Raw genomic sequence first — 116,624 nt, forward strand, 5'->3', positions numbered from 1 at the left:
GGATAGAGCAGGCGCCCCATGTACAAGGCTGTTGACGCAGCAGCCCGGGTTCGACTCCAGCCTGTGGCCCTTTGCTGCATGTCATTCCCTCTCTCTCTCCCCCTTTCACACTCAGCTTTCCTATCGATTAAAGGCAAAAATGCACAAAAAATATCTTAAAAAAAAAACATTGGGTTGGTAACTGGCTAACCAGTGGCTTGAATCTCTTCTGTCAGTTTTCTGGTTTCCCTTTTTGAATGACAAATACAGGCTCCCGTCGCCTGCTGGTATGGAGAGTTATTTCCTCTCATGCAGGCTCAGAAGGTTTGTGCTTGTTGGCCATTGGCTGTAGTCTTTGCTGTGTATTCAGGTGCAACTGTCTGGCTGAGAGACAGCCAACGTGAGGTGATGCATCAATTGTTGCCACTAGCTTTTTATGACTGATTTGTATGACTGATTTGTGTGACTGAGCCTCACCAGCAGATTTAGACTGACACCCACTTTGTTCCCTCTCTGGAGACAGATATGATACTGCCATCCGACTGGGGCGACATGCTCAAATTCATTGTGAGGAGCTGAACAACAGAATGAAAAAAAGAGAGAGAGGGAAAGTTTCTGTGACTGGACTTTTGAAGTCAACGTGTCTTTCAAGTCCTGCCAGCAATCACACCCTGAGAGAGCACCAACGAAATTAGTATTGTTCAAGCCAGCTGTCCTCATGAGCATGAATGATGGGCCACAGTTGACAACCCGCTCCTTCAATGTGTGAGGAAAATCTGACAAAACAGGCAAAAAACAAACCAAAACAAGAAACCAAGAACACAAGGACATTGTCTGTTGGATGGCCTCGAGCCAGAAAAGACAAAATACTGGCAACTCAGATGCAGTGTTTTTGTAAAAAACAGCTAAAATGTGTTTTAATGTTCACAAAACAAAGTGCTTTACTGAACAAGGATGACCAAATCTTGTTTCAGGGTGACAGAAAAATGTTAAAACTATTATATCTTTAGATGAAGAATCCTTTGTTACTGAAACAACACCAGAATATACATGTGTGTGAAGAGGTGTGAGTCTGCAGTGCCGAACAACCCACGTGGCATTAAAGTTTAACCTTGGTCCATTTTTGTTTGTTTTCTGCTCTGGTGGAAGAATGTTTTTGTGAAAACAGGGTTTGAATAGAAAGCACAACAAACACACTGAAGATTTTCTTCTGAAGGTTGTGGACACAAAGTGGGAAAACTGGTGCTTAAAGTTTTGAGCCTATGTGGGTGCTGCTGAGTCAGGCATTACTGTTCATCTCTGAAATGTACAATAAAGGAATAAAGGAATTGGGCCGCTCTTGTGAAGTTCACTTTTTGTAAAATTGTTTTAATGGTAATTTTTAAAACACTGAAACAGCCCTGGGATTTCAGTGCTTTCGTTTATGACCAAATTCACCAAATATATGCAAACTAATGAACTTCGCTTCAGCTTCAGCTGTTCTAATTATAAACCTTTAGAGAGCTGTTTGACTGAGAAGCAATGAAGAAAATGTGGTGTAACCTGCAGGACACACAAATCTGCAATGAGAGAGGAACAGGGCGCACAGACTTATTTCACAACTCAGATAGATTACTTTCATCAGGTATGATAGTAATATTCAGATGGATGATGATGATGATGATGATGATGAGTAGGAGGAGGAGTTTTTAATAGAGGATAAAGACAGTACCCAGACAGAGGGAGAGAGACAGAGAGAAATACAGGACACAGGGAGACAGTGGTGACAGCCAGGAAGGTAACTCCAGTTGAGCGAAGCAACGGAGCAAATATGCCTTTCCATTTTGTCTTGTATCCAGTGGTGTGCACAGGGGGGGGGCAATGGGGGCGGTCACACCCCTTGTGGCCCAATTGTTGAAAAACGCTCGCTAAAGTGCCCTCCTGGGAGCCAAAATGCGCACTAAAGTGCCGTCTTGGGAGCCAAAACACGCGCTAAAGTGCCCTCCTGGGAGCCAAAATGCGCACTAAAGTGCCGTCTTGGGAGCCAAAACACGCGCTAAAGTGCCCTCCTGGGAGCCAAAACGTGTGCTAAAGTGCCCTTTTTTTTCTTTTCGCCCCTGCCCTTCAAACAGTCTGTGCACGCTAGGGCATTAACGACTTTGATTTTTTTCAGGTCGACTTATCTGTCAATAACGTCTAAGTCGAGTCGACAAGTCATTTGATGATGTCATCACATTGACAGGAGGAAAGTGAAGTATCTCCACACATGTGATGTGTGTCTGTCACTCTCAAGGCCCGCACATACTTGGGCGTACTATTAGCGGAGCGGACTCCGCGAGGAATGTCCGCAGTCATTCAGGCTTTTATAGTCGAGCGCACTTCCGTGTTGTAGTTTCCTGTAAAAATGTCCGTGAAAAATCCCTGCAATGTGAAAAATACATGCCGAGCAGTCACTGGTGCGCGGAGCAGAGTCATTTCATTTTCCGTAGCTGCTTATCCTGTTGGGGGTTGTGAAGCCTATCCCAGCTGACATTGGGTGCGAGGCGGATGTACACCCTGGACTATCACAGGGCTGACACATAGAGACAGACAACCATTCACACCTACGGCCAATTTAGAGTCACCAGTTAACCTAACCTGCATATCTTTCTGCATAACCTTGCATATCTGCATATCTAACTCCCCACCGTGGCTTCGAACCAGGAACCCTCTTGCTGTGAGGTGACAATGCCAACCACTGCACACCATGCCACTAACTAGCTGGTGGTGTTCCATGAAAAATGAAGAGATCACCAAAGTGAGTACGACTCATCCTGTCTGGGATATGAATGTAGCCTACCAAATTAGCTATGGATCAAGCTATGGATGGATGGATAAGCTATGGATGTTTTCAAGACATTTCATATAGAACCGGAAATTTAAACCTTGTGGTGGTAAAAAAGTCAGGAATCAGTTAAATTATTAAGACCCTGACGCACCAAGCCAATGGTCGCCGTCAGTCGGGCCATTAGTGAGCGTCTGTGGGCCTAGTTGTTGTGTGTGTCTTGCACCGTTGGCCCTCATTAGCCCCTGCCTCAGCCGATTTGGCATCTTGAATTGGCAATGGTGGAGCCTGTCGGTGAATGAAATCACTGACCAGCAGTTCAGCTCAGGACACAAGAAGAGAAACGGAAGTGAGGAAAGTAAACAAAGAGCAAAAGTCAAAAGGGAGTGAGATCAAAGCAAACTTGTTGTATTAGGAAAGGCTTTTTTTTGCCATTAAGCTCTTAAACAGAAACATTTACTGATGGTTTGAATTATTGTCCACAGTAAATATGCTTCTTTCAGCATTGGATTGGGCTGTTAACGTGCTAACTGGCTAACTCGCATTTTGTCAGTCTTCTGGTTTCCCTTTCTGAATGATAATTACACACAGGCACAGAATGTATGTGGTGGTTGGCCGTGTGTTGTAATCTTTGCGTTGTTCACATGCAACTTTCTGGCTGAGACACAGGTAAAATGAGGCAACGCAACAGTCAGCCTTTATTACTGCCAGTTCTTTGATGTCAGTTTGGTGTTTCTATCCCTTTAGTATTCATTCTCTAGGCAACACAGTTATATAAAATTGAATGACAACACATCCAACACTGGCTGAGACACTGTTGGTGTGGCAAAAATTTGAATATTAACAGTCAGAGGTATGAGGCAGCAGAGAAGAGAAGTAGACCTTAATATCAAATATGTGTAGAAATATCTATTCCTATGACTAGACGGTGGTGAGTGATGTGAATGTAGAGAAGCAGGAAAAGGCAGACATTCAGACACCACCTACACATGAACACAGGTGACAGCTAGAGATTAAATCTTAGAAAGCGGTCAAGGAATGCAACAAAGGCGTCAGTGTACTGCCAGCAAACAGAAAGACAGTGCCACTAAAAATCTTGTGAAAGCAGATGAATAAAAAAAAGCTAAGATAGCACTCTGTACACAAACCCATTGAAAATGCAGCAAGACCATTGTACTGTGGTAATGCAGAAGGGAAGTTTAGCTTTGGTATGTTGGTGCAGAGTCGAGAGGTAGACTGAAATTTCACTGTTAGCCAACACTAGTCTGATTGACTCAGATCAAACAGCTACTGCAACAAACTTTTTTGGCCTGGACCCAAATGTGAAGCCAATGATTTAATCTCAGTCTCTCTTTCTCTCAGTTGCCCACAGGAGAAACCGGTTACAGGAGATTTAGTGCAATGGTGCAGTAAAGTGCTCTGTCTGCTGCTCTATTAGACTATCCATCATAATCAAGTAACTTGTACGCCGACAGTAAACGCTGAGCCATCGCAGGGTAATGTTGCAATACAATGCTCACGGTGCATTAGTTAGTGGAGCTCACACAAACACGCAGACAATTCCTCAAACCTCTCACCTGCATCACAGCACACCCTAAACAATGTAAACCAGTTAAACCAGCAAACGTTACAAACAAAACTGACTTTCTACTTTGTGTTCCAAGCACGAAATATGTCAATAAACTCAATATGCTGGGATCAGAGCCACTTTAGACCTTTAGCACAGAGGCTTTGAAGAGGTTTTGGGAAAAGAATCTCAAATAACGCTTATCTAACCTGAAACTGTCCTCACACTGAACCCCAGCTGAGGAGTAGTTTAAAGAATAAGCAAGAACTTTTATCTCAGTGGGAGGCTTTTGGAAGCAGCATCGCTGGTCGATAAAAAAAATGTCTCAAAGTACGCACACAAGTTTACCCCATAGTCAAAATGAAAATCACACTGTAATAACTAAAGCATGATATTTGAGGCACCCTAACAAGTTCTTACGGGCCAATGTGTGACGCTTTTAATGTGTGGATACTGGTAACGGTATCACGACTTTCATTTGGGTATTATGAGATGAAAAAACTGCTCAAGACTTTGACTGATAAACATGGTTTTCTTATAACAGATGCTGGCACTTCAGTGATAAAGGGCTTTATTCATCAGACCTCTAAAGGAGCACTCAGCTCTTTGAAGTATGACATTTTGTTGAGTGTGTAAAGAAAGTTCAAGGCAACAACTCAACTCCTTCAGTAGATTTTATTGTGCCAACAAATTTCAGCAACCTAATCACCACTATGTCTTTTCAAACAACAGATATGTTATTAAAAAGAGTGTTAAATGAAGGTGGTAAAGTTTCAGCTCCTTAGTGTTTGTTTGAATTTGTTTTCTCACATGAAACAAAGGAAAATCCCCACACATAACATTAACCTCTGCTATACCTTTTGATTTATGAAGACATTTCTCATTGCGCACTTACAGGCACACATACAGTATACTGCAATAAAAGAGGTGAATGAAAGAAATCTTAATGTGTCTTCTGTGGGTGTTTAGATCAATATGGGAGTGCCTATGGTTTGCATGTTCCACATTTTACCCTTATTGTGCCATATAGTGCGTGACTCACATTGGTTTGGTCTTGATCTTGAGTCCAGGTCTTGTCTACGTTTTGGTCATGACTTGGGCTTGATCGAGGTGATTTTAGCTACAACGCTGTATGACACTTGTACGTTTCATATGTAACAGATTCGTTGAAAGTTTACACTTCTTTTTGTTTCAGTTTTTTAATTCTATGTTGTGACAATGCTGTGGTAAACGTGTGGTTTTTTTAAAGCACCAAAACCACTTGGTTAGGCTCGAGAAAACGTCATATTTTGGCTTGTGCTGAAAATGTCCTGACCAGGGGCAATTGCTCTGAGACAACAAGGGAGTTGAACTTCCCCTAAAATTTCACAGAAGAAATGGTCAAATATGCACTATTGAATTTACATTAAAAAAAGAATTTACATTGCATTAAACGTGCGTTAGGATGCGTTTCACATCATGACTATAATGTTCAAATGTCAGCTGTTTATCACCAGTTTTCAAACGCGACCTCCCTGTCATACATTCTCGTGTTAGCACGGTGGATGCGGAGCCTCCAAGCATTCCTATGAGACAGCGCTGAGCAGGTTTTTTTCATACAGCAAAGTGAGGCGGTCAGTGGATAAATGCAACAAAATCGTCACTTCCAGGGAGGCTCAGCTTCCCTGGGACCTAATGTAGCGGTAGGCGGGAGAGGACGCTCGGTGTATGCATGATGATTGGAGGAATTGTCTAAAAGGCTGAACCCCTTTGTGATTGACAGCGCTTCGTATTTCGAGCTCAGTCCCATGTGGATATTTGCGAGTGGAGTCTTCTGACAGAGTTCCGTCCGGAGTTCCTTATTTCCATAAGCGATATAGCTCAGTTACTGCCTCCTTTAGGCCCTTTTCCACCGCAGGAACTTTATCATTTACCCGGGATTTTGAAAGACCTTGGCGCGTTTCCACCGAAATTACCCAGGGAAAAAACTTTCCCTCAACCCCAAACTTTCCCTGAAGAAAATATCTGGTAGGGGGGTAGGACTTTTCAGATTCCCCAGAATTCACTCAGCAGCTACACTCGTTACTGTGAGTGACATTAAACCTTAGCGAGTAAGAAGCCAATACTTTATCAATGCATGAATTCAGCAAGCATGAACATGTAGACAGTGATATTCAGTATCCTCGTCCACAGTCTCATCCACCGTCACTAACGTTATGTCTTACACAAGGACAGCACGCTAGCTGATAGTGAATAGTTACTAATAAGCTAAAATGACAGCTGTCTATATGTAGACTAACTTAGTTTGACACTTATCTTAAAATGCTTTTAAACTTAGCTGCTGGCTGAGACAAACGGCCGCTCCTCTCTACACCAGCACTAATGTTACCATGTTACCAGCGAATAAGCTGGCGGAGCTGAATACAGGGCACATGCAGAATCATCTACATCATCAGCCTGATTTGAATACATTTTCTGGAACTTTGCAGTGTGGTGGAAACGCAAACCACACAGATTACCAGGAATTCTTTTACCCAGGTAAATAAATTCCTGGAAGTAAAAGTTCCTGGAAATGTTGGTGGAAAAGGGGCTTTTGTGTGCATATACAGTACAGGCCAAAAGTTTGGACACACCTTCTCATTCAATGCGTTTTCTTTATTTTCATGACTATTTACATTGTAGATTCTCACTGAAGGCATCAAAACTATGAATGAACACGTGGAGTTATGTACTTAACAAAAAAAGGTGAAATAACTGAAAACATGTTTTATATTCTAGTTTCTTCAAAATAGCCACCCTTTGCTCTGATTACTGCTTTGCACACTCTTGGCATTCTCTCAATGAGCTTCAAGAGGTAGTCACCTGAAATGGTTTCCACTTCACAGGTGTGCCTTATCAGGGTTAATTAGTGGAATTTCTTGCTTTATCAATGGGGTTGGGACCATCAGTTGTGTTGTGCAGAAGTCAGGTTAATACACAGCCGACAGCCCTATTGGACAACTGTTAAAATTCATATTATGGCAAGAACCAATCAGCTAACTAAAGAAAAACGAGTGGCCATCATTACTTTAAGAAATGAAGGTCAGTCAGTCCGGAAAATTGCAAAAACTTTAAATGTGTCCCTAAGTGGAGTCGCAAAAACCATCAAGCGCTACAATGAAACTGGCACACATGAGGACCGACCCAGGAAAGGAAGCCCAAGAGTCACCTCTGCTTCTGAGGATAAGTTCATCCGAGTCACCAGCCTCAGAAATCGCAAGTTAACAGCAGCTCAGATCAGAGACCAGATGAATGCCACACAGAGTTCTAGCAGCAGACCCATCTCTAGAACAACTGTTAAGAGGAGACTGCGCCAATCAGGCCTTCATGGTCAAATAGCTGCTAGGAAACCACTGCTAAGGAGAGGCAACAAGCAGAAGAGATTTGTTTGGGCCAAGAAACACAAGGAATGGACATTAGACCAGTGGAAATCTGTGCTTTGGTCTGATGAGTCCAAATTTGAGATCTTTGGTTCCAACCGCCGTGTCTTTGTGAGACGCAGAAAAGGTGAACGGATGGATTCCACATGCCTGGTTCCCACTGTGAAGCATGGAGGAGGAGGTGTGATGGTGTGGGGGTGTTTTGCTGGTGACACTGTTGGGGATTTATTCAAAATTGAAGGCACACTGAACCAGCATGGCTACCACAGCATCCTGCAGCGACATGCCATCCCATCCGGTTTGCATTTAGTTGGACGATCATTTATTTTTCAACAGGACAATGACCCCAAACACACCTCCAGGCTGTGTAAGGGCTATTTGACCAAGAAGGAGAGTGATGGAGTGCTGCAGCAGATGACCTGGCCTCCACAGTCACCGGACCTGAACCCAATCGAGATGGTTTGGGGTGAGCTGGACCGCAGAGTGAAGGCAAAGGGGCCAACAAGTGCTAAACACCTCTGGGAACTCCTTCAAGACTGTTGGAAAACCATTTCAGGTGACTACCTCTTGAAGCTCATGGAGAGAATGCCAAGAGTGTGCAAAGCAGTAATCAGAGCAAAGGGTGGCTATTTTGAAGAAACTAGAATATAAAACATGTTTTCAGTTATTTCACCTTTTTTTGTTAAGTACATAACTCCACATGTGTTCATTCATAGTTTTGATGCCTTCAGTGAGAATCTACAATGTAAATAGTCATGAAAATAAAGAAAACACATTGAATGAGAAGGTGTGTCCAAACTTTTGGCCTGTACTGTACATCTTGAATGTTCACATGAATAGGGCTGCTGGAAAAAAAGAGGCATTGACACAGACGTGTTTTCCTCCACTGACAACACCAAGAACATCTGCTATATCCATTAAAGCTATTATGTTGGCCTGTAAGGCACACATCCACTGAAACAATGTGTGATGTGAATGAAACAAATAAGTGAGTGATGCCCACACAATCTGTACCACTTAACTCCTGAAACACTTCCTCCCAACTCTTAACAGTCCATTACCCAGAACAACTTTAATCATCAAAATCATGATTTCATCTTAATTTAGGGTGAAATATGTCAAGAATCATGTCAGGACCAGCTCTTTTCACTGGAGAGCTTTGTGAGTGTGACCACAGGCTGTTCTGGGAATACGATTTGGCACTGAATCCAATTAGCAAACAGAAGAAAATAGGTCTCCATGTGGTGCATCCCGCTGACATGTTTGGCTTTGTGTCGTAAAACCTGCTGTGAGACCAAAGAGCTCCATCCATCACTAAGATTGCTTACTCTAGCATGGCAGCATCTGGCTGTCATACTGCAGTGGAGTGTGAGGGAACATAATCAGCAGGACTGGCCCCATCCTTTACATATTTTTGTAACCCTAATTTCTTGTTTGGTAGTTTTCTCCAGTCCCTCTATTTATTATTATTATTATTATTTCTAATCTTCTTTAATTAACATCTACATATGGGAAGACAGTGTACATCCAGAGCTTCACTCTTCATCAAACTGCAGCACATGTTACCCTGAGTTTCTTACACTCACACTTGTCCCCTGTGAAAACAATGTCAGGTAGAAACTGTAGTTGCTCTGACTCTCACTTGATGCAAAGGGGACATTGAAGATGCACCACAGAGCACCACATTTCTGCCTGTGGCCATCAACCTGTACAACTCCTCCCTCAGTGTGTCGGCCGCTCTGAGTCAATAGACTGACATTTGGACTTCATTCACCTGTTGCATTTATAATTGATTATTATCTATTGGGTGCAATAATTCAGTCAGGGGAGACACATTTTTTGGATAGGAAAGAAAATATTTAATTACAAATGCACATGAGAATGAAATGTGAAAATGTGAAAAGTCTTTGACAATTAGACCCCTTCAAGATGGAGAGCTATAAGAAGGGTGATGGATCCGTAGCCAATTAGGGAAACCCCAGCCCCGGAGTCTAGACGCTGGTGGTGGTAGAGGAAGTGAGAGGAGATGAGGATTAGATGGATGGGTGCTGATGATCCGGATGAGTGGAGGTATGAGTCTTCAGGTTTATCTTTGACCTTGGATGTGACGGCTGGAGGTGAACGGGATGGAGGAGGGGTGGCGATTCTGCCTAGAATGACAGCTGAAAGCGGCAGAGGAGAGATTTAAAATCTCGTAGTGACAACCTGATTGGCTGATGAAAATTGTGGCTAATTACGATAGGACAGCTAGAAGAGTGCACGCCCGGAGGCAGCTGATTGGAGGAAGCAGTGGGCGTGAGAGAGGGAGAATTGTGAATGAATGAGCACAGAAAGGTCTTCCTGATTGAACTTCCGCATTTCAACTGCCGCAATATTCTGTGCAATTATTCAACTGTGCAATATTTTTCAGTATACGACTTCATTCTCACCAACACCTCTTGAATGTATATATTTATTCAACATACAATGCACAAAACTGTAGATATGACTTATGTTTACTCTTATTCTATTCTTGTTTTATTCTATTGATGTATAGTGAAAATTCTCCCACTTACAGCGTCAGCACAGTGGCGATATATATTTTATTTCTAATATTTTTAATATCTTTAGTACTAGTGTTAAACACTGTAGCATGAGGCACATTTTATTTTTAATTTAATTTAATTTAATTCAATTGATTTAATTTAATTTGAGTCAATTAATTTAATCTGATCTAATTTAATTAAATTAATTAATTAATTTATTTATTTACTTCTATTTCATACTCATATTCTAACTTCTTATAATTCTCTGTTCTTTACATCGGAGTGACTGGAAGGAATCACAATTTTTTCCTCAGGGATCAATTAAGTATTTTTGATTCTGGTTCTGAAATACCAACTTAAAGATACCCATGAAAATATATAAATAAATTAATAGTTAAAGTGCAATAAATGATAAAGGAATTATTGCTGTATGTAATACTGCAAATTAATTCTGTAAATTCAAGATAAGAATTTAGAAATATTCCAACTATATACATCTTTCCAGCTCTCTGTAACATAAATTAGAGTGGTGACTTAAATAAAATAACTAAAACTATAACGTGTACAGTTCCTTTTTTTGCCATATAGCATGCCTGGCAAAATATACTAAATATTAATCTTTTACCTATCAATTATTTTTATGAAAAAAGTGTTATGTTTTATAAGTGTGAATGATATAATGAATAAAATTAATTATATAATGCTATATTTTGTGATTTTTTTAAAAAAAATTGAGCACATTTTAGTTTTTTTGGTAAATCTAGTTTTGATAAGTGTTACAGCAAGAAAATGTGCCCACAAACATGGATTTATACACCTGTGGTAGTGTCCATGTTTGGTTCAGATGATGCACAAAGCTTCTATATCTTTGAAAGATAAAATAAAACTAAAAAAGGAAACAAAATGTGCACCGAGGTGTTCACACAGCCACAAAATGAATATTGTAGCAACAGCCAAGAAGTTTTTACAGATATCATATTTCACCGGTCGTCTTAGTGTTCAAACAGAATGTCAATACGCCATATGAAATATTGAATAAGACAACACAGTGAACAAACTACAAACAGGTCACAAAAGGCTCAGCTCGTCTGCTGCACAGCGTCGTGACTGCATGAACCTTCACACCAAGGTAGAGTTCACAATGTCTGCACTGCAGGTAAAACACACAAGGTTGAAACATACACTGAAACTCAACAAGTATGTGAACAGTAGAGATTCAGTGCTTTACGCTATGATATTCTTAATTTCTAATATTCAACTTAATGCAGTTTATTTCAGATGAACACATTTATTATTTATAACTGAAGTGGGGGCAAAGTAATTTATGAATCTTCTATATTGAATAATACATAATGCAGCAACCTCTAACAATGTCTAACAAACTTTACCAGTACATTCACTTTTAAATAAATTCAGTCGGGTAGTTCAAGCAATGTCACAAGCTGTTTCACTGACACTAAATAAAAAACCTGTCGGCATGAGAGACTGAATAAGGAGAAGACAGACAGGAGGCAGCACAGCGTGTCACCAGGGGAGGAAAGATTAATGAAAAATGACTGCAACAAACAAACAAACAACAACCTGCAGCTTTTGGACACCTACTATACAGGTTGGGTTGGTGGTGCAAGTTGCAACCCATCCATTTTGATAACTGCTTATCCTCTTGAGGGTCACGGGGGGCTGGAGTCTATCCCAGCTGACATTAGGTGAGAGGCGAGGTACACCCTGGACAGGACACCAGACCATCACAGGGCTGACACATAGAGACAGACTACCATTCACACCTACGGCCAATTTAGAATCACCAATTAACCTGCATGTCTTTGGACTGTGGGAGGAAGCCGGAGTACCCGGAGAAAACCCACGCTGACACGGGGAGAACATGCAAACTCTGCACACTGTTATGTAGCGGATATGTTTTAACAACACTGTGGTTAATGTGTGGCTATGTTTAGGCATAGAAACCACTTGGTCATGGTTAGGAAGCGATTATGTTTGGGCTTAAAATACCCTGTGTGGGAGACACAATTCTTGCAGGAAGAGCGGCAATGTCTGGGTAAAAAAAAAAGGCTTTTTTTTTGGTCCTATCCACGATGGAAAAACGCAGATGGTTTGCTATGAATCATCCTTGTTGGCAGCCAAAGTTGACTCCTCCTGATGACAAAGTTGGCTTATATTTTCATTTACTGCAGAAACATTGATATGATACTTATGAAATGTACAAATATAATGTATTCATGGTTTCCAGAAACATACAATGCCAACATTTTCTTCTGGCGACCAGGCTGGCATTTTGGCATAGTGTCTGATTCCTGCAGATTACATTTATATCATACTAATCTGCGACAGCAAATACATCTTGAAGGAAATGTGATGACTCGTTTGGTAACTTGTTAAAGAAATGACCTGTTAATACTGAACATATCGGCAAAATGTTCACTGTCATTTTTTATTTGTTTTCCTACAACACCAGCTCGTAGCAACTAAGGCATTTTTTTTTCAAGGATATTTTGAGACACTCACCGCAGTTTTGTTGGGGAAAGGTAATAAAGGAGTCAATACTGACTTGAAGCATGAAACTTTTTTAAACTGACACCACAATTTCAATTGTTTAGATGTTTCACAGATGAAAAAAGTGTTCTGAAAAAAACAACAACATAAAGAGCAAGAAAGAAAACCCTCAAGAGAAAACCTGTCTAGCACTTACGATTTTCAGCCACCTGGAAGATTATGCTGTTCCCTCTCTGCTGTTGCTCTCCTATTATACTTTAATTACCATAACTTAAAACAGCTTTCCCAATCTCCTCCCACAAAAGCAGCACGACAAAGACGCCTGCTACACCTCAATCTCACCTTTTATTACTTGAGCACCACCCACTAACACACCTGTTTCTTCTTCCTGAGCTCTGGATTCCCACACTCTCACACCAAACACAGTAGTAACATTTCAAACACAGCAGAGATATACAGAGCTTTGGTCTTAAACACACAGTTGCAGTGAAAAGTTTCTGTCAGGTTAGGTCATTTTTATCTATATCTGGAAAGTTAAGACTGCAAGCTAAATCTGGAATCTAATTTTTAGACAAACAAAACAAAAAATTCTGTCTTATTTTCATGCATCCCATCTTTGTTAAATGTATAGACTCATTATGTTTGCTTTGCTAAGTGGGATTTTTTAGTTAAATGCAAATAGCACATGAGCTCTTATTGGATTTGTATTTCATTTGAAGTGAAGTCAGGAGTTTCGAGTTTTACAGAGGAGGATTAATTAAAAGGTTCAGATGCTGACACAGCTTATGCAAAGAGTACTTTTCTCAAATGTGCTTTTGCATTTCTGGATGGTTTCTGATGGAGCTTTGGGAAGTCTGGTGCAAATTACAAATCCTGCATTTTATAGTAAGGATCTTAAAGTAAGAAGGGGGAGAGTTTGTTGCTCTGGACTTTCAACGTAATTCAAATACATTAAATTAATGTATTTATGTATTGAGGCGGGCAAAAATATGACCCAACTGCCAAAGATTGTGTTTAATGCCTGGTTATTGTAATGAATTGCATTAATGATTAATGGTGTATGTGGATTTGCATAGTGTACAGCGCCTTTACATTCTGCTGACCACACAAATCGCTTTCACACCATTTGTCACATTCACAAATGTATGCAGTGGTGACTGTGTGCACTAACTGTACTGTACATAATCATTACACACACTCAGAATCTTGTCCAAGAATACTTCGACATGAGGACTGAAGGAGTCAGGGATCGCACCGCCCATCTTCCAGTTCAATCAGGAGAGACACGGTCAAAGAATATTTATTAACATGTGCACATAAGAATAGAAATGTGGAAAGTCTTTGGCGATTAGACCCCATAAAGATGATATGATTTAAGGTGTTAGCCACCCTATCTCCTGTTGATCTCAGGGTATCATCATCATGCACAACTGTAATGTAGGAAAATTAGCCTTAAATGTAGATGTGGATTATACGTGGCATCCATCTGCTTAATAAAAGATATTACAAAAACTGAGCCACAGCTGTCTGTGGAATAAACTGATGTATATCTTAAAAGCTTGTCAGATCAAGTGCAGCAGATTGAAATTGCTCCTGCACTGTTTGCTGTAATTATGTTTCGTCTGCACCCACTTGTCACCTCTTTAAAAAACACTTTACCCCCTGTGTTGGTGTGACAAAATCTTGATGCCAGTTTGAATTAATATCTTTGCTCATATCTATAAACACACAAAAGCAGGTTAATAAGGTTAATAATCTAATGTTTATTGATGCTTTGATAACAGCTATTACTTACAGTGTGATAACTGACCTTCTCGACAGCAGAAGTGTTGGCGTTGTATGTTGTGCAAACAGCGAATGAGTTGCATTTCTACTTGTCATATCACATCAACATTTCTGAAGTGACGGTGTTCAGATCACATTTATATGAGATGAGTCTCTCAGGATGAGGAGAGGATGGTGGATGCGTTGGCTGCAAGAGACTGATAGCATTTCAAGCCGTGTTTTTGTTCCTCAAAGTGATACCAGTACCCAAGTGCTTCATTCGACACCCATAATGTGAACAGAGTGGTGTGTAATATAGCCATAACTCTGCTCAATGGTTATGAATGGGTTTAAAGATGTAGTCAAGCCACTTCAGTGTTGGTGTGAGTTTGGGCCTGTTGATGTCTCTGTGTTGATTGTCAGCCACTGCTGCTGTATTAGCTCATGCTAACTGGGCAGAGGTCGAACCGACAGGAGGAGAGCAGGTCCAGAGACGGCAGCAACAGAAAGTTTGCAGGGAGTAGGGACAGTCCGGGATCAGACCCCTGGCACAGATAGGGACAAATGCAGGTATTGTTTGACTGGAGACATCTTGCTAGTACATGACACTGGGTTATTTTCAGCAGCTAGACTTTTGACCAAAACACAACAATCCTCACACATCACACCTATTTTGGCTTCCCTGCATTGGCTTCGGGTCTCTCTTAGAATCCATTTTAAAGTTCTTTTAATCACAGACAGACTCTAAATGATCTGGCACCGGAGTATATAACTGAGCTTCTCACACTGTACCGTCCAAACAGGCCCCTTAGGTATGCTAGTCTGGGTCTTCTAACTGTTCCAGAGTCCAGGTTAAAGATAAAGGGTGACTGAGCCTTTTCAGTTCATGTTCCTCGGCTTTGGAACAGCCTCCCGCTGAAAATCAGATCAGCTGACTGTGTTCACGTCTTTAAATCTCGTCTGAAAACATACTTTTACAGATTGGCCTTTCCTGACAGTTGGCAGGCTTTTTGTATTTTCTGCACCTTGGAAAGCACCTTGTGCTTCAGCTGGAAAAAATGCTCTACAAATAAAGTTATTATTTTATTTTATTTTATTTTATTTTATTTTATCTTGTTTTATTTTATTTTTATTTTATTTTATTTTGTTTTATTTTTGTTAATAATAATAATAATGATAATAATACATTTTATTTGTTTGGCGCCTTTCAAGGCACTCAAGGTCGCCTTACAAGTAAATAACAGAAAACATAAGAACAGTACAGTAGCAAATAATAAATATACAAATAACAAACATGCAGAACATAGAAATAGCAAAATAAATGTACAAGTAATAAATATAGAGAACACGGAAGGATAAACTATTTGGATTAAAGGGAGTAGGCAGTTAAATAATGTTAATGCCTTAAAGGTATGGTTTACCCAACTCGACCCTAGGTTTTGACAACAAAACTGTTGTTTTTTTTGTTGTTTTTTTTAAAGATGCCAGACATTTCCAGTCTTGGGGCTGGGGAACAAACCGGGTATTTTAAGCCAGAACATGAACATACACATTAACCAAAACATAAAAAAATGTTAAGTTTCAACATATCTGCAACAAATGAAATTTAACATTTGAATTGTACAAATGTGACATATTTAAGGTTTGCAGAAACGTACAATACAAACATTTACTCTGGCGACTGGCTAGTAAAAAGTGCACAATCTTCCAAACCATTTAGATATGTATCACTTTTATCACAGCTCCATGAAGAAATCCAAGGCCTGGCAGGGCTTCTGTGCATAGCTAAGCAATTTTTGGACAATGCACTGTTTGACATCACATGTTCCTTGTTTAAAATGAAAAAATGTGACTGACTAATGCAATACCAGTTACTGCAGAAGTGACATTAAAACCTCTGAACAAAAGGATCTAAAATATCTAAATTTCAGATGATCCATGATTTTTATTCCCTTGATGCTGCTTGATCTTCGTCACATGACTGTTCACCGTCTCCTGACTCGATACAGAACATCATCATAGAAGGCTGTGTGACACATGAAGACCATATCTCCTGACAGCAGGAAACTCTAGTGCAATACAAAAAAGTATGTGCCTGATGATGATGGATGATGGACTCCAGTGCATTCTTAACCTTCACCAACCCAGCACTCAGTCACAGGCTTTTACTGGGCCACTTCATCAACATGTCCAAAATGTCAGCAGTAATGGTCCGAACAAAATAATAGCCACAAATTATGAAAAATATAAACTCTCCTTCAAACACAAAAACAAAAGCATTTTATTTACCATAATTGCAGAGATCTTTCTTGACATCCTCTAAACATGAGTCTGGTGCTGTCCGAATATTACAAAGGTGTGTTATTAAAATTCTTTTATAGCGGGCAGAGACAGCTTTCTTTGGTGTGCATATTGGCTCAGATTGATTCACATTAGAGGTTCTGATATAATTGATGCTAAATAAATGAAAAAAAATCAGATGAGCGGATAGCAAGACACTCACGTTTTATCTCGACGATACAGTGTCCATCAGTGTAGGATTAGTATGAAATGGTGAGTTAAACTGATTTCAGTATTTTTATTTTTTTTCTGTCCTCTCATCAGTGGATCTGTGATGTGTTTTTTTGCAACTGGGAACTGAAAGGGAGATAATAAGGGCTCTGAAAAAAATGAATAAATATAGCTTTGAATATGTTGCATGCAATTAGTAAAGCTGAACATTTAAGATAAGAAAGAAGAAGAAGAAAAAATGCAAAAACTGCCAGGCTGCCGGGCTTTTAACCAGAACCAAGACGTACGATCATTAGCCTCTTTACATTGGCTTGTTTTAGGGTTGACTTTAAAATCTTATTGATTACTTTTAAGGCTTTTCATGACCTGGCTTCAGATTATATTTAAGACCTATAATCCTTTATGAACCTTTGTGTAGTCTGAGATCCTAGGGCAGAGGTCTTCTGCTTGTTCCAGAGTCCAGACTGAGGACTAAAGGGAACATCAACCAGGGTCCAGAGGCTCTGGAATGACCTGCCCAAGGATACAGGGCTGACTGAGTCACTGCTGGCCGGTATGGTGTTGCAGTGGTAAGTACTGTCGCCTCACAGCAACCGGGTTCCTGGTTCAAACCAGGGAGGGGGAGCCCTTCTGTGTGGAGTTTGTATGTTCTCCCCGTGTCAGTGTGGATTTTCTCTGGGTACTCCTGCTTCCTCCCACAGTCCAAAGACATTCAGGTTAGGTTAATGTGAGTGTGAATGGTTGTCTGTCTCTATGTCTCAGCCCTGTGACAGTCTGGTGACCTGTCCAGGGTGTACCCCTCCTTTCATCCACTGTCAGCAGGGATAGGCTCCAGCCCCCCAGCAACCCTCAACAGTATAAGCGGTTATGAAAAAGAATGAATGAATGAGTCTCCTAAAACGTACTTCTATTGTAAAGCATATCCTGACTTTATCTGAGCTGCCTGTCTATTTCATTGCTATCTTATTGAATTTAATTTCCATGTATTATCTTCATTTTATCTTTTACTTTACCATTCCCTGCTTGATAAAGGTCCAGAGGACCAAAACGTTGCTTGGTTAAAACTGTTCCATGTTTTTCTCCTCACTGACTTGGTCAATCCATGTGAAATGTGGCACAGTGGTAGAGGGTCATGGGAGGATGTGAATGAAGCAATATTACATCAATTGGCCAAAGGGGGCGCTATAGCAACCAATTGAAATTGTATACTTTGAATGGGCGTAGAGACATGAAACTTTGCACAGAGATGCCTCTCCTCATGAGGAACAAATTTGCCTCCAGAACCCATAACTTCTGAGTATATAGATTTTCCGCCATTTTGAATTTTTTGAAAAACACTTAAATCGATCTCTTCCCAGGAAGTTTGACCGATCTGCATGAAACTGGGTGAACATAATCTAGGGACCAATATCTAAAGTTTCCTCTTGGCAAAAATTGGAAAACTTACTAAAACTGAGCTTCTATAAGGCAATGAATATTGCGGAGGGCGTGGCTCATCACATAAAGGTGTATAACATCTCAAGGGTTTCGCCAATCACCACGCAACTTTGTAGGTATATGGCCGCAAATAATCTGAGGGGACCCCTCCATTATTGGAGAGCTTTGGCTCCCCCTGTGGCCGAATGTTTGACCAAAGTTTTGGTATGACCAAGTCATGGAATGGTATGCTGTACTCAATGGGTATGGACAAATAATTGTTAATATTGTTTGTTAACCATTAAGAAGTGCAGCATTGATTTTTTTGCATGTTTGTAAAGAAAAAGTTGGGGTTTTTTAGCTTTAAACTTGAATAGCAAGTCTAAAGATATGGACAGGAGGCTCTTTGTGGGTGCATTTTTCAGCACTGTAGCAATAAACCTTTGATCCCAATAAAGTGACGCAGCTGTCTTGGTAAGCCATCAATAGAGCCGTCAAAAGAGTAGACCTTGAACGTGGATGAGTAAGTAACATTGTATGAGTCATGATCCATTTTCAAACAAGAAAATAAAAATGAAAGTAAGTTGTTGAATATAAATCTTGTCCATAATCACTTGCACAAAGAGATAGGGAATGAAATATTTCTTAATTTGCTAGATTATTCAAAGTACAAATGAGTCATCCATCCAACACACAGAAACCCAGAGACTCCTGTGCTGTGAACACATCACGAACTTACATTATTTAATTTGTGTTTTCACTAACACTCACTTAAACACATGCATTAATCAAAGAAAACACAATTCAAAGGTGTTTCCGACAACCAAGAGATAAAGATCTCATAATTACACGATACAGTCATAATTATATTGTGAGACTACGAGAAACACAAGTCAGTTCTCTTTGATCTGTTTCCACACAGTAAAAGTCATCAGGAAGTCGAAGATGCACTCATCTTAGGAGGATTATTAAGAGTCTAGAAACAATATTTAAGATGAAAGATATTGTGTTCTGTTGTTTGTGTGTTCTTGGGCTTACAGTAAATTTAATTTTGAGTTCTCAATGCTTGAAGTGATTGGGGCTTTTTATGACTGCAGTACTTGCAGTGGTTGATTTTGAAGAACATGGCTATCAAATATTACTGATCAGTGTTCTTCCTCAGCACAATTTATATGTAATTCTGATGATTAAATAAATGCACATTATTTGCTTGCAACCTGCAGTTCATACTCCCATAGTAAATGCAGACATAATCACTTTTAAGACACCATGGATCCAGTATTTATTGCCTTCTCCCCTTTTTGAAAATGTCTGATTTAGATGTGATTCAATACAATGTCTTTGAATGTTCTGTTTTGATTCAGATGCCCTTTGCAAAGTCCTCACATCGGAGCTTATGAGAATAAGTTAAAAATACAGCTGTATGGCTGTAGAGCAATGTCTGAAATTGTGTATTTACTAAGACAGCAGTGTTTGGAGGCTTCCGGGAATGATCAGTGTCATAAGATCATTGGCTTTGTTTGCTTTAGTTTGAGGTTATTGTATGCAGAGGGTTTAGATGAGTCATAGCATCACTCACTTTCTGTGAGCTCTGCAGTTGTTAATTCAGCAGAGCGCTGAGCTCCACTTTTACTTTCCTCACTGTTAAGATTTTAAAGGTTGATTCTCCCTTAGGCTACAGCAGCATATTATGAACAAATTCCTTTGAGTATATTTAGTGAAAGCATCTTTTAAACAGCTTTATACTTTTGCAATTCTTGTTCATAATGTGTGTAATGTTCCTTTATTGTTTCTCTCTCAATCTCTCCAGATGAAATAAAGGCACAGACAGGTGCCCTCTGCCCAATGGGACATGACAAACACAAACCTGTTACAGCAAACCTGTGAAATGACATTCATGAGACATTTATAATGTATGATGCTTTTGTTTAATTATTAACATGGTGGGCTGATGGCTGGAGGGAAGCAGCTATACACATACTCTCTGGCATTCAAGCTATCTTTGTGCATTTTAAAGATCAAAGTGTTTAGTGTTAGCGTGTAGGCAGCCAGTGAGGATTCATGTCCTTGTTGCTGAAGTGGCTATTCTTCCTGGCTGGTCGAAGAGGTTGGGGTCTGAGTATGCTTCAAACAAAGAGCTTGTCTGACGGATAGGCCAACACTGTCTGAGCCCCTCCTACGCCGACTTTCTGAAACAGACAATCTGACGTGCTTGCCCACTTTAGGTTTTAACTTTTTCAGACTCTAACTTTTTTATTCTTCACACAAATACGTGCGTCACTACAACCATGAGCAGGTACTGTCCAAATGTGTGTTCTCTCAGCAGGCAGACTGTAGACTATATATATGGACGACACAAAATAAAATATCCCAGATATGGCCACTGTCATCTTGCTTTGGTGACGTCATTTGGAGCCAGAGTCTGCGTAGTAGCCATCTCCGCGTTATTGAGTTCCTACCTATACACCCATCCGACCAATCATGATCCCTTTTTATAACATCAAAAACACAAATTAAAACTGAACTTATTAAAAATCTGACACTCAGAACAAAATATAGCAGCATGATAAGAACTACCTAAAATGCCAGTAACCATCTGTGGTACTTTGAGGTTTTGGCTCGGCTCATGACCTATACTGCAGCCAGCCACCAGGGGGCGAAAAAGATTTTTTTGGCTTCACTTTTGAGGAGAAGTCATATCATTCATTGTTTTACACGCTTTTGTTACCGGCTCATCCTTTTTCTTCTTTAAGGGCGGTGGCCTTATGGGTAACCTGAGAGGATGTGACGTATACTTCATGATGTGCTTCATGTGTATGGAGGGAGGCAGCTTTCTCAGGGAGTCATGGTGAAGACAGCAGGCAGCAGAGACTGATGATAGTCAGCAGGATTCAGTGTCTAGAGAAGCTCAGGACTACTGTTAAACCTCATGAGTTGTGGTGAAGACTGCAATAAAGCCATTGTTGGTAAACGGCACCTGAACGCCTCGCCATCCTTCCCTCTGCAGAGTGATCTGGGCTGCTAGCTAGTTAGCAGCTAATAATGAGCTAAGGTAAAATTAATGTTAATCAGCCAGCATGTTCCCAACTACGGTTCGGAGCCGGTCACTGAGAGAGGTAACACTGTGGTTCAGATCAAAAACATCCCTGAGAAAGCCCTGAGAAAATTGCAATGGGCTGCGTTGGTGAGGGGCATTCAGCTACTGGTGAAACAATAAAATCCACAAGTTTGAAGGCAGACTGGAGAACATTGCAGTGCACAGTGGTTTATGACAGTGGTTCTCAACCAGCGGTCCTTGAGGGTCTTTCAAGGGGTTCCCAGACAAATGGGGAATATTTATTTTTTACTATTTCATTTACTATAGAAGTGAGCCCAGTGAGATTAAGAGTCATAAGAGTGACTATTCTGAGGATAGTATTCACTTCCTTCTCTGTTATCTCCTCAACTATAATTGACAACTTCAAAATTATGATCTTAATCATGTCAAACAACCAAAATCTTGTCAGGTGGAGATACATGAAGAGATATCTTATCAAATGGGGGTCTGCGGCCTTATGTGTTTCAATTTAGAGTCCCTGAGACAAAAGCGCTTTAGACCCACTGGTTTGTAGTATTAAGGAGACTACAGAGACATGCAAAAAGCCACAGAATCCTTAAGACAAGAAAGGTTTGGAACTACTGGTTTATAGTGTTAGACAGACTACAGAGATGTGAAAAAAATCCACAGAGTCCTTGCAGACAGATAAGGGAGGAATTGTGATGCAACAGATGGATGTGGCAGCAGGCTTTTCATCCTGCCTTCAAGTGAGGCGGTTAAAAGAACACTTTTCGCTTTAGACGTGGTCACCAACACGTCCTACAACCTTATTTATTTTACAGACACTGAATGCTTTGAAAGTGTCAACTGCAGTACAGAAGGATTGATGTTTACTGTAGAAGAGAGAAGAACAGGGACAAAACCTGTGGGTGTTAGAGGAGCCACATAGGGCTGGACCTGCTCTCTGACAGCTTCAGTGTCAGTGGGGTGCTTTGAAGTTCTGCTCTCTAAACAAGAATTCCGGGCTGGAGAACGGTGTAGTCTGACAGCACGAGCTGGTATCGCTGTGAGAAAGCACCACTCTCACTGTGTGAAAACCAAAAATAGGATGTTTTTTATCAATCTCCAACTGCAGCCACAACCATTATTCTGCTCCTGGTGAGACTGAAGGGGGTGTGACTACCTGGCAATACAGCACAGAACAACAGCATGAGCAGATGTTGCACTGAATTAAAAACATCTTTTTACAAAAAGAAGTTAGATAAATGCAGACAGATGTAAGTCATTTACACTGTGAAATATTTAGTTAAAAATATGCTGTGAAATGAAGAGATTTTTATTTAGTCAGATAGTGCATTTTTTTCTTCTCATCATGAATTGATTTAGTCACCTTCTGCCACCTTATTAATTATGTTTAACACCAAATTGTCATCAAATATCATCAATGCCATCAATATAGATATATTTAATTTACAGATAACCAAGGGTGTGGTGCTATTTGTTTAGGCACCAGAGTGCACCCATGATACGGCACATTTCAAATGGGCTCATTTCAAAAGTTAAGTTACCACTGTTCTTACAGTGACATGTTTATGTACACTAATGTATGTGCATAAGTCAACCATAACTACAAAATGAAAGAATGTTTTGTTGCCCTTTATCTTTACAAGTTCACAGTTATGGGCAACCTTTAATGTGGAATTTCTTTTCTTACGTGTCACTCAATGCATGAATTGTTGTCGGGAATCAGTCAACATGATTGAAACATGATTCTTAAATGTCAATATGATAACCCAGACCATTCCTTGTGCTTTTATTATCTGTCTTGTATGACAATCGCCTTAGAGATGATTGAATATTCAAAAATAAAAACAGTACAGAAATTTCTATCGGACTATGCAAACTGTGAATATTCTATTCCTTCACTTGGAGAAAAGAAGTGGCAAAGCACCATAACTGTGCACTCTTGCAGCATTACCCCCCTGCAGATAACAACTATAGGGAAAATCATAACAAACGTAGCTTATGTATTAGCAGAGGCTAACCGTGGCTATCTCATAATCTTGCATTTACATGATATTCCTCCATTCTTTCATTTTTTGTAACTGATTATCCTGTCAGGGGTCACGTGGGGCTGGAGCCTATCCCAGCTGACAGTGGGCGAGAGGTGGGGTACACCCTGGACAGGTCGCCAGACTATCACAGGGCTGACACATAGACAGACAACCATTCACACTCACATTCACACCTACAGACAATTTAGAGCCACCAATTAACCTGCATATCTTTGGACTGTGGGAGGAAGCTGGAGTACCCGGAGAAAACCCACGCTGACACGGTGAGAACATGCAAAATCTGCACAGGAGGGCTCCCCCAGCCTGGGGTTCAAACCCTGGTTACATCCTATAGTTCACTTAATTTATCTGTCTAGTTAGCTTTGGCTTGGTTTTCAAGTCTGCTTTGTAGTATTATTTTTACGGCTTTTTTACCTTTATTAGACAGGACAGTATGAAGTGTGAAAGGGAAGAGAGAGGGGTGATGACATGCAAAAAAGGGCCACAGGCCCTCAGATTCCTGGCCGTGACAAAGAAAACAAGGACGCTGCCTTTGTAAACAGGACGCACTCTACCCACTGAGATACTGGGTGTCAGGTTACTGCAGATTTAACAAGCTGTTTACAGAGAAAGAACACATATCTGCGGCATAATATTTTTACATAACCAAGTAAAACAGATATGAAGTCTGACACAGGTTATGTTTAACCAATAGTCTATGTTGACCAAATATATTTTAAGGGCACCATACCTGCACACCTGACATCTGGGAGGTGGCAGGCATAGCTGTTTGATTGCTGTGGCACATTTATTACTTCCTTGTTTTTCTGAAGTAAAATCCTCATCATACAAACCATACACATCAACAAGGTGTTATCAAGCATGTGTAATAAACTGTTTAAACAACTCCCCTTCCTGTTTAAATGGGTGCTTCAGTGGAGACGTTCACATCCAGTATTTACAGTTAAACCTGTAATTTACATCAGCTGACACCTTTGATGTCAGCTTTTATGTGAACATGCTACTATGTCGCTTAAACATCATCATCATCTGGAGTGTTGATTTCAGTGATGGAGGATGAATGACTGAGTGTGTGGGTCAGTCTCTGTAGGATATGTCTCAAAAGAAAACCATGCAAAATATTTTTTTTAGAGTCACAAAAAGAATTTGAAAACAAGGACATGTTGGCAAGCTAAAAGATTATTAAGTGCCTTTGAGACAGATCGATCTCTTTAGTGGGCCCATTTTACGTTCGCTCAGGTCATGCTGATGCTTATCACTACGTCAGTGCTGCGTTTAGCCTATTAGAGACACTTCACAACACCAGAACAACATGTCACTTGCTCAGACTTGCCAGCAGGAGCCGAGGATCGCCTGAGGAGCTGATCATGACGACTGCGCGGAGAAGAGATTGGGTGTCACAAAAGGTGACTCACATGGACGTCGCTTCAGGAAAAGAAACTCCCTGTGACTTAGCGCATACATTACTTTATCTACACACACCCAGACTCAAGACACAAACTAAACAATGACACACATATCTTGTTCTTCATGGATCCTTTCAGGTGAAGCCACCATGGAAACTCCGGAGGTGTTTCAGTCTTAAGAAAGGAACAGAGTGCCTTCATGTTACACTGATGGATAGAGCATAATGACTGCACTAATATAGTTTCCTGTGAAATCTTCCTCAATAAATGAGTAATTTGGAAGATAGTGGGCGAGAACAGAAAGGTGTAATTAGATCACAGCAAATATCTACTAAATATATCTGCAAATAAATTTTATCTCATTAAACTACTTTGGCTTAATTATTATAATATGACAATAACAATAGATTTAATTTCCTGACTATGTATCTGTCCGAAAAGAAGAAATTAGCTCTCGTATATAGCAGACATTCATTAAATTGACTGTACTTCCCATGAGTAGATTTAATCAACTGATTAAAAAAAAGAAAAAAGAAAAACAAACTTGCACAAGTGAAATGATAATAATCTATTAATAGTCTTTGAACACTTATGATTGACAGAGTTTGGTGACTCTGGAGAGGCTGGAGTCAAATCACTGCACTGTCTGTGATTTAACACATTGTGGAGCTAAAATAAAAACATGATGGTCTGTTATTAGATGATTTCACTCTGTTGGAGGCTTGAAGTCATTTTTATTATATTGCACAATGCAAACAATTTAACCCTGCTGTGCTTCACATACAACAAATATGAACACATATTTAAATATCCATAAAAAGAAAGAAAATCATAAAGATAATTAATTTCATGTGCACCCACACAGACCCAAAGAAAGACAGATAGTCTGCTGGAACTTTCTAGGACCCAGTTATAGTATTTACTTTGAACTTTTTTGACTGACATGTCATCTATCGGCCCACTTGATGAAATTCAACTTGTTTGCTAAAAGTTGCTTGTTGGGCAATTTGTGTAATTAGCATAATTAGCTCATTATCAGCTAACAAGAACAGATTCAAAAATTGTTTTGACTTGTCAGACTTCTCAGATTAAGTTATTATAATGCTCTGCATAGTGCATATAAAAGAAAAAGAATATATAATAATATAATATAAAAGAATTTCTAGCCTCACCATGGCCTCGTTAGCATAATCAGCAATAACAACATCATATTCAATGAAAATTAAAAAGTGGTCAAATATTGGCCCAAATTAAGTAATTTGGCTGTTTGATTGTTTTAGTTTAGTCAAGTTATTTTGCACATGCATGTTTGGAAAATACAGGAAAAAGAAATTAAAAGCTAAATCACTGTGTAGTAGAAGTTAGAAGCCAAAAATGGCTTATGGAGACACCTCTCTCATTATATAACAGCAATCATACATAAAAAAAAGAATACAAACAAAGACTGCATAATTGAATAAAAGTTCCAGACTAAGAAGTAACACAGAAATGTTAAAGATGTATAATTTACAAATAAAAAAAATGCAAACAAATTAAATGACATGTCTTTGCAAGTCTTTGTTTTTTGAATAAAAAATAATGTAGATGATGACTGAAGAGATGGAAGAAGGTTGTTCCAAAGAGATGGTCCTCTGTATTTCAGTGAATATTGATTAAGAGAAGTCCGACAATATGGAAGATAAAGGTCCTCCAAGTGTCATGTGAAATATGAGTCAATGTCTGAGGAAGACTTAAAAAAAGTTCTGGCAAGTCATGAGGGAGATACATATTTATATATGAATACACAAGTCTGGTAAATGTTCACATTAGAAATTGATAAAACTTGTTATTTTCTAAAGAGAGAAACAGATGATTTGCATTTTTTAGCAAAGCTTGTCGCTCTCAAAAATTCATTTTGAACTAAAATCTCATAAAGATTAGTGGGGCTGTCAGATTGTTGGCTTATGTAACTCAGAATCGACTGAGTTTTGTGGATTCTTAGAACTGGTCATAGTTGGTTATACTGAGCATTGCAGGTATGTAAACCTCTTCGCACACCAGCTAATGTTAGAAACACCTCATTATTAGCAGCTCTGAAACTCAGACCAAAACTGTGTCACAAACATCCATGCTCCTGTTGCCATTCTGTCTTTCATGTCGTGGTCTCTTTGTGTGCAGTTACACACCTACTTATTATGCTACTGAGGAAAGGTTGCATGATTTAGTTATGGCAAAAGATGGATTTCTGGACCTTTCTAAGTTGACTAAAGGCCAAAATCTATTTCCTGATTTTGAGCATATTTGTTACATAAATTATGCTAATTAGGAAAGGTTGCATGACTGCACCATGGCAACAGATGGATTTCAGGACATCACAATGACATTAGACTCTTAGATTAACTTTCTAAGTTAATCAGGAGCAAAATTATAGCCATTTCCATTTTTTGGTAATTAATTATTGTTTTATATGCTAATTACTCAAATTACCCAACAGGCAGCTCTTTGCAACCAACCTTAATCTCCTCTGCTAAGACCACAGATGACATGTTAATCACAAAATTTCAAAGTAACAACACTGCTGGGTTTCATACAGGTCATACTGGGGCATCCAGTAGACTAAGACAGACAGAGAGATGGAGGCACTAGCTTCCCATAAGCCAGAGAGAACAGGTAAGTCTTAAACTTGCTTTTAAAACACAACACAGTTGTGATAATCCTATATCATCTCGCAGTGTGCTCTAGAGAGTCGGCTCATAATAATAAAAATTTACTACTTATCCTGGGTGCAGTTAGGGGACCAGTGTCTGACGATCTGAGAGTTCTGTAGGGGTTGTACGCTCAGAAATGGTCAGAAATGTATTCAAGAGCTAGATCATTGAGAGATTTGTAAACAGTGAGCAAAAATTTGAAATGAGTTATTTATTCTATCTGAAGCCAGTGAAGTCATCCAAGTGATATGTTTGGTATTTCTCATCCCCCTGAGTACACTGGCTGCAGCATTTTTATTAAGTTGGGGCGGTCCCACAGTTTTTTGGGGAAGACTGGCAAAAAGTGCATTACAGTAGTCTAGCTTAGAGGAGATGAATGTGTGAACCAAGTCTTCAATGTTTGACAGAGGAAAGTTAAAGGAATAGTGTGACATTTTTGATCAGTGCTTATTGCGAATACCACTTTCACTGACTGTAAATATGAGCTACCTCCAGCAGCTGGTTAGCTTAGAATAAAGGTGAACTGTTGTTTTTACACTCAGTTTTTTGTACAGATAAGCAAATGAGATACAAAATGTAAATTCATGAGTTTAAGGAGCATTTTGTTGCCCCTGACTTCCAGTCATTATGCTAAGCTAAGCTAGCCCAGCCCAGTCACCAGAAGAAAATGCTGACATTGTACATTTCTGCAAAACAAAGAAGCTATGTTTCTTATCAACGTTTCTGAGGCGACATAGTTCTGAGCTGTCTTAGTCATCAGTGGGTGGAGAGGATGGTGGATGGCGTAACAGGTTGTGAACTGTAGGCGACTGCAAACCACTGTTTGAGAGCAACAGACAACAAAACCAGTTATGTTTTATTAACCTGTCACTGTTTTTCCAGCTGGACTGTGCCACAAAAAGTTGTTTTTTGCAGAGACACCATTTCTACCTGCAAGCTGATTTAAAGGTATTTAAAGCCAAAGCATGTTCTTTTCCTAAACATAACCAAATGGTTTAACCACTTGTTAACCACAGCAATGTTCAAACATAAAGAAACATAAAGTTTGAATGTATCCTCTACATAATAATGTACAAACATATTCTTGGTTTGCAGAAATGTGCAGTGCCAATATTTTTTCTGGTGATTGGATTGGTAACCTGTTGCTGGCTGTAACTTCATATCCAGCAAACAAAAATGAGTTATACTGAATGTCTCATCTAACTCAGTGCATAAGTGTATTTCCTAAAATGTCAAACAATTCCTTTCATTCACACATCCCTTGAATTTTTAAGCTCTCTCTCAGCCAGGAGCTACAGATGGGAAGTGTCTGTGAAAATCACCTGTGCAGTGTGTGTTTGCATGTCCAAGCAGTTAGTGGTGAGGTCAGTGTGTGTGTCACAGTCAGTGTGAGGGCTGGTGTCGTTTAACCAAATGTTATTTAGAGCCTCAGGATAGTCCACACACAAACCTGGACTGACCTGAGAAATGCTTTGGGGCTGATTGTAGAGATTCTCTGAAGCTGGATAACGTCCAAACACTTGAGTTTCACCACCACTGGAAGGCTAAAACATTCCTAATGTCACATTGGTACCTAATGGGGAGCGCTGGTGTCTGATTAATACTTCTGAAGAAGTAATATTTAATTTTAAGGGGTGGATTGAAGAAAACTTTCACACACAGGCGCAATAAATGAAAAAGTAACAGGTAAAGAAAAGAAAAATCCATCTCCAGTAAAAATGACTTGAGGATCTATTACATATTTGCTGTTTTCAATTTTATATTTTCATTATAGCAAATTTGTACCTGTAGCAACATCCTTCAGAATCTCAAGTTAACTTTTTCAAAGTGTTGCTTATCTCCTGAATAGAATGACAGGAAAACCACGGTCCAATGATAAGATATGAATTGTGCTTGTGTAGAAAGGTTTCCTGAAGGCTTCTCAAAAGAAAACGTGCAATTGCCTTCACACAGTGTTCTGAATATATGTGTGCAGTCTGTGTCAGCAGTGGAAATGTTTACCATAACAATATGTGCTTTTGAACACAATGAACGACAAAGCAAACACATAAAAGTGAAAAAATAAGGTAGAAAAATTAAAACTGAATCTATCTAAAACATATTACACTTTGCACAAATGCTCAACATCTACTGTAAAAATATTAACAGTCACAGTGTGACACATTGCAACACACCCATGTCTAATGTGTTTCGCAAAATTAGTCATTTTGTGCCTTCCTGAAAAGCCACCCGCAGCATTTTCTGCACAATAAATACAAACCAGATATTCATGAGCACGACGAACATGTCTCATTTAACGATATATTTTTCTATAGTGTGAAAATGTCAGCCACTGTGCATGATCAAACTAACCCTGCTTGTGCCTTTAGCTTTCAAGTGACTTGTTGTTATAGTTCTTGTGTAATGACTTTAGTCATCACAGCTTTTCCCTGCAAGATCGCAGATGTTACATAATGAGCCAGTTTCTCAAGAGGTGTAGTGAAAGCTGACCAGACAATGCCTGTTGTCACCAATATGACGCATGAATACACTTGTGTTTTATTCAGTCCTCCTGTGTGTAAGATTTCACAAAATAAGGCAAAGGTAATGGAAGAAAACTCACTAAACCTCCAGCATGTTAAACGTCTGAGCGCTCCTGCCTATGAGGACATCTAAGTGCTTTTTTCTCTCCCTACAGATGCCAGAACAGCTGTGTCGCCACCACAGTTTGGGTAGGTCCACCCTGATATTTCAGCCACATCTGAAGACAGATGAAAGTGACTAATGATCCTGGGTTTATTTAAGTTTATTTAGGTTTGTGGGCATCATGTTTTTGAGGAATGTCTGCATGCAACACAAGTGTGTCATTTGAAATGGTCCTATAAATTGATTTTGACCCCTGTTGCAGTTTAAGAAAGACAAAGCACGTGACTGTTGAAGCAAAATCACACATTATTGTCTCAGTTTGGGTAAATTTCACAGCAAGGGACTGAAATTCTTGATGAGGTCCAGTCATTAACCCTGAAGCATTCATCAAAGCCTCTTTATGTCTGTCATTATCTTGATTTTCGTCAGTGTGCACTTTGTCCCTGAAGGGAGGAGGGGAGTGGCTAAATGTCTCAAACAGGTTTATGGCTGCCTGTGAGCAAGTTTCGAGCCAGAGCATTTGCATGTCAGAACTGGAATCCACACCCTCCATCTGCAGACTGCTTATCATGTTGAGACACCTCCTCGTCTTTGTTTCTTCCAGCTGGCAGTCTCTCCAAATATTGAGCACAAGCTGAACATATATAAAACTAAAAAGGATATTCTGGGAGCAGTCAAGAGGATTTTCACAAAGGTCACAATCCAAATGTAAGTTACTGTTGTTGAGCAGGAGATAACGTAGCTATGACGCGTGTTCAGAAAGAAGCAGCGGCTCTGTGAGAATATGAAGTGCTTTGGTTTCCAAATGAATTCTCTGAACAGCGGGAGGTGTGTGATAAATTGTTTAAATAAATATGCTGTTTGTACAAGGTTATGGAGTGCAGTGTAGGTTATGATTAGATATGCTGCAACAACAGCCGCTCTATGTTACTTTAACAGTTTGCCAGAGTTAATGCAGACCTCAAAGAATCTTTGATGGTGTAAACATGAGATAGAAAAGCAGCAGAGTCTATAAGAGAGCATAATATACCTGAAAAATAAGAGGACATTGGGGCTAGTTATGGTGACTCACTTTTAGTGAACATTTTCTACATAATACCGGCAGTGTTAAACTCACCTGAAAGTAGAAGTTCACACAAAGTTTCCGGTGTCATATAACCACCATAAATCACAGAGTTAACTTGTTTCTCAGCTCTCTTGACATTCAGATGTAACAGACACTAAAGTGACAAGCTTGAATCTTTAAAATGTCACCTGTCTCTGTCTGTCTTTCATCCAGTGAGGTTTGATTTATAATGTCAAATATCACATCATTTCACAGTGTTTTAAATCAAAGTAGTGAAATGAAATCTTGAGACAGGTTCCATACTCTATGAAGACTTTTCCACAACCTTGCTTCACAAAAGTTTGTGTCTTTCTATTCAGTGAATTATTCTAATGCATATAAGCTGCATTTTTATTCCTCTTTTTCAAGACATTAATTAACAAAGGTTTTAGTTGACCTGTGACAGCCCGTTCTCATTTTCCAACTCAGATACCGAAGCACAAAAGTACTTTTCACGGCAGTTTGAAACACATCAGGCGGCGTCAGTTAGAGGCCAACAACCGAACCCATCCAATACTGCCGGTTTGTCAGTGGACATCTGATGCTGAAAAACAAAGGCACCTTTCTTGGTGTTATGAAACATACCGGACCAACTACTGTAGTATAAAGAGCGAGAATGTCCTTGTAGGGTGAGCAGGAAGGGTGATGGATGGGTCAAACAAAGTCTAGACTTTCATCCCAGTGGTGTAATTGTCATAACGTAGTGTGGTAGAAGTAGTGTGTAACATACTACAGTAGTGATGAATGTCACGTGAAAACCTGTACTTAATATAGGCCAAGCCATGATGTGTTTTTCTTAGCCTAACATGTGCTCTTGTTGCCTAAACTCAAGGAAATAAATGTAAAAATGAGGCATTTTACATATGTTTATTTCAAGACTAGCAGAAACTGTACATTTCCTATGAAAACAAAGTGTATTTTAAGAAGACATAATTCATGTAGCAAGTGCAAGTTGACAAGCTGTCCCAGAACATCCGAGACAGACGCAGGATGCTACCTACCGCATCATATTTTGACATATGAGAACACACTGTCGATGAATCAAAGTTTAAAAGTCCCGTTTACATACAACAAAAAAAGACTCGTACAGAATGTGGAAGAAACGTGCCATTGACTTTTACTGGTTTTACTCCACCTTAATTCAGGTGAACTACAGGTGCAACAATAACATTCTCCCCTTGGGCATTAACAGCTAGTCATTGTCTAAATCCTGACTTTGAACAGGTTCAGCGTCTGACAATGATGATGAGTCAATTTTCATGATGTGGCTTGTTGGAAGCAAATTTCATTTTTTTTATAACGTGGAAATAACAGGCAGGTAAGGTGCTGTGTATTACTGTTACAGTGGTCTTATGGGTAGAAATAAAGAGCCAGCATAGTGGAGAACGTAGGCCTCTCTACAGCTGGTACACCCAATCCCAATGTAAACACATACTGAAACCTTTATAAAAAGGTAGGCACACAAGGTCCTGTTCAACTGCTAAGAGATGAGCTAGATTGAGTCAAGCTGATAATTAATTCGTAGTTCCTGGATAACTCTGAATTAATTAGTTTATCAATATTTTTTGCCATTTATGACGAATATCGCCTTTTAAGTATATCTAAACATGACACACTGGTTCACTGGCAGAGTATTTATCTGTTCTGTTCTCATCTTATCATTATCTGCTTTAAAGTCTGTGATCCAGTGTTCAGGAAACACTAGTTAGATATTCATTAAATTAATCAGCACTTAGTTCCTATTTGGTTTCTCAGGAATGTCTTCACTTTACTGTAATAAGTTACAGACTGTAACACCCATTTGTTTCATGTATACCATGGAAAACGGAAGTGATGTACTTAATTAATTAGTGCAGCTTTTTGTGTTTAACAGCTTAGACTGTAGCAGTTAACAGTATAACCTTTCCATGTGTTGTGTTACAGTTTAACAGCATCCCAGCTGCCACCAGACTTATTGGCTGAAATTAAAACAAGGTCGAAAATATTTTAAATATGTAATGATGTTAGAATTTCACATCACGTGGACGCTAACATCATTTTACAGATGTTGGGTTTTGTTCTTGGTACCCTCTGACTAAATATGTTATTCTTCCGCAAGATGACGCTTCATTATTTGACAACACAACATACCAACATCATCTGTCATCAGCATTCTGTCAAATTGATGCTGGCATTAAGTGTCGTGCTGAAATTGAAGTGTGGTTACCCGACGTCACAACCTAAATTCAACCAAATATCAACATCTAACAACGTTGGAGGCCAGCTGGAATTACGTGTACTTTATTGTAGTTGAGAGGAGCTGTAGGTGCCATTCAGAGCATATTTAGAGTCTGAGCTGGGATTGTCTGCACACAGCTCTCAACATGGAGGTGGCTGAGCCAGTGGCTAGTGGTGAACAGTGCTAACAACAGTAACAGTGCCGACAGAGCTTACAGTGTTAACCTGGGAGGGGATAGCAGGGTGGGCGCTATGCTTTTGCATAGCGTTTGCTACTGTGTTAGTGTTCTGAGTATCTCACACAGAACCTTTAACATTATAACCTTTCCATGTATTACATTACACTTTGCCTCATTACACTAAACCAGAGCCAGTCTCTCAGCATTTCCCACCCTGTAATGTTTGTTCTCTGATCCTCTTACATCATGTCGTTGATTTTCATTGTCTTTGACAGGTGCTACTGAAACAGCGTGGAGCAATGGAATCCCCAGAGTTTTCCCTGCTGTCGTCTTTGAGGGGAGACTTAAAATCAGAGGAGTTTATCCAACCCCACTATAAGGAAGCATATCGCCTGGCAATTGATCGCCTGGTGAGCAGCGGCAGAGACAGTTACCTCGAGTTCCTCAAGGGAGAGCGTATCGGGAGCTTCCTCTCAGAGGAAGAGCTTCGCTTCATAACTGAAAACGCAGAGCAGCTCCCGCCTCAAAATCACGCAGAGGAAATCAATGGCTCACCAGACAACCAATCATCCTCAGGGACGTATTGGCCTGTCCACTCGGATGTGGACACGCCAGATTTGGATTTGGGATGGCCGGAGGTCATGCATGACAAACTTCAGACAAATATAGATCTGCTCTTCCATCCACCCAGACAAAATAACCCCACCATCAAAGAGGTGATCCGAAAGCATATTCAGGATGCAAGACAGGTAATGAAAACTGCATGCAACAATGTACTGAGACAAAATAATAAAAAAGCTCTGATGTGGCATACAAAATGATAATGCTGTCTCTCAGAGCAGCAAAATGTCTCAGACGTACTGATTTTCCACTGTGTTTAATCTGTGTTCTTCTAAGGTATGTCATAAGCACTTTTCGCCCTCAGGGCATGTCCACACATCTTTGTTGCTCTCAATTTCTACAGGTAAGGAGTGTCTGCTGGGGTTGTTGAGGTCAAAATCTGGTTTTGCAAGTTACCATCATGGAAGTGTGGGAATTACATTAATATGTAGAGTCAGATCCTTGACACAGTTAACGCCTCAGTTAATCCTCAGATTGTGTCATGATGACTCATAAACTAGTTTTGTGGCTCAAAATTGTGGTGAGTAGACAATTAGTATTCTATGGTGTCTTTACACTGTTGTTGCAGCTGCACTGACTCTTAATTAAACCAAGTGAACTTCAACAGCAACAGACTAACAGGAACGTTCTGGAGAGAATAAAATATCAGCTAAAAACAGCTAATGAAAGGCTTTCCTCTCTTCCACGCAATTGCAACCAGTACACTGTTGAAAAAAAAAATCCCAAATAAGTGCCAATAAATATGACCTGGGATGCAAACCCTGTCTTTTTGAGGGTGGAATAATGTTTTTTAAATTTACCCATTTTGGGGATGTTGCATTGGCTGCATGATTAAGAATGACTAACATATGGTTCATCTGAGCAGAAAACCTCCTACACAGGAAACTAAAGGAAGGAAAGAAATGAGTCCAAACAGTATATAATAAAGCTAGACATGATTTCATCAGAGAGCTCATTACATGTTACTGGAACACAGTATGATGGTGATTCTTCGTAATATTCAGTGCTTTAACTCCACTGCGTAGTCATACACAGAAACATGTTCCAGGAGTGACATGAATGAATTTAGGATCAATAAATATTGTAGTAATTGTAGAGATGAAAATGTGAAAATGATGAAAGTGTTTCCAGCTGTCAGACTGACATTAATTATTCATGTTCATAAATGACAGCTGGCAGTGTGTGTTCTTCAACAGGTCGTTCACAGGTTGAACAAATGTAAATGGCTTAAATGCACTCCAGTCTTTGGCACATCGGACTGATGATGATTTATTCACTTTGTCCTTGCAGGTCGTTGGCATTGCGATGGACGTGTTCACTGACGTAGATATATTCAAAGAAGTTGTCGATGCCTCTATACGTGGAGTCCCTGTTTACGTGCTTTTGGATGATTCCCATCTGAAAAGTTTCCTCACAATGGCTGAAAGTCAAGATGTCAAAATTCAACAGCTCAGGGTGAGTATATGATATAAAACATTTGATCAATTTGAACTGACTTGTGATTCTAACATTACGGTTACACATCTGGCAAAGTTATTAAATTCCTTTCATTTTGTGGTTGTTGTTGTTTTCTATTGAAGCATGAAGCATCATAAGAAGCTAACGCCTAAAAACACACAAAGCAGTGGCAAAGTGCGACTCCCTGCAATAATTACATTCTTCTGCAACTGGGAGGCGTGTTTCTGTCTAGGCAGGAAGAAATTCATTGTAACAAAGGTCAACATGTCGCAGGACTCACATGACTCTGTTTAGGCTGCAGGTATTCTCTGGTTGCAACTTGAAGTGGCCACTGTAGCTTTCCATTACATGGAAGCTCTCCACAGGCCAGGTCGGTGTGTTTTTGGCATAACATTTGTGAATGGCATATTTTGAGAGGTCTAATGTTAAGAAAGGTTTGACCTTCGGGGAATACACTCATTCCAGTTCCCGACCTCTCCGATCTGGCGACCAATCACTGCTCTCTATTCCACGTACTCAGTTCAAAACTAAAGGTGCATTTTCTGTTGTTGGTCCTAAACTGTGGAATAGTCTCCCACTTACAGTTAGATCACCCCCGTCTATTGATACATTTAAAAACCATCGTAAGACCCATCTCTTTCCTTTCGCCTTTTAATAATCATCAGGATGACATACCTGACCACACTGCTTCACATGTTTCTCCTGTGTTTCATTTTGTTGTTTGTGCAATGCTTTTTGTGTTATGATGTTGTCAAAACAATGTATGGTCTCATTAATTTTACTTATATTCTCCCTTATTTGATTGTTCCTGTGTTTTTTATTTCTTTGTGAAGCATTTCAAATGTTTGAATGTGCTCTTTAAATTAATCTGACTTGACTTATTCTGTGCAGAGAGTGAGATGAGACGATTTATACCACCCTTGTGTTTACACAGTGAATACAAAGCTGGGAATGTTAGCTTAAAGCTTAAATCTAGAAAAACAAGGACACTCTCCCTAAGGGTAAACAGAACAATAACACCTTGTTAAAACCACTGTTTGTTATGCAAATTAAACAACAACTAAAGAAAGTATATAAAGTGGTAATTACTGAGCTTTAGAGATTGTGGTAGGCATTTTTGTTACCTTTGGGAAGCATCATGCTAACTGTTCCCCTGTTTCCTGCTCATGCTAAGCTAAGCTAACCAGCAACACATTCTCTACCGACACTTGGTCAGTGGCCTTCCACGTCAAACTATGACACTCCTCCAGCACCAGCTGTGGATGCTCAGAGACAGCATGTCAATTTACACTATATTCATTGTGTCCCTAAAGTAAACTTCAGTTTTCACAGGAGTAGTTTCCGCTTGTTAAATGCATGCAGAGCCTTTTCAAAATAAACTTAAAATGCAGGTTAAAAAAACGTTTATAGGGTTTTAGGTTTAGAAAAATAAACATCATGATTTGGCTTAAAATATCTACATTTGTTACTAAAGAAATTCAACAATCCATGACATATGTAGTGCTGCACAAACTAGCTCACTACTGTTTTATTAAAATAACTTTACTCACTTTTGGTGTCACACAGGGCACAAACAGTGTGCTCCGGAGTTTGTTTGAAGCTCCCCTTCCTCCCACCCTATGCAGACTTTCTTGCTCTTTGCTCTGAGCATTGCTGCCACCCCCTGTCTCTCATACCACCATGAAAGGGTGCCTCCGTGCAACAGTATCTGATGAGGGCCACTGACCAAGCATCGGTATTTGACGACTTGGGAGTAAGACCGGGTTGGTATAGAGTGATATTGATCTTCTTATCTTAACTTTCTGCAAGCAAACAAATAAGCAAATTTCCCAAAATGTTTAACTACTCCTTTAAACAGAGTGGACGCTATTGAGGGGGTGCAAACTGGCATGTTTTTTGTGCAGTTTTATCTTTGCTTGCTGTGACCCTGAATTTATATTTGCATACAAAAATGCAAATGTTGAGTCTTTTATTACATAACCTTTGTAAAGTCTTGACTGTTCAAAAGTCTTATATCACTCCTGGTTTCTCCTGTTTTTGCGGGTGGAGTCATAATTATTTCTCTGCCCAAGAGATGCTACAGATTCAAACACACCCTATAATTTCCCATTAAGTGCATATTGCATGCCAGCAACAATGAGAGCAACCGCAAACCAGGAACTCAACAAATGCAACACATATCAAAGCTTTAGGTTTATCTGCACAGTTCATTCCAGGCATTTATTTGATGATTGACATACTTATTAACTTCTGCTGTAAGATTTAACCGTGATACATATTTTTCTGACATTTTCCTGTCACCTCTCTAACCACAGAACATGAGGGTGCGCACTGTGAAAGGTCAGGATTACCTCTGTCGATCAGGAGCTAAATTTCATGGGGCGATGGAGCAGAAGTTTCTTTTAGTCGACTGCCACACAGCTATTTATGGCTCATACAGGTAAATCAAACAGGATCAATGGTTGGGACAATAGACATAAACTAAACACACTCATAACGCAAATCATTGCATTTACTGCAAAATTGCTGTCATCATTTCTTATTGAGGCCTTTTGAAGTAGTTGATTTAACTTTCTAGAAAATGTGGCAACATGAGCTGGAGTGAAACTTTTTAAAACGTTCTTTGATCCATCTAAATAACAAATTAATTTGAACCCTGACAAATAAAGCAGCAATTTTATGGAGTGATAAATCACACAAGTCTCTTTTCTCTGCATTAAATTAATTAATCATCATGTTTTTGCGTTTGTTCACAGCTTCACGTGGTCTTTTGAGAAGATACATCTGAGCATGGTGCAGGTCATCACAGGCCACCTGGTGAGGTCCTACGATGAGGAGTTTCGAACACTTTACGCCCGGTCAAATGTGCCTGCTGAACTCTGCCCAGCAGAGGGTTTGTTCCAACGCAATGGGCCACATGGACGACAGATTTTGCCAAAATCTCATTCCGCCCCCAAAATTGAGCGGAGGGACCAGTTGAGGCACACACTGGACACAGTCTATCGAAAGACCTGTGAGAGGAAACTAGGTGTGAGAGACATTGAGGAGAGGCTCTTTGAAGAAGAACAACATGAGCTCAGGCCCTTGAATGAGAATGGGATCAGCGGTCAAAACCACATACCCCAATTTCAGTCTGCAGAGACAATGGACTTCTTAAAACGGCACAGCTATGCTGGGGAGATTCAGGATGGATTAATGACGCAGAACATCAGGCCCAGAGCAAGCAACTGGAATATCTCCAGAGAAACCGGAAACAATTACCCCATGGATAATTACTTACAAGCGCAACAGATGCACAGAGGTCAAAACATGCGGCAGTCGTACAATGGCAACGACAAACAGATTCTGTCCATGCAGCAGAACATGCCAACACTTGAAAATACATCCAAGTCGTTTATGCGCACATTGAGGATTGAGTCCTACCTCAAACACCCTGACGTCCCATACGGGGACTCTTGTGATTATTTAGACCAGGCTGAACCACAGGACAAAGCAAACTCCTTCATGCAGGGAAGGATGAGGTCTTCCCTTGTTTTCAGGTCCACCATACCAGAGCACATAGAGCCAAACAGGCACTTTAACAACTCTTCCACCAATGTCAATGCCTCAGCAACACACAACACTCCTATGCACTACTCATCCATGCAGTGGAATCCAGCAGCAGTAGCTGAACACAGAATGAGTAATGAAGAGTTCATGTTAAAGAGGAAAAGTCTGCAGATTTTGGATGACGATCGGAATAATGCAGGCTACGGCCCTGGTAGAAACGCTTACAACTCTGTATATGCCAGTTTAGGCCGAGCTAAAGGTGGACACATGATCACCAACCCAGACATCCTGTCAGACAGCTGGCAAAAAAGGCACAGCGTGGCAGATCCAAGATCAAACACTGAGTACGGACATGAATCCTCCAGTCACATGTATGGAGCATTTGCAAGGATGCAAGTGAACAGAAGCACAGCAGGGATGCATGCACCTAATGGAGGATACGGGTCAAATCTGAAAGAGGATCAGAGATCTGCCTCTCATTATGATGTCAAGAGCATCACAAGTACAAAGAGCCCTGGTACTCCTATTTGGCAGGAGCCGCCATCCAGGACTGTGTCTGCAGCAGCCCTGGATGTGAATAACAAGGATTTGTCAGGTAAATCCCACAGCTCCCACCATTTCCTGAAGAAGAGTTCCAAGAAATTAAAATCGTTACTCCACATACCAGAGAAAAAAGAGGATTCAGCTGAAACGCCGAGTCTGAAGTCAGGCTGCAGCACAGACACCATAACAGCTGAGGATGAGGAGAGGACGTCACATGGAAGAAGACAACTTTACCAAAGCACAACCAACTCTATCCGGTCGGAACACCAGAGGACACAGATGGAGGACAACCAGCTAAAATCGTCAAGACCGCGATTTACAACTGAGGAGCACCAGAATCCAACGCAAGTCTCTCTCACTAAACCTGCTGCAGAGAAAAAAAACAGCATTTATGACAAAAGGGCAAGGCCTGGCCTTGACTCAGCGAGCTGGAGCAAGGAACGAGGCGTAGACACTCGCCTTTACAGCAGATTTGAGCCTCTCTGCTCATTTGAAAAGAAACACTCCATGCGTTCTGCACACGGCTTTGGAAATGCACACTCTCAGGAAAAAACCAAAGGCCTTCCCAAAGGTGAGGCAGCTATTGAAAACAACATCACTCGAGCTGCGCGAGGGCACCATGAAAATAAGCTGGAGAGATTCATTCACAGAATGGGGAACCTCATACACAAGAACAAATAGTCTGGGGGTCAATACAGGTCACTTATTATCAATGCACATCTGACTCATATATTCTGAGAGTCGGTCTTTATTTCTGTTTACTTTGTAAAATGTTTTACGCAAACGCTGTTTACAGTTTTTTCATTTTGTTATTGTGTAGAGATGCACTGAAAGAAAAATATGTTTTATATAAATACAGACTTTTATGTAACAAAATTGTATGTCTTCTTTATGTCTGTCTTCCACTGGCGTCAACTTAAAGCAATAAATTCAAACAACAAATGCTGCAGATGCATCAAGTAGTAGTTGTCAAAATGTCAAGATGGATAGAATTTATTGCTGTAGTGTAGGTGTGTGCACATACCAAACTGCTGTTGTTACTGCAGATATTCAGGGGATTACTGTGAAGGTGTCTCAGATGCTATCAGCATACAAGCTAACCACAGGTTGAAAAACATGCCAGCCTCAGACAGAAGCTTTATGAATGCTTTGAGGGTCACAATATTTTTGTAAAATGGACACAGCAGGATAAACTGGTTGCCAATTACAGGAGCTTTCCTCTGTGAAAGACATCATCTATCCCAAGTTTGTTTTGTTCTATGGACAGCTAAACACCTTATGCACTATAAGCACAATCAGAATATACAATAGTCAGTGGCTGCCCAGGGAAGATTCAAGTATTTCATCTTTCATTTTTTACTCAAGGTGAAGGATTTGTGGGCGCACACAAAGCAACATAACCTCCAGTGTAAAACATATTCATACAAACTGGAAGAATTCAGATCTTCCATTCATAAATATGTATTCTTTCCAGTTAGGTTATTTGTATGACGAGTGGGTATTTTAAACGCTAATTTTAATGCTGCTTGCCAGCCAGTCCCAAAGTGGTTCTCTGCATTTTGCCTCAACACTGCCCAATTTGTGGGGATGTAGTGGATATTTTTAAACACAGAACATCCTCTTTTATATATTTTCTCTTGATGAAAAATGTGGATGGTGAAAGTTATGGAGAATGATTCATGTTTGTCTTCCTGTCCATGGATGAACTATGTAAATGACATGCCTATTTTCTGGTAGAGCTCAGCCTTTGTCAGATTACACTTAAAACATATAGAAATGGGGATGGGGATGAAATGCTTGCTTTTAACATATTTTTGGACAAAACAAAAGTCTTCAAGTCAATTCATTAGGAAACAAATACACACACAACAAAAAGCTGGTGAGCAGATGCAGCCTAATTAGTTTAAATAAAGAGGCAAAACACATGCCCAGGTGTAGATGTCATAATAAACTGTCAAAATCAACCAAAAAACCCTGCATTATCAACATTTAATGGCCCGGCTCAATTTTCATAGCTGATTCAAGATATAAAAAAAATTCCTAAAGACTAAAAATGAAAAAAGTATTTGATATGAGTCATTCATTTTTAGAATCTTGGTTTTTATTACTGGAATAAGCTCAGTACACGTTTGACACTTGCCATCTGTAAGACTCTGCTGGTCACAGCAGTCACAAACCCTGTGCTTAAATGGCTCTGAAAATTACAGCCATTAGTGATTAAATTGTACTTATTTCCTTTTAATTAGTGTCTCTGTACAAGTACGGATATGTGGTGTAAGACAGTTGTTCAGCATCCATTAAAGCAAAGTAATGAGCAAAAGACACAAATATAGAGTTGTTACATCAATACTTTTGTCATCTAATTTATTTTATTACATCATTAATGTAGAGAAGAGAGTCAAATGGCTGGGTAATTAAATTAATTTTCTTCATGTACCACACAGCCCAGCCAACATTGGAAACTATACCCTGCGGTACATCCTCCCTGGCTTGACTCTCCTGTGTCTCTTTTACAGTTTTATCATATGTTTTATTAGATGATATTGAGAGAGAAAAAAAGTGACAATATGTTAATATACCTGTTTTCTAAATTCTTATCTCTCAAGAAAAAACCCTTGTGCCTGAGACTCTGTGCTGCTGTAATGGACATGTAATAAAAAACGTCATGGCACCTTTTAGTATTTCTCAGACTCGATAGCTTGTCAAGAGCTGTAGGTGTCTGTTATGTTTGGAGTTTATGTACAAAAGAGAAAGCACAGAGATTTATAATTGGATACAAAAAAAAGTGCAAATCCTAGCAAATCTCTTATTATAAAAATGTCATCTGCAGCAGAGGACATTCTGTTCCCTCGAGATTTCTTTTCATTTCTTTGAAGGACTCTTCTTTTCCCCTCTCCCACATCCATCAGCACATCACCTACAATCCATCATATCCTAAATTATAAAACCTGAACCCGCATTCATTTTGGAGCGGTACATATTTATGTGTTCCTGATCCATAGTTACTGAACTAATCTGATTTGTGTGTGTATGTGTCCAGTCCTATTCCACTGTGCTTTGTCAGAGATATAACTTTACAGGGTCAGTTCACCCCAAAATCAAAAATACAGATTTTTTCGTTTGCTGTCAGAGTGCTGGAGATATCAGCTTTAGAGCTGTCTGCCTTCTCTTGATTATAATGGAGCTAGATGGCACTCTGTTTGTGTTGCTCAAGGCGCAAAAAAAAGAAAAAAAAAAAAGATCAAAACTTAAGATAATCCGCAGACTTTTTTGTGGGCAGTTTCACCTCGGAGAAGGAACTGTGCATCTCCCCATTAATGAGCTAATATTGTAGTTCCATTATATTTGACAGAAGGCAGACGTCTCTATGCAATGTATCCTTGTGTAACAGTTTGCATATCTTAAAAAATGCACAAACAACTGTTTGTATGACACTTAACGAATGGTGTAGTTAATTACTTAATATAAAGTTACATAGGTTAGATTTGAAAAGAAACATGATAACAACATACCTTAAAGGACAACTTCGGTATATGAGTGACTGACTGACAGCTGACTCATAGCACTCATAGCACTGGCGATCTGAACCGGTCAGTGGCGAAAAATAGCACTTTTAATGCGCAAACTTATACAGGACGCATTTGCCCCCGTTACTGTTTTAGCTCGTTTCGCGGCTCCCGGTTGCATCCGCCTCCCTCAATACTGAACCAATTTTAGAACGAGTTGTACCCATGAATCATACGCACACATACACATGGGGAAATAGAGCCCAGGTTGAAAAATACCGAAGTTGTCCTTTAAAGTAACACAAAGTTAACTTGGCTTTACATGGTCCAAACACCAATCTCCTGGGGGAAAGTCCTGTGTCTGTTTGACCCATTCACCACCTTAACCTGCCTCCTTAGGCAAAGGACAGATGATTTTTTACTTGTTCACTCCTGTTAGAGCATTGGTCACGTGATCACAGCCTTCTTGATGACATGAGTTATACACAAATTACTGGCTCATGAGTTTGTGTGTTACATACGTCTTGTGGTGCATTACTTTTCATAGGTCTACATACAAACAATGCATTAGCACAGCCCGTTCTACAGCTGATATCTCCAGCACCCAGCAACTCACACAAAAACAACCAAGACTGATAATTAGCACTACAGGTAAGATGAAAAAATATGTATGTATGTTTGATTTGGGGGTGAACTGTCCCTTTAAACTCTTTCCTCCTTACAAGCTGACTTTCTTACAAAAAGCACAGAAAAACATCTGAATCTCTTTTTAGAAGAGAGTTTTACCCCTAATATCACCAGCCTGAGAACCTAAGATGAACCCTAAACCACAAATAGCAGCACTACTGGAAACACATTCAATGGTGAAACACAATTGAATTTAACACAAACCCTTCACATTGATTGTGAAGAGCAGACAGGAAGTGATGAAATATGTATCAACATCAGCTGAACGGGTACTCTCACTGTCACAGTGCTGATTGAGTGACAGAGATCTTGTATGCAAAAGGCAGCAGTATACAGAGGAGACTGTTGTGGCGCAGCAGGCTTCTGCGTCACAGTTATTTTACTTTATCCCATCATATTAAAACAGATCCTATTGAATCCTCTCCTTTCTTCACCTTTCATCTCAGAGCAGTAAGAGCTATATTAAGAATATATTCACCAACAATAGCCTCAGTATGGTGTGATGCAATGCAGCAACAAGACGTCCCCCTCCTCCGCTCTGTCACAGACAGATGCTCCTGCTTTGATGGCAGTCTTGATCTCAGTACAGAGCTGAACTTTTTGGATGCACCTTAAGCACATCTTCCATCTCCTGATACTGAGCCTGACAATGCTGCTGGCACTCCAGCAAGCCTTATTCAAATGCAGCTCATCAGCACAGTGGCTGAATGTAACACTTCTACTGTGGTGAACAGATGAGATCGTATTGCTGTCCTTACTTAAGAGAGGGGAAGGAAGGAAAGCAGCTCCCACCTACACAGTCCCTGTCTTCTAACCACTAAAAGTTTTAGAAAATTAGGCAGGCAGCTGTTTCTGCAGTGGAGATCATTTCAAAAGGACAAATAAAACACAGTTCGCCTCTTTTTGTGTCTGTTTTTCACCAAAACCTGTTGCCAATATGGCACCACCTTCATACAACCTTTATGCACCAGACTGAATCACTACGCAGATTTCAGTGCCTCGTTTTGGTGCTACTTAAATGCCTGAGCTGTTGATTAAAATATTTGGCCTTTGGTGCTCCAACACAGATGTAACATGCATCACAGCACATGCTAGTTAATATTACACTTGCTGTGATATGGCAGCAGGCTTCTGTTAACTCGTAAATTAAACAGGTTTAAAATGCCTCAAGCTAAACGGTTTAATGTGCGGCTGTAGTTCACTGAAAAGAAATCCAACACAGGGACGTGCAACAAATGTTTAAAGACAATTACGTGTAGAGGAGGCAGCACTTCCAACTTCATGAAGCACCTATTAACGCATGGGATACACTTGAAAGCAGAGAAATGCCAACCCTGGCAATTTGGAGACCACTGATGATGAGGATGACAGCAGCCTTTCCTCAGGTTAGTAATTTAACTTTGGTTGCAAATCTCGCATTTTTTAAGTGCAAACAAGTAATCAAATTATTTGCAAAATATTTATGTGTATATTTTTGGCTCTCCAGCAACAACAGCGACCCCATTCACCTTGGCAAATAAGGCTAATCTACCAAAAGAGGAGGTGTGTGAAAACAATATTTGTTTACTTGATGTGTGTAAAATCTTTTAAGATAATTTGATAATTTGTCAAAAGGGGCTAAAAAGCGTTTAAAGATTAAATATCTGTAGCAAAGGATCAGTTTCCTACTTTTACCACATTATTCGAGGCATACTGATGTCAGCATGAATGCACTTAAGCAGAATTGAGAGAGTGAGCTGGGTGAAGAGATAGATGATGAGATTTGAGAGGAGAGTCTTGAAAGTGTGCATGATGTTCAATTAACTCCAGACACAATCTGATACAATTTAAAACAGTGCTTTGGCTGTATGACTCCAAGGACAGATTGCATAAGATTCCTGACGTTCCCCCCTCTGTAACAGGTGTAAAGAGGCAGACGGGACATTAACACATTCTCTTTAGACATGTCAGAAAATTGTTTACTAATTGAAGAGTATATTTGAATGTTTCTCTGCGCACCAACACATGATATGTGGATAAAAAAGTTGATGAATGTACTGCGCTTAGAAAGGTCAAGGTTTTCTAATGAGAATAAGATTCAAATATTTATCAAAATTTGAAGCCCTGAACTCGAGTATGTCAAGACTAGTTAATTGTAATGGTCTAACTGAGTAGCAGTGTACCCTCTATTACTGTGTGTATGAAATTACTTTACCTTACTTTATTTCTTTGTTGTCATTTTTATGGGGTACATAAAAAACGAAAAGCAGTTTAAAAGAAACAGTGCAGTAATTCATCAATACTGATAATTTAAAATAAGGCAGTGTGACCCTTCAAATAGATAAATAATAATAAATAGTGGCAGGAATAAATGCTAAAATTTATATTAGTATTTGTTCACATATAGGACAGCAGCCTTTGGTGTAATGTTCGTGCTTGTTTAGCAGTCTGATCACAGCTGGGAAAAAGCTGTTTCTCAGTCTGGACGTCCTCGCCTGAGTACTCCTGTACTTCCCTCTTGACTGCATCAGGGAGAAGAGACTGTGAGAAGGATGAAAGGGGTCCCTGCCCCTCTGCGTGTGCATCTCTGGCTGTAGATCTCCGGCAGCCATGACAGCAAGACACCAATGATCCTCTCTGCTGTTTTGATGACCCTACTCAGTCTCTGTCTCTCTTCTTCCCTGCTGTTCCAATAAAATGAAGTAACACAGTAGGTGAGGGCGTCATCTCCTTTTTTTTTTTCAGTGTTGTGAGAGAGGTTGTGCCAGTTGCACCAAGTCATTAGCATCTTCACCTCATCCCTGTATGCAACCTCATCTCCATTTGTGATGAGACCCACAACAGTAGTATCATCAGCAAATTTAATTATGTGGTTGGTGTTGTGAATTGCAGAACAGTCACATGTCTGTGGTGATCCAGTAGTCACTGTGATGGTGTTAGATGTTCTGTTGCCGACTTTGACAGTCTGCCTTCTCCCTGTGAGGAAGTCCAAGACCCAGTTGCAAGTGCTGGCGCCCACTCCCAGCAACTGCAGTTTCTCAACCAGCTGCTGTGGCAAGATGGTATTAAAAGCTGAGCTAAAATCAACTAGCAGAATTCTGGCCTAGATGTTCTTGTATTTTATTTTACTAGTAATGTTGAAGTCGTTTTTTAATTTTCTACCTGTACCTTCCACCTCCAGGAGCTAGCACAAGTGTACAAGGCTGCTGTTACATTTGATGGGTGGACCATTGTGGCACAGGACCACTAACAGTTACTGTGTACTACACCAGTCATGGCCACATTAACCAGAAGGTGCTTAACACCATTCTGGGGGAATTTCAGGTAAAGGCTGAAGTTGTAGCTGCTACAGTGAACAGCATCAGGGATCTTTGCCCATTCTCTACACCTGGCAGCACAGAGGGTTCACAGCATTAGTGCCACTACAAAGTGATGTGCCAGATTTTGAGTTATCAAGAGACTGGAGAGGTCCACCATGGCCAAAAGTGTACTGCCAGAGAAGCAGCAACATTTCAGTAAGTAGCGTGGCTTTATAAATTTCAAAAAGTTGTTTCAAAACATCTTCAGCAATGTAGATTGTCATATAAATTGCAGCTTTCTTTCTCAGATCTGCCAGAGCTCAACATGAGTCTGAATGTCGGAGCACAGTGGAGCTGCCTTTTCCTGGTGGTGGAGAGGCTTTTGGAGCAGCGCCCAGCCATGCAGGCAGCATCGCTTGACTAACGACTCAAGAAGCGAGTGTAGAAAGACAGGTGATGGACAGGAAGATCAGCTGTTAAATAATTTCGTTGATATTTTATTCTTATCTTCATATTGTCTTTATTCCCCACACTGGAAAGGCTGGATGACGACCTCCAAAAAGCAGAGGAGATTGTTAACATCATCCCCCAGTGCATCTAGTGACAGGTCCCCCACATGTGACCAATCTGTCCCCATCCTGACTGAGCTGAAGGTGCACTTCACATAGCCTGAAGAGGACACTGTTTATTACTGTTGTGAAAAAGAAGGTCTCGGGAGATGTGGAAAAATAAGACCAGGTATTTTCCATTTCCATTCAAGCCTATGTTTATAAAGAGCACGAGCAAACAACATTAGTTTCGTTTTTAGACATTAAATAAATTGTCACATTTTCATTACAGGATGAAGGCATTCAAAACTCCCTCTAGGAGGCCACTTTGATGGACCCTCGCTTCGAAGGCCAACTTTGATTTGGTGTTGCTGATGCCTGGGAGAGGTCAGTGAAAGCAGCAGTGGGTAGTGCAACAGAATTAAACGACAAGTTGACAGTGATTGTGGAGCAGCTAAAGGGCAGTGTTAGACACCACCTGGAGCTTTTTTCTTCCACAGAACTGATCCAGTCTCTGTGACATTTTGCATATTTGTCTTACATTAAAATTTGCAGCCCCACAGAGTTGTTGGGAATTTATAAAGTGTGTCAGAACAGCACATAAAAAAAGCTGATAACATAACCAAGGCTGCGTTAAAGTACCATGGACCCGGGGCTAGGATATTTTCAGGGTCCCTTTACCTACTCCCCCAAGCAACATCACGACTCAACTATTGTCCCGTCCAACCTTAACAAACATCAGCCATGCTTACTTTGCACACAATGATGCATCAACCATTGGTTCAGGTTTGTCTTTTCAAAAGGGAGAATTGCAGCAAAAATGTTAATGGCACTAAGGAAATTAAGTGGTCATATTTATAAAAAGAAACTGTTTCTGTTCCTCATAAAGATGATGGGTTTTTTTTATGAGAGCCGTGACTATACTACAATAAGTCTTTAGAAGTGTAAGTTAATTATAAGCCTTTCAGAGTACACATTTTAACCCATGGCCTTTTGGGGACAGTGGGACTTGCTTCTTTTCATACTTCAGGGAACAACACCGAAGGAGTCAGAAAAGATTTTGTTGAAATTTATTAAGAAGTCAGATTATTTGTCTTGAAAATACGCACATGCACACACACTACTGTATGTATAGCCACTTTAAAGCATGCAAAATACCTTTAAAGCAACACAATGGAGTTTTTGAGCCCTCAAAATATATATCCAAGATCTTTGTGATGGTACATCAACTCACTATAGGTTGGATGACACCTACGTCATTGCTTGAGAGTGTGTGTTTCACTTGCACTGGCACTATGCAGTTTCGGGGTTCGGGTAGGAACCCAGACACAAAAAAGAGTACAAAATTTGGCTGCTTTACGGCATATGTCATATACCCCATATTGAAATATAGCTTTCTACATGCTGATCACATGTATTGATAAAGTATTGGCTTGGCTGGCAGAGGTTTTATCGCACTTACTTACAGTAACAAGTGTAGCTGTTGTCAACTAGAGTAATCTTGGAGTTACATTCCCTTCATCTGCACCGGCAGCCTCTCTGCTGTTGTCTGACTTCACTCTGAGTTTGTGTGTCTGTGTGTGCGTGCACGCGCTGTGAGGAGGAGGTGGTCAGCCCTGACATGCAGAGAGCAACTCATTTCTGAGTTTCGGCCTAATCATGTATGTACAAAATGTTATAAGGCTACTTTACCTGTTCTGAAGACATGATGATCACGCATTACACGGCCAGCTTAAGGAAGTTCACCGGTATCGCTGGCTTGTCAACAAATGCAGAAAGATTTTTGCGACAGTTGTAACAGACAATACCGTTTTTGTCTGTAGGGGGACCCCGTGAGGTAAAAAGAGCAATCCTACATTGTGTTGCTTCAATAATACATTTCTTAAATGTGAAGTTAATCATGCAATGTTAATATAAATGTAATGTAATATTCTTTTTTTTTTTTTAGATTGACTTGATGTCCACTACAAGGGACATGTTATAAAACATAAATAAATTACATTAAGATCTCGACAATAAACATTTTTTCTTCTGGGACCCAAGAGGATATGGTGCATGCACATATAAAACCATATTCACGTGCAATGTGGCTATCTTTTACAGGCTGCAGGGAACACCGTTGTCTGTTGGTGTTTAGCAAATGTCATGAAAAGTTGTATTTTACTCTCAGTTTTGTCATGAACAGAACACAGCTCAGGAAGTGGCTGGCCAGCAAGACACAGACAGACAGACCAAGAGATGCACTGCAAGCTAACACATCAACTTAACATTACAGTAATCTACTGACATCAAACTCGAAGAAGAGAGAACGCTAGTTTATCTGTTCGCCATGCCCGCAATTCACTCTAATGGTGTTTTTTCCTCTTCTAGTGACGAGAAGGATAGTTCTGTTTCATCCTCTCATCCAAGTTGTTCACACTGACGCTTTGACAATTACTGTCTGGGTATCTCTACATTTTAATCATTATGTTTCAGTAGATCCTACAGATTCACATGGGACTGATACGCACATGTATGTAACATACTGTCACTAATAGTGAGGCTAAACTGGCTGATGTGAAACTGAAATGAGAAACTTAAATTGTAGCATGATAAGACAAAAGGCACAGGTTTAAGCTGAGTCAGAGGTCTGTGAGATACTGATTTAGTTTCACAGCCTGCAGTGTGATTAGGTGTCTGAGATGTGCTAAGCAATGAAGGAGATAATGCTTAAAAAAAAAAAGAATACATCATACGGCCACCCTGGAAAATCATATATGGCGAATCTGGGGCGTCTGTGGCTCAGAGCTGGAGAGGGTCGTCTGCTAATTGGAAGATAGGCGGTCCCATCCGCATGTCTAAGTATCCCTGGGCAATACTGAAGCCCAAAGTGCTCCCAATGGCTGTTCGATTGATGTGTGAGTGCATGTGAAAGGTTACTGAGAGGCAGGTGGCACCCTGTCTGGTTGCCTCGGCCACCCATGTGTGAATGTTTGTGAATGGGTGAATGTGACATGTAGTGTAAAAGCACTTTGAGTGGTCAGAAGAGTAGATGAGTGCCATTCAAGTGCAGGTCCATGTACCATTTATCATTTAAAAGTTAACATCATGCCTATGAGCTCTTGTGTGGAAGCATATCCTGCTCACTGACGGAGATGACGAACAATGACGTCAGTGTGTGTGTCAGAGTCAACCCAACCTGCAAATCATGCCAAGAAATCAAAACCAGAATACTGATGTGATTTCACCATTTTCACAGCATGATACTTGCAGCTCCAAGTGTGTGGGTGCAGCTTTTTCACAGAACCATTTACTGTTGTTCCTTTCAGATATTTCAGATATTGTGTGGGGATCTTCATAATTGTCCTGGCAATCTCTGTGACTGGATAACACTCTTGACTCTTTAAATGCAAATAAATATGAGGAAATAACATAAAAGGAATCAAAAGGATGTTCCTGTTTCTTAAATAAAAAGCTTTGGTGGGTTACTTTCTTGTTCATAATGAGTTTTTGGAGTTTTGTGTTTTCGCCTCATGTGAGATGTGGGATTTTAGAGCCTAAAGCATTATTCAAATAGAAGACAGAAACAAATCGCTGCCTATTTGTAATCATCTTTATAATGTTGGACTTCATCTCATCAGCTGAGACGAGCCCCCGAGGGAGAACGCTTGACTTCAAACTCAGTGCTGCTGAGTCATTTTTGTTATCTTATCCCAGTCATGATACTTTAATGGGGAGTATTGATCAGTTGCACACTCACAGGAAAAGCAGTGGTATCCTTGGTGCTAAAAAGCCTGTTTCCCGCTGCACAAAAAAACACTTACAACCGCTAACATCCGGCTTTTGTATGCAATGAAAGGTTACAGTCAGCGTTCACACGGGGGTAAAGACTCTGCAGTAGTCATGGGTATTTATCGCCTATGGGTCCAATCACACAACACCTGAGCAACACACTATTTTCAGCACCTTTACCGGTGAGATTCAATGATGCACCACCACCACACAATACCATCCGTCTGTGCCCAAGCAACGCTCCAACATTGTTCACAATTAGACAGCACTGAGTGGGAAAGAGACTGAATGAGTAAGACATATATAAAAAGAAGCAGCCACTGTGACATTTTCACTGGGTTTCTTATTGCTTTCTACTGTTTACTAATCTTTTTCCAGCCTGTCTGTGACGTAAAATGTGACAAAACCAGTAGGGAAAAAAGCAAAAAACAAAAACAAAACAGAAAGGCATACTTATCTGCTGCAGAGCATGTACACAGCTCTGATCTACTGGTAATGGAATAGAGTCTATTGCTTATTTTTAGCCGTTTTCATGTTTCATGTGAGGAGCTTCAGTCGCAGATATTTATTATATGGTGAGCAGCAGCCAACACAAAAACCCCACAAAGCACAGCAGGAAATTAATTACCTGGGCTTAAACGAATTCAACAGGCAGATAAATCTGGAAATTGGGCACTGAATCTGATAATATTCATATGAAACACTAAATTAAAAATTACTTTTGACATGACAGGGGTTTAACCTCATTACTAACACAGCAATACTGGTCTATGTAACACTGCTTCATGTCAGACACAAATAACAACAGAACATAGACCGATTGTTGACGGTAAGATTAATAAAAACAACTCAACTCTGTCAGGTGTTTGAATGAAGATTGATACCAAGATGAGGGAATCAATAGAAATGATTGGACAAAGATTGGATCTCACTCAGAAACTAGAATCACCGCCTTGTAGTTGTGTGCCTTTGCAAACCAGTCAAGTTGCAGTTCAACATTTCATCTTGTCTCTCTCTGTCTATTTTTATGCATGTACTTTTCGACTCCTTCTCCCGCTGTGTGTTTTACTTCCTGTGTCAATGATGTGCCTGAGCAAAGCTCAGGCACATCATTGACACAGGAACACAGATTTCGATGGTGCAGTGGAAATTGTGTGGCTCAGGTCTGTTTAATGACACCTGGGGTTGCTCATTGTCCTCTTGCATCCATTCTTATAGTCACCATCTAAATGTAATTGTGATATTTTGATGTTCGCCATAATGCTGGTCTATTCTGTACATGCATCATCTATTGCATGTCTGTCCATCCGCAGAGACAGATCCCTCCTCTGTAGCTCTTCCTGAGTTCTTCCCAAAATTGTAGATATTAAAAGGATAGAGGATGTGGTTTACAGTACAGACTGAGGATCTATACAATTAGCACAGTTTAAAAGTGGACACCCAAAATAATTGTCACTAATTCAGTATCTGACCAAATGTCTCTCCCTCTGTTCCTGAGTTATGGTGTTGAAAAATAGCCAGAAAAAGTGTTTTTGCAGAACATCATTTGACCTTTTGGATTTTAAATGTCATCACCTCATGATTTTATCCTCTTAGACACTGAGATGTGAGATTTGTGTGTCATAATTAGAGTATGAATTTTTGAGCTATGGTCTAAAACAGGTTTTGTGAGGTCACAGTGACCTTTGAACACCAAAAGTCCAGTCAGTTCATGCGTGAGTGGACATTTGTGCCAAATTTGAGAAAGGCCTTTCCTGAGACATCATATTTATGAAAATGTGGGACAGAAGGATGGACTGACAGACAGCCCACAGACCCACAGACTGAAGTGTCATGGCAACCATGTACTGTACATAAGTCAAAAAAGCAATTAAACTGACTTGTCACTGAAGGCAGCATGTTCATTTTATGTCACATAAATAACGAAGCAAAATCCACGAAATCACGATTTCACAGCTGTGTGCGAGTGAGTGCAAATCTTTATTTAGTTTCAGAACAAACTGCAATCATTTTTCCTCCAGTCCTGCTGTGAGCTCTAATGGACATTTATCTGCATTGTGTTTGACATCTTTGTTCAGCTGGAGGATTGTTTCCTAATGAGATTTGCTTTTGGTTGTTAATGTTGTTGTGAGTATAAATTGAACTCAAAGAACAAAGATCTGCCGGATCCCATTCATGTTTAATTTCTGCTGCTCTGGCTTACATTGACAGTGCTTCAAATAAAGCAATTATTAGATGCCCCTCACTGAACTAATTTGATGTAACACCTTTAAGAAATAGTTCAGCGTTTTGTTTCTCTTTCCTGCCGAGACTTAGATGAGAAGATCAATACCACTCTCATGTTTGACAGTGGTATTGATCTTCTCATTTAATTCTGGGTAAAACAAAGAATAATCAAATTTCCCTAAAAGCCAATCTATTCATTGAACACATACAAACAGTGAGCAAGCAGAAAATTTTCTTATTTTATCTTTACTACTATTAGTGACAATAAGGACATCAACATATCTATAAATCAGTTTGCTGTAAAATTATATCATGAATCATGTTGCTGGACAGATTTTTTACACAAAATAAGGAGATTCAGCACCACCAAAGAGCTGTCACAGTAAAGGTTCACTACAATATCGCAACAATATCCACTTTTATATCATTAAAAATAATAATTTAGATGGATATATTGGCAGAAAAGGAATATAATATGATAAGTATGTTTTGTTAAGTGTACAAGTAATCTGAAAATAAGAATGGTTGTGTTTTTATTGCTTGAGAATGAGCTGTATATTTACATCCGGAGCGGGTCCTCGTTGAAGGCAATCGCCATGTTGCACCGCCTTGTCTCTAAAGTAGCCCAGCACGGACAAACCAGGCACTGGCTCTGGATAAGGCCATTTGCATTTTTGCATCGACAGCTCTGCGATGAGCAACATCAGAAGTACGCTGATTTTCTTTTTACATAAACTGCTTTACTTAGTGTTTTTACCAGTTTTAATCACCAGGTCCATTTGTTTTGGAGAGGAAGACACCTCTGCAGATAATTCGGCTCTGGGTAAAAACTTCCGCAAAGTCTGGATCTTAAAGTCATAGTTGGTAATGTTGGAGAGCTAGCAAGATTTGAAAGCGGCACCTCCTCTAAGCTCCACCCCCTGCTCCCCCTCCCGTCACTGCTCCGTCCAAAGCCACGAGTCCAGACATGCCTGAACGCGCATCCTGCAGTCAGCAGAGCAGAGGAGAGCTGTGTAAAATAACAAATCCCCCCAAAGCAAACAAATAATTACCTGTCAACAACCAACAGAAAGACAGCAACCTCTGCATCACTTTTCAGGGTCTTCAGCTCCCTCAGTTGTCTCCACCGTTCAAAAGCTGCATGGATGTTGATGTCTGGTTTGTCCTCTCACTTTATCCAAAGCCTTTTTCGTCGCAGCCTTTTCTACCTCTGACTTTCTCTTCTCAGCCTGTTTAGCGGGGCGAGCCGTTACAAGTAACACTGGAAGTGATACTTTTGGCTGCATTTTCTCTGCCATTGTGCAGCAAACTCCTGCTAACTCAGTATTTCTGCTGAGGAGTGTGCTGAATATTTCCGGCAATGGTGACACGTGATGAGTGCATGCAGGGAGGAGGGAGGGAGGGACGGAGGGGGGCTCAGGCAATACGAGACATGAAGGCATCTGATTGGTTCTTTCCATTCACACCGAATGGCAGGGATTGGTCAGAGTTTTTACAGGCCTGCAGCTGCCACAGAGGTCGGATTTTTTTCATTCCTTTTTCTGAACACATTATGTATTGACTACTCTCAGGATCGAAGGACCATTTCACCCAGTATAACAAGAAGTGCTTCTGAACAGGATTACCAACTATAGCTTTAAGTTATCAGAGAAAAAAGATGAGCACACATTAGCAGGTGCTGGGTTAGCGGCCTGTTTCTGACAAGCCAAACAGCATTCAGTGTTTTTTTTACTAGTTCAATTCACCGGGTTTGTTTGTTTTGGAGAGGAGACCTCTGCGGATAATTAGGCCTCCAGAAAAAAAACCCTGAATGTCTGGATCAGGGCAGAGCAGGTGAAATGGCTTTATTCAGTGTTTTTACTACTTTTAATCATCTGTGCTGTTTTTCTTTTTTCTTTTTCTTTTTGGGAGGGGGACAGAACTCTGCAGATAATTCACAGTAAATGTCTTCTTAACAATGAACACCAAAGGAATCCTTGCCAGGCATTCATGCTTGGCACATGGGAGAAGTTTCAATTGGCTGCAATCTGAAATCCTCACTTAGATGCCACTAAATCCATCACACTGTCGCTCTAAGTTGCCCTCTTGCCAGAACAAATTAAATAGGGGTCAGGAACAAAACAAAACATGACTGCAAATGTGGTAAAAATGCCAGCACTACTACATTACAAAAAAAAACCAGACAACTAATAGTACATCAGTATAAGACTGCTAATCAAAAACTGCAGCCTTGACAGAAAAAAACTCACTCAGTCAACGTCTGTGTCACAGTTCATCACAGCACGAACATTTTCCAAAACTAGCAGAATGAACAAAAGCAAGAATGGAGAAAAAGCTGATGAATTTCACCAAAGTGCCACAACATTACTCACAAGCCTGAATTTAACCACCACTGCCAATCCTGATCGTTCTCATAAAGCCTTTATGCAGACTTTCATACAGCCAGTATGCAAATCTGTGTTGTTTTATAGACCTCTGCTCGAAAATTGCCTACCCATAATGAAATGAATATATCTCTGCAACCACAAGGTCTATTTGAATACTTTTGGTGTCATGGTAAAAGGAACACTTGTGAGATTTGTTGAGATGTGTAAATATCAGTATATGTGTTATATGTGAAGAGTAAACAAAGATGGCACACAGCACAAATATTTTGATGTTCGCCTAAAAAAAAAAGCATTTTCAGGATGAGTATCCCTTTGGAATGATGCAGCTGCAGCTCTAAACCTCTATCAAATCATAGTACAATATGTGAACATTAACTCTGCAAAGGTTGATTGTGATAAAGTGAATCAAAACAACACTAGAGAGGTTTAAGTACAGAAAATTCAGGCGAGCTCTCCAAAATTGCACCATGTTTGCATGTCATATACAATCCTATATCTTTCATTTTTTGTTTCTGTAAATCCCTACTGATGTTTAGGGTATACACATACAACTGCCTGTTTCGTTTTTTTCCTCTATTCCCACTCCAAACTGACCAATACACACCTACTACATTTGAAACTGAGTTTCTATTCTGAGATTTGGAGGCCCGTATCTCCGTGACAGCTTGGCCGATTTGAGTGATTGACACCTCGTTTGATTCGTTAGAGCCAACAGAATGACGCTACACCCACCAAAACGAGACTGACAGCACTGTAAGCCAATCAGAGTCAGCAGAACGCGTTGTGGGGCCGTGTTGGCTGCTGTGAGTAGTCATTGTTATGGTTACCCCGGAACCTTTTTTCCGCCCGGATTCATTTGAATGACGGACAACATCACGGTAAACGGGAATGAAGCATGATTTAATGGCAGAATGCGCTTTTCACAAGATATTACAACTATGTTTTGGTGAAAAGATTTCTGTTGTTCTTTGGCCTCTAGCTCTCTGAAGCTTTGGGGTAGAGTGCTATGGCACATATGTATGGAAACAGCGAAGTCTCAGCTTTCATTTGAGATGAATGGCGTGTGTTGTGAATAATGTGTGGTCGAGTTAGAGCCCGAAATATACCGAGTGGGTCGGGATATCGGTGCTGTAGGGAGCTGGATTTGTTGTTGTTTATTTAGTTGTTGTTTGAGCTGTGTTTGGGGCATGTAAAAATGTTTTTTACAGCCTTGTAGCCCAGGTTCTGCTGTTTAATTTGATATGCAGCATCACTAGTGTTATGTTCTTCATGATCAGTGTATTGTTTCACACTGTGCTTGCAAAGTTGTTCTCAAAGGACTTTCGGGCTAAACAGGTTTTAATGTTACACTACGGGACTCACTGTTTGAAGAGCTGCGAGCCACACGTCTCAGCGCAGGACCTCGTCTCTCTGATCAGTCAGCCGAGGTCTCTTTGAGGTCAGCTGCACCTTAACTTTACGTGCATGGTGTATGGACCAAAGCTCGTTAGTGAAGGTATTCCTAAATACTGAGAGTGAATTTGTTCTCACTTCCAAGATCAGATGGAGACTGAAGTTGTGGTCCTCCTTCCACAACTTGTCTTTCTTCCAACTCCAAGCTGGACATACATCTTCATGTTTGCGGTTGAGTTTCCTTTTACATTAAGCTACTATATCCATAAACAACAACAACCATACTATATATACTATATGATACTATATATCACTATTTGCTAGTGCAGGCTCCCACAATCCTAAAATTGTTTGTACTGTGCATTTAACTCTTAGCATCGTGGGTCATCCTTAATCTCAGAGTATGTGTGAGATTTGATTGACTGTCTTCCTCCTACATTAGGGTGCTAAATCCACAGTTAAAGGTTTTATCTGTATAATCTCAAATATAAACACATTTGTTTTATTTTTATTTGAAACTTCGGCAGATGGACGGGTGCAACATGGAATTGGTGGGTGGGTAGGGGTGGGGGAAAGTCATAGGCCCCCATTAATATAATTTAGTTTCAAATCAATTAAAAGAACAAAAGACATTGGAGAGACAGTGGGTGGGACTCTGGGGTTTGTCAGCCCAAAACTGTTGGAATCCACCACTCTAATATCACAGTGTGTTCACCGGTGCAACAAAAGGTGACACCATGCAAGGATGAACAAAACCTTCAAATTTGTGATTTGATCCATTTTGATCTCAACTCCCAGCAGCCATTTGTGCAGTTTTGTCTTGTTTGTCTCACTGCAGGTTTCCAACACTTTTATCATCTGAGGCTTCTTCTCTCACTGAAACCATACTGTCATCGATAACATCATATTTTGCCCAAACTGACAAACACAGGCGCTTTTTCTTTCTGCTGTCAAACAACAAAACCCAGGGATACAGTGGGGTGTTGTGAAAAGCTTCATGAAACATGTTATTTTCATCGGTTCCACTGCAGTGGTATTCTTTAGCCTCTGACAGTGAACACACTAGAAGTGGGTATAATGACTGGTATTATTGACAGGAGCCGAATTATCTGCAGAGTTCTCTTCATCTCCGAATCAAACAGACCTGGGCCCAGTATTTCAAAACTTTTAATCTGGATCAGAATGATCCGGATTTTGTAGTCCTCCTTTTTGCTATCCCAGATCAAATTGATCTTGTAGATTTGGTCCTGGTTTTTCAAAGAATTTTCAGATAGGATCATTCTGATCCAGATACCACAAGATCAGGATTACAGAATCTGGATTTGAGGTCTTTGGATATAGGATATTATTTTGCTATTCTTCATGTTGTCTACAGCACAAGATTATGTTGTTTGTCACTTGTTTTAGACAATAGATGCAATTGTGAATTCACTACAAAAGCAATTCAGAGTTGCTTTGGATGAAAGTATCAGCTAAATGACTAATGAAATGTCTATGTTGTTCAAACTACTACACAACATTTTATTAACACAGATGTTAGAATGTTGGGAAATATAAGTCACTTTCCATAATGATTCATATCCATCTAGTTGCTTTATAATACACAATACTATAAGGTACACAATACATATAAAGCCAGAATTGCATGATTTGAGTTGGTCATAACCATCAGTCTGTTCTAACTATTGCTTTAAAGTTATTTTGTTTTATCCTATGTGAAGCACTTGTGTCATGTATCATTCTCACTGAAAAAAGTTGACCACAAAGCGTTTGTCACCACACAACTGTTTTTATTGATCAAAAGAGTCTAAGTAAAGTAGTGGTTGACTATGGCTTCTCTCATTGACCGTCCATTTGGTCCATCTGGATGCAGTCCTGGCAGTGGCGGGTCAGGGACATCTTGGGTCTGTGAATGATCACCTCTTTAATATGTTAAAAAAGAATGATTGACATGTGGGTACTGTCCCTCCCCCTTTTTTTCTTTTTCATTTTGGCTCTGTTGTGTTTTTTGGTTGATTTTTTTTTGTATGGTGTTAACTATGTATGAAAGGACAGCAGTTATACATTTTCTATTTGCTCAGTTGATGAGTTTTGTCTTGGCTGTCTGGAATAAAATAAAAAAGAGTTAAAAAGAAAAAACAAAGTAAAATTATTTTGAGTTACATGTGGGAATTGGTTGGGTGTAGTGATCAGTAGGAATATCTAGGATGTGATAATGTGCTTTGGTATTTATTGTGCTTTGTGTAATATTAACATGTATTTTGTTTACTATTGATTTTGTACAGCAGCTCTTATGATGAGAATTAATGTAGCCTAGACTATATTTTGTAATCTGGCATTATGGTTTCGCAAACTTCAGTTTCCCAGTAAAGTTAAGAAAACAAATTGAATGGTGTCAGTATCCCTCCGTCCAGCCTGACGGTCGGCATTAGTACACTGTGCAATGTGCCATGTGTCCTACATCTCTGTACATCCACCTTGAATCCATGCTTGATCCACCCTTCCAGTGGGATCAGGATAATCCTGATTTTCATCTTCAAAACTATCCCAATCTCCACCTTAGAATTTTGAAATACCCAATACCAGCATTTGATCAGGATTCTGGGTAGGATTGGATTACCAAATCCATATCCCAATTTTACTAGGATCAGGATCTGATATCCTGGTTTGAAATACACAATTTTGAGATTTAATCCTATCCAGACCAGTCTGATCCAGATTAAAAGTTTTGAAATACTGGGCCCAGGTGATTTAAATCTGTCAAAACACTGAATAAAGCAGTTTAACGTTAAAAAAATGAGAGTGTTTCCAACACTGCTTGTTACAGAGGGACTGCTAACCATGGTGGCCTTCACAGAAACGCGATGGCCCTATTTTGGCAGTGTTTGGTTTGTCCGTGCTGCCTTTTGCTGCCTTTTTAACCACCTGGAAATTTAGAGGTTGGGTGCTGGGTGCTACTCTACGCTTACTCTGTGCCAACTTAAAGAGGGTGGAGCCAGGTTGCATCTGAGGTTGCTAAGCAACCATAACCAGCACCTTATTGTAGCCAGTCTTGGGGGTAATACACATGCCATGTCTTTAACCACCTGGAAAATGTGAGGTTGAGTGCTGCATTCTACTCTTCTGCCCATTCTGTGCTGGCTTTCAGGAGCGCCGCTAAGCAACCATAACAAGCGCAGTATCATAGCCTATATATTTACCTGAAATCCTGAGTGCAGGATTCTTCTTCCAGGCACTGTTTGTGTGTAGGCCTGTTGCCCGTGGAACAGATGTGAGGCTCTGGCAGCTCTGCACTAAAATGATAAACTTTTTTTCCATATTTATCACAGACAGATTTTTATAGATGACAGGAAAGATATATCTCCTGGCTTTGATTGGTTGGTCCTCATCACATGATGTGCGGTGCGCACTGCTGCGTTCCAAAAGTGCAGCCATTGCACCCTAAAAAAATAGGTGCTTGGGAACACATTTGAGCGCACCTTCCTCCTGTCTACATTTTAAAACAATGAATTTTACGGCGCAAAAAACGCGCATGTGTACAGAGCTGGTCCTCTTCCAGGCCTTGTTTTGTAGGCCTAAAATATTGTCAGTGGGACATATGTAAAACTCTTGGTAGCCCTGCACTAAAATCATCAACTAGCCTACTTCTCCATATTTAGCACAGACTGACATTTACTGTATAATAAAAGGGAAATAAATCTGCTCCTCGTCACGTGCGTTGCACAAGCTGAATCTTTTTACCTTGACAAAATAGGGCTTGGGAACGTTTGCCTGCCGCAATGCCATCACTCTGACTTTCACGCGCGCCAGCCGCACGTAGGCTATACATAGAAAACAATGGATTTGAGGGCGCAAAAACGCGGCATGTGTACGTCCCCATAAACGGGTCATTCTTAGGTAACGAAAACACAACGAATACTATTTTTAGGTGATGTATGATCAAAAATAGTATTCGTCGAAAAGAGAACATCCGGTTTGCCCTATTTATTTTTGATAAAGCACCATGCAGTTCGATTGTACTGGTTAATAGGGTATTTGAGGGACCCAACTCTTCCTTGGAGCATCCCTTCCTCAGTTACAGGCTCCTAATAGATTTCTGCACCGCTGCAGCTCATTATCCAGTCAAGCTGACTCCATTCATTTTGCCCTGTGGAGGATGAAATCTTAACAAAAATCCAAGCTTGGATTTAATATCAAAATTAAAAAAGACATAAGACGACAAAATAAAATCCTGAAATTAGGATATGATGTACATTGAGTCTTACAGAGTGGCCAAGTAGAAATATTTTAATGTAATGATAATAATAAACACACAAACAGGGCATTGAGTGTCCCTCTATAATTTCTCTGTTTCACGCAGGCTTGTCTCCATCCTTCTTCCCATTGCTTATGAAGGGGTGGGTTACTGAAGCAGATCGTGGCTCCTTGCTCCCTATAATCAGCTGTGTTTGTGTGTGACCCTGCAGTGGTCGTGCATGAAGACTGAGGACAAATCAGCGTCACACTGACGAGGTCTGTGAAGCGCCTTATTATCGCACCACGGACAGTGCCGCGTCTTTATTGGCAGTGTGCTCTCCAACCTGCGGTCACTGCAGCCAGACATTAACAGCAGGAATACAACAGACACACAAAGACCTCGGAGGATGTCTGGGATCACTGGGAATCTGGATTGCGAGGAGTGTGTACCTTCGGGACATGTGGCCAACAATACGGAGTTACATCCGCACTTCACTGTGGATGAGGACGACGAACTTCTGAGATACATCTGGAGGGAGTACTTACACCCCAAGCAGTATGAATGGGTTCTCATCGTGGCTTACATTATTGTGTTCTTCGTCTCACTCATTGGAAACTCGCTGGGTAAGTTGCGTCTTTGATATATTTAATGTCTTTTCCCATTCATGCGCATTCAGTCCTGCAAAAATCACACTGGAGTACACTTTTGACAACTTTTGGGGAATGTGAATGAGCATATTTTCTACAAGGATAGTATCGCTTAAAGCCAAAGTGATGGAAAATATAAAGTAGTCCAGTTTTTCTTTTGATGTTAAGCGGAATCGCAGCTGCTGATGGAGAAGCATCAAGTCAGTGCGCGTCTCTCAGCGCAGCCAAGTGCAGCTGCAAACGCACAGAACTGGACCCCCCACTGATACGTTTGAAGATACGGACTGTGCAAATTATGTCACTTTATTTATACTTGGCTGTCAGTACAAGAGATAAGGAAAAGAAAAGCTTTTTGCGCGCACAGATTCAGGTCATAATTCACTGTCATGTTGTCTGTTCATCATTTTTCGCTCATTAGACTGCTTTCAATTTATTTAACTTCAAGGAGACTCAAAGTGACCATGCAGCCTGGCCTTTATTGACAGTACTTCAAACAGATATGGAGGCAATTTACTGAGGAACTACTGTGAAATGTTTTTGCAAGAAACTGCCTCTTTAGTTGTAGCAGTCATGGTGGCGCACAGGAAAAGCTCATTTTACAGTCATCACAACCTGCTTAATTTGATCCATCTCAACCTCAACTCCCAGTGGCTTTTCATGTCACAGCAGGATTGCTCCCTCTTTTTTATCATCAATAGCTGGAGCTATTTTAATTCACTGGAGCCATTTTTTTTATCTCTCAAACATTTTGGTCATAATTGCTCTCTCAGCAGGTCCCTCGATTACAGCTGTGCAGATAGTTCAGCTTTTTAAAATATGAAGTAGTTTGAAACTAGATGTATTGCCTCAGCTTGTGAGACAGAGGAGGTGCAATATGTTGGAGTACATGGGAAGTATGTGATCGTACTACCTATGGTGTGGATGAAATCTTGCAGCCCAAATGAGATGAAAAGTACAATATTCTGCATTTTTTACCTGATTTAAATAAATAAAATAACTTTATTACCATAATTAAAACATTCATATCACGATTACGGTGACCAACATTATCAGAATTATCCCAATGTGCTGAAAATGTTCAAAAGCACTAATACACACTCTGACATCATTTCACCAATTTTTATTTTGATTAGCAACAATAAGCAGCACTTTTTGTTTGCATAAACCTTCTCATTAGAGTGAACACTGCTGTGTGCAGAAACCTTTTTGACCAGTTTGCACTTGCTGAGATTTCCAGCACCTTGCCAAGACTAAGCTGGGCGGAACTATGGTTGTCCTTCATCATGTTTGCATAAACATTAAAGTGACAACATAGCCAAGTCCCATATTTGAACAGATAGCAGTAGCAAATTATTTCTATAACACAATTTGTACACAGGAAATATTAAGTGTGCTTTACACAGATAAAAGCAAAAGGAACATCTATTTGTAAATATAATTAAAGTAGACTGTACATAGAATATTAATTCAGTCAGGAGAGACTCAGTCTGAGGGAAAAGACTTTTTATATGTGCACATAAGTATGAGAAATGTGAACAGTCTTTTGGCAAATAGACCCTATTAGGATGTCATATTTAAGGTGGGTGGTGAAGCCAGCCCTATTGGACTCCCTGCGGAGTCTAGGCTCTGGTGGTGGTGGTAGTGGTGCTGATGAGATTAAGAGGGGGCTAAATATCCCGATGTGAAGAGGTGTGGGTGTTTGATGAGCTTGTCCTAGGCTCTGGCTATAATTAATGGGGTGGAGGAAGGCGCGACCATTCCACCTCAAATGACAGCTGACAGCAGCAGAAAGGGGAACACCATTGAAGTTTGACAGTAACAACATGATTGGCTGAAAGAGATTGTGGCAAAGTTTGATAGGATAATTAGAGGAGCAAACGCCCATCATCAGCTGATTGGAGAGGGCAGTGAGATAGAGAGAGAATTTTGAATGAATGCAACATAAAGAAAGTTTTCCTGATTAAACTTCCACTGTGCTTCATTTAAACAGCTCAGTCTCTAAAAGAAAATGCTGGCATTGTCTATTTCTGCAACCTGTGAGTCTATGAATTGTATCTTTGATGTATCTGTAAAACTATGAATGTAGTTTATGAATTGGCTTGTCATCTGAAGGTGGAGGGGATGATGGATGGTGTGTCACCTAGGCGAGACATCTGCCAAGCTGCAGACCATTGTTTGACACAAACAACCAACAAAACAGGTTGTTTATGAGAGGGTCATTGAGGGGGATAGTGCCATAAAAAAACAATCCATTTTTACTGAGACTCTGCTGCCTTTTTAGCTGGGATTAGTATCAAAAGCAGGTATTTTAGGACAAATCATGATCTATTCCCAACCATAACAAAGTGTTTGTTCTGCCATGTTAACCCCAGTGTTTTTGAAATGTAAAGAGTTGTAAAGTTTCAACATATCTGCTGAATAATAACATACACATGTAACATATCCATAGGTAAAAGAAAAATGTTTTCAACCTGGGTTAAAAAGTTGTTATATAGGCAGAATGTCTTTTTATTGGTCCCTTTGGGAAGACGAGTGGAGAGACCATTACAGTGGTCGACCCCACTGGAGATGACAGCATGGATGAGCTTCTCTTGGTCATTTTGGGACACCACACTCTTGACTGTGGCTATATTTGTAAGATGATAAAAGGCTTTTTTATTAATTGCTTTGAAATGGCTACTGAAAGATCTGATGCTTTTAGAACACCTAGATTTCAGACTTGGTTTTGGTTTTTAGAGCCTGTGAGTTGAATTTTTATTTTTATTCATATATCTGAGTATCATCAGCATGACCATGGTAATTATTGTTTTCCTGTAGAATTTAGTCCATACGCAGCATGTAAAGATAAACATTAGCGGTCCTAGGACTGATCCCTGGGGGGCTCCCACATATAATAGCCACTCTATTAGATTATCAACTGCCAATGGTGAAAAATGAACTCCGGATCTCCTTGTGCGGGAGGTGAAGGCCCGTCAGAACCAGATCTATGGGGACATGACCATGATTGGTCAGATAATTTCACAATTTCATTTGTCATTATTACAAATTATGATGATCATTATTACTGCGATTAGATCATTCTGATTAATGACTGACCATTAAGCCGTGTTTCTGATAAATATTTTAATGTGCACAATAATAACCTTTCACATTGGAATCATATTTTTATTTATCTTTTGCATATGTGTGGCTGCTCCGTGTGTGTCTGAGCAGAGTGCACGCGTCTTGTGCCTAGAGACGCATATTACTAACTTGTTTAACAGCGAAATACTGCAGCGTTGACTTTAGACCAGGTTTTTGTTGGTCACTGGCACATTTGCTTTTTACGTCATCTAACTAGCAATGCGCCATGACTGCGCCTGACCACTCCTCATTTTTAGACCAACACACCCAGAGAAGCGCAAGTTCATTTGCTAGTTAGACGACAACTGCGCCTGCATCGAAATAGCAATGACACTTGCAACATGGATTATGCGCCCTCTGCCGTCCGTCCACAATGTGTAGTTTTTGGCCAACAGGGGTCTCTGAATCAAAAAAATTACAAAAAATGCAACAATGCCGTTATTGCTGTAAGTTTCTCCCAATTAGGATTCCTTCAATGTTTATCCTTCAGGAACTTTTACCAGGAGTCAAATCATCCATTGAGGTTAAAATCAATGTTTCTTAAATGCTGTTTGGCTGGTTGTGGAGGGTCTGGTGCCCCAACTCCTGCTGATGTGCTTTATTCTCTGATAACTTAAGATCCAGATGTCCGATGACTAAAATTCTTCATCTGGTTAAAACATATAGTTAAAAATGACCAAGATCTAAAACATTTATTGGAAAAATGTGGCTCAAAACTGGCTAAAAAGTCAGCCTATGAAAGCTTTTGGCAGGAAACCTCAACCTTGATGCATGGGCAGTGGGGATATGACACCACTGACCAGCGACCAAATGACACAGACTGTGTTGTTAATTGAAATTATAGATTTTTCTGAATTTGAAAGTACATAACTCGAGCAAGAAATTTAGACATTTAATGCCAAAAAGTAACGTATGTCTTTAAGGACTGTCCCAGAAAGACCTGCCCTACAGTGTCAAACACTGCACTGAGATATATTAAAACTAGAGCTGATATTTTACCTGTATCAATATTTAGCCAGATTTCACCTCACACTTTTTAAGAGCTGTTTCAGTACTGAGGTCAGAAGCCTGATTGAAATTTGTAAAAATACCTCCTCAGTTAAAAATAATGCTGAGTTGATTGAAAATGACTTTGTCAATAATCTTAGCTGTGAAATGAAGGCAGATATTTTTAAAGACTGGGAAAGTGCCTGATAGCAGTGAGATATTAACTATGAGCTGTTTTCTGTAGAGATTTTTGGTCGATAGTAAATTTAAAAGCAAATTAAATTGTACCACAGACGTCAGACTATTTCTAGGTGGTCATAGAGACAGGATATTGTCATTGTCTGAGTGTGTGGCATAAGTGGCCGGTCTAATAGTTTAGATTCTTTCACTGATAAACAAAGAAAGTCATTACATTTCTCAGTGGAAAGGAATTCTGGGGTTATCTGTTTTGGGGGATTTGTCAGCTTGTGGCAAACAGAGTGAAGGTTTTATTGTTCATGGTAATCATCTCAGAGAAATGTAGTTGTCAAGCCTGCATGACTCATAGTTAAAACTACAAAGGTTTTGTTTATGTAGGTCATAGTGGATTTGAAGTTTAGTTTTTCTCCACTAACATTTGGCTTTCCTGTCTGTCCTTTTCAGTGCTTTTACTATCATGGTATTTCTCCATGGTGCTTTCTGTTTGCTCATAGTTCTCTTGACTTTTACCAGTGCAACAATGACATTCAAAATATTCAAGTTAAAGTTGCGGAGTGGAGCAACTGTCTCTACATTCATGGTCAGTGACATAGCCTCCAGAAAGTGAGCACTTGTACTGCCGTTAATATGCCTTTTCTCAACAGAAACAGGACAGTACATCAAAGAAGACAAACAAGGGATCAGAAAAGGCCAAGTCCTTAATCATAACAGAAGATGACAACCATATCAAATGTGCATTAATATAGCCAGTCTTTGAAACGCTTGCTTAAGTGTTTGGGTTTTCCTGCTGTTGCATGCCGCGCCTTTGTCTGAGAGACTGTTGCTTTCTTTGGTTGATGCAGGACAGTATTCTAAAGCTTGGTAATCAAACACAGCTTAAATGATAATTAAAAATTGAAATGTTCATTTTAACCACTGTTTTTAGTGTGAAACCAGTAACCGTCTCACTTCCAGATAGGAGTCAGGGGAGAAAAGGTATTTTATAAGGAACACTGGTTGATTCATCAGCAGTAAATCTTTTAGTAACCACACATGCTAAATGTTGCAGACAACTCGCAGCAATAATCCATTCTGCAAAACAGCTCAGTCCAGCAGGTCTCTTAGTCTAATGGACAGACTGTGCATAACATGTGTCTGCACATGTTGTTATTGCAGTAATCAGACACTAGTATTGATCATTCCAGCATTTCCAGACTAATCATTTAACATTTTCACATCAGCGTTGTAAGGTCGGCAGGTACACCATTTGGCTTGTTAAGCACAACTTACACAGGAACACTGCAAGCTTGTACTTTATACTAAAACTGGAAGATATGAGAGCAACAAATAGGGAGCAAACACACCTGTTTATCTTCTTTCTTCCACAGAATATGACAAGCTATGCCTAACTCCATACACCACACTCCACTTTGCAGAGGTCGCTTATATGACATTTGCATTTGTTTGTCTAAAAGATTGAGGGTATTTTGAGGGTGTCCTTGCATGCTTCATCAGTAGTTTCAGAGCCAGAGATGACAGGTTCTCATTATAGTTGTCTCCATTAGATAAAGAACTTCTGAAGCAACTATAAACAGAAACACGCAACGTTTTTAAAGTCATCTTAGCTTCTATTTCTTTATGATTTTGTGCCCCAGGCTTTGTTTTCTATTGCTGTTTGCAACACTCTTCATCTTAACAGTCACTGAAAGAAAGCATTTTAAAGAGTCTCTTTGGTTTAGCTTTTTGATAGTTATATAAGTTTGTATAAACTTCAAACTTGCACTTTTATATCAGAAGAATTAACCTCCACTTTATTAAATTATCACTCCACTCTACAGTCCCCCTCAGCTCTATGGAGTGTTTTAGCATCTTTCAGCTTATTGTTTTGGTTTTACAGCCCATTACTTCACTGTTTTGGTTCAAACAAGTTAGCGACTGGCTGGTGAACATATACCCCTTTTTGACAGCCATGGGCTTGCTTAGCTTGGCTTGGCCTGGGTTTGGGCCATCGGCCCAGCACAGCAGGGATTTGCAATGCCATTACAACAGAGCTACCTTCTTGAAGGTGTGTCTTAAACTGATGATGGCTTGTCTTGAGTGATGACGTTTAAAAGCAGAGTGCTGATCCATGGTTAAAGTCCCCTGTTATTTTTGCTGCATGTGTGTTTTTTTTACAGCAGGGCAGGTGAAAGAAGTTTACCTGTCGGAGGTGAGCTGTTTGCAGAGCTGCAGTAAGAACCTGTTGTCTGCAGCTCTTCATCAACATCTCACTGTGGCTGTTTCTGCTTTTACTTTCCTCCCTGCAGTATTATTAGACTTGTCTTTATTGAAGGGAAGTGGCAAACAAAGCTCTGCTAATTTAGTAATAATACATTTCACTTCCTGTAGGTTCTTCACAATAAATGTTCCCTGTTACTTTTGTTATGTAAAAACCTTTATTGCGAAGCACCAAATAAGGAATTGTTGAGTTTTCGAGCAGCAACTTCACATGACTTCTAATACGGGGAATTGTGAACATGAAACAGTAAAATAAAGCAGATATCTAAAGTAATAACAGGGCACAGAAAGAGAAGCTAAACTCAAAACCACAGAGATTCAGTTAGAAGCTACAAAAGTACTGATAGATGAACACACAATTACTTTCTCTCTGGTCTCCTGCAGACAGAGGTGAGTGGAGTCTCACAATGCACATGCTTGTTTTGGGGGGAGAAGTGGGGTTGTCGGCAAGATGTCACTGCTACCCGTTTGAGGACGAGTGGCCTGGCTTTTGGACCTATCCAGAGAAGGGTGCCAATCAGATGCCAGTTGGAAGCTCTTGCCAATAACACTTAGCATCTTGGCTGACTTGGCAGGGCAGCATATAGCTCCTACTGGTATCTGATTGGCCACCTCTGGTGAGCCTCTTAGCATGATACTGTAGGTAATGAGTTATTTATTAATGTTTATGTTTATGTTATATCACTAAAGCTGCAGGCTGACGCTGTTGCATTTTATAGACGGTGACATCACCTCGTTCAGCCAGCAGCACATCTCAGCTTGAGATGCATGCCTGTGGCTTTGTTTCGGGTTTAGTGCTGAACTGCATTCATTTAATTATGATCACAATAACAGGAGATCAGAGAGGGCTCGTGTCTTTGAAGTAGGTGTACAGAACTGTTGCTGTGGGCCACGGCACACCTACAAAGGTCATAAGTTGATTTAGGCCAATTATTTACTAAGTAGTGATGAGTTCATTACGTCATTCTTTTTGTGTGTGTGCAAAAATTTCAGGTGTGGCTCACTTACTGAAAATCAAACAGCATTTTACAAAACAACTGAATCCCAACTGAGACTTTACAGTAAAGATTGTGTCATTACTTCCAACAGGAAGTCATTCCCATAAAGACACAATGCTTTCAGCCTATCAGAGTGAGCTGTCTCTCTTCCCTGTCTTTACTTAATCTAGCATGATTTGGAACAACATGTTTCATAATCATTATGCTCACATGAAAGAGTTTGAGTTTGTTGCAAGCAGTTAATAACATCCAACATCATGAAGTATCAAAAGCTGAGTGAACAGAACATATGAGAGATATGAGAGAAAACTGTGGATTACAGAGGGGATAAAAAAAATACTAAAATCAGAAGATATTAGCACTAAAGCAGAATAGATAAATAATCAAGAGGACTAATGCACTATAATACAAAAAATGTATATCAAAGACATAGGAAATATGTGTGTAATCACCATATAAGCTGTGCTATCAATACTTTTAACATGTTAAGTACCGTAAAATAAGCATGGAAAGAAATTAACTCATAATTCTTGTGCTCTTATTAAGAAAACTATAATTATTAAAACTTTAACAAGTAAAAAATACAAACAAAACCACATGGATCTCACTGCAATCAGTTGTCCAGTAACACGCTGGTGCAACTCTTGTAAAATATTACTTGCATTTATGATTTATAGCTTTAAAACACTATGATTTTATGAATCAGCTAATCCATGTTTTAAACTGTTTTACTTTTAAATGTTCTTTAAAACATTGAGCTTACATTAAAATTGCCCCACCTATTTCACAGGTGTTAACAGGTGCAAGCAGGTGTGAGGGAATTAATCAGCTGTGGGTGTGTTTCTCGATAACTGACAACAGCCTGACACCATATGTCACATGTCTTACAAAGAAATGGACAAAGGAACAAGAAAAACAAAAAAAACTCAAGCTCCTTACACAATAAAGTCTGTTTACAAAATTATCTGCAAAAAAATGTTGATCTTATGAATGAAGACATCAGCCTTAAAGCTTTCATAAATTATTCAAACGTTGCAACATTGTACATCCTTATGCTGTGTATCATAAATTGGTCTTTTGACATCCCCAAATCCATTATAGCATGACATGCCATGGTATCTCATCATTTAATCCTTTGGGAGACCATGTTTGCAGATTAAACATCCAGTACACTTCTCTTCTGCTTAATTACTTCAATGATACCACCTCTCTCTGACAGAGTCACTTTTTCAGTGCCCTGGAACCTAAATGATATGATATCATGTTTTAAGTCATTAAACTGCTACTGTGTAATCTCCATCATTTCTCCTTATGGAGCTCTTGAGTTCACCTTTTCTCTGCTTCAGTGCACGTGATGTTTTACCAACAATCTACTAATAAATTGTGAAACTCAGCAAGAGCAGTGTGCAGGATTTTCTGCTCAAAGTAATATTTTCCAACGCACCTGCGTCTAAAATAGTTGGATGTGCAAATACCTTTCTTCAAACTATTTGTCCCTGAAGGGCAGGTGGTTTTTGCAGCATGACAAATACAACAGGAAATTAAAAATTTAACTGCCAACAGTGGTGGCACTGTTCCTGCTGATGATGAAAATTGAAGTATTTTGGATCTGCAAGATTATGAAAAATGCAAAAATAAAAATGCTTGAAGAAAAGAATGCCAATATTGGCACCATTTTCCATTGTGTACTGCAAATTCCTTCATTCCTGAATTCAGAATTTAAAGGCTGATCACTGTCTGTCATTAGCGCACACGTGAATATATTTTCTATATATGATACTGTCATACTGTTGACTAAAACTGTTTTATAAGTTGGTCCATGTTCCCCAGAAATGTACTGATGGATTAAAAATACAGCAGTACATTTCTGAGCTTCTGTGACATAGTGAATGCTTTAGAGGTTTGCAATGACATTTATTATAATGGAAATACGATCGATGTCCCACTCAGGCTATAAAACTGGGCGTTGAACAAACAGCAGGTTGCCAGAATGGGTCAAATGTTTTTTATTTGCGCTGACATTATTCCATATTTTTGACAATATGTGATGCAGTGTTTTTGTTCATTATAATGGGATGCTGTAAAAACTGTAAAAAAAAAAAAAAAAAAGGTTTAGGTGTGCAGCTTTAGTTAACATTACAATGGTCAAGGGAGACTAAAAGGCCCGCAACAGCTCCTTTTTCAGCAAGTCAACCCACTAACCTGGTTTATGAGAAAGGCAGATTGTGTTTCTGGCCAAGGGCTGTCACTTCCCTTTAACTTGGTATTGTTTGCCAATACCCTTTTAGTCTTTTTGGCATGCTACATCTTCAAGTTTTTTTAACCAGCAACTCTTACTTTGTCCAACCACCATTTCAATTTCAATTCAATTCAATTTTATTTATAAAGCCCAATATCACAAATCACAATTTGCCTCACAGGGCTTTACAGCATACGACATCCCTCTGTCCTTAAGACCCTCACAGCGGATAAGGAAAAACTCCCCAAAAAAAACCCCTTTAACGGGGAAAAAAAAAAAACGGTAGAAACCTCAGGAAGAGCAACTGAGGAGGGATCCCTCTTCCAGGACGGACAGACGTGCAATAGATGTCGTACAGAACAGATCAGCATAATAAATTAACAGTAATCCATATGACACAATGAGACAGAGAGAGAGAGAGAGAGAGAGAGATGCAGGTAATGACAGTAGCTTACAACAACATTAATGAAAGTAATAATATTATAGTTATAGTTCTGGCTACTGTGGTACAATATGTTGAAAGTATGTATTAATATCAGACAGTATACTTGTGTGACAATAGTCATATGTGTATAATAACAGTAGAAGTATGACTAATGACTAATGATGGCAGCAGCAGCAGGAGGCATCTGGCAGGACCACGGCAGCAGCACAACCACACACGTCACACTGTCCAGGCACCGCTGCGGTATGAGTTAACCTGAGAGACAGTGGAGCACAAAAGGCTCCGGAGAAGAAGCCGAGTTAGTGACATCCAGAATGGCCGAGTTAGCAAGATGCAGTAATAGGATGAGAGTGAGAGAGAGAGAGAGAGAGAGAGAGAGAGAGAGAGAGAGAGAGAGGGAGCCCGGTGTATTATAGGGGGTCCTCCGGCAGACTAGGCCTAAGTCAGCCTAACTAGGGGCTGGTACAGGGCAAGCCTGAGCCAGCCCTAACTATAAGCTTTATCAAAGAGGAAAGTCTTAAGTCTAGTCTTAAATGTGGAGACGGTGTCTGCCTCCCGGACCGTAACAGGAAGATGATTCCACAGGAGAGGAGCCTGATAGCTGAAGGCTCTGGCTCCTGATCTGCTTTTGGAGACTTTAGGGACCACGAGTAACCCTGCGTTCTCAGAGCGCAGTGTTCTGGTGGGATAATATGGCACTATGAGCTCTCTAAGATATGACGGAGCTTGACCATTTAGAGCTTTATAAGTTAACAGTAGGATTTTAAATTCAATTCTGGATTTTACAGGGAGCCAGTGCAGAGAAGCTAAAACAGGAGAAATATGATCTTGTTTCTTAGTTCCTGTTAGTACACGTGCTGCTGCATTCTGAATTAGCTGGAGAGTTTTTAAGGACTTACTAGAGCTACCTGATAATAGAGAGTTACAGTAATCCAGCCTTGAGGTAACAAAAGCGTGGACCAATTTTTCTGCATCTTTTCGGGTCAGGATAGGCCTAATTTTCGCAATATTACGCAGATGAAAAAATGCAGTCCGTGAGGTTTGCTTTAAATGAGAATTAAAAGACAAATCTTGATCAAATATTACTCCGAGGTTTCTTACGGTAGTGCTAGAGGCCAGAGCAATGCCATCTAGAGAAACTATGTCATCAGATAAAGAGTCTCTGAGTTGTTTGGGGCCAAGAACAATAACTTCAGTTTTGTCTGAATTTAACATCAGGAAATTGGTGCTCATCCAATTTTTTATGTCTTTAAGGCAGTTATGGAGTTTAGTTAATTGATTACTTTCTTCTGGCTTCATCGATAAATACAACTGTGTATCATCCGCATAACAATGGAAATTTATAGAGTGATTTCTAATGATGTTACCTAAAGGAAGCATATATAGAGTAAATAGGATTGGTCCGAGCACAGAACCTTGCGGAACTCCAAAACAAACTTTGGTACGTAAGGATGATTCATTACGAACGTCAACAAATTGAAAACGATCAGATAAATAAGATTTAAACCAGCTTAGTGCTGAACCTTTTAGGCCAATTAAGTGATCCAGTCTCTGCAGTAGAATTTGCATGTGTGCTTGTGAGAGCTGCTCAGTTATTTGTAAATCCGTCACTAAGTTTGTGTCTAAAGTTGCTCCTAAGTTCCTTGTCATCATTTGCCAGTTTCAAACTCCTGATTTACTAAATCACGCAGCAGTAACATTTTAAAAGTTGAACATTATTGGTTAAGTATGTTTGATAATTACATTTTTTTCCAGTTACAATTACGTAACAGTATTTTATCAATCTCCTTCTTATTCCAGGAAGCATTAATATTACTAACTCTGAAACATATTCAGCCAGGACATTAATAAAGCAAAGTGATAACTATATTTACGAAGGACTGGCACTTAAGTTTATTATATTTCTTGGCTCCTTGAACTGCTATTTATGAAGTTAATATAGCTTGTGATGCTGAGTCTTTATTATATTTCTTATGTTTTAGGAGATGTTGTGTAACCCAGCTGGCCACCAACGTTGCTGCTTGAATTTAGGTTGGGATGATTGGTGACCAAAGTTAAATGTCAGGACATCTACATCAATTTGACGTAAAATACTGATGACAGATGATGCTGATGCTTTGTTGGTTTTAAGTTGTTGTTAAGCAACCAAGATCTAATGTCTTTGAAATGTCTCATGCAAACGTATCCAGAACAAACCGAACTTCTGCACACAACATCATGAAATCCAATGTCATACAGCATTTTCTGTCCAATATACATCTTTTTGATGTCTCTCTGATACCAGCTGGGAAAATCACTAGTTTAAAACCAGCTAGTATTACAAAGAACTAACAAGGACATACACAAAAGTAGCAGTGGATTTACAAATAGTTGTTTATCACAGGTTTCTCAATAAAATCTGCAAGCAACCCGTTCATGTTAGAGGGAGTCATTTTATTCAATGTGAAAATCAAAAACACTCCCTTATGGCGCTTTAATGGCAGCTGCACCGAACTTCCTTTTTATTTGCTAAGTCTTTGTTATTGTTGATTTAACTTGAAGTCCTGCTCTTTGTATATTTTCTTAATTGACACTGGGCTGACCCAATCACATTTTGAAACCCCCTCCCCCTCTGGGCTCAGCGCCTTCATCAAACAGCCTCTGCAACAACAAGTGTGCCAAAATGAATAATACACGACACACTGGAGATGCAGAGAAATTGCAGGTCGGAAGTATTTTTTTGACCTGGACTTTTCACACCCTTTTAGCAACTTGCCGGCTGCTCAGAGTAATCTTTCCCTCTCCTCTCTCACAAGCAGGCAGGAGAGAGTTACTATGGTGATGCAAATCGGCTCCACAAGCCTGTCATAATGTAAGCCTATGTGAAGTTCGACAAAAATGTGATAGTCTTTGTATCCCCTCCTCTTCGAGCCCCTCTTTAATATGTCTTGATGTTAAAATGTCCCCTTAAATGTTGAAAGAAACCTGCACCTTTGCATCATATCATTGCTGAACATGTTACAATACACTGACAGCTGGCTACATCTGACGGCTCATACACGACATCTAAACTGATCATAGTGAGCAGCAGGTGTGTAGTGTAGTTGAATTAGCTGCAGGTCACCGCAGAAACCTTGACTTTCTCATGGCCAACATTTAAACTTGTTATAGCAGGTGGAGCACAGGTGTAATTAAAAGCATTAGCCTAATGTTGGCTTCGTTGCAGCCACACCAGTAAGACAACAATACCAGAGGACACTGGCACACCTAAATGAAATTCAGCCACTGGTTACACCTATGACATGCCAAAATACAGTACCTTTGGTTATACTGAGTATAAATCTTGATATTGATTGACACATGATAATAAAACTCCCAGCAAGGACACAGACAGTAAATATAATGTGTCCAGTACGTAAATCTTGATGAATTTCTGTTTTTGTGGCAGATGTTTACATCACCTGTATACAGCAGTGGAAGAAGCACTCACATCTTTTACTTTACTTACTTTACTTTTACTAATAGCAATACCGCAGTGTAAAAATACTGTGTTACAAGTGAAAGCCCTAAATTAAAAATGGTACTTAAATAAAAGTACAAAAGTAATAGCATCAGAACATGCTAAATGAACCAAAAGTAAAAGGACACTTGGTGCTGAACAGCCCATTTCAGAATAATAAATATTATATTATTGGATTATAATTATTGACACATTACTATTCAAACATCTCTAATGTTGCAGCTGGTAAAAGTGGAGTTGATTTTAACGGGTAGCTCGAGCACTTTTTTACTCTTTTTATTTTTTTAACTTTATGTATTCATTTTTCTTTTTTTGTGTGTTTGTTTTTTTTTCTTCTTTCTTTTCTCTTTTACTAATTTTAGCCTTATGTTGCTGTACAGGAAGGTTGAAATACTGTAAGAAGTAAAACGTATTATGAACCATATAATTGTACTCTACATTACTACTCTACTTGCTACCAGAAAGCCTTAAATTTAAAGAGGCTATTTAACTCAGTCAAATCATGAACTGGACGTGTTAGAGCAATGCACATGATATTATAATGAGCATGTGACATTATAGCAGTATAACAACTGAATCTTTTTAAAGCATAGCGTGCTGAAACAAAATTTCTTTTGTTCATAAATGTTTTCAGTAACATTCTTTATGAGCTTCAGAATTAAGGCATCATTATAAATCAATAAAAACAACTGGACATGAAACTCTCACTCCTTCATCCTTGAAATAACACTTGACAACAATGACAGAGAGTCACTACTCTTTGCATTAATTCTTCAAGCTTTAGGATCACACATTCTCTAATACATACTTTAAAATTCAAACCTGTACCGTAACTATTGTTGTTATCTACAGTACAGGCCAAAAGTTTGGACACACCTTCTCATTCAATGCGTTTTCTTTATTTTCATGACTATTTTCATTGTAGATTCTCACTGAAGGCATCAAAACTATGAATGAACACGTGGAGTTATGTACTTAACAAAAAAAGGTGAAATAACTGAAAACATGTTTTATATTCTAGTTTCTTCAAAATAGCCACCCTTTGCTCTGATTACTGCTTTGCACACTCTTGGCATTCTCTCCATGAGCTTCAAGAGGTAGTCACCTGAAATGGTTTTCCAACAGTCTTGAAGGAGTTCCCAGAGGTGTTTAGCACTTGTTGGCCCCTTTGCCTTCACTCTGCGGTCCAGCTCACCCCAAACCATCTCGACTGGGTTCAGGTCCGGTGACTGTGGAGGCCAGGTCATCTGCCGCAGCACTCCATCACTCTCCTTCTTGGTCAAATAGCCCTTACACAGCCTGGAGGTGTGTTTGGGGTCATTGTCCTGTTGAAAAATAAATGATCGTCCAACTAAACGCAAACCGGATGGGACGGCATGTCGCTGCAGGATGCTGTGGTAGCCATGCTGGTTCAGTGTGCCTTCAATTTTGAACAAATCCCCAACAGTGTCACCAGCAAAACACCCCCACACCATCACACCTCCTCCTCCATGCTTCACAGTGGGAACCAGGCATGTGGAATCCATCCGTTCACCTTTTCTGCGTCTCACAAAGACACGGCGGTTGGAACCAAAGATCTCAAATTTGGACTCATCAGACCAAAGCACAGATTTCCACTGGTCTAATGTCCATTCCTTGTGTTTCTTGGCCCAAACAAATCTCTTCTGCTTGTTGCCTCTCCTTAGCAGTGGTTTCCTAGCAGCTATTTGACCATGAAGGCCTGATTGGCGCAGTCTCCTCTTAACAGTTGTTCTAGAGATGGGTCTGCTGCTAGAACTCTGTGTGGCATTCATCTGGTCTCTGATCTGAGCTGCTGTTAACTTGCGATTTCTGAGGCTGGTGACTCGGATGAACTTATCCTCAGAAGCAGAGGTGACTCTTGGTCTTCCTTTCCTGGGTCGGTCCTCATGTGTGCCAGTTTCGTTGTAGCGCTTGATGGTTTTTGTGACTCCACTTGGGGACACATTTAAAGTTTTTTCAATTTTCCGGACTGACTGACCTTCATTTCTTAAAGTAATGATGGCCACTCGTTTTTCTTTAGTTAGCTGATTGGTTCTTGCCATAATATGAATTTTAACAGTTGTCCAATAGGGCTGTCGGCTGTGTATTAACCTGACTTCTGCACAACACAACTGATGGTCCCAACCCCATTGATAAAGCAAGAAATTCCACTAATTAACCCTGATAAGGCACACCTGTGAATTGGAAACCATTTCAGGTGACTACCTCTTGAAGCTCATGGAGAGAATGCCAAGAGTGTGCAAAGCAGTAATCAGAGCAAAGGGTGGCTATTTTGAAGAAACTAGAATATAAAACATGTTTTCAGTTATTTCACCTTTTTTTTTGTTAAGTACATAACTCCACATGTGTTCATTCATAGTTTTGATGCCTTCAGTGAGAATCTACAATGTAAATAGTCATGAAAATAAAGAAAACGCATTGAATGAGAAGGTGTGTCCAAACTTTTGGCCTGTACTGTATATTTAGTTATAATTGTACATCAATAGTTTGTTATTCTTTTTTTTTAAAGAGTATTTTTTCTGGCTTTTTTTGCCTTTAATGTACAGGACAGAGTAAAATGGGGTGAGAGAGAGAGCGGGGGGGTGACATGCAGTAAATGGTTGCAAGCCGGACTCAAACCTGCGACCACTGCGTTGAGGCATTGCCTATGTACATGGAGCGCCGGCACTATCCACTCCGCTACCGACACCCCAATAGTTTGTTATTCTGATGTATCACTGGGTAACACATTAATTTGCATGATTTCTCATTAAAAATAAAAGAATAAAGAAAGAAATGGCATCAGTACATGAGCTTCGAGCCCGGTTTCACTCCGAGGTTGTCGAAATCCGGCGCTTGGGCAGTGATTTACAGCGTCAGAAACCAACAAAAAAGGTGTCCTTGAACGTCAGCATGATACACAGCCAGTTGCTGATACTGTATAGTTTAACAGCGCCAGTGCCGTTAGGGGGAAATGTGGCAGGACAGGGACGAAAGTTAAGGCGGTAAAAGTCCAACTGGGGCAGGCGGGAGTGGTGGTGGATGGGGAAGATTCCAAAGCCAAACCCTGTTCCATTTTTCTAAATCTATCCATGTGCTTTTGTTGCCTAAACCCAACAATGTATGTTTGTTGTTGAAGCAAAGAAAACGTCAATTTGTGCTGTGATAAAGACGTAGTGCAATTATTTTGACAGAGACTATATGTAAATGGTAAATTTCCTGTGAAAACTGAAGTGTATTTTGAAGAAAGACAATGCATGTAACAGGCAACATCAACAACCAAAGCACCCAGGGTACCTTGCACATTGTATGTGGACGTAGAATGTCCATGACCAGAACATCAATATGTGACGAGGGGCTTGGCAATGAGTAAGACACATGAAATTAAATGATGACAATAAAAAGTATTTTAAAAAGAAGGAGGAGGAGAAGAAGAAGAAGATGGAGAAGAAGGAGAAGATATACTTTGTTAATCCAGAGGGGGAACTTCAATTTTCTTCGCTCTGTTGTCATACACACAGGCCTGAAATACACACACACACACACACACACACACACACACACACACACACACACACACAAACGCAAACACAAACAGGACCTATGCATGCATTAAATGAAGAGATGTCAGAGCAAGGGGGCTGCCTTGGACAGGCGCCCCGAGTGATTTGCAAGCCAAGTCCGTATGGACTGAGCTGCTGGAGCCCATACCAATGGGAGCTTATTGAATTTAGTGGAGTAAAAAGTACAATACTTTCCTCTGAGACGTGGTGGAGTAGAAGTACAAAGCAGTATAGCCTAAAATGGAACCACTCGAAGTACTCTACAAGTACCCTACCTCAAAATTGTGTACTTATAACTGTGTACTCATGTGTATTTGTACGCATACATTCCAGTGTTTTGCACGTAATAGTCTCACTCCTTAAGTCATCAAATCATAGTTACAGTGAATAGCCTATAGGCATTGGGCAGACGTCATATATGCTTGCACAAAAATGAAATGAATCCAGACATTATTCTTATTGAGTGAACGCTGAGGGGATATATTTCACAGTACAAACCCCATGAATATTTTACAAAACAAATGGGGAGAAGCAGATAGTGAGCACAACTACAAAAGAGGAAACAAAGCAATAAACGGAACAACTCACAGAGTGGAAGCAGGTACCTACAGTTATTTCTGTCTCATTCATAATTCTGATTGAATGGTGAACATGGGTGGTCGCGCTGCTAATGCTGCTTGCATTAATGTGGATCCAGCTATCCAGGGATTTATGTCAATGTGCCGCTCTTTCATGTTTGGTTTTTGAGAGATGAGACATGGTCTAGTTTGTCTGTGTTTCTGTGATAGTGCCTGTAGCTGCTTGGTTCCTTTAGCAGCATGCGGAGCTGTGAGGGAGACATGATAGATCCAAAGCAGCTTACTCATGTCTTTCTCCCAGCAGGGAAACAACATGTGTATCCAACTTCAGTAGCCTACAGGAACTGAAACACAAAAGGAGGAAGTGTTGCCAGAAGGTTTGTTTATATTGCAGCAGACGTTATTAATAATACTCTTTTATGGTTTTAGTAACTTTTAAGTCTTAATTGGAGTTTCAGTGATTGAATTGTGGAATTATAACAACTTCTCATAGTCCCAGCACTGATCAGAAATGCTCAAAAAGATCATTTCACTTGACTTGACGCTGTCTTTGATGTTGTGCATAGTTATAGTCACGGTCTAGACTTTTCATCCTGCTTATGTAATCCACTGCAGGTCTACAGTATCACGTCTGCATTTTATAGTGATGATATCACATATAAGGCTTGAAGAAGAAACAGGAAACATAAGAAAAAACTTTAAATGTTTAATCAGACAGCAGTCAGTCAACACCAGCTTAAAGGGACAGTTCACACCCAAATCAAAAATACATATTTTTCCTCTCACATGTAGTGTTATTCATCAGTCTAGATTGTTGTGGTGTGAGTTGCCAAGTGTTGGAGATATCGGCTGTAGAGATGTCTGCCTTCATATGAATATAATGGGACTAGATGGCACTCTGCTTGTGGTGCTCAAAGTGCCAAATAGATAATACATTTGAAAAACTCAACAGCAGAAATCATGACCCGGTTACCTAAAATAATCCACAGACCTTGCTGTGAGCAGTTTCAGTATGAACTTTTTTCTCTCTACCGAACAGCACCCGCCAACCATATCACTGCACAGAAGGAAGCATCTATCTTTTGCAAGCTCACCTAGCACCGACCACTGAGCGGGTGTCCTATAAAAAGAAAATAGTTCCTCAACATATTGTCACTCTGACCTCGTCACATATAGATGTTTGGTCATGCACTTTACATGTCCAGATACGACAAGCAAGGTACCCTGGGCGCATTGGTTGCTGGCGTTCTGGGACATCATGTTAAGTACTGCTTGTTACATGCACTGTCTTCTTTCAAAATACACTTCCGTTTTCACAGGAAATTTAACATTTACATATACAGTAGTCTCTTTCGAAATAAACACACTATGTCAGTTTAACACCGCAAATCAACGTGACACGAACACCGCTCTCCCAGGTGAAGGTAGGTGTTTGTTGGACCCATCCACCACCACTCCTGCCTGCCAAACTTGGACTTTCGCCACCTTAACTTTCATTCTGATCCCATCACGTTTCCCCCTGACACCGCCGAGCGCCGTTAAACTGTAACAGCGACCACCCACGTATCATGTCATTGTTAAAGGAAAGCTTTTGTCATCAGTAGGCTTGTTCGGGATGAACTGCGCCTCGCATGGAAAGTAGACAAGATCAGGCAACAAAAAGCTGCAGTGAAGTCTGACAGTTTCCCAAGAGTTTCCAGCAGCCCTTAGTCTGTACAGGAAGTCACAGAAACACTCACATCCTGTCCGATATGATGTCAATTTATTAAAAAATGTTATCAGACTCATATATCAGTTTGTCCTCAGTCTCCAACTTTGTTGATTATGATAGACTGTTTAATTTATTAAAATGCTTTACAGATTATCTGTAATTAATGTTCATGGTTCAGTCTCCACTTTACATGAATTCTCATGTAAATCAGCATCATATCAGTTTGCTGCCGCAGAGCAGTGCTGTCCCCTCAACTACACAGACAAAAAAACAAAACAGGACAACAGCTTTTATTAAAGATCAGTCAGATATAGTCAGGGCTTCACATCTGTACATATCCTCACATCCCACTGACCACAAGTCTCTGTGTTGCTAAATACTTCAATAACTTAACAGTCAAATTTTAATATATAATAGACTACATATATTTAGTCTCTGACGACTAAACTTCACCATCAGCCGACGACTTTTTCTTGTCTTTCTTTGAGTACCACAAGCTGAGTGCCATCTAGTTCCATTGAATTAAAGAGAAGGCAGACATCTCTACAGCCGATATCTCCAACACTCGGCAGCTCACACCAAAACGATCTATATAGATAAATAGCACTAAGAGGAAAAATATGTATTTTTGATTTTGGGGTGAACTGTCCCTTTATGAACCCTGCACACCCCTGGTCCACCCTACACACTTCTGTTGCCTGATAAGACCTCTTCTCAGGACTACTATTATTGTTGATCAATAATAGTCCTAAGACCTCTTCTCAGGACTATTATTGATCAACATGTCCTACACGCAATATATTAATCAATGAATAAATGTCTGTTCCAGTTATTATGGCTGCCAAACTCTGACCATTCTTATTGGTTTGTTGTGTTTGATGACCTGGTATAAAGGTGCAATCAGACAAATTGTGCTTGGTATTCGATTCAATGATGAACAGAGGCAGAAAATGTTATTCTGATGGTGAACTGTCCAACAATATTCACCTCACGGATTCTGTCTGATTGACTAGCAAAATTGCAAGGCTGTACAACATCTTGACACAACGAGGTAGAACAAGCACAAGTGTAATCGATAAAATGAATGATTGCTGAATTTCATGCGGCTGCTTCAATTTTATAGTCTTGAAAAATGGCACATGTCGGTTGAGTCAACTTGAATTGATGGCTCACAGCAAATAAACAATACACCAGATGAAGCAAGAGCGATGTGTACAACACAGACTAGAAAAATACATATATTTCACATGGTTGTAGTGGCTGGATCTAAAGAAAAAGGCTCTGCTCTGTGCACACGTAAAGAGTTGCAATCTGGCTTTCCCTTTCAACTAGTGGTGACATGCTTTCTCCATACCCTAGGCAGCAGCAACCCAACTGCCAGAAGAAATGTTGGCTTTATATTCCTGCAAACCACAAATATGCAACATTTGTACATTATTATTTTGCAGATATGTTGAAACTTTATGTTTCAGCAACACTGTGGTAAATGTGTGTTTTTTTTAGGCACAAAAACACTTGGTTATGCTTCTAAAAAGAGCATGTCTTAGCCTAAAATATCACACCACAATCACACACAAGCTCGCTAAAAAAAATAGTGTAGTTGGTCTTTGGTCTCAAACAATGGTCTGCAGTGGTTTGCAGCTTGGCAGCAGTCTGGCCATTCATTCACAATTCTCTCCACCTCCAGATGAAAAAGTGCCAAGCTGCAGACCACTGCTTGAGACTAACAAAACCAGTTGTATTTTTGCAAGACATTGCTGTGTTTGCTTTAGCTTTTAATGTCCAATTATAGGTGTTGTGTAGCATCCTATCAGTTTGTTTCCATCTGCTTTTTATGCTTCAAATGTGGGTGTTTCGTGGTGACCTGTTGGCAGAGATAGTGGCACAAAAAGCTATTATTTTTCACCAAGATGTTGCTGCCTTTCTTGCCAGGATTATGCCCCCCAAACAGGGTATTTCTAGCCAAAATATTATAATAATAATTTTGTGCCTAAATCTAACCACATGTTAACCACAATATAGTTGTGTGTGAGAGTGTGAGATAATGTGTCCATGGTTTGCAGAAACATTCAATGCCAACATTTTCTCCTGGCGACTGTGCTGGCAGCAGATGTGTTGCGGCACTTTAACACTGCCTGCACTCTTCATAAGTGGGTTTTCCTCCCCTTGCTACTGCATAACAAGCGACATCTTGGCACGGTCAAATGGAACACAGCCCCTGAAAACAGCTATATGGGGGCTTTTAAATGCCATCCAGGGAAGTGATATCCTCTGAAGCATTTAGTACATACAGGAAGAGGTAGATGCTTAAGTGGAGGGCTTTCTTCCCCAAAGCGGACCTCTTCTCTCCGTCTCTTGATCACTGGAACACCTGGGACCCACAGTGGTCTCTGTCATCTGTCTTGTTTGAACTCTCAGGCAGTAAACTATTTTCCACTCTGCCCACCAGTAGTTCTCAGTCCTGCAGCCGCTTCAGTCACAGTGGTGCCCTCTCGGGAGCTGCTCACCAGCACTTTATCACAAGCCACCTAAAATACCTTTATAAAAATACTTTCTTTTCAGAAGCGTGTATATTTCTCAGTGTAGGCATAGTTTTCCCGCCCACCATCCAGATTCCCTCTGTCATTTTATACACTGACATTGCAGACAGGTTATGCCATGTATGAGTGATTACTCAAGAATTGCTGTGCCCCAGTTGCACACTACATTTACTAAAATTATACATCATGTACTCATCTTCACAATTCTGTTTCTGCAGGAGAAAGCAAAGTACTTATTATAAAAAAAAAATATATAAAAAAGACACTGCCAATTTCAGCTGTGTACACAGAAAAAAGAGAGGGCAAAATGCTTTTACAAACAATTTTTCTTTGTCTATCCTTGAAACTATCCAGTTAGTTTATAACAACTTGGGTCTTATTGTAGAGACCAAGTTTGTGAGATTGCTGAGATCCTATAGGGGAAACAGGCATTTATACATAACTTAGAGAACAATTACTTACCATAGCAGGCGGCATGGTGGTGCAGTGGTTGGCATTGTTGCCTCACAGCAACAGGATTCCTGGTCTGAACCCGGGGTGGGAGCTCGGGCCCTGGGGTGGTGGGGGAGCCCTTCTGTGCGGAGTTTGTATCCTCCCACAGTCCAAAGACACACAAGTTAATTAGTGACTCTAAATTTGGCTGTAGGTGTGAATGTGAGTGTGAATGGTTCGGTTGTGTCTCTATGTGTCAGCCCTGTGATAGTCTGGTGACCTGTTCAGTGTGTACCCTGCCTCTTGCCCAATGTCAGCTGGGATAGGCTCCAGCCCCCTGCGACCCCCAACAGGATAACAGTTACTGAAAATGAATGATTGAACCTACCATAGTTGTGTTTCTTACCCCATTGGACTTTGTTGTAGCTATTTTATTGTGTTCTGAGACCATCCAAATGGCATCCTCTGAGCTACAATTGAACACACTCAGTCATCTGATCAGTCTTTTCAGCAGAAAGGGTCAGAAACAAAATGTAATATTGAAGCTTAATATATTCTAAAAGAAATATGTGATTAACAGTCACCATTGGACATTTAAAACCATTTAAACCAAACAGACACTACTAAACTGCAAACTTATGACATGCAGGCAAGCACTATTAACTGGGCACACCACTGAGCTACATTCTTAAATATTTTTCAGAGACCTTTAAAAATGATGCCAAATATGTAATTTATTTATAAATGTGCTGCACTCATCCAACGAGCAGGCATTAGGTACAGAATATACTGCATGTATTGTTGTTAAAAAAAAATTGTGGAGAAATTGTCATATCTAACCTTGAAGTCATAAAATCCACATATTCCCTTATTCTTCTTTTTCAAATTACTGTACATGATGAATTTGCTTAAAAAAAGCTGCATGCTTCACCAGGCAAAGCAATAATAAGATGACGAGCCAGTTAACATTTAAAGTACTGTCTTTATACCATGTGTGGTATATTAGACACAGTGGATGTATTTGACATTCTCTGATGGTGTTATGTAACTTTGAAACCATAATGTTCCAGTTCTGGGTGAGAGATGGACTGAGATATGTGATGCAGATTCTCCTCTGTGAATTAAAAAATCTGACAGTCTCAGGATGTAATTCACCTTTACGCGTTCAGTTTTAGTTGTCTGTATGTAAATTCCTGATAAATTAATTTGCCAACGGGAACAACAACGTAAACACTGATTCTTAATTCAAACTATGATTGACAGCGTGTCTTTAAGATAGCGGTGGTTACCATTAAATATTCTGCACTTGTCTGATAAATGTTTGCTGTAATTGAGTCCTCAGGCGGTCTTTGATTTTGCATCATTTTCAGTTTGTTTTGCAGTTTGGAAAAACCGCCACATGCGCACTGTGACCAACTACTTCATAGTGAATCTCTCCTTCGCCGATGTCCTGGTCACCATCATCTGCCTGCCTGCGAGTCTCGTGGTAGACATCACAGAGACGTGGTTCTTTGGAAAGACTCTTTGCAAAATTGTGCCTTATCTGCAGGTAAGAGATCCACTTTGAAATCTGCTTTTTCAAATAGTATATTTGAAATCTTGTTCTGATCTGAAACACTTGTGCGTAAATCAGTAAAGTAGGTGTGTGCAAAGATGAGTGATTGTTACAATGCAACAAAGCAAACCAAACAAACAGGGGAAGGAAGAGAAGGATAATGCAGGCAAGCTTTAAAGGCTTCCCAGCCCAGCAGCTCAGGTGAACCTCCTCTCACTGATGCCCTCCACTCCACCTGGCTTCTCCTCAAAGCTGGAAGTCAGGGGGGATCATCAGACAATACAAGACCTGTGTTTCTATTATTCTTACATTTTTTTCTGTATTTATGAGGGAAAAATAGATATCTATATTTTTTCAAATCCCATGGGACGTGCACTTTGTGAGACCTTTGATGTTATCCCATGGTGATTTAATGAGTGCCTTGGGCAAATCTTTTGCTTTCCACATTTTTTAAATTCCATTACATCCACTGTGCCAACACATCTGCCACAAACAAGCATCCATTTGATATCACACTGCAGGCTTCGACGATGTGTGCAGTACCTCAGTGTTGAAGGAGTGGAGTGAAATCCTACATTATACTGCACAAAGCCCGCATCCTATACAACAACAAATCCTATTATCTTCAGTTCACACACCTGTATCAAACTGAGAACCTCCATCATATCACAAAGAATTGTGTGGTGTGCACAACATGATCTGGATGGATGCAGCTGTCAACAAAAACTTTAGAATTTATTCTGCTGCACTGGCTGCCAGCTTGCCAAACACATCACACCACATGGCACTGAATTCATTCATTCATTTTCCATAACTGCTTATCCTGTTAGGGGTCGTGGGTGTGCTGGAGCCTATCCCAGCTGACACTGGGCAAGGGGCAGGGTACACCCTGGACTATGACAGGGCAGCACTGAATTAGCAGCCTATTTAAAGTCCTTCATGGTTACATTCACTCTGCTGATGTGTTCTAATCACAGACTGTAACTTTTTCAGCTACAAAATTCACCAGGGCCATCTCATTCTATTTTCATTTTTCCCCCCCAATGAATTCCCACTTGGGAATTACTTCAGTTCTTCCTGTATTTCATGTGACATTTTGCAAGTTGTTTCCATGCTGCAGTGTTACATCGCCTCAGGGGGGACCATACCCCAGAAGTGAAACTGTACTGCTACCTCCATCTGCAGCACAGTATGTTGTACTCCCAATGACGCAACTGATTCCTGAAAGAACTTGTGAAACGTTCCACGAAATCGTGTCATGAATAAATGCTGACTTTTTGAAACTGCAGTCACATAGTTTAGGTATTGGGTTTGCAATTGCAGGTAATCGAATTTTGTAGCAAACAGGAGGGATTGACTTAAGGCAGCACAAGAAAAATAAATTGCTAAAATAAGAATATATTTTCATATCTATTACTCAGCTTCTGGTACATTGAATTTATGGGGGAAAAAAAGGTTGTTTTCCTTATATGTCTCCACAGTGAATGAATTATTCAAACACTGAGAAAATTCTCAATAAATTAATTAAGTCATGGGGGTCTGCATTAACAAAAGCAAAACTATATCAAAACATACATTCACAAACTCTCACACAACTTTGTGCAGTATAATACAAGTCTTATTTACCCAGTCTTATGCTCACTTCCCAAACACATGCATTTTCACACCACTGAGCAGAGTTCAAAGACATGCCCTTGCCCAGGTGTAAAAACGCATTTGTTTGGGAAGCCTCCTTTCACTTCTATTCATCAAGAATTTTCTCCATTTTCAGCTTCTTTGTTCACCCTGGAGAAAAACATCTCTACGAAAAGAGACAACGCTATTCATACTAACTTGGATTCATGTCAGTAAATATGAGTGGACAGGAGTGTGAGCGTGAGCAACGGTTCTCAATGTGACAACCATTTCGTTTGACTTTTGTGGCTGGTAGTCTGCACTTCTTTTTTAAAGTTTTAATTCCAACCTTGGTAATGAAGTAATATTTTTCACAAGGTTGTCCACTTTTATATGATCTGCATGAAACAGCTCGATAAGAACACATGGGGCGAAGTATCTTAAATGCGCCTTTAGTGATACATGTCTGAAACATTGTACTGTAGTTTCACCATGGCAAATCCATGTCAATAATATCTGCCATTACATAACTACGTAGCCTAGTATTAGTGCAGTCACATCTTGTTAGCACCATGGTTGCTCATAAATTCTACCTTACATCTTTCCTTGACCTCATGATGTTTACCATCCAAGAAAAGTATTGAGAAAAATATTGAGGACATTGAGGTCGGGATTGTATGTGGTGCAACAAGCAACAAGGAAGTGCTCCGACTGTTTTTTGTCTCGTAACTTGCTGTTTACACAGGAAGTCAGGATTTGTAAATGGACATCTGCTGCTTGTGATCACATTGTGCCTACATGTGATCAGATATCTGACCAGGACTGACAGAGCCGAACATTATCTTTTTAATCTGATATCTGCGGCGGATATAGTGCTGTCAGGTCATATGACCCTCTCAAAATGTGGACATGTGTCCCCAGCTTATATGTAACATATGATATCTGTATAAAATCACCAGGCTTATATTTAAATTCCTCTCCAAAGAAGGACAAGATCACAGTGTGCCTACAGATCGGCTGCTCTTGATTATCATATCCTACAGGCTTGTCCACTCCCAGTGGTTTCTGTGTTCACCTTACATTCAGTGTACTCAGCCTTTAAGGTCACCACCAATTTCGAGGCTATCATACAAGCCCAAAGTACCTGCCAATCTGTCCAGCAGAGGACAATTATGTGAGGATTTGTCCCTTTCTGCTGACAAGGCACTGTTTTCTCACCTCTTTTTCAGACCTGCCAAATGAAGGAAATTAGTCAGCAAAGGTGATTTACTTCACCGCTGACATCCTTAAGCTGAACATGCCAAATGCTGGAGCTGAGCGCTTATTTCCCACAGGACTTGAACTCACCAAATCCCACAGATTTTCATCTCCCACATGAAATCGGTGGCGCCTCTGTTTGGACTCATTGCAATTCCTGTAGACACCAGCTGAAATAGGATGACAGCATCACCAGAATAGTCAGTTTTTACATGCAATTGAAATCTCATTTCATCTGGTATGACTGTCTTCTCCAAAATCTCATTAAGAGCAAGGCAGGTTTGTGATTCAGATAATGAAGAGAGCAGACTGCTCTCCATCAAGGAGACAAAGAAGATTGTCTGTGATCCCCCCCTGCCCTATCACGGTTTGATCGCCATAATGCCACTACAGTTCTGATATACTGGAATAACTCAGCATGTTCTTGATCTCCACAGGGGATCAATCCTGTATTGTGAAAGCAAGTGCAGCCATTGTATTTTGGTGATTGCGAGTGATTGATATTCTGACTCCTTTGTAATGAAAAAAAAAAAAAAAACTTGATAAAATCAGTCATTGTGGTGCTCCATATCCCCCTGATGCCTCCGGTCATGGTTAGACTCATCATGTTGACAAATAGATGAAGGATGTTTTGGCATTGAGGCTTTTTAATTCTGAATATCTGTTTGAACTTATTCTTATTGCAGACAAAACGCGTGATGATTAAAAGCCTTAAAAACAGACATTTTAGATCTGCCTAACCTTTACCACGGAAAGCAAATCGATTTAATCTTCTAAGAAACAAGAAATGTAATGCTTTGTCATCTCTCTGTTTATCTCTAAACACCCCAGGCCTAGAAAGTGATGAATAGATAGACTGGTTTCATCTATATAACTGTTTTCTTTTCTCCAGACCATCTCCGTTTCTGTATCAGTCCTAACACTGAGCTGCATCGCCCAGGACCGTTGGTATGCTATCTGCCACCCCCTGATGTTTAAGAGCACAGCCAAGAGGGCCCGCAAGAGTATTGTTATCATCTGGGTTGTGTCGTGCATCATCATGATCCCTCAGGCCATTGTGATGGAGTGCAGCAGCCTGCTGCCTGAGCTCACAAACAAGACCAGCCTGTTCACAGTGTGCGATGAACACTGGGGAGGTTAGTTTGCACAAATCTCTCTCAAACATGACAGCATTTTGCCAAATCTCTCACTTGTTGTCAGATGCACGGGTTAAACTGTGATCAAGTCACTAAATAAAAGACAAAAAAAAAAAGAATGAATTTCAGTGAAATGTTTCTTTGGCAAAGGAACACAACCCTTTGAGAGCAAATCAGTGAGCGAGGCTTGTGCCATTTAGCTGCTGTTTTAGAATTTTTAGAGCACCTTTCACAGGGTTTGAAAGGATTAATAAAGTATGATGAATGACTTTGCTGAGTCCAGATAAGCAAGTCTCTGACTAAGGGAAAGAACTGTGCAAGAGAAAAAGCTTTTCAACCACCTCACCTTCGTTAGGTTACAGTAATTGAGGCAAGCTATTGATTAAAAAGCTATAAAACACTGATTGCTTACTTTACTGACACAGGACGGTTAATGAAAAACTTTGCACCCAGACTCCTGTCTGTCGGTACATTTAGGCAATAAAAGCACTCTGGTTAAGCTCAGAGAAAGATCATGATTACGGTTAAATGTTAATTTAATGTTTATAATAAAAATTACAATGCTGTTGTCATTACAAATGAATACTGTGTTGCAGGAGAATGTTGATACATTCAGTATCATCATTTTTGGGATTTACCAAATATGTTAGCAGCATTTCCTCATTATGTTAACAGAAAACTTAATTTGCTTGGCATTATGTTTCCCTCAAAAACGTTTTTCCTGTTTCAGATTAGTCATATATTATTAATTAATTTCTAGGAGACAGGGCATGACCGAAAACACAAGAGCAAGCGTGTAAGGAATGGATCAAACAGTGCGCCTGTTGTAAGCTACAAACATATTAGCAGGCCAAGCTAACTAGTTTACTACTTATATTTCAATCAGGAGAGACAGAAGAATGAAGTAAAGATAATATTAATTAATAATAATTAATATACAGAATATAAGTGTACAGACGAACAGGTGATTTGTGCTCATTAAGTTTTAACAGTCTTCGTTGCTTGGATATTTTATGATCGAGGGACATTTGAGTGGCAGCAGGATAAATCCCCCCCATGGAGTCTAGACAATGGTGGTGATGGTGGCTGATGACTCTGAGGTGGATGAGGTTGATGAATCTGTAAAGACTAGGTGGTATGGGGAGGTGGAGGGCGTGCAGCAAGACAGAACTACGGCAGAGAACGGACCACGTTTAAACTGAGGAGCACTAAGATGATAGGCTGACAGAGAAGGTGTGTCGCTGTGCTATCGGTTGATTGTTAATCAGCTGATGACTCAATTGATAGACCCAGACAATGACACCTAGAGATAGTAAGTGAGCATACGTGCAAGGAGTAAATGGCAGGGTGAGAAAGAAACTTACAGCCTGAGCATGAAAAGTATTGTCTTCCTGACTTAACTTTCACTAGAGTTTTTCACTAAGTTGTTGGGATGCTGGAATTTCTCATTTTGATGTTATACCTTGAAAATAGTGATGTTTGATACCGTTTTTTAAACTTATAACATGACAACAAAGACTTGTGTTTTCTTGGTTGGCAGCAGAGAACAGCAGAGTGTAGCAAACATTATCAGCAAGACAGAACAAGAAAGTGCAGCTGGTACTGGTGTATCATAGCTGGGGAGAATGAGCACTGAAACAGTTTGAAATATTCAGAATCCTTGTGTATGCATAAAGTGGTAGTTTTCAAAACACTGCCGCTGAGAACTGCGTGTTCCTGGCGGGAGCTCACAAAGCTAAAGCACACTGTGAAGATGTCTGAGGCAAAATCCTGTTTAAACCCAATATGCTAATACATAATCTTCTCTGTCAGTTCAACCAACAATGATAAATGATCTTGAAAAAGGTTTGGAGTCGTAAGTGTTTATTAGACTCAGTGGGAGTAGCATTTCCTTGATACCACTGGTCAAACATTGTCATGGTTTAATTTGTTAAATATAACAGCTCAAAGTTTGATATAACGTTTTCTTACAGAGAGTTAAGGGGTGGATGCTTGCTTGTAGCTGCCAAGTAATGTATCTTCTATAATTTAAGCTTAAGTCATTGTTAAAGGGATGAATTCATGCTGTCAAGCCCAAAATATGTGCTGATAAAACTGTTTGAGTCATACATCTTAAGAAATTAAGTCACAGTTTCTATGCATCGTTCTTCAAAGGTATTTCTCACTATAGGTCGAGAATTGCACCCTCTGCTTTGTCCGACCAGATAAGTGTTACATGTATTCAATTTTCAATGTCGGGGCCAAAATGTAAGCGCTGTTGAATTTACTTTACTCCTGTGTCTCCAGAGAGAAAGTGTGTGGTTGCGGTATCCTGCAGACATTGTTCTGTCTGTCATGGTGCATCCGCTTCTTCTTTTCCATTCACCTGTCCACCAGTTGCCTCCAATTAGTCAGCCTCCATTTGACTCAGCCATCTGCCTCCCTCGCTGCATCCCATCAGCTATCAGCCCCAGTATTTATACAGGGCAGTTCACACAGCCAGGGTTTTACAGATCGTCTGCGTAATCCTTGTGCCTCAGAGCTCTATCCATTCCTAGTCCTACTTGTTTGTTACCTGCATAAAATCTGTTTTTCTTTGATGATTATGTCTAACAACCTGCCAGACTACCTGTTGTCAACATCCTGCTGTCAGTCTGATTAACATCCCTTCCTGCGTCAGTGCCTTTGGATGTTTTTGCCTGATTTGACTGCCTGCCAACTGTACTCCTGTTGAACGAATTTTGTACTCAGTTAATGCCTTTGACTTAACCAAATGTCACAGTGTCTAAAACTGGGTAGACACCAGTTGCTGCTCGATTTGTGACAGCTAGAGAGAAATTTATTCCCGCTTATCTCTGACCAGGAACACGTGGCTTGCATCTGATTTAAATTGCCAAGCACTAAAACCACATTTGATTTCTTAGGGGTGGATGCATGATTCAGAGAAGCTGTTTTTTTAGCTCCTGAGAAATGCATCCCTTCCTCTCTCACACAAACAGAGCCAACAAATCCAAAAAGTCATTTACATTTAAACATTTCTGAGCTGAGGTCATCAGGGCCACACTTCATAATTGGGTAAGAGTCTGGCTAAATTATCTCCAAGGGCCCCACAAAGGCCTATGGTCAGTCAAATTAAATGGCTTTAGCTCTTGAAGCACATAAACTTGTTAAAAAGCAAAACTTTCAAGGTCTTTGGTGAATGTGTCAAACAGCACACTATTTACTGTAATGCCTAAATAACTGTTAATGCAACCATACACTTTTTTCTGTAATTGGAGCAGATTTATGTGTGCAGCAATACAACACATAAAGAAGGAAATAATTACAGTGTATAGCTCTCTGCTGATAGAAGGAGACAAAATAAATGAGAATGTGAAGTGGGTCTGTTAGCTATGGTGGAGTCATGGGCCCTGATCACAGAGAAAGCATTTTAGCATCTGGAGGCAGCTGTGTTTTTTGTTTTTCATGAGCAGGGACGGTTTTTTCTATGGGCAATGTGGGCGACCGCCCAGGGAGCAATCTATGTGAGGGTGCACGAGCGCCCTCCAAAAAAAGAAAAAAAAAAACAACAAAACTCGCCAGTTTTCTAGACTACCACTCATTTCCACGTCAAGTTAGTGGAGTGGGCGCTGGGGCGCCCCTATTATCACGTTTCAACCAGCAGCAGAAAGGAAAGGCGAATCCTGGCGGTTGTGGGTTGAACGGGGGTCACAGACAGGAACACAGCAGAGGTTCATAATGCTCTGCGGCGCAAGATAACGGCTTACCGGCGACAGAGAAGTCCGACTCCAGGTCCAGTAATTTCCTCTTTCATTGGTGTCATGACTGCCCAGTAGTACCTGGACAACCGAACCGTGGCGGCACACAGGTATGTGGCGTGTCAGAGGAGAAACGAGCCGTTCACATTTCTCTCTTTGTGACAGGTAACGGCCCACAAACCTCACTGCACTTTAGGGACTGTTCTTTACTTATGGAGCCGGGGGATGGTTCACCCAGGGCCTAAAACTAGCCAGGACCGCCTCTGTTCATGAGAATTAAGCTTATTGCTCGCTGTCTTTGCATTGCTACACGCCCTGCATTTCTGCGCTCCAGGCACCTGTCGTTCTTGCCAGAGCACTCTGAACTCTGTAAGTTGAAAAAAATTCAACTCAGAGCAGCAAAGCACCCCACGTCATCTCTGCTTTTTTCCCATTGTCCAATCTGATGATTAGAGACTGTGGTGGTCACGACAACAAGTTTACAATGGTAATCAATGGAGGAGAAACTGGTGGTAGCGTTTGCTGGATACTCAGAGCTACACGACTTTACAAACCACATTTACAACAGTCTCAATGAAAACTAGCAAGCCTTGAAGCATATAAGTGCAGTACTTGAAACAGCCATCATGGAGGCAAAGCTGGACCAACTGGTGGTAGTCCTTGTGATTCACCCTCTTTTTTAGAGTCTCGTGTACCCACACAGATCTCCCTTTCCCTGTGCCTAAACTTTTTGCTGACAACTTCTCATCGTCAACCCAGAGCTACAGCAACTACCCTCTGCCTGTCCATTTTAGGAACTCAATACTGATTACTGGGAAATAAATAAAGATTAACATCAAAAATCAAAGAGAAAATGGTAGATTGATTACATAGGAAGGTTAGGGTAGGGGGATAATGGGGTGGTTGCGTGGCAACAATAAATAGGCACAGCAAGCATTTTTTTACAGTGACATTCAATTAAAAAAAAAAAAACAAGGTAGTGCGTCTTGCGTTTTGCAACCTGCAAAACACTTCCTGTGTGATTGGGGCCTTAATATTCATCACTCTTCTAGACTGTAAGAAAACAACCAGAAAGGTTTTGAACTAGACCAGAGACCATTTTGTGATGAAATCACTCCAGCAGCAATACAGAGATCTGCGACTTAAAGCTCCAGTATAGGCAACATTGTTTTGGTATATTTGAGTAAAAATTTTATAATATCCTCTAAGCATAATGTAAATCAAGTGGTCTGAGACAAACAATAGGTTTCTGCACCTCACCATGGCTCTGTGTTCAGCCTCTAAAGAATCAGTATCCTGCCGATGTGCATCAACCAATCAAAGGTCAGCTCAGACCACTGCATTCCTATTGGCTGTTCTACTGCATATGCGTGTTCCCGTGCCGCCGGGAGAAGGGGAGAGCAAGTGGCAATGGCAAACAATGCACCAGGTAAAATAGCTATTCCAACATTGGCTACAACTGCCTACATGGCTAAACAACCCAAAAAAAGGAAGACAGAACTCAGTTCGTTGGAGGGAGGGGACGGGTGAGGTGGGGCCGGGCCTGGCCAGAGGGTGCGAGGGTCAGCTGTGGGAGCGGAGCCAAGGGCTCTCCGCGGAGAGCGAGAGCCGAGCCTCGGGAGTATGTGCGGGGCCGCTGGGGAGGGATGGGGTGGGCTGCTGCGCGGTGAGGGAGAGCGAGGCTCCCAAAGAGGGAGAAATAGAACCAAGTAGGATAAAATACTCGCATGCTCGTCTGGTAGGAGGGACTCAGGGCGGAGACAAACAAAACCTAACTCAGATGAGACTCAAAAATCAACCGTTTTCAGGCTTTCTACCTACTGCAGCTTTAAAAGGAATGTGCACCAGGGGTGAGAGCTGGGGTACAATGCCCCCCTCCCTACATCCCACTCCCCTACTTCCTACAAAGCTGGAGATGACGTTCAGCGTGACATGGTATCTGCTAAGAACAGCCTGGAGTCATGTGCTTTCAACATGAACTCAGCTTTGGAGGATGAAAAGCTTGCTGGCACGATCAATGATGACGACAAGCAGAGGATTTTCTTGCTCAGACCATCTCCATCTGCAAACTCAACCTTCATTTTCATCTCAGCTAACACCTGTAATGTTTTGCAGCTGCATCTTGTAAGACTGTGATGCTATCACATTTACATAATAATCATAAGCGGCTGGTAATTATATCACTAATGTGATCAGGCCTGTCATGATATTATCACCATGATCATTGTTAGTATTATACTGCACTTATCTTACCTCCTGCATGCAGCATGCAGGTTCATTACAGCAAATGACATAAGTGTTGCTAATTTATAGGGCAGGGACATTATGCTTATATCCTGGTTTGATACAATCATAATACTTGGGGTCTAAATAGATATTCATTGGAATATTTAAGTATTGCAGTTGTACAAGTTGCAATTTGATATTATGATTTATTGTGACTTTGTTCACTTTTTTAACATTATACCAAGGGAAAAAGTTCATTATACACTTCAAGAGACTGTAAATCATGAGACATCCAAAAACAATGCACATCACATGTTTTTAAGTATTTGTCTGCCTTTTTCTGCTTTTTTCCTTTCTCTTCCGGAAATAGATTTGACATCACGTTTCTCAGAGATTACAACAATAAAAGCGGTAACTTCATTCCGCCTCCGCATAGACTAATATGAAGTAATTAAATTTGAATTATACTGATTTAGGCATGAAAATGAAAGAATGAAAGAAACGAGATATTTAGGTGTAGGATGGTAAAAGTGCAAAGGTGTAGATGTATAGTTAAAAGCATTTGCACTCAATTAAAACAAGATCAGTCCTAAGGCATTTAAACAGCCATAAAGGTGGCAGAGTGTCCAAGTTTAAGGTGCTTTGCGGATGAATCCATGTATAAAGAGCACTGTGAGTGAATGACATTCTTCCTAGCACAGTTCTGACTAAGAGAGTGTGAAGCAACAACCTATTCCGTGAGCGAGTACCAAAATTATTTGAGGTCAGACTTAAACGGGATGAAATATTAGGGGGAAACGTCTGCATCAAAGCTTTAGAAATGAACAAATACCAATGCTGTTCCCGCAGATGTGGCCAGCCAACCTTTTGGCAAAGGTGGCAGTGATGGGTGCTGTAAGAATCACCTGCTTGAGGGCTGAGTGGTAGACAGCATTCAGTGATTTCAGTGTAGAGACAGCAGCTTTTAGCGTATGAAACACCCTCATAATCCAAAACAGACAAAAGATAAAATTCTACAATTGTATTTCTATGTACAAAAGGGAAACAGTTCTTATTTGTGTACAGAAAGCCAAGTATTGTCCTCAATTTGGCAGTCAGAATTTCAATATAGTGCTTAAAATTAAGACTGTCTTCCAGCCAGGTACCAAGGTTTTTATACTGCTGGACTCTCTCTATGGATGTTCCCTTTGCAGAATGAATATTGATTGATTCAGAATGAGTAGCCATATAAAAGTGAACTGACAAGAGCACAAAAGTTGGAAACTCAATGAAAATCTTCAAAGTATCATATTGAAGGTTATTACTTAAGCTGACTCACTTACTTGGGGAATTCAAATGAGGAGATTTGCTATTCTCGCCACCAGCTTGTTCGTATCTAAACCTTATGTGTCACCGAGACCCAGTCTCCCTCCGAAGTCGTCGAAATCCGGTGCTTGGACAGTGACTTGAGGCATCAGAAACCAACGAAAAAAGGGCGTCCTTTAATAACAGCATGATGAAATGAAATGAAATGAACAGCACCTGGCGGCACCACGGGGTAAGTTAAGGTGGCAAAGGTCCAACTGGGGCAGCAGGAGGGGTGGTGGATGGGTCCAACAAGTGCTCTCTTATTACCCCTATACTGAAATCCCTTCATTCACTTCCTGTTGAGTTTAAAATGCAGTTCAAAATTCTGATTCCTAGGTACAGAGCATTACATGGTCAGGCTGTAGCTGAACTACCTCACCCGTATTCTTCAGCTGAAGACTCACCTATTCAGACAGTCGTTTGGGTAACTTGTATGTACCAGAGCTGTGTATTTTCAAAGTCTGTGTATTGTTGTTGTGTAGTGTGAATTCCTATTTTTTGTTGTGTGTGTGCGCAAATAGTTTTGCTAGTTGTGCACTTTTCATGATGTGGCTTATGTAGTCACTTAGTCTCTACGATTTATTTATTTCTTGCACTTTGTGACCTATGTCTGCAAAAAGCGCTTTACAGATAAATTTTACTTACTCATTTACCAACTGTATAACTTACTTATGTATGTATAGTGTGTAACTGCTTCACCCACTTCACATACAGGTGAATTAGTTAAACAGTACTGAATACAAGAGTCCTGGTGGCACATAAGGGTTAGATACGAGCAAGTTGGTGGTGAGGAATAGCAAAACTCCTCATCTGAATTCCTCCAGTAAGCCAGTCAGCCTTAGTAATAACCTTCAATATGATACTTTGGAGATTTTCATTGAGTTTCCAACTTTTGTGCTCTTGTCAGTTCACTTTTATATGGCTACTCATATTGAATCTTTCAATATTCATTCTGCAAATGGCACATCCATAGAGAGAATCCAACAGTAGAAATACCTTGGTACCTGGCTGGATGACAATCTTAATTTGAAGCACCATATTGGTATTCTGACTGCCAAACTGAAGACAATACTTGGCTTTCTGTACACAAATAAGAACTGTTTCCCTTTTGTACATAACAATACAACTGTAGACTCTGTATTTTTGTTTCTGCATGCTGTCTACCGCTAGTACAAATTTATTTGCTTGGCTATCTGTTTGGATTGTAAAGCAACTGCAGGTTTGTTTGCCACTTCATGTTAGAACATGCAGTCCCAGACACTGGAGTCAGCTCAAGTCAAGTTCTTCCAATTTGCTTGTACTGTGATTCTGATTGTATGACTATCAAATTTGAATTGTATAATTTACTGTAATTAATTACTCAAGGAGCAAATTTTTCACTTGACCAGAAAACTCAAGTTGGTTCTTCAGTTCATTTATCTTGTAATTTATCTTTTGTTGTATCAAGATGGTTACAGTACATCAAGTGACCGGCGAGGACACCAAAACAAAAGTGTTTTGTGGTGTAGAGGAAGCCATTTTAATAGATTTTTAGAGGTGCATAGCAGCAAGAAAATAACAAAGGATACAATTTGCAAAGACATTTTTCTGGCCCAGAATGAAAAGGGAATGTGAATGTGCAAGGTTATATTCAGCAAACAATCCTAAAACAAAATTACTGTTATCTGTGTTACTTTATTCTTCCTGCTGAAGAATTTTGATTCCATGCTTCCATGCATTATGCTTTTGTTGGAGAGCTTTTCAGTCACACAGACTGAAAGTTTACCGTCATCATTGTGCACATGAGTGATGACATTTTGTTTGCACTTTTCATGATGTGGCACCTCAGATGAACCGACTGTGTCAGACTTGCTGGGGCTTTGACATCTTTACCCTTTTAGTTCAATACCAGTTCACAGCTCTGTCATACAGCTCTGGACGGTCAAAATACGGTGTATTGAAATCAAAAGAAACATGACATAATGTTGTGAAACACACACAGACATAAAACTGTAATTAAGCATCACACAAAATTAATGATTTTTTTTAATTATTTATTTTGAGACCCTAATAGCATGTTGTAAACTGGTTAACTTTCCACTTCAGAGTTAATTCTCAACAGGTTGTAAGGAACACCTCTGCTGAATAATGCATCCATAATATAACTTTATGTCTGAAAATGTAAAAATCAGATGGTTTGATCTGCACATATTTTGGGTGATTTTGGCTCAACAAATTGGATTTTCATACATTAACAATGATCCAGATGGCTAAGATGTTATTTGAACATATTATATTTGTTTGACTTTGACTCAAAAGAGTAAATTTGAAACCTGATATTAATTTTTCTGCATTTAAAAACCTAATTTTAAGCATAAGTACAAATGTCTGAAATGCTAAAAAAAACATATCAATAAAGAATATGCAAACCTTGCACATTTCAGACCATTAATATCAAGGAAAAATTACATCTGCTTAGTCCAATAAAACATTGATGACTCTAAATGTTCATAAACTTAAACTGTACTGAGAAACCAGTACAACATCTAGTTTCACCCGCCTTGTATGTTTGCCCATCTGTGCACACTTCAGCAAAGGGCATGCAGATGTGCAAAACCTTGTTTGAAAAATGTGTGAAAAGGTATCACAATTAGATGGTTGAATCCTGAACCTCCAACATACAACATGTGGATCAAAAAAAAAAAAAAGGGAACTGTATGAGATGGAACAAATCACATATGCATTGAGGTTGCAAAGACCTAAATTGATAAAGAGGTGGAGTCCTGTAATGAGTTTGTTAGTGCAGAATCCATAACCCTCTCCTATTCCCATCCCACTGCGATATTTTTAAGTTTACTTATGTTATTTACATTTCTTCTCTTATTCTCTTCTTACTTATAAGTGTACCGGTAGTCAGTTTGAATCTCAGTTAATTCCACTGCAAATAAAAATGTATTCTTTGCATAGGATGCTGACGCTGACATGAATGAAAAATAAATCAATAAATCTTTACGTTTAAGACACCCATTGTGTAGAAGGTCTGTGCCAAATTTTGCTTGTTTTGGGTTTTACAGCTTCAGCCGAACTTGAGTTAGATAGCGTCAGGTGCTGTTAGTAGTTATTCCTCATCCTCCTCTAATTATGTTTTGTAAAAGTAAAACATATGGTTTTAACATGAAGCCAGAAATGAGACACCTGCTCTTGTTTACTTCTCTGTGACTGCTCATTCAAGTGACAAACCAAAAAAATATCTTAGCTAATGGTTACTATCCAGACAGTTTTTAATGAAAATATAATGATGCTTTTTATTCTTTCAACAGCTGAGATTTACCCAAAGGTGTACCACACTTGCTTCTTCATCGTCACATACTTTGCACCATTATGTCTCATGGTCCTGGCGTATATCCAGATATGTCACAAGCTGTGGTGTCAACAGGTGTGTATTCCAGTGCTTTAAAGCTTTTACATCAGCTCTTACAAAGGCCATGTTTAAATGAATCTTCCTTTGACAAGCTTACAATGCCTGATACATGCACATACTTTATCAACAGATTCCTGGAAACACATCAGTGTTGCAGAGGAAGTGGAGGTCCATGCAGTGCTCAGCTCCAGCTGCGGGGTCAGGAGAGCCCATGAGGGTCAGGACCAGTACGGTGTGTGCTGAGATCAAACAGATGCGAGCCAGGCGCAAGACAGCTCGCATGCTGATGGTGGTCCTCTTTGTTTTCGCCCTGTGTTACCTGCCGATCAGCGTGCTCAATGTCATGAAAAGGTAAAAATACTTCGAATGGATCAAGGATCAAAAGCCATTCAAACACAGACGCTGCATATTTTGAATTTCTTCTTTACATTCGGAGCTCACCTTGGTAGTTTAAAATTCAATAATGGCTGACACAGTATATTTACAGTACTGAATTGCTGCTTGTTTTTTGCTATCTGGATTTAAACTACAATGACGCATTGTAAATCAATCTTTAACAGATGCATGTCATGCTTTCCCTGTAGAGTCTTTGGGACGTTCAAGAAGACAAATGACAGAGAGACAGTGTATGCATGGTTCACGTTCTCACATTGGCTCATATATGCCAACAGTGCAGCAAATCCCATCATCTACAATTTCCTCAGCGGTAAGTTCGTAACCTGCTTCATCACTTAGACCTGTTGTGTGGGCTCATTACTGTCCTCTGGTGGACAGTGTGGCCACAACAATAAAGCTCGCTGGTTTCAGTTTCTCATCTGATATGTTGTGCCTATAAAGTTGTATTTTAAAGTTGTTTGAAGATGTTTTTCTATGGCCCTGATAATGACATCTGCATCTCATCTCTTTGTTCGTAATAAACAAGCCATGTGAAAGCTCCAAACTGAGTTGTTTTTCAGTGGGTTTCGTGTTTCTGTTTTCACCAGGGAAGTTTCGTGGGGAGTTCAAAGCAGCCTTCTCTTGCCATTGTTGTGGCCAAGGGGAGAATCGAACACAAAGAACGAGGCCCAGAGCGAGCACAGACAGCCGAAAGTCCCTGTCAACTCAAGTCAACAACATGGACAATGTGTCGCGCATATCAGATCAGATAGTGTAATCTTAAAATCCAAGTGGGGAGTTCTTTGACACACTCATCATCAAGTTTGACATTGAAATGTTCAAACCTCTGTTCCAGATGTTGGAACGGAGAAGAAGGTCTCGAAGTTATTGTTTTATGATTGGTTTTATGAGGACACGAGACACGAGAGAGCTGACCACTGAAGACCTTCTGACCTCGTTTACTAATCATGGACATAGACGGACACGGCAATCACCTGTAATTCACAGAAACTGTATATTTATTACCAAAGGACATCATTTGAATGTTGAGTATTTAATAACCTATACTGTCTGTTTTATATCATACATGGGTTATTATATTGTAAGTGTAATATTTTGATTTTTTATTTATTTATTTACGACAGAAGAGCAGTCTTCAGATTTGTAGTTTGTCTCCCTCTTTATCAGATGTCCATCCTGAGTCAGTCAGTCTTCAGTGCCGTTGCCCTTGAATGTATAACTCTGTGCATACACTGTCTGCAAATGTCCCAGTTCAAACATCACAAGTTTCCATCACACCTCAAAATATTCAACATGATACCTGCACGTACTGTATGTGTCCTGGTGGACTTCATTATATCTTTCTTCACTCTACACACACGCTGAGTTTCTTCTGAACAACATCAGAAAAGTGGACTTTAATGTAGCTGCACACTTGCCTACTATGTAAAGCACCAAAGCAAAACGGTCCACTCAAAGGGCGCGTTTCCTATTTGAAATGTGTCTGTCAGTCACTTTTACTGACAGCTTCAGAGCCCAGAGACGTGTCCTGTCAGAAAAACAGGGGATGCCGTGAGATCTATTTTTATATTGAAACCAAACTACATCTGCAGTTAAGAAAAGTCTTGATAAGTGCTCCAGAGATGTACATTGACAACAGTTTTGTCTCAAGCCCTCGTCAACTGTTTATTATTCCCAGTAAAAACCCTGCCTTGCAGCTGCAGAGCCATCAGCCTTATGAACTAAATGTATTTCTATTCAATTCAATATTGCAGGGATTATCTAAATAAATCAATATTAGGTCAGAAAAATAGTATGGCAATATATGGATTTATTGGCACAAATGATGAACTTTCCCAGTTTCTTAAATACTTTTATAATCTGCAGTGTGTACACTGTTTCCCTCGTACATTAACTGACTTTTACTGATACTCACTTTCTTTTGTGTGTGTGTGTGTTTTATCATGCCTGGAAGCCGCCCAGTACAACCACAGTATTATCTGCCACTGAGCAGCTTCATTAGAGCAGTTCTGGGCTAAGGGCCTTGCTCAAGGGCATCTCACTGGTGGTAATTAAGCAGTAAGAGGCGATGCTCTTTCACTGTCTAGAAAGTCATCCTGCTGGCCCAGGGACTGAATGGGCACCCAGTGTCAAGGAGGGCAGTGAAACTCCACCACAGTTATTCCTATGCTGAGTTCTAGGCGTGCTGAGAGGATAAAAGCACAACATCCCCGTGATGAGGGATACTGCACATATTTTACTCTCATGAATATTCACAACCAGCACATAACTGTTTAAGTTTATGTGCAGATAATACACCTGCATATAGGTGCAATTTAGGCATAATAGCAAAGTGAAACAAAGTTACCCGTGCACAATTTATTTTGTTTGCACCCCCAGATGCTAAACCCCAGACTGATTCATTAGTAATATTGGCTGCATGGAGTGGGTGGTGTTTATGGAGGCAGAAGACACAAAAACAAAGAAAGAAAGAATATTAAAGCAGCTTCTGCACACCGATACATGAAAATTTAATAACAAAAACAAACTTTCTGCCTGGAGACCTTTTCATCAGGGCAAATCACTGAGACAATACTGTAGATGCATTGAATTCTAATGCGCCCGCTCACATGGGAAATATTGTTCAACATCATCCAGGGCACATCTGGTATCAAATGGTGGACTGTTTGACAGGGTTGTATTGATTCTTGGCTTGAATGTGAGATCTTTGTACATCAGAGATACGTCTTATTCAATCACAATTTATTTCATATGTACACTACCCTGGAACATGAACATGCTGTCCATAAAGTGACCTGCATTTGAGGGAAATATCTGAGATTTGTGCCCCCCAGTGGTCGTATGTAGATGACAGGGTGGCTAATAGAAATGAACTGGCATTTACTTCCCTTCCTTAGTCCATCGTTGTCCAGGCGAGAACAGTTTACAAAATCCTTTTCTCCTGTCTGTATGTCCACATGAAAGCACTTCATTACATTCTCTTTTATGCATACATATTTTTGTTTATATTAACTTTACATTTTTATACGTCTTTAAGCTTGTTCTCCTTAGTTATTTCAGTCTTTTTACTTCATGGTGCTGCAGTTTGATCATGACATAACATGACTTAGGTATTTTAAGACTCACTAAGTGTTTAGGGACAGTGATCCAAGTGAGTGTGTTTTGATATATTTCTTACAGAGCATACAAATTAGCATTTTTCTAGCATTTTTGATTTTTCCCACTTTAAATCAATTAACCGTTACTCTTCTTCATTTAAACTATCTTTGCCAAATTGTTAAACTTGAAGTTTTCAATCTCTGACACTCTAAAAACACACTTAAACTGAGAACCATGTGTGTAAAAGCATGTATAATTCAAAATGCATGTGCTTTAAAACAGCAGTGATTATGGTTTCTGAACATGAACATATCTACTCACAGTGCTGTGATGCAGATGTAGCTTTTTTACAATGGAAACCCCAAAGCTCCAACAACAAATCAGCAACATTTGACTTTGTTTCCGATAAGCATTTCAGTATTATTTCACCTGTCTGTCGATGCTTTGTGATGATTTAGCATCTCTGTAACTGGACCCTCCTTGTGTCTCCATTTTGAAGAAAAATACTGTATAGTTTGTTATTTTTGTATCTTTACAAAAAAAATAAATACATTTGTGAATGTGTTTATATTTGTTGATGAATGCTAATTTAATTTAGTGTAGTCATGGCTGCTAATTAGTGACACTATGATATCACATGGCTTTTGGTTTTACAGGCTGTCGTCACATACAGTTGAAAAGACTTGAATATTTAAAATAGAAAAATGTACAATAAAAAATAGGTAAGTTATAAAACAATATGTGAAATGAATCAGTTTTTGAAATGAATTGATTGTGCAAAGTATTGACCGAGGAATGTGCAATGTGTTGAGTTTGTGTCCAGGGTAGGTCTTTTCAAATGAGATTAAGACATAAAGAGTCAGGATGTTATTAATATTTTTATATTATTTAATATTTTTGGGGTTATGTTTAATGCATGTATGTATTTACTTACTTATTTTTTTTTTTTATTTTTAGAAACACTTTATAATGTGATTTGAGTGTCACCTATCAGAGCTTCACCTGGTTATCTCATGTGTCCTCAGCTTGACCTCTTCTGACTTTTTTAATTCCTTGTTTCTATGATGAGATTCCAAAGTGTATTATTTCATTGTTTATTCCTCACAGTGTGTGTAATTCTTCACATATTTTATCAATAAACTATATTGTACTACACAGCCTATTTCTGCTGTCTCTTATCTTTGGATCTGATCTCTTCTTAAAAATCAAATGTTCAGTAGAAATACACCATCAGTGCATCAGTGGCATACACGTTCATGGCAGTGGAGGCCCAGAGGTTAGATAAGATGTCTGTTTCACTAACTTACAGAATATGATTTCGGAAAATCGATAAAATGGAAGTGAGGTTTTTCTACCACCTAGACACCCTGAGGATGTTGACATTGTGTCCAAGTATTGTAATCACTGATGGTAACATCAAGTCCACTTTCTTTGGATTAAAAACAAAACAAAACAAAAAAAGCTTTATGTGTGGAAACCTGTACTTTTTTGGAGAATTGGGGGTACAAGCTGTTTAAGCTGATATGGTGAGCTTGTTAGCAAACAGTTGCCTCGATAAAACAACATCAGCACTGATTTAGAGTCATGTTTTTGGCAAATAAACAACAGTTTTTTGGTCTTGGGAAACAGCTGCATTCTGTGACTGGAAACAGGATGATAAGAAGTGTGAGAGTGAAACAAAACAGTGAGCTGAAACACAGTAATTGCTCTGCAGACCCTAGGGGAAGTGCCAGCACAGTCAGCAAAAGAAAATCTTGGCATTGTATGTTTGTGCACAGCAAGAATATGTCACATTTGCACGTTTAATATCATATCAAATTTCTAAAGTGACATAGTATATAAGCTGACTGATGATGATAAGCTTTATCATCATCACGAAGTGATCAATGATGTGACACCTTGGCAAGACAGCTGCCAAGGCTATAGACGACTGTAGACCACTGTTTTAAACCAACAAACAACAGAACAGGTTGTGATTTAGCGAGTAATTGCTGTGTTTCCGTCACCTTGATTGACACCAAACCAGCAGCTTTTTAGGCACAAAGTGCTTGATTTTTTTAATGAGACATTGCTGCTTTTCCTGCCAGGCTCATGCCCCCAAATTGGGTATTTTAAGCCAAAACATGATCTCCTGCTAACCATTACCAAGTGGGTTTTGTGCCTGAACCTATCCACACCACAGTGTTGTTAAAACATTACGTTTCAAAGTATCCGTTACAAAATAACGTGCAAATCTGATGCATTTGTGGTCCGCAGAAACAGACAGTGCCAACATTTTTTCTGGTGATTGTGTTGCCTATTAGTACCTCTCTACAAGCAGTCTCTTTCACATACAAGTGTTAATATGATTCACTGGTGATTAAAAAAAATCTCAAATATATCCACTTTAAATTATTGATGCAAAAAATACAGATGACAAATACAGACACAATTTTTATTTTGAGATATTACATCAGCACATCACAGGTCAAAAACTGGCTTCCATGCTCTGCTTACAATCCCCATCATCCGAATTATGTAGAAATATCATATTCCTTTATACAAAAACATTTTTTATCTCAAACATTCATCCAAATCTGGTAGTCAAATTTCTGCCAGTAAAAAATACAGTGATTGGACATTAGAAAAATAAGATCCTTAGATACACTCAGAAAGTTACACACTATCACATGCAATTCAAGAACAAAAGATTTGTTTTTGTTGTTCTCCTAACTCTGTTTTGTTCTTGAATTGCATGTGTCATTGCATTACATGGCACACGGTGCAGCTTCCAATAAATGTGTTACATCCTGTTGACTGTGGGAGGTGTTTTCCAGCTTAAGAGCCATCACCATGAGAGGCAGGGATCAGCTGCAGGAGAGCTTCAGTTGTCTGCTGACAGCTTTACAACAGCTATCATGCAACTTACACATCTGGAAGCTGCAGTCACACTTGGTGAGTCAAATAAAACCTATTTTATTTTTTAGTAAAAGCTTGAGTTTGTTCAATTCTTCCTAATGTCGCAGTGTGCTGTTGGGCAATGTAACTAAAACTAAGGCTTTAAAGTAGAGCTGCATGTCTTGTAGTCTATGATGCATGTAGTGAACTTAAGTGTGTCTACAATCAGTGATGTTGATGTGTTGTGTTGCTTAGGAGCAATAAATTCACATAAAATCAGTTTTAAAGGGTGGAAAACTTTTTGTAATGTTGTTGTATTTCAGGGATTGTTATTTCTCAGATATCCGGCATCAGCATTTCATCTCCACCTTCTGACTGTTTGGCTACTGAGGACACATGCATGTCAAATCTATGCACGTGGAGTAAAGAAGCATTTTATGGAGGCGTCTGTGAGGGTAAAAATGACACATTACAGATTCACTATTTCTGCTGCAGGAGCGACTGGAACATGGTGTTATCATTATGTTCTCTAGTGGCATTATAAAAGTAATGCTTTCACTTCCCCAGGAGACTCAGGACCAGAGGCTGCCTAATTAAATTTAACTTCTTGGAGTATGGCTTAAATGTAATAACCGAGGCAATAGCCTGGAGCAAATTTCACATAACTGAATAAATAGATAAATAATAAATAGGCTGTCAAGTGCCTTTTAAGATATTTATCTGTCTTGACATTGAAATCTGTTAATTCTTTGCATATAAAGTCATCAGGAGAGAGACGATCAGAGCAGCAGGCACGTAGGAAACACCTGTTGCACAAACGAGACCTCACTCGCTTATGGAAAATCCTGTTTTTCTGCCTCCCTCTTGTGTTTGTCATTCAAGATGAAGGGTGCCAAATAAAAGGCTCACAGGTCTGTAACTTGACCATCCACAATGTACTGGACCAATTTCCCTCTCTGCGCGGGTGTGTGTGTGCCTGGGAGGAGGAGCTTTGTGGCTCTATACAAGTGCTGGCCACACAATGCCACCAAAAGCCAGGTGCAGTATTCTCAGTCGGCTTTGAGATAAGCTTTTATAGGTGAAATTGCATTTTTGTTTACCAAAGGCGATCTGGTGTGAACAAGCATGATTGTGCTGGGGAATGAACAACAGACTGGCTTTAATAGGCATTTGTTGGAGAGGAGCTAATTATGTTTCCAATTACTCTACAGGGGCTCAGCAGAGGAGGATCATGATAATGGACTGGCAGTCAAGCAGTTTGTTAGACTATGGTAATTATTTCGTTATATAATAATAATATAATAATTCTATCAATATAAAAGTGATGTTTCTATAATCTAAAAACTCACTCACTACATTTCTTTCTGCAGTACACGATAGTGCTGCATCCTGCTGGGACCAAGTGACTGTTTGTATTGATGATGCGGTGTGCAACAGGTACCTAGCCCCTGTTCTCAAGGCATGCATGGAGCAGTGCGACCACGACCACTGTCAGCACGTGACCCAGCAGTTCTATGGCAGCATGCCGCACAATGTTGCAGAGATGCTGGTCATGTGTGAGTGTGAGGCTTCAGATCAGATCTGTCAATCTACCAAAACTGCCCTACACAGCGGCACATGCAGAGAAGACACCTGGTTCTGCCAGGATACAGTTAACCAGTGTGTTGAGGACAGTTCCTGCAGGTATGTTGCTACGCTGTCACTCTACGGTGTGTATGACATCACAGAAGAAATGACTTAATGCTATAAAGATAGAGTTGCCAACTTTCTGAAAAGTAAATAGGGAACAGGGGGAGACTATATGACTATATATCTGCTGATGCATGTTGTTTGATGTCACAAATTCCTCCGGGACTAATAAAGAAAACTGTGCAGTTGGCCTTGTGCACATTTGCACTTATGCACCTCAGCCATTGGTAATCATTTTCCCATTTCCTTCTGTGTTCCTGTAGTTTCTATTTATTTGTTGCCGACAAACTATGCCCGTAGGTTGCCATTTTTAAAATCTCGTGCTGCTTTCACACGTATTGTAGCAACACTGTCACTTGTCGCTCATGAATGACAGTGTTGTGCCTGACAGCTGCTTCTCACTGGTCGTGACTCACTGCACATTCTCTGTTTGACATCAGGAGGGTTTCCTTCTACCTCACAGAAATCTTCCTGTCTTCAGAGTCTAACCTATTGTATTTCTCTCCCATTGATATGCACTGAATTGACTCTCAAAAAAGCGCATCCTGTATCAGTTCAATACAGAACATGTCTTGTAGGTTCCAATGTGTAGATGAGTCCATATTTAATTAACAGGACAGTTGAAACCTAGTTGTGAACAGGAGAATTATTTGAGCACTGAGGTTGATTCTTTACCTCTGGATGATCATAGAATTGTTTTTATCATTATATAAATGAGGCAGTATGTAGGCCAGCTTTGAACTAAATGCTGATGTTGAATGAGTTAAATTTATGTTTGCGGTCTTAGTTTAGCTTGTTGGCATGCTAACATTTAATAATAAGCACTTAACACAAAGCAGAGCTGAGCCAAATTATTGGACAAAGTGAAATGCTGACCTGATGAAAGTACTCAATGAAAATTTTAGGGTTGACTTAAGTTATTACAATTCACCCTGAGTGGGACATGAATGTACCAAATGTACGTCAAGAAAAGGTCAGGGGATCACTCATGGATGTATTAAGAGACCTGGATACAGCATAAGAGGTGGGGCCCCATTCATTCCTATGAGAGCTGCTTAGCCTCCAAAACACACTGTGCAGCTCATAGAGCAGAGACACTATAGACTTCCAACAGCCAAGCCGGCTACTTCCTGTTTGGTGTACCATTAACTTGAATGGGAATGAAATGATTTTTTTGACTTTCTAAATGTTATGGTATAGTTAAACAAGTCATTTTGCAGGGGTTGTTACACTCCAAAAAGTTAATCCACTGATTCAAAGACGTCTCTTTCGCCATGTAAGTCATCACAAAAAAGTCTTTAAGGGCTGCACAACAACATGTGACAGACTGAAAAGTTTTAATTCCAATGTTTGGCCACCACAAACACTGGCTTCAAAGCCTGGTGCACTTCCTGTAGGACTGGGATCAAAGCAGGGGTCTTCACGGGCCAAAAATGATAGACCCAAGCCCTAATGGACATGGGAAATTTGTTTCAAGATCTAATTGGACCCAATAGTTTTAAAAAATATATTTACATAACCCATTTTTGCCCAAGATATTACAAACCCAACAAGGTGCAAGTCCAAGAGGAGAGAGATGTGAATATTCTTAGGCTTGCTATCCTCATTTCTATTTCTCACATTACATTTCCAACTTTTTTTTAACCTTATTTTTGCTCTTGTAATATGATCCCATGTCAGCCTAATAATCACGCAAGTTACTCACACAGCACTCGTGTGTTTTTGTCATGATCACTGCTAATGAGAAACCCATAGGCATAGATTTCAGGGGGGACGCACGGGGACACCAGGCATTCGTCCCTCTCCATAAAAACATGAAGTAGCAGAGGACTTAAATTGAGGCACAAAATGCACAAATTGGTGAATAGAAATTCAACAGACAGCAGCAAATTAAGTCCTCTACAAGAGAGTCATTACAGTAGGATTCATTACCTGGAAAACAGCTCTGTACAAAATTTCATGGCAATCCATCCTGTGGGCAAATTGTTGAGATAATTCAGTCTGGACCAAAGTGATGAACTGACTGTGAGCGCGGCCCATAAAAATTACAGGTGAACACTTTAATTAGTGGCTCAGCACATATTCCCACATGCTTCAATGCTGGCTTGTCACAGTGGCACCAAATAAAGCTGACATGTAATGTACACATGCAAAATGTCATGTTGTCACACATTCACAACCTTTATATCACCAGTGTAGTTGGAGAGGTTTGTTTTGTGTTTCCCCATAGCCCAGTTTCCCAAAATTTTATATCTAATAACAAATTAATGTGGGAGTATCATCAAAACAATGGTCTATCACAGGATGTTGAGGATGGTGAATGTGCTTTGTGTTTTCTCCCCAAGCACCCATAAAGCAAAACACGCAGTGATCGCACCTACAACATGTTTTCTCTCATTCACCAGAGACTTATTGGAAACTTTCCGGGCCAAGTGCTGGAGCCCTGAAGAAGCACAATGCAGCGACAGTGACCTCCAAAAGGATGAATGCATCACCCAGATGGATCCAGCTCTCATGCTTGGTGCAGATTCTGAATGTAAAATTGCCTTCCTAGCCACTCTGGGCACACCACTCCACTATCCTTGTACATGTGAGAGAATGCACAGAGATGATCTTCTGACATGCAACAGGATTTATGATGTGCTTCATAACAGATCACGCTTCAGTAAGTCGAATTTTTATTTACAAGAAAGGCATTTTCATAGTTGAATTTGTTTGTTGCAAAGCTTTTTTTTGTGTATTTCAGAGACATCTTGGAAAAGCAGCAGTGGTCCCTCGAAACCTCCTGAACTCGATGAATCTGAGAAAGGTTACACATGGTCACACGGTAATTTTCCATTTGAAATTCAGCACTTTATACCAATTGTGATACTGGCAAAATAAAATCCAATACATCAGTATAGAGTGCTGCACAGTGGTTAGCACTGTTACCTCCCAACAAGAAGGTCCCAGCGTCCTCCCACACTGAAAAGACATGCGGCGTAATTGGCGACTCTAAATTACTTGTAAGTGTGAATGGTTGTCTGTCCCTTTGTGTCAGCAGTGTGATTGACTGGCAACCCCTCCAGAGTGTACTCCTCCGCATCTCGCCCACTGTCTACTCGCATGGGCTCCAGCTGCCCACAAACCTCAAGGATAAGCAAATAAATGGACAGATGTCAATGATGTTTTTGAAATACAGAATGTTGAATATTTTGTCTTTTCAGATTATCTGCTGTATGCTTTTGCAACTGTGCTGCTTGTCGGAGTTGTTATATTAATGCCTGTGGCTGTTGTCAGTAAAATATGGTAAGTACGTCAACATTAATATATGTCAGGTCTCTCTGATATCTAATAATAGTTTAGTTTTTACTGTTATTTCTTTCGTCTTGCAGGATGTTGAGAGGAAGAGACAAGATGAAATATTACCAACAGCAGAAAAGCAACGGTGTTGTTACTCTCTGATTCTCTGATGTTTATTCATCTGTTAAATGTACATTGCTGAAAGTAATTAATTTACATTTTGTTGTTTTTGTTTTAGATGTTGCATAGATATTTGTTTTTCACAGTGTTGATAGTAATATACATGTTTAACAAAAAAAAAACATATTTATTTCATACTTGTACCTTGGTCTTTGTAACAGAATACAGTGTTGCTGTAAGAGTCACCAGTCTGAATGCTAGTGCTTCATTAAAGACAATGTATTTAGGGGTTGATTAAAACCTTTATTCTTACAGTTATAAATATTTCACGTGTAAAATGCTTTTTTGGCAAGATATAATTTACATCAGAGTTTTTTTTAAGATGGATGATTATACATGAACTCAGGTTTTCTTGCTGAATTACAAAAGAAACAGTCCTTTAGCTATAAATGATCGATCTTCAGAATCTTCGAGTACTGTATATAAAGTTGAACTACACATCTCCACTTCCTCCTACTGTACAAAAATGAGGTCAAAATATCCTGGATACATGCACTCCCATCTTGGGCTGGTCATTTGGAGCCAGAGTCTGCACTGTAGCACTTGGGAGGTGAAGCCATGGTATCCCATCATGGATGCATGATTAGATTTGGATACTTTGAGCCTTTTCTGTCTAATGAGAATCATTCGCCTGGTGCATTTGACAAAAATTTTTGAGCTTCCAGGTTTCCTTCCATGCAGTAGTATTAATAAATAGTAGTGTATTAGTAGTAGTATTATTATCAAAAATTCGTAATAGCAATGGTCATAATTGACGTTGTTTGTAGTTCGAGGTGTCCTGTCAACAGTTTGGGAGACATCTCACCTGCAATTCCACCAGTGGCCACTAGAAAAAATTGGAAGCAAGGCTAAGAGGCGGCGACATATTCAGTTCTCTTATACAGTATTGATTCCCAACCATACACCTTTCTGACCCAGTGGCGGGCAGCACCATTGATTGCAAGAATACCGATTGACACACACAGCTGGCTATCATGACATCACACCCCCTTTTTATAGTATCAAATAACTCATTAAAACTAGAACATATCAGAGAAACACTTGAACAAACATCAGCCTGATGGGAACTACTGAGAATGACAGAAACCATCTTTTTTTGACCACTTTGAGATTTTAGTTTGGCTCCCATCCACTAGCATGGAGGGCTGGGGGGGGTTATGACCTACTGTAACCAGCTGCCACCGGGCAATCAAGATGTTTTGGCTTCACTTTTGGAGAGCTGTCATGCCGTCCATCTTGGTGCACATTTGGCACATTCGAGATTCCTTTATTTCATTGGTTGACCTTTGTGATGATTCATTGGTGCTCTAGGCTTTGACTGTGTGTAATAATAAAATTAACTCTGAACATTTTGAAGTCTGACTTTGTTGTCAAGATAAGATGATATGCTGTGCACACAAGATTAAAACATTATTATTTAAATTATCATATAGCTTATTTGTGCCACTGGGTTAGTTAGAGGTTAGGTAAGTTAATAACAGTCTGTCGCTGCAGAGCAGCATTCATCCTCTGGCTCAAGGTGTGTGTGCTGTGCTATATTAGACTATGCCACTGACACTTACCTTGACACACCCCACCGTTGGTCCGGACCCTGACACAGCATTTGGTGACTTCGGGTACCTGCTCCTGCCGATGGGTTTCCAAAGTTCTTAATAAGTGTCCCACCATCTAGTTTTAAAACTGTTGTCTTAAAATTCAGTGGACATCAGATAAAGTTAGTTAAGCTAATGTCAAAGTCTAGAAAAAATTTAAATTGTGTCAGACTTTCTCAATAAGAAAAAAAGCTGTACATTACATAACGTTTTACAATGTAAATTTTCACTAGTGGCAGAGAGCTGTTGTCAAAAATCCTCTTCTTCTTGTGAGTGTAAGTAAAATAATTATGTTACCACTCATTGCTGTGGCGCAATTGTGTTTGATGGTGCTGACCAGGCTGTAGCAGACACCACCCTGAGAAGAAACAGAGTTAAGAATTGTTACTGCACACACAGTCTACACACTTATCTATGCAGTCTGATGCTTTTGTTTGCTATCAGGTCATTCAATTTTTCTTTACTTGGTTGGAGGACACCACCATATCTCTGAAGAGGATCACAGGGTTGTGGATCTTTTTAAGCTGGAAGGACAGAGTGTACCTAAAGCACTTCAGGTGCAAGACCAGCACAGGAAGAAAAGAATAAAAGCACCAGGTGTTACAGAAAAACATGGTATTATATCCTCTTTCTATTGGAATTCTTATATTAAATTCTTCAAACTCACTCCTATCACTAATACCATCACTGAGCACTGTGGTCAGTAATTTGTTTTTTTTTTGTGATGGATGTCATGTCTCTTACCCTGGCAGGGTCAGAAATGAGGAGTGCTGGCCTAAAGTAGTGGTACCACGCTCACAATTATATTCTAACCTCGTCTCCTGCAGAACAACACAGAAACCAAAGTGATTTCACTTCTTTACTGGATTTACATGCACAGCAGCAAAACTACCATACACATACTGACACAAGCAGCGGTGATGGATAGAAATGTGTCGGCGTTTTCTGTATCATATGATCATAGCAGTCGGTTCTAACGTGAGTGAATGAGGTGTTTCTTAATCCTGGGGCATCTGCTCCACGCTTCCACTCGAGGTACCATACTACACATTAAAAAAACAACACAGTTAGAATACAGCTGCAGACTTCTTTCACATGCTGGTAGAAATATTAATGTGTGTGTGTGTGTGTGTGTGTGTGGGGGGGGGGGGGGGGGGGGGGGGGGGGACAATGTATGTATTTTGGTGTCAAGGGCCACCAAGTACTGTAAGGCTTGGTGTAGTTTGATTATTGCCTGACATTATTATATGTGAAGATTATCTTGCTGAACTAAACGGGTTATCATAAACGCTATCATAAACATTTGATTGCCTCAGAGCTTATTTTCTGCAATAATCCAAAGTCCAATGGAAAAATCCCATCTGCTTTTTGTTGAGGAAACCAGGACAATGTTAACTTCTGGACTGGCCTACAAACAAATGTCATCCTTGCAGCACCCTAATAGGAAGAAAATCACTCACCACATCCACACTAAAAGCAGACGTTTCGCCTCTCATCCAAGAAACGTCTTCCAGAAACGCAAGCAAGTCCAGTTGCCTACGACATAGCACTTATGATTACCATGACCTGGATGACTGAGAATCTTCACCGACATGTAAACACATAAGGCATCCAGCTGTTTAGTCTACTTTTTACTCCAACGTCTGTTCACCGTCTCTGTCTGTCTTTGTCTTTACCAGGCTGATGAACATCAGAAATGTACTTCAAGATACATAGGGAGTGTCAAGGAATGGCTTGAATGCCCTTAAATTCTAAAAATCTTCAAGGTGAACACTTTCCATAGGAATAACCAGGAAATAACAGGAATAAAATGGAAATATAGGTGTTACCTACCCAGGCTGTTATCATGATAAGCTGATAGAAACAAACCTTTCACATGAGCAGACATAATACATTAATTTGTCGAATAAATGCATTAATTTGTATAATAGATTGTGAAATGTGCCATGTGGTGAGTTAGGCTAACTACTAGCTAGCAACAAGCAGGAAAGGTTCTTTGAAAATTTGAGCCAA

General features: G+C 39.9%; 3 protein-coding genes across 3 annotated transcripts; all 3 read left to right on the forward strand.

Moving 5' to 3' along the window:
- Positions 1 to 30,831: 30,831 nt before the first annotated feature.
- Positions 30,832 to 40,931, forward strand: fam83b (family with sequence similarity 83 member B). The gene is made up of 5 exons (XM_033612650.2): positions 30,832 to 31,012; positions 34,081 to 34,554; positions 35,717 to 35,881; positions 38,200 to 38,324; positions 38,641 to 40,931. The coding sequence occupies exons 2-5, from the start codon at positions 34,105 to 34,107 to the stop codon at positions 40,655 to 40,657; spliced, it is 2,757 nt and encodes a 918-aa protein (XP_033468541.2). The 5' UTR covers positions 30,832 to 31,012; positions 34,081 to 34,104; the 3' UTR covers positions 40,658 to 40,931.
- Positions 40,932 to 62,414: 21,483 nt separating this feature from the next.
- On the forward strand, positions 62,415 to 105,827 carry hcrtr2 (hypocretin (orexin) receptor 2). The gene is made up of 7 exons (XM_078160918.1): positions 62,415 to 62,631; positions 86,607 to 86,773; positions 90,543 to 90,786; positions 101,396 to 101,511; positions 101,627 to 101,847; positions 102,081 to 102,202; positions 102,480 to 105,827. The coding sequence occupies exons 1-7, from the start codon at positions 62,415 to 62,417 to the stop codon at positions 102,647 to 102,649; spliced, it is 1,257 nt and encodes a 418-aa protein (XP_078017044.1). The 3' UTR covers positions 102,650 to 105,827.
- A 2,024-nt stretch (positions 105,828 to 107,851) lies between these two features.
- gfral (GDNF family receptor alpha like) lies at positions 107,852 to 114,370 on the forward strand. Its single transcript, XM_033613906.2, has 9 exons — positions 107,852 to 107,925; positions 108,192 to 108,323; positions 108,751 to 108,906; positions 109,080 to 109,139; positions 109,239 to 109,551; positions 111,963 to 112,222; positions 112,304 to 112,384; positions 112,764 to 112,845; positions 112,932 to 114,370. The coding sequence occupies exons 1-9, from the start codon at positions 107,889 to 107,891 to the stop codon at positions 112,999 to 113,001; spliced, it is 1,191 nt and encodes a 396-aa protein (XP_033469797.2). The 5' UTR covers positions 107,852 to 107,888; the 3' UTR covers positions 113,002 to 114,370.
- Positions 114,371 to 116,624: the final 2,254 nt, after the last annotated feature.

This window comes from Epinephelus lanceolatus, chromosome 17, assembly GCF_041903045.1.
Source record: "Epinephelus lanceolatus isolate andai-2023 chromosome 17, ASM4190304v1, whole genome shotgun sequence".
NCBI lineage: Eukaryota > Metazoa > Chordata > Actinopteri > Perciformes > Serranidae > Epinephelus > Epinephelus lanceolatus.

Coding starts and splice junctions, on each gene's coding strand:
- gfral (XM_033613906.2), top strand. CDS start 107,889: ATGCAACTTACACATCTGGAAGCTGCAGTCACACTTG. Junction 109,140..109,238: donor AAGCAGTTTGTTAGACTATG/GTAATTATTTCG, acceptor TTCTTTCTGCAG/TACACGATAGTGCTGCATCC. Junction 109,552..111,962: donor GTTGAGGACAGTTCCTGCAG/GTATGTTGCTAC, acceptor CTCATTCACCAG/AGACTTATTGGAAACTTTCC.
- hcrtr2 (XM_078160918.1), top strand. CDS start 62,415: ATGTCTGGGATCACTGGGAATCTGGATTGCGAGGAGTGTGTACCTTCG. Junction 86,774..90,542: donor AAATTGTGCCTTATCTGCAG/GTAAGAGATCCA, acceptor TCTTTTCTCCAG/ACCATCTCCGTTTCTGTATC. Junction 102,203..102,479: donor CATCTACAATTTCCTCAGCG/GTAAGTTCGTAA, acceptor TGTTTTCACCAG/GGAAGTTTCGTGGGGAGTTC.
- fam83b (XM_033612650.2), top strand. CDS start 34,105: ATGGAATCCCCAGAGTTTTCCCTGCTGTCGTCTTTGAGGGGAGACTTA. Junction 35,882..38,199: donor TCAAAATTCAACAGCTCAGG/GTGAGTATATGA, acceptor CTCTAACCACAG/AACATGAGGGTGCGCACTGT. Junction 38,325..38,640: donor GCTATTTATGGCTCATACAG/GTAAATCAAACA, acceptor GTTTGTTCACAG/CTTCACGTGGTCTTTTGAGA.